General features: G+C 37.6%; 2 protein-coding genes across 3 annotated transcripts in view; one reads left to right on the top strand and one right to left on the bottom strand.

Annotated features, from left to right (window-relative positions):
- Nucleotides 1-736: 736 nt before the first annotated feature.
- Nucleotides 737-89,500, bottom strand: sfswap (splicing factor SWAP). Of its 2 annotated transcripts, none has more exons than XM_084386740.1 (18): nucleotides 89,138-89,500; nucleotides 87,253-87,416; nucleotides 82,649-82,780; nucleotides 80,693-80,772; nucleotides 78,592-78,817; nucleotides 78,116-78,219; nucleotides 75,062-75,212; nucleotides 64,985-65,258; nucleotides 64,726-64,899; nucleotides 64,506-64,599; nucleotides 42,753-42,837; nucleotides 42,075-42,311; nucleotides 37,051-37,235; nucleotides 16,487-16,794; nucleotides 11,364-11,510; nucleotides 8,196-8,360; nucleotides 6,386-6,458; nucleotides 737-1,434 (listed from the first exon to the last, which is right to left on the bottom strand). In XM_084386740.1, the coding sequence occupies exons 1-18, from the start codon at nucleotides 89,329-89,331 to the stop codon at nucleotides 1,369-1,371; spliced, it is 2,859 nt and encodes a 952-aa protein (XP_084242866.1). In that variant the 5' UTR covers nucleotides 89,332-89,500; the 3' UTR covers nucleotides 737-1,368. The 2 variants fall into 2 exon arrangements, with proteins under 2 accessions (XP_084242866.1, XP_084242867.1); XM_084386741.1 differs by lacking the exon at nucleotides 89,138-89,500 and adding an exon at nucleotides 87,898-88,037.
- A 10,731-nt stretch (nucleotides 89,501-100,231) lies between these two features.
- Nucleotides 100,232-121,896, top strand: part of LOC311277665 (macrophage mannose receptor 1-like) — a gene marked incomplete at its 5' end in the record, with an annotated part of 22,816 nt that continues 1,151 nt past the window's right edge. Inside the window, 9 exons of the mRNA XM_084388034.1 lie at nucleotides 100,232-100,397; nucleotides 103,912-104,214; nucleotides 105,267-105,635; nucleotides 105,730-106,098; nucleotides 119,067-119,438; nucleotides 119,532-119,876; nucleotides 120,504-120,872; nucleotides 121,562-121,714; nucleotides 121,844-121,896. The exon at nucleotides 121,844-121,896 is cut by the window's right edge and continues 63 nt beyond it. Coding sequence (XP_084244160.1) covers nucleotides 100,232-100,397; nucleotides 103,912-104,214; nucleotides 105,267-105,635; nucleotides 105,730-106,098; nucleotides 119,067-119,438; nucleotides 119,532-119,876; nucleotides 120,504-120,872; nucleotides 121,562-121,714; nucleotides 121,844-121,896 — 2,499 coding nt within the window. The remainder of the gene's footprint in view (nucleotides 100,398-103,911; nucleotides 104,215-105,266; nucleotides 105,636-105,729; nucleotides 106,099-119,066; nucleotides 119,439-119,531; nucleotides 119,877-120,503; nucleotides 120,873-121,561; nucleotides 121,715-121,843) is intronic.

Genomic DNA, 121,896 nt, shown 5'->3' with positions numbered 1-121,896 from the left:
TAGTCACAAGTGAAAATAGCGATAGATTCTATTTACACTAAAAATAGCAGTATTTTTAGTAGTTAGATGCTATTTATAATAGTGGCAGATACTATTTGCAACTCAGTATTGTAAATAGACACTCCGAATAAAAAATGACGAGTAAATTAAGTGCCCTGATTAGACTGTGCAGGGTTTGCTGAACATGCAGGACAGAGTGAACAATGAAAACCCAGATGATCAATAAAATGCACTCCAGATGGACATTTAACATTTATTCTTTGGCACAAAACACTTCCTCTGTGCCCCTTTTCCCCAAGAAAACGCCACTTGAATCAGACTCAACATGATCTGAACATGTCGAGAGAGTTTGGGAGTGAGCGTAAATATGGGTTTGGATGGGACCGATCTGCTCCAGGGATCTCTTACCAGTGCAATTTTCTCTCTTGCAGGACCAAATGAGACTCGCCGCATCACCTCTGCGGGCTGAACTGTCATGAGATTAAAGGCTCACTTAAAATAGACCATGATTCCCACCATTCACTCATGCTCTCTCATTCCTGCGGGGGCGCCACTCATACGGACCCTTCAGCAGAACATGGGGTCTAATTATCATGCAGAGTGCATGTTGGGATGCAGTACATGCGCCGACGGTCGAAAGGCCAAAGCTCTCAGGTGCAGGAAATGAAAAACAGACGGAGCAGGACGCGAACATGACGAGATGTCCCTCGAGGAAAGTAAAGCAACCACACTCGCGTTGGATAATTCATACTTTATTGAGGGTTTTACAAAGTAGCTTCAAAATTAGGCCCGTACAAACTTAGAAATGAAAAACCGAAGGCCACATATTAAAAAAAAAAAAAAAAAAAAAAAACAGAAGCAAGAAAGCCGACGACTTCATATCGGAAGGAGCTCAGACAGAGAGAGGAAAAAAAGGAGATAGGTGAGAAAATAAACAGTATTATCCTTCACAGAAGGATATAACTGTGTCCCTCTGCAAGACACAATATTACAAAGGAAAAAGCTCAGTCATCAGAAGGTAATTTAAATTTGTTTTTAGTTGCATCCAAGGAATTACGCCTTTAATACTTCTTTCTTGTTGTTGCCTTACAGCTAAAACACACACCGAGGCTCCACCATCTGCTGCTGGTATTGTGTCTTTCTACACCTGCATCTTCAAAATAAAGAAGATCTCCATGCCTAATGCTTATCTGGAGGCGAAATAAAAACATCTAACTAACGCAAGGTCCAAACCAGGCATACATAAAGGGATAAAAGCGCCCAGCATTGTGCAGCTTATCAGGCGAACAGCAATCCAGTAGTCGCCCGGAAGGCTGTTGCTGCCGTGCGAGATGTAGACTGATCCTGCCTGGATGTTGTGGAACTCTCTCAGGAGGAGTTCGGCTGAAGGCCTTTGGAGGCAGCAAGCATTGCTCGCACTTTCGCCATGAGGTCCTACAAGAAAGGAGAAATGGAGAAAACGTTCACTATTCGCAAGGGAGAGTTTGCGAGAGAAACTAATCATAGCATAAACAGGACAAGAAAACAGAAACATGAATTCATAAGCTTGCAGACAACTTTGCGCAATTTGAAATTCAGATTGGCTTTTGGCTTTGTATGTATGAGAATCCTACGTGCTAAATATGGATACGGATGTCTAGTGGCGTTCTATAGAAAAGAAGGCTAACTAGATTCCTGCTCTTCAAATGCCTCTCTTCATTCAATGTGGCTCAGGTTACGTTACCCAAAGCTTTTTGCATACTAAGAGTCCATAGGGAGAATGTGACACCAGAGACGTGCCGTGGCTTGGCACTTGAATAAACATTTGCTTAATGAATATGCACATTAACTAGTGTCAGTGATTTCATACAAATGGAATTAACATCAAAGAAACTCCAGAGCAAAAACACTAAAAGGAATAATAGAAGTGAAGCTCAATAACGTTGGTTCCCTCGTTTGAATGGGGCCAATTTCTAGACGGTTTAAATGCAGTAATGTAAGTGAGGCTTATAATTTTATAAAAGGCACTTACTGTACATTAATTCTTCTGTTAGAACCTGAATTACTTGAGCTGTAAAGTAGCTCTTGTTTTTTACGGTTGGTTTAGGGTTTTAGGTGACATGACAATGAAATTGTAAAATGGAATATAGAATAGGTTAGTAAGCAAATTATTCACACCAAAATAATGTCTTTTTTTTTGTGTGTTAAAGAAAAGGGTCAAGTGGGAATCATTTTTGTGGTAATAAACATCATGCCAAAAATGCCCAGAGATTGAGCTCACCTGTACTGAACCCGGAATATTCCTATAAAATGTAATACTACGCGTAAGAACATATCAGTTAACAAGCAACAGTTTTCTGGCAATTATGCCTTTCTCTGCCAGCATACATTTACTTCAAGGTTCTTTACTTCAGCATAACTTGCCATTATATATCAAATCAGTCAAATGATCTTTCGAAACACATGGCTGAATTGCACGGTTGTCATAGGAGCAAGGTTTGCTCATTGACGTTTGCAGAATTAAAGACACCGCTGCCTTCCACCCCCTCATCCAGTCGAAGGAAAGTTATTAACCCTGAATTTCCAATAAAGCCCCTGTAGAATTAATCATTAAACAAACAAGTGGTCAAGAAAAGCACAAACACCACAGGCAAGGACCAATGTGCCTCTGGAGAGAAGGGTTTGCGGTTGTCCTTCACAGGGTGAAATCATTATGAAAGTCATTTCATACAGTACATGGATCGCATTAAATAGTGTACAGGGGCTGACGACAGCGATCAAAACGGACAAACAGTCTGTCTGTCTATCTATCTATCTTGGCTAATTTCATTCAAATTCCAACTCATGATTATAAAGGGAGCCAAATCTTAATTTTGCTTAATGCTGATCTAGATAAGCATGCAAGCAGTAATTGCACCCCAAAATGTGTATTGTTATAATATCGAAATGCATGACAACAAAACACATAAACCAGTACTCGAACGCATGTACATGAAAAAAAAATAATAATAATGAAAAAAAAAAAAAGAGGAACCAGTATAAATATGTCTCTCTTGATCATAGTGTGTTGATCCAGTACATTAGAGTGACAGGACTAAGCTGGGATAAAAGGCTCTCTGAGCTTCCAGCTGACCCGAGCAGATTACTGCAATGAAAGGAGGATAACTTCAGTATGATTAGAGCTCATTATGAGACCACAGCTGGCTGAAGTGTGAGGAACTCAACTCTCGCACAATGGAAATAGTTGCATTGTTGCTTTCTGACTTTAAACGACCAAACAAGAGTTAGTTGTAATTGTGACTGAGAACTGCTTTTTGCAGTTGGTTTCTCTGTAGCTATTTGGGTCCAGACCTCCAAGCAATTTGAGAGATAACCCACATTCGTACCTGCATTTTCAGAGTCCAGAGAATCGCCCCACTTCGAGTTCAAAGAGGTGGCAGCTCAATCACAGGCCCAGGCCATTTAAAAGCAATTTTGAAATCTCACACTCAATATCACTCTGAACTCAGTCCAAAATATATTTTTTAAAAACAATGGTCTATCTGAGCCAATACCCTTGTGGGCAGCACTCCAACATATAATGCAACTGTGCCTCCGGTTGACCTGAGTTTGACTCCTGGCTTGAGGTCTCCATGCCTTCCCGTCTGATCTGCATTAGGGCTGTCACTTTTTATTCGATATTCGAATATGCATTCGAACATGACGTGAAATATCCGTAATCGAACTATAAATAAACTATTCGGTTTTTAAAGTGCCATGTGTAGCGCACTTTTTACAGTCTATGATTAGACCGTTTGTTTTTTATTTTATTGTTTGCCATCTCATCCAGTAGCGGGCGCTCTAAACGTACTGTAGCGTAGGCCCATGATGACCAAATCAAGCAAATAATAGCCAACAGCCAGCCTGTTTTGAAAATGGAAGATAACGCACAGAACGGCCAGCCTGAGCGGACAATTACGACCCCAACTCATCTAAAAAGTAGTGTCTGGAAATATTTTGGGTTCTACACCGTAGATGGTAAAGTAACCGTTAAAGATAAGGTAGTTTGCCGAATTTGCAAAAAACGGTTTACTTGCGCATCCTCGACATCCAATCTTTGCGCTCACCTGTCGAGTTACCATTCAAATGAGGCAGCGGAGTCAGAGACACAGCAGATGGCCAGGCGTCAAACGGCGTATGACTGCATACTTTCCTGCACAACCGTACGCACCTTTTTTTCCATGTAACGTTAGCCTAATTTTGTGATTGGCTATGCATTGCATACTGTCCTATTCAGTAAAGGCATGAACAGACTTCAACATTCTGACTGAGCCAGTTAGTACAAGATGTCTTATTCCCCCAGAGTCACAGTAGTTTGGAAACGCAATGCTTTTTCTTACGCACAACAACAGTAATGCACTCAATAACCTGCCAGGGTGCATTTTGCAAACCATAAACGCCTCCAGATCAAACCATCAGTCACCTGCCACCCTTAACATGCCACCCATGCTAATCAGTGGAAAATAAGAAAATAATGTTAAGGATGGAGGAGGACAGCACAGAGCACAAGAAAAGAAAAAGAGACTATTCTGTTCCTTAGGGAGAACCATAAACCAGCCTCCCTTGTTGTTCGGCTGACAGGCACACAGAGGGTCCGTAAAAAACCCAGGGGAGTGGTGCTAAGATCGAGAACGCGCTTCCCCAGCCTTTAATGTTACAGCTTTTCATTTGTCGGTTGTAAAAATCCCCACCAGTCTCCACCGGAGCGTCTCATGAGAGCACTTCTTCCTCTATCAATAGTCAGGATGTGCATGTCAGAGCTGGAACATTCTCCTCTGGAGGATCCGATCATAGATGCGTGAGGTAGGGCTGCAGGCAAAGGATCAAACTGAGCTGAGCTGAAACCTGCTTCCCTACCACAGGATCTACGGGTGGTCTGTGCGACCCGGAGCTTTCATTGCCTGGGCTAGAGGGGGCAACTGGGGACGGAGGGACTTCCTCACGCAACTGAAATGTAAGCATGCACAGGCCTGCAGAAGTTCCTGCCGGTAGTTATTTGTCAAGGTGAACCATGCTTCTATTGATTCGAGCAGCAGTTGCTGGTTTTAATAAGAGCCGACTCGTTTTTGCAAGAAGTTGCCCCCTGGAAGTCCTGCCCCAGTTCTGAGGTGTCAGAATTGATTTCGTATGCCGGGAGAAAAGGGAAGTGAATCAGGTTTCCAAAAGATCTGAAACCATGTCAAGACCGTAGACTTTTTTAGAACAGAGAGGGCTAAAATAAAAAGACTGTTATGCAGCTGACTACTTTTGGTTGAGGATCAGATGGTTGCGAGTGAAACGCAGTGCAGTGTACAGTGTTTATCTTTTTATGCATTTCTTGCATCCTTTTCTCTTTGACACAACTGACTTTTTTTACATACAGTAGCTACCTTTCGTCTGCTCTGTATAACAATAGGCAAAGGGAAGGAAAGAGATCGCACTCTGCGTTTCATCCTTACTGCACAAGGCCAGAGATCATAACAGAGCTGCAGATTGACGGCTGCATTGAATCAAAATGCGATAGCGACATGCTCCCTTTCTCTACACATACTCACACACACACACACACACCAACATACCCACGCCTGGTGACAGGGTCATGCAACCAAATCAATGTATTTCTCAGTTTCAGCACGTAAGGCTCAGCAAACACAGACCACTGAAAGCGTCGGGCTCTAAATTACATATATTAAAGCCTTACTAAGCGTCTAAGGGTTTCATCAGCTCTGCTACACTGTTTTCCCCTTAGGCGCTGAATTATACTGAGAGAGGTAGCGAAAGTTTTTTAGTTTTTTGTTTGCAAGCCAACACTGTATTGATATTCCTCAAGCATTCTGGTCAGAGGTTTATTCTAAATCCACAACCCTACAAATTAATTCAGCCCGAAACTGCTTAATGTACAAATTGCAATCAAGCTTTTAGTCAAAAAATATCAGTCCGAGAGGGTGTTCACATGAATGTGTTCTTACAATAAAACCCAAGATGCTGCGGAATGGAAAAATAATCTAGGGTGTTGAGACACATTCTTAAAAATAACTTATTTATTTTAACTTTCAATGTGGTGAGATGCTGAAAAAGTGCTCAGCAAGATAAGAAACAACGGTCAATCTTGACCATCCAGAAAAAACAAAAACCGTCCATGGTATTTGGTCAAAAAGTAATCCTGATAAATCTCCTATATCCTATATTATAAAAAGGAAAGAATTTTATATAAATAAAAAAAAATCCGTCTTAACAAGTATCTCTTTATTGGTATTTCTCTGCAAATATTGATGTATGAAATTATGAGTGAATTGAAGTGGCATATCATGTAATTAATTAAATTACACATTTTAATCAATTAAAAGCCCTAGTTTATATGAAAAATTATAATTTCTTAATGACATACCTGAGTGATTTTGGTTTGCACTGAAGAGACAATAGTGGAGGACACTTGCTTGTCTTTCTCCTGAGAGCCATCCCTGTTTAACAAACAAAAGTAAAGCTTTATTTATATAGCACCTTTTAAAAAGTGTTTACAAAGTGTTTCACAGAAGAGAAATACATGTGTGCATTCACAGAAAAGAAAATAATAGAATTCATTGGGGCCGAAATGACTAAAGGCTGACTCATAAATTTTTAGCCGTGTTTTTAATACAACCAACAAGTCAATATTGGATGTTCATAGCATATTTATTCAACAATGCATCTGCATTCAGAATTCTTTTGTAAGTGTTTAAAGGGTTAGTTCACCCAGAAATGAAAATTCTGCCAGTAATTACTTTCGTTCATCTTCGGAACACAAATTAAGATATTTTTGATGAAATCTGAGAGCTGGTTCTCTCCTTCATAGGCTGCTAGGTAATCGATATCTGCCATCCGACAAGATTTGAAGATTTGCGCAAAAACAAAAATAACGACTTTATTCAACTATTCATTTTCTTCTGTGTGGGCCTCTAAGTGAGTTCACGTAGAGTAACAGCGCAGCGCTTCTGGGTTGTAAGTCAGAACGTAGGTTCACTATTGGCCAGCATCACACGCATGACCAGCGTTGGCCAATAGTGAGCCAACGTTCTGACGTACAACCCAGAAGCGCTGCGCTGTTAAACTACGTGAACTCACTCAGAGGCCCACACAGAAGAAAATGAATAGTTGAATAAAGTCGCTTGATAAACTTAAGGTTGAGCCACTGTAGTCACTTGGACTATTTTAACGAATGTCTTTACTAACTTTTCTGGGATGGCAGATATCGATTACCTAGCAGCCTATGAAGGAGTGAACCAGCTCTCAGATTTCATCAAAAATATCTTAATTTGTGTTCCGAAGTTGAACGAAAGTCTTACGTGGTTGGAACAACATGAGGGTGAGTAATTACTGACAGAATAAAAAATTTTGGGTGAACTAACCCTTTAATAGACCTCTTTGGTAACCCAGCAAAAACGCTACAACAAAAGTAAAAAAGAAAGAGACAGTGAGACGGTGACAGAAAGACAGAGATCTGCCAATTGGCCAGGTTTGTGAAAAACACCACAATACAGTATTCATGATGACTGGTGAGTATGTAACCACCACAGACATCTCAGGCTGAAACTGAGCGACCAGAAGAAGGTCATGAAATATTCACCCAACGCCGGAAGAGACACAACAACTGCACAAATGAAACAAAGTTTAGAGAGAGACGCACAGAGGGAGGTAAAAGAAGAAGCAGCAAAAAACAACTGAAGGCCGAGGGAGTTTAAAGCAACTTTTTTGATGAAACTTGAGAAGTTGTGAGGAAAGTCAGTCCCTGTATCCAATAACCCTGTGCAGTGTGTTCTCCCCAGTTTTTGAATCAAAACCTATCCATAATGTAGAAAATCTATGGCGTTCCTTGCGCAATTCATACAGATTATGCTGTCAAACCATTTAATTAAAATGTCATAATGCCTGATTTTGAGTGTCTGAGACTTTCATGCTTCGTTCAACAATTACTCAAGTTGTCAAGTCATACCTAAAACCGTAATATCTTTCAAATCAAAAAGCTAGAGTGCAGACCGTCTTTGTGTCTCACACACAGCGCTCCTGGCAAAGCTTAAATTAATATTGCAACAAAGTGGGAAAAAATATGGTTGAAATCTATGATTCTGACTGAAGCAGACTGAGCTTCAGAGAGTTGGTGACTCTCTTGCGAGGTTCATGCTGACTGATTGTTCACTAAAGGAACTGATTGTGCCCTTTACCTGGACCTCCCCAAGCTGGAGGCGGGGCTTGTGGCAGGGGAGGGGCTTGCAGAGACTCTGGCCACGGCTCCGCTTCTGTCAGGGGATGCCGAGGGCGAAACGGAGGAACCCTTAAAACGGTGTGATGACTTTGAACTCTTCCTCTTCTTCTTTTCATGAGGCGATCTGTAAACGAGATATATTGAAGTAACCGATCAACCCAAAACATACACATTAAAATTTGTTGCATTTTGTTTGGTCACACAATAAATAAACTTGCCTTGCCTTTCTAACACAAAGTTATGGCTTCAGAAGATTTGGAATATTGAACACAAGATATATGGACTACTTTTATGGTGCTTTTTTTCTTTTCATGCTCCACAGAGGACAGAAAGTCATATGGGTTTTTAAACAACAATAAATAAATAAAACAAAATAGTGTCACTTTTCATGAGCTATTCCTTTAAGTTCATATGATAGAACTTTTTTCTTGCGGCTCTGGGGACGGTGCAGTGAAGTGAGAGTCACTGTGTGACAGGAGGTAACACTGTGGCACAATGTGGAGTCTTAAAACATCCGCATGTCCCTTTACAGAGACCCCTGCTGATCCACCACTGCATCAGCGAGGGGACTCAAATAGGCTATCCGCACATACTCTCTCTCCAGAGAAAAAAAGACCAAATCAAGGGGCCTTTATCTCCAAGGCTGTCCTTTATGAATATTTTATTTGAATACATTGGGTATGTCCTTTAGCGGGAAAAATACATTTCTAAAGGAGCACTAGACTTTAGTTAATGGACATAGTGACCTATAATTATATGTGGCAATGTAGCAAAATGACAAGATCTGTTTGGAGAGTGGACACGAGGTTAAAAATGCACTCCTGCAGACGTGCCAAGAATTCCACAATACTGTATTGTGACTAATTGAATCAATACAGGAAAACGGACCTAAGTTAATCTAAAATAAACGAAAACACATAATACCTCTCTCACTTACTGTATCTGAATGGCAAGGTTAAGATTACCTATTAGTTTATTGTACAAGGGAGCAGTATGGAGTACAACAGCGACTTCTAGAAGTATTTTTCTGCATTATTTTTCTCCAGAACGTTTGAAAATAATTATTTAAGATATAAATAAAGCCATTCAGCTCTGACTCTGAGATGTTGATGAAATATTTTATAAATATTAATTTCATGCAATTTTAATCTAATTCTAACTAAGAATTAATTGCAGGGAACGACCACATCATACTTATTTTTAACGTAATGATAACGCAATAACGATACGAAATGAGCCTCAGTAAACCCTGGAAAACACAATCTAAGCCATAAATAAAAATCATAAAAAAGACAAAGGTACAATACTGTGAACTTAACATCTTCATGAAGGAACAAACTACTCATTTCATAAACAGTGGCAAATGACAATCATAATTGATGGTGTTATATATATTCTATTATTTGAATCGAATCATTGTAACTTTATGTGTGTATATTTACAGTACAATAATCAGATGGATTTTTCTAGCTTCAAAATCATGGGTAGTCCAGTTCTTTACAAGGAACTAGGCTATAAATACCTTTCTTTTTTGCAGTTAAAATCTCAGTCACTAGTGCTTAACCTCAGAGCTTGTGGCTGGTCTGCCTTGAAAGGTTTGCATATTTTGCTAACAATATACGATTCTACGAAGAAAATAAATTATATTACACTTCCGTACCCCAACTGTTATGTTATATTTCCAAGACAACAGCAGCTGTTGCTGGGCCAAAGGCAGGCACTCAAATGTCCTCTGCTTGCATGTACAGTAAAGTAAGGTTTTACATCCAAGATGCTTCTATCATCACTCTAACAAACCAAACCTCACTGAAACCCTGCAAGTGATCTAACCATCTCTCTCTCATCCTCAATTCCTCTCTTGGTTCAAAAAGGGTCAAGATGCTGAGCTTTTTTATCCCTTTGAAGGGAATGTTTAAAAAGCTTGTCCACGCTTTCTGCATCCTCCACGGCAGCAGAATAAGGAGAAACGTCTCAGCTAAGCCATAAAAGTACAGGAGAGAGTGGGCCGCCCAGATAAAGACCAGTGACACAAAAGCCAGTTGAGATCTGAGAAGTCGTCACGACCACCTCTTTCTGCAGTGCTTTAGCGCCTTATAGGTGTCGGTAAGAAAATAATGGTGATGTAGAGGAAATGAGAGAGAGGGGAGGGTGATGATAGCAGTGTCATGGAGTGTAGTCTCACAGGACTCTTCAATAGAAGGATTACAGCGAATGAAAAAGATCACGCTTGGTGCAGACTCTGGGGAAACACCAGGAAAGCACTTTTTACCAACTGTGAACAGCGGCACGCATGCTGACAATCAGACAAACTTCTCCTTGTGATGATATACAGCTAGAGCGTTTAAAAAGGAGGCCTTATCACAGCTGCTGTTAATACAAACACATGTTATTCCTGCTGTCATTAGATTTTGTATTCACAGCATGTGCCAGTGTAAATATTTTGTATTAAAATGATTTCACACCTGGAGGTGGTGGGATTTTGTAATGTTTTTCAAAGAAGTATCTTATGCTCACCAAGGCTGCATTTATTTGATCAAAAAATACAGTAAAAACAGGAACATTGTGAAATATTACCGTTTAAAATAATTGTTTTCTATTTTAATATATTTTAAAATGTTATTTATTCCTGTGATGGCAAAGCTGAATTTTTAGCATCATTACGTCAGTCTTCAGTGTCACATGACCCTTCAGAAATCATTCCATATGATATAATCATATATCATGCTGATATGCTGCTCAAGAAACTTTTCTTATTATGTTTATGTTGAAAACGTTTGTGCTGATTAATATTTTCACGATACAATTTTGTCAGCATTCTCTGATGAATAGAAAGTTCAAAAGAACATTTTTTTGAACAGAAATCTTTTGTAACAAATGTAAAAGTCTTTACTGTGACTTTTGATCAATTTAATGCATCTTTGCTGAATAAAAGTAAAATTTTCTTTAAAAAATAAATAAAAATGATCTTACTGACCCCCAAACTTCTACATAAAAAAAAAAAAAACTATATTTGCTTAAATGTCTATAAAATACATTTAAACAAATGCATTACTAAAATGGCAGGTAAAAAAAAAAAAAAAGGTCCTTTTGAGGCCTGATAAAGACCTGGGTAAGTGCCCAGACTCACCTTGATCTAGAGTGCTTCCTGCCAAGCGTTGGGTTGCTGCCAAGGCGGTAGGTGCTTGGACCATAACTCTCCTTCTCCCTCTCGTCACGCTTTCTCTCCGAAGAGCGAGCTCGTCGGTCTCTGCGGCCGGGGGAACGAGACTGAGACCTGAGAGAGGAGGAGAGATTAGAAGGAAAGAAAGAGAAGGCAAAGAAAAAACATGGTCAAGTTAGAACTGACTTCTGCTCAAGAAATCATCCCACACATTAGACTCATCGATGCTGTTAAGTTAAGTGACAGATGATGGTTCTCTACTCTCCATTATCTCTTCAAAACCTTTTTGAGAGATGAAGAGAGTTCTAAAAAAACAAGTAATTGAGCTCTTAAAAATAAGTGTGTGAAATAGGTGTGGTGATAAATCACATTTTTATCTTTGACAGTCATAGACTAACAGTAGACATACACAGAAGTAATCACTGTAAACACTGCAAGACACTGAAGAAATGCTGTGGACCACGAAAATGTGGGCAAATATCCAGTGCAAGCCATCTAAGACTGATCTCAAATGGCAAATCTTAAATGCCAAGAGTGACGGTAGTTACAATTTACAGCTTACAGTGAAGTGGCACATTTATAGTAGATTTCACTGACAGCAAGTAGTGCATTAAGGCCTTAAAGAAAATGGACGAGGTTTGACACGATGAGCAGTACAATGCTTTTCTATACTCTACAAGATGTCAGACGGCAGCACTGAGTCATGTCATTCACAGGACATTCGCTCAGAAGGATAGAAGAAGAAAAGTAGCGTTTGCAAAGTTTAGAACAAGAACCAAATCAAACATGATAATAATATGCTGCTTTGTTTACGCTTCATGGAACAGTGTGTTGTTTTGTATCGCTCATCTTCGACTACTGACAATACATCACAACTGCATATTGCAATCTAGTGGATTCTTCGATCTCAAATCAAAATCTTCCATATAAAAAAAAAAAAAAGTGTTGCATATTAAAAACGCTAATTTAATCACATCATACTTTTAACGTTCAATAACAGTACAAAATGAGCCTCACTGAACCTTGGAAAATTCAATCTAATGTTGACGAACACATTTCTGTAACAAAATGGATAGGCCGTTATTAACAGGTGTGCGTGGGTTGAAATGTAATCATACATGTATAGACCCACGCAGAAGGATAATGCGAATTAAAATAAATACCTTGCACTGTATGCGCACACACACACACACTTGAAACTAAGAACATACTGAAAAGTAGAAAAGCAATGAATCAGGAACAGAGAGAAAAAATATATTATATACAGACAGGAAGAAGAAAAACAGACATTAAATCTAATTATTAATAATCTGCTGCAGGGGTGTCAAAGATATTATTTGAGAGGAAAAAATCCCCCCCCCCCATAATACATTTGCATCTATTTATTATAATTGTGACCAGGGTGAATTACATTTTTCTATTCTTTTTCCGCTACACTGGACAGATATACTCATTAAGGATAAACGTTAACCTGGTCTCTGGTGTTGATGTGCCGTCTGGAAACAAGAAATGTCAGGTGTCAGGAGGAAGCAAATAAAAATGAGTGAGCAGCTTAAACACTGACACCATTATTATTAGCGCTATCAAAAATTAGAGGCACAACACTGGCCATGTTTGATGTCTGAAAACAGGAGATTTATAATTACTTCTGGCCCTAGTATTACAAATTAAATGTCCATGATCAGTGTCAGAGTCACCGACTTAGATATGGGCTTCTAATTAAAACCAGCTACAATACAAAAAACAGACACAACAGGCTCAGGTTTGGGTTAATGTTTGTTTTAAACCACTACAATTATAAAGCTATCCAAATAAGTGGTTTTCTGGTTTCTTTGTAGTGTTATAATTATTGATGAAATAAAGGCTAGATACTTCACTAAATAAGGTAAACCGATGCAAAATTGCTGTAGTCACTATTAAAAAGATAAAATGGTGATTAAAACAGCCATTTTACTGTAATCTTTCTAGGAAATTGTTTTGACATTTATGTACAGTACAAACAATCTAGTTAATGTTACTTTACTTTAATGTTTCTATCTCAATCTTACTGACTAGGGGTGTAACGATACCCTCATGACACGATTCAATACATATCACAATACTGAACTCACGATACGATATTATTGCGATACTCCAAGACATATGATAAAAGGTTAACAAAAAATGTACTGTTTATTAAACTGATAAATTTGATATTACATTGTGTGTATAAATGAATATTCTTGGACTTGGTGCTGGAAACCCAAAGCACAGGACACAAAAATATTCATGATTCTGAAGCTGAAAATACAGAGTTATTTTAGACAAATATGTTTCTCTGTCACTGACTAGATATATTTAAAATAATGTAGGCCACTTTTTTACACAGATACTCCCCTATTGCATTATTATACATTAGATTCAACATTATATATAATATTTTAATGTAGTACTGACACTAAAACTCTGAAAACTTTTTTCTCACATAGTAATTTTTATTTTGGGTGAACTATCCACGATACATATTGTCACTATTCACGATACATATTGTTGCATTTTTGTATTGCGATATATTGTGACACGATATATTATTACACCCCTATTACTGACCCCAAATCTTTGAATGGTAGTGCAAATCCAATTCAAAAAAATAAATGAACACACACACACACACACACACACACACTAGTGCATCCCTAATATATAAGAGAATTACAATTTAAACCAATTACAATTAAGAATATAAATATTACAATGATGCCATCACTGTCGATTAGATTAATAAAAATAAAAATAAATTCTACAAATGCAAGTCAAAGGGTGATTTTCACAATCTATAGAACTAATTTTGATTTGAGTCTGTACATTAGGTGCTTTGGCCTGAACTGACTGAAGAAATTATTACTTAAAGTGAATCAGAAGAAAATCAGATCTAGACCTAAAAACATTCTAAAAAAAACCTGCCACAAAGCATTTGAAAACTTGACGTGCATTTTAGCTTTTTACCTCAATATTCTCATGCCTACATGACAAATAGTTTATTAAATTCCTCTCAAGCTAAAAATAAGCTCACAAAGAATGGAAATGACTGGCGAAGAGTACAAAAGGTGACGGCTGAACACATTCAATAGTCATTTTCTTTGCTGAAGTGGCGATGCTCACAGACACAGACACACTTGACCAGGACTCAGTCCAAACACGAGCTGACCTGCTGTAAAACAAACACTCGTGGTCTGAAGCCCCTCCAACACTTGACAGCAATCAGGGAACAAGGTCAAAACCACAAGGTCACGTGTCTGGCTTGAGAAACGTACGCATCCAGGCCTGCTAATGACATGGTTGTGGAGGGAGATGACAGACAGGGTGAGTGTGGACCAGACGCTTTCATTATCTCAGGTCATCTGAAGATTAATGGGAAAGGGCAACATTGGAAAGCCATGATGGAGCCATACCCGATGAGAAATTAACAAGGATGTGGGACGATCTGGATTAGAAGAAGATGGGATTGTCATCTTAATGCAGACGCTGCAGTCTGCGCAACGGTGTGAAGCCTATGAAGTAAGCGGATGAACTGCAGTTCAATAACAGAGGAATAAGAAAAAGGATAGAAAGATTTCTCATACAGCTCTTAGCTGGAGAACATGGCTTAGGCCAAGGCGATATCTACAGAGAACCACAGGGGCTCAGCCAAACTAGATTAGTAGTCTAAGAAGAGCTTCTGCCCAAAACCATCTCAATCTCTCACTTGCACAGACACAAGATTTATTCTAAAATAAAAATATTTAAAAAAAAAGTATTATATATATATATATATATATATATATATATGAGAGAGAGAGAGAGAGAGAGAGAGAGAGAGGTAGGCCATTCCTTATCTGGTATAAGAAGAAGTGGTTTTACTCCTTCCAATTACTTCAACTAGGAGGTTGATCTGAGTTATAGCAACACTTTTTAACCTTGTTTGGCAAGTTTGAATGGAAATTTAACCAAAGAAAAGAGCCAGAAAACTTTTTACAGCGTCTAAGTGATTTAAATCCTGGGGCCGAAATGATTTAATCTCCAGAAATTAAATTATGGCATGTCAGGACGGTCGCGATGAGGGGATTGTAATTACTTGAACTTCAGCATTGGATAATGACAAATCAGTCTTGATTTCCAGCAAAGAGGACAAAAAATGAGGGTGGCTGAGGGGTGAACAAAAGTTTAGAGGTGGGCTACAAAACTTTTGACAAGCCACTCTCCCCACATGTTTTTATTATTTACAGATGCAGGAAAAAGTATGTGAACCCTTGGCTTTACCTTTGATTTCTACATATACTGGTCATTTGTTTTTAGACAAAATCCCTCCTAAATTCTTCCTGAATTCCTATCTGAAAATCTGATCTGCAATTACAAGAATCGTTTGGTGAACACAGAGACCCTAAATGTAGTGATAGTTCACCCAAAAATGAAAATGATGTACATTTAGCCAAACAATTTTTACTCATCCATATATATCCATATTGTTCCAAACCAGTATGACTTTATCTTCTGATGAACATAAAAGAAGACATTTTGAGAAATTTCTCAGTGTTTTTCTCTGTGGCCATAAAATGGAAGTCAATGGTAATCAAAACAGCTTGGTTACAAGTTTTATTCAAAATATCTTCTTTTGTGTTCAGAAGAAGAAAAAACAACATGAGGGTGAATAAATGACACCAGAATTAAACATTTTGGTATGTTCAATAAAAATGTCTCATGGTTTGCGTTTTATTTGTTTAAGCAGATTGTGTTTGTCTATAGTTGTGACAAGATCAGATCACATTTTAGGGCCAATTTATGCAGAAGCCCACAGTAAACACCAGGGTTCACATACCTTTTCCTGTATTTCTAAGTTTAATAAGTGAAATTTTCAATAATTCATTCCAACTTTAAGCCCTAAAACCACATTTTACATTTAACTTAAAAGGCCAATTAGATTAACACATTTTTGGATGGATAAAAAGATGGAAAAGGCAGTTTAAAAACATAATTACATTTCAGTAAATGTGGCCAGAGGCATTGCAATTAGCAAGCTCTTTTTAACAGTTTAAATCGTTCTTGGAAACATGTTACAATTCTAGAGCGTATACCTGGATCTCCTGAAGGAGCGGTAGGCACTGGGCAAAGAGTGCTTGGTTTTGGATTTGGATCTGGAGCGTGAACGGGACCTGGACCGAGACCTTCTCTTGTGTTTTTTCTTCCTCTTGTCCCGTTCTCGATCCCTATCCCGGTCCCTTTCGGGCCCACGAGAGGAAGATGAGGCAGAAGAGGTGGTCACATGTGGAGCAGGGGTGTTAGCGCTCCTCGATAGTGCGTTTTCCAGGGGCTGATAGTCAAAGCCTGGTATACGAGAAGCATGTAGAGGGATACCGCTCATGGGAAGGGTCGACACCAATGGCTGTAGAGACACAACAAAAGGCAGAGGGATTAGACAAACGAGACCTGAAGCACAACCGAGACGGGCACATGAAAGAAAACTGACATTTTAATGAGCAAAATCCAATCAGACTGCTTTCTATGGACAAAAATATGGCACATATGAGATGAAAGGTGGTCCCACTGGCTTTCTAAATTTGCGCATCTGCCCCAATCAATAGAGCCACAACTGGCTTTGCGTGGTCTCAGGGACCATATCCAATTTAGAAAGGTTTTCGCCATCAGTGTATGTCTCCATGTGAAAGGAAGCAGTGTTAGTATGTATGTGGACGGCTCCCTAGAGCAGTGCCTGAGTCTAATCTTCACTCCTTCCACCCCAGAAATAGCACTAATTAAAAATACTGGGTGTTTCGCGGTATATTAAGGGCCTGAAAGAAACATAATTGGCCATTCTCTTCAATCATAATAAGTTTAATATGTGTCTGTCTGGTTAAATGTGATCCCTTCTGCTGTTGGATTCACATCAGAAATGGAATTTCATCAATCAACATTGAAGCTCAAGCCGTCGAAACCACATCTGCGGGTCTCGGTTCATCACACGCAAGGAAATAAAAAGTCTATTTCATCACAAGGCAGAAAAGACGAGAGACGACAGCATGTGCTGTGCTCAGTCAAGTCAGGCTAAAAATTTAAAGGGCTACAGGTCATAAAAAACAGCTCTGGAGCACTGAACCAGGACGCAATATCATCCTAAAGTATTTTTAAATGTGCCCCAATTAATCTCGAAATAGTGTTCTTCTCTTTCTATCTCGGATGGGAAGGTCTCTTATGTAAAAGATAGCGCTGCTCAGGGCAAAAGGGTGTTGAAGTAGGTGGTGTAGATGGGAGATTACAAAGTGTATTCAATTTGATAACTCTCTAGCTGGAGTTACATAATGGGACGCAGGGTTGGGTTTGATTTTAAAGGTTGACATTTGGATAGATAATGCCCAAAGCGTGGCACGAGTGCCTGGTCTCTCATGTCTGGTTTCAAGAAATAGGGACAATGTGCCCTCTGAAATATCATGCTTGCTAGAGTCCACGTAATCAGACGTGTATATTTTTATATTTTATTTAGAAAATGTGGTTGCTAGAGCATTGCTATGCAGTTGCTAGGGCAAAGGAGGAAAGCCTCAAGTCTCTATGATATAGGTTACTGGCTTGGGTGCCACCTCCAATGCAAATGTGTGGAATTTTTCGACTATTTTATTGTCTAACATCTTATTTCTTATAAAAATAATAGCAAAACATGCCATATGATGTGAGCACAAACTTCATAGGACAAGTTGCATAGGACGACTTAAGAAGTTTAACAATTAGGGTCAGGGATTCGTTGAAATCCATAGCTCAAGGTATGAGCGATAGTGATGCCTTCCTTATTAAATACCACTAATACACACTCAGGAAGAGGAGCAGAGAATGCCAGGTCAGCAAAGTTAGAGAGCTTAGTCATTGCACATGTTAATAAGGGGAAAGTGCTCATCTAAATCCCTACAGTTCGAAAACCAGCTGCTGTTCAGCTAGTGGAACTCAATTAAGAAGTCCAAGTGAAAAGGAGAGAGCAAGAAAGATTGAGTGGCAAGACAAACAGCAAGGTCTACCACTTTCATTTCTTTCTTAAACGTTTTTATTTAGGTGCTTCACACACAAACATGGTACAAAATCACAAACCCATATATATATATATATATATATATATATATATATATATATATATATATATATATATATATATATATATATATATATATATATATATATATATATATATATATATATATGAGAGAGAGAGAGAGAGAGAGAGAGAGAGAGAGAGACAGAGAGAGTCTACTATATATATATATATATAGTAAATGGAATGTGGTGGTACCTAGAAAAACAGAAGAGCAAATATACAGAGTCATTAAAACCCAGTGCTAAAATCATCTGCTCCGTCTGCAGTGAGAAGTGCGCAGCATATTTAATCCATCTGTTCCTCATACTTGCCGAGAAAAACAAACGTAAGTGGGGTAAATTGCCGCTATTTAGTTCACATTCTTTAGAGACACTGCCAGAAACCAAAGTTTTGACCACAGTAGGTTTTCTTTAGCGCTTTTAAAACCATTTCTACTGGATCACAAGTGTTCAGACGGACAGCTGGGAGAAAAGTCATAGAGGAAGTGCCTCGTGTGGTAGTGTGCAATAACAGCCAGCAGACATTTTTGTATATATGTTTCAGTTTCACAGTAAGCATACACTCCAGGTCACAAAAGGCAGGTAAGAGGTAAGCATCCTCAGAGGAGAGTCAGTAGATCTATCTTCCTCAACTTTTGACATGATCACCTCAATCATACAGATTTTCCCCAAAGACTGACTGCACAAGGCATATTTGGCATGTGTTATGAGAGCCATTTAAATGAATGAGCAGTGGCACAACACTCTGGATAGTCAACCTCTCTCTCTCCTTCTCTCTTATAGCCAGCAAAAGTTCAGACACCCTTTTTCATTCAAATAATGACACCTAGAATGAGTCTCTTTGATCTTCGCCACAGTTTACTTCGCTCTCCCGGGACTCCTCGGATACTGAGGCACAGCGACTCTGGCAAAGACATCGAGCTGACACTCAGCGCCACGCTAATTAGCTTGGGCTTCCTGGAATGAACCATTATTTATGATTCGCTTTAGCTGCTCTAAACGAAAGGCTATTGTTATTCTAATTTTCTAAGGAGCAGCTGGTGATTTTGGAGTTTAGGACAATTGTTCCAAAGGCACTTCAGGGAAAGGGGAGTAGAGTTTATTTACGATTTCTCTCTGCACACAATATGTCACATCTAATGGGAGTCTAAAAAGCTATTATCTTCGTAATTACGAAAGAATGGTCTTCATATTTAATTCCAGAATTTTATTTCCCGACAAGGAAAAAGTTTTTCCTCTAAAACACAAATTCAGCATTTTGATATGCATTATCTCTAAAACATGGTAGTAAATGTTTGAAGCATTTTTAACACTGTTTATAACCTGCGACTCCACTAAAAGGATTGTTGTGGTGGTCTTAGGGACGTTGAGAAAGCTTTAATCTCGACATTCGTTTGGAGCATTAGGACACTTTCCTCTCACGGGATCTCTGATTGAAGTCAGCTAACGATGAAAGGATTTGAAAGATTCTGAAAGCCTCCGTGCACACGGTTGAGTACCTGCCAAATCGCTTGACATCCACTGGACAGTGAAAATGCAAAACTAAGTAAATGCTGCTGGGAGAATGATTTGATGATTTGTAGATTTATGAGAGTTGGAAGGGTAGAGAAGTAGTAAGCAATTGAAAGGAAGCAGTAAAGCTATTGGATCATGTTGGATGGCAAATGAGGGATTATAGGGGAAAAAAAATTACTGAGAGGCCAGTTCAGAGTAAATTCCCTTAGTCCATGCAAACAATTCAAGCTGGTCCCAATTTTCAATTCAATCATCTGAGTGATGCAGCATCCTGTCTTTAATAACAGAGATGCAAGGACAAGTATGTGAACCCTTTGGATTTAACTGGATTTTTGAAGTCATAATAATAGGCAAACACAGTCTGCTTAAACAAATAACACACAAATAAACAAACAAAGGAACATTTTTGTGAAGGCAGTTCACATTGCAGGGAGAAAAATGTATGTGAACACGTACAGTAGGCTAATGACTTCACAGGAGTCAGCTAACCTTGAGTTCAATTAATAAGTCAATATCGGAGGTCAGTCACCCTGTCCTTAAAAGGGAATTTTGGGTTTTCTAATCACTAAAAGCACTGCCTTATGTGAAACATACCACAGGCAAGAGTGCTGCGAACATCTAAGATTGAGAACTGCTGACCTAAATAAAGCTGAAAGGGGTCTCTAAAAGCCTTGTTGTTGACCAGTCTTGGGTAAGACAAATTGTCTTTCGAAAATAACACCCGCAAATTTGCAAAACAGCACCTGGATGTTCCACCGCTTACTGTGCAAAATATTCAGTGGATAGATAAAACTCAAGTTGAGTTGGTTGGGAAAATAAAAAATAAAAAAACTCTGTGGGGAGAAAAAAGGCACAGCACAGCAGTGGAGGGGCCATCATGGATTTGGCCTGCTTTTATGCATCAGGGTCTGAACAGCTTGCGATCATCAATGGAAAAATTAATTCCCAAGTTTATCAGGACATATTGTAAGAGAATGTAAGGTCATCTGACCGCCAACTGAAGCCCAAAGCACAGGAGTAAAACGGAAAGCCTTCAACAGAAGATTATTGACCACAACCTGAAGATGCTTGAATGTGTCCTTCAAGAGAGCGTTTTATACAAGACATTAAAAGAATACTGCTGAACTGAAACAGATTAGTAAAAAGCAATTGAAATATTGATCGACATTTGTGCACATTTAATCATCAATTGCAAGATGTTGCTTTCAAACGAGGATCAACATGTTATTAAATCTAATGGTTTGAATACCTTTTCCACCCTGTGCTGTAAACAGTATGCTCAATAAAGAGACAAAAATATATACCATCGCTTGTGAGTTATATGTAATAGAATGTGTTTGTCTATTGAATATAATTCCTATTAAAGCAGAACTTGGTAACTTTTTTAACTTAATAAAACTGTCTAGAAATCATTTGGATGGTTAAACAACCTGTTCTGGTGATATTGGTGACTTTCCCCGCTCCCCCCAGCGTTCCCAGGCGGAAAACCAACCTTGCAACTTGGGGACTACCGTCCCGGCGAGATAGAAATTGGAAGTCTCGTGAGAAGCGAGAACGAGAACGAGAGCGAAACATAAATTGCTTTACGCCAATTCGACATAAACACACGCATGTATGATGTATTACCAGATTACCCACCTCGGTAGACATAGCTCCACACGATACAGTTGGCTTGCTCCGATCAAAACAAACGCACATGAGCAGCGGTAGAGAGGGGGAGGAGGCCGCCGCAAGTGAGTTTTTTACGACCGTGTTGTGAAATATACGCCCCCCCCACAGCTGTAGGGGGAGCTCGTGGGGAAAACATGCGACAACAAAAGGGAAAATCAGCGAAGAAGTGACAAGAGTTCGCTAGAGTTGCCGAGTTCTGCTTTAATGCAGAAATCCAGATAAATGTGAAATGTGAACTGTATGACATCAAGTCTTCATCCTAAATAATAATAATAAGGTTTTGAATAAGTGAGTGATTACAAGTTACTAATTCCCACCGAATATGGATATACTGAACATCTGCGCTTTAAATGGAAATGGCTGCATTTTAACAAGTTTCAACAAATGGCTGAATTCAGTCCTGTCTTCTGATCAATACTGGTGGATGAGCAGTGAATGACAGATGTGTTCACATTAATCAAGTAAACAATGAATAATCTAAAAACTGGCTAGTCATTATGAATGTCAATCTATGAATGTTTCAATGCTGGTGGAGCTCTTATCTTCAGAGGGTTAGAAATACCACTTTTAAGTCCAAATAATTGGCTTGTTTTTCTGCAGTATGCCAATATGATGAATGGACATCTGTCAGAAGCTGCCTGCCTGGTAGAGCAACGGCAACACAAGGGGTTCTTTGTAAACCCTATGACATCGCTGAAAAGCTAATTTGTTGGAAAAACTACACCTGGTGACTTGTTGCAATTACATGAAATCACATGGACGAAAACTAAATTAATCAGCCATTCTAAAACGAACCAAACTAACACAACAAATAGTTTTTAAAGGGATGGTTACTACAATAATGAAAATTCTGTCCTCGTTTATTCCTTCATGTCGTTCCAAACCTGTGTTTTTATCCATACAATGAAAGTCAATGAGGTCCAAAGAGGGGTGAAATTAGTAATTACATTTTTATGATAACTATATACATCAATATAACTATTTTTGCTGGAAATAAGATCGTTACGATGACAAAATTCTACATTGAAATTTCACAATTCTCAATACCAATTTTGATACAACAGCAAACACTAATACTAGCCTAACTAATATAAGTAAAATGTTCTCAAGCTTATTAAAGGCAAATAAACAGTAAGTAATAAAATAAGAACAAAGAAACTAATTACAAGCAAAAGGACAAATAATTACAATAGAACAAAGACAAAAATGAAATAAAGAGTGCTTTAAATTTTTCAGGTAGATCTGTCTAACTGAAGAAATACTACAGAAACCTAATGAATGGATCCAATATATTTATCAGATTTCCCAACTGTTCAGGTGAAACATAACTGACTGTGTTGTTTATGTAAATACTTGCAAAGATAAACATTTTAAAGTTACTTTGTGTGTATTTTACAGTCTAAAGGCCGGCCCGATATACTTCAAGCTAAATTGAAGAACGAACTGATGTGAAGTCATTTCGAACAAAATCAAGCCAAAATGAACTTCGTTTGCAGTTAGTTTTGGCAGTTCGAAACAGCTTTCCGGAAAAGTTAGCTATGGCTGGTAAACACCTTTGTACAACCATAGATCCGTGGCGATTCTGTAATAGGTAGGTGTGCTCTGAGGTTCTGCCTTCTTTTCTGGTTCATTTGGCCTGTTCAGTCCGTCGAGGTCAGATGTGTTCCAAAGAATAAAAGTCCTACAGGCTTGGAACGATATGAGGGAGAAAATTAAGACAATTTTAGTTTTTGAAAGAAACACTCCTCTTCTGCCATTGGTCAGAACAAACAGATAGCCCGCCCCAAAAATCACACCATTGGTTGACTCCTTGTTGCCGTGTTGGGCTGGTTGGGATTCTCAAACAAACAAAGCTATGTTTTGAAAGCACCATAAGCACGCAGTCTATGAATGGCTTATTGATTTCTCTGCATATAAAGCTGGGATAGGAGGGAAAACTGAAAACAACTAATTGAGGAACAGCCTACAAATTTTCAGATTGTCAACTAAGCAAAGAGTTTAGAAACCAACAGCTTCAGACATCTTTATATCAGCCATGATACACACTACACGCTTCAGTAACACACCTTCAATCCTTGCATTCTCGTTTTGCACAGACAAAAGAGAGGTGCGACAGCACTGAGTATCACCTCTGCACCCCTGCTTTTGTCACTAATCAGAAGAGAGTTTCCTCTTGAGTGCCGACTGTCTTGTTAAAGCAGTACCTGTCGGAAACACCTCTCTCATGAGCGTTTTTTTTTTTTTTTTTTTTAAGAACAGCTCAGATACAAAGAGACCAATCAATTAAATGGTAAATCACACATCAGAGGAAGAGAAGCGCCACAGCCCTGGGGCAAAAGTGTGTGCAACTGGGAGTGTGAACATGCTCAAATACACAGACACACACTAAGGGCACATCAAACGGGTCCTGACAGCTTCACATCCAGGTTAAAAACTTTCACACAAGAAAGAGAGTGCAAATGTGACATTAGGGAGGACCTTAGTCTTAGTGTCAGATGGCCGCTGCTCATATACTCACTGTCTGATAAATACTGGTTAAAAAAACGGGAAGCACTTTATTAAATTGGCATGCTCTAATCTGATTGGCTGACTTGGCAAGAACTGTAACAGCAGACAAGTTTTTTTTATCAGTTTGCCTAAAAATAAAACAAAGTCATGTTTACAAGGTACTGGGCTGATCTAACAATGCTTGTGAGGATGTAATACTCACTGGATTTGCCAAAGGTTGCCAAGTTAGTGGAATCAGGGGATTTTGGGGGGCATTTGGACAAACACACTCCTAAATGGATGTAAAAAACAAACCAAACTATAGTTGGTTGTTTTAGTCCAGCTATACATGAGTTTGGAGAGTGTACCATTATACATTAAGCAGTGTTGAAAAAAAATACCAAGTTAAAGCACATTAAAGCTCAGAGGAATACATTATATTTTAAAATGATGATCAGTTATCTTAAATTGTACATTAACCTAGATTAATAAATGCTGTAAAATTCAGTTTTCTATATCTCACCACGGACACCAAGTTGACTTCTGCTTTCTATATTTAACCACGGGCACCAAGTTGAAAACCCTCACACCATGCACACAACCTGCTCTTCAAAGGGAAAAGGCAGCAATTCTGAAAACAAAACCAATTGGAATCTTAAAATAAAGACAAGAAACACATAATAAGGGAGGTGGGAACTGGCCTGGTTTCTATATCAGCCGTTGTGAGATCTGCAGTGGCTTCTGGGTATTGTTCTTTCTTAAACAGTGACAGTTTGCGGTTGACTCAAACGGCACGCACAGAACGAAAAACGAATACACTAAATCAAAAGTGAAGGTCAACAAGGTGGTCAATATTGTCACATCTGATGTTCTTCTCTTTCAAAAAGAACGGAAAGATACGGCATCCTGTAAGCGCCTCTATTCCAGTGTGTTCCATTTAATAATGAAAGGTCAATAATAAGAAACAGGATTAAAGTAAAAGCCACAGCAATAAAGCAGTCAACCTATAAGACTGATGACACAAGGGTCGCTGGAGATTTGGCAGTCCACCATGAACAATTTACGGTGCATTCGACAAAGAAAGACGGCAGAACGACCAGCTGGCACAAAGATTTTCTGCAAGCTGGAACATTTCCTAATTAATCCGAATACACTCAAGGTGAAAAATATGGCTTTAATGATTACATGCCACCTGTTTATTTATTCACCCAGAATAATTCTCGAAATCATACTGAGTGAAAACCTGAGACAAATCTAAATGTTTCTGTCCAGCGAGCCAGGTGGTGGAAATTTTAAGACTGCATAGCAAATATATAGTTTTCAGATAAACAAATACAAAAGCATTGACACATGCAAACACAAACGCAGCCATGCTGATATTGCTATTGAGTCTTAAGAGCTCAGTGTTAAAATGCCAGCACACCAGGGACCGAGGCAACCTCTCTTTGACATCATCTGCACATGCACAATTTGAGCACTTCAATGAACCATAAAAGAATGGGAGAGAGAGAAAAAGGGAGTAGAAACGCTATAAAAATGAGCATTTACTCATCTTCATTCAAAAAGCCGCATGACTTCCTTTCTTAGAAGAATGCCTGAGCTGCTCTTTCCCATACACTGGAAGTGGATGGGGACCAAAGGTGCAGAAAAAAAATTACACAAAAGTATCATAAAAGTAGTCCATGGGACTCTTGTGCTATATTCAGAGTCTTCTGAAGTCTTTGTATAAACAACAGACGGAAATTTACATTGTTACTCTTCAAATCTTACATTGAAAAGCAGCAATGGTCACCATTCACTTTCATTCTATAGAAACGGAACCGTGTTTTCCATTTTTTAAATATGTAAAAACATTTTAATTAACCTTTTTCCACTATAAAAAGCCTTTTGTGCAGTGGAAAGGTTCCATGAATGTAAAAGGTTCTTTATGGAATCATTGATGCCAATAAATAATTTATATTTTTAGGAGTGTATAACTCCTTTTTTTTGAGTCGAACAAGTTTAAAAAGGGGATGTAAATGATGAAGGGCTTTTCAGTTATGGGTAAACTATCCCTTTAAAAAGAAGTTTCTCGCTTTTGAATGGCATTTGGGATTTGTGACAAACGGTCCACTGGTAAAAACAAGGTCTTTGCCGAGGTAAAAATTCTTCTTTTTGCTGAGAGCTAATCCGTTGCCAATTTACTCCATTTAGGTCAGGATAAAAGTTATAGTGGGCTCTTTAATCTTTGCCATGGATTTATGTATAAACTAATTAGAGCGAGCACAGGCACAGTTGCAGAGAGCCTCAACAGTTTCAGATCGCCTCAGTTCCTCAGGGTCTATCGATTCCATTCCCCTTTTTAATTCTGTCTTGTGACTATGAGCAGGGAAAAGGATGGCTCCAGTAAATGATTTGCCTTAACTGAAAAAAGGCCCTCCATTTCATAGTAGGTTTTTACGTCCGCCACTGTCTGTTTTTATTAGTCGCAAGCCTATATTAAATTTTGACTTCTCAAAAAAGTCACACAATTAAACGAACAAAAAAAGTGTTATTTTTTTTGTTAAGAATGCTGCAGTACAAGAGTTATTCTTATTTTTGTAAATTATTTTTATTTCATTTCCAACTCAAACCAACATGGCTTCACAAACTCGTCACAGACAATAGACCCATTTCACATCTCCAGGGTTCTCAGAAGCGGGAGTCGTCCTTCTTGGGTAAACTACAACAAATATAATTTTTGTGTTACCATTTACTCCAATAGCAAAATAAAAATCCATAGCATTTATTTAAAAAAATGGAACGATTGATTACAGTGGTCAGAAGAGAGAAAGTTGTCACACCCTTAAAAAACTCACACACAGAAGCGTTCACTAGTTTTCTGAAATGTAATCCCAAAGTGATACAGAACAACTAGGGCTGTTAATGTATGCGATTTTCTTTTTTCCAGTTTAATGCATTAAGCAGTTTAATTAAATGCAGCATCCATTTTTTTCCCATCATCTTTTAACAAGCGTTACATATATGATCACGCTCTTATTCATGCAAATGCTTTTAAACCATTCAAGCATGACAAGACACAAAAGAGAACTAAGTGCGGTACAGACACACTGTCTGTGAATCTCCTGTCTGTGTGTGTACACACACACATATATTATATAAACACAAACTTTATTGTTAGATGCGATTAATCGATTTGACAGCACTATATAAACTTGCTAGATTTACAATTTAAATGCATAATCACATTCTGTGAAAAGGGTCCATTGGCGATCCACTAAGCCACGTGTCCAATAGCAATCAGAGCTATTTAAACTAGTTTGCCTTATAGCAACCGCCCACTTCAGAAGAAAACCAGAGAGCCACAATGAAGGTTAGTCGGTTTTAGTCAGGATTATGGTCTTTTTAACCGTAATCTGTCTGAGTCCATCAATCAATGCTAAACTAACGCATGGCTGTGGGTGTTAAGTGGGGGATTACACTGCGGCCAAACTATTTGTTTAAAGGAAAAGAGCGCAGAGGCGTGAGGTTGCACACGGACACTACAAGGAGCAACTACAGGATTAGCTGTCCTGATACCCCTCTCATAGTGACAGACAGATCCATAAGCACAAATCTCTGTCTTGTTCCAGATTGGATGCTTTTTTTTTTGCCAGTAAACATGCCAATGTCTGACACTGGAACAGTGGTCCGAGGACGCTTACTCCAAACCATATGTTTCCTTCCTGAAGATGTACTGCTATTGGCAGAACATTCAATGGCAGTGAAGCATAGAAAAGCACTGCACTGATTTAGCAGTTTTTCCAAAGTGCTAATTTGGAGTATTTTGTTCTTGTCTGAAGGGAAAACCCCAAATGGACTGTTTTTTGGACTACTATACACAGAAGCTGTTGCAACAGGATTATAAAAATAGTGGCAGAACATCCAATGGTTCTGTTCATTTGGGGCTTACGCTTGTCGGCTTCGCAGTCATAAAACACCAAATACCATGTATGCAACTATATTTTTGCTTTTATATTTAGTATTTTGAGGGCACTTCATGGTACTAAACAATATTGAAAAAATATTTTGTGTGTTCACATAGCAAGTGGGACAAAAGTTGCCAAGTTCAGATGGATTAAAAATATTAAAAAATATATAAATAAAATCTAGAATTTTAAAAATGGCCGAACACTACCAGAGGGTTAAATTAGCAAGATTTAAAATAAGAAATTGGAATGAAGTGAATAAAATACAATAACTAAAAAATAAATACATAATAAAAAACTCTATTTAGAGTTTTATTTCCAAACGGATTCTTATGATGTACATGACGTGACATGCTCACTTTGTTTTGATTTTCAAACCCTCTGGCTACAACTCTCAGAAACGCAGGAAAAACCTGCTTTTCTTGTTGCACAGAAGGTGCGTTTCTGTAAAACTGCAAATAGCAGCTGAGCAATGCAGACACAGGTGCTCTTCTTTGTCTAGTGTTTTTCTTTCTTCCAGTCCTCATCTGAGGGCTGCCATGTTCTTTCTACGACGCTTCCTAAAGACGCAAGCTGACTCACAGGTTCGGTCTTTCGTCTTATTTTAGATCTTGAACACAGAATTGCTAAGGTTGATATCATAATTCTTTCATGAAGGCAGTGCTTAAAGGCAGCCTCCAGACTCAACATGGGTCTCAAACTCTATTGTCCGTTTCAAAAAACATGTTTAGTGGACTAACGACACTTGAGACTGTATTCCTTGAGAACTGCATATCATCAGCCACAACATGGAATTCACTATATAGCAAATTGTAAACAAGCGAGAGATGCAACTGTCAGTGCACAAACAGAACCAAACTTTTTTGACAGTTTCTAGCATGTAGGCTTGTGTCGTTGTTGTCACCTAGCCTAGAATTGTTTATATAAATTTTTTAGGCATGTGAAAAAAAAAATGAAAAAAAAAATTAAGCTACAGTAAACAAATATTTAACAGAACTAGCCTACATCACAACACTAAAGGCCAAAGCAAACTGCAGAAAGTGAACATTTAACTTTTTGGCCATTTAAGGACAGAATATTAACAGATCCCTGTTTTTAAATAATACATAAACCACTATTTTATAATATTTCTAATCGTTCTTGTCTAGACAACATTCTATGTCTGAATTCTGTGGTTAAAGAATAGCATTTTGGATAGTGGCTAACCTAAAATGGGAAAAGAAAAGAAACGACAACAAATGTTCCTGAATATTGAGTTTTCCATTTTCGAAAAGTAGTCTGTCATTTTCATTCAGCTGTACAGAAGCTAAAACATTATCAATCACTTCACTCGAGCAAATGCAAACGCAAACAACACAGCAGACTATTTGACAAAACCGACGCCATCAGGAGAAAACAGTTTCAAATCACAGCGTGTCTGAAGCCTTGAACAAAATCGCACAATGATCATGAACAAACATGAATATTGACATTCATCACAACATTATGGTGGTCACAGCAAGAAAAAAAAAAAAAAATGCATGTTGAGCTTTAGGCGCTCACAAACTAAATGCAGGTTTGAATGTCCTGATCTTATTCCCTCTCACTCTCCTATCCTAATTCAATAAATGTCTTTGGCTGCTTTGATTCCAATCATTAAGAGCAGTAAATATGAGAACAATTGCATAAAATGCTGAAACTGGACAACCGTATCCGTGTATCAGCTTTTATCGATTCAGATACACATATTTCCACTAATTCCTACCAAAGCTTTGGACAGACTGAGAAACAGTTGCATATAAACTGCACTTAGGCAGATGTTCTTTGTCCATTATTTATGCTCAGCTAACTAACTAATTAATCAAAACTTAATGCAAAAAAAGAAGTGCTGCATGGGGTGTATAAAATCTCGGTGCTCTTTGGTTGTGGGATAGTAGATCTCTGAAGACAAGAATTCCAAGGCACTCGAATATTAGTGAAAAAAGTTAAAAAGCCTTTATTTCATTCATGGCTTACTTAAAAAATTGGTGAGAAGTACACCTACGCGTTGCGGCTACATGCCTTCATCAGGGTGTGTCTTCATCAGGGTGTCACACACCCTGATGAAGGCATGTAGCCGCAACGCGTAGGTGTACTTCTCACCAATTTTTTAAGTAAGCCATGAATGAAATAAAGGCTTTTTAACTTTTTTCACTAATATTCGAGTGCCTTGGAATTCTTGTCTTCAGACAACTAACTAATTAATTTTAGTTTCCATTATACTTGCTTACTTTCTGATGAAGCTTGTTCAATTATTAATAAAGTATTATTTAAAAACCAATATTAACAGGAGTGTATGTGTGAGAAAGAACAATTAAAAGTCTTGGAAAGTGACTTACTTGATTAGCTAAAAGGTAATAAAAAATAAAAGTAGTCATTTATTATTATTAATTATTATTTAAAAAGAATCATTAAAAATTTTATAATAATATTCATCTTTATTATTTGATCTAGCTAACTAGTTTCCATTATGCACGATACTTGCTAATTTTATGATTTACATACATAAAAAAAAAATCCAGTTTAAAATCCTGTCTCATATATTAGTAACGAGGGGAAAAGGCAAAGAAAGTAATAAAAAAATAAAAAAATAAACTGAATAAAATAATAATACAAATATATAAAAAATTATACAAATAATTAATAATACAAAAATGATATAAAATAAAACAGGAGCTGAATAATTTTAAAAAGAAATAAAACCATTGCAGAAATATGAAACAAGTTGCTGATGGAAGAAGAGAGACTCTGCTAGGCTTCACTGTGGTGTGCCACCTGGATGCACAGATGACTGTCCACATTTCCCGTTTCAACTTGGCATTTTCTGAGAGAGACCTGCCAAACAGCATTTAGTGCGATGAAAGGTTGTAGCTAAACATCAAACAATTAGCAGGGTCTTATTTCCACTATAAAGCTCTCCTGCTAGTCACACTAAATCTAACCTCCTAACCCCTGCAACAGCAGTGCAGATCAAGGCTATTTTATTTTCTCTGTTTTCTGTGATCTTGTGACACGACCGTGTTCTCCAGCAAACAAGAGATGAACTGCTACAAATACGAGCTCTGCCAGAAGCACTCTACACTGTCTCCAGAAGAAACAGAAAACTCTTATTGAACAAACAGGGCTGTAGTCACGGCCAGCTGGGATGAAACGAGGCGGCTGTTGGTACAACAACGCAAAAATGTATGCCCACCCTAGCCCCTGTAGAGTTCTGTGTAAACGCAGCTATTTGCAGTTATTAAAATAATATACAGACATTGTAGCACGTCCTTGGTTTAGTAAAAGCAAGGGAACATGACCTGATGCATGCTGAATTGGCTAGATTTGATTTTTGTTGCCATAGCAATCAGTAAATCACCGAAGGCTGTATATCTGGATGGTGAGAGCTGCAAGCACAGAGGGAGCTCTGTGCAGTCTCTCAATTGTGCTGTTTTCTCATCTAAGAGACCTGCGGAAAGATCCAGAAAGGAATTTGGGTTGTACAAAACTTGTTTCTATTTTGCATAACATGCCTATATTCAAAATTGATTAGTCAATGGAATGTCTGAGCAACTAGTAAACTAATCAGTCTCAAGGAAACATTATAATTACGCTGGTTCCAGTTCACGTTCACGCTGTGATGTTTCATAAAAATAAAACCCCTTTTTTCAACAGTGACATGAAATATTGAAAATGAAACAAAATTGGCAAAAGGTTTTTAGATTTTTAAAATTAAATGCATTATTAATGTTTTAAATGAATTTTATTTAATTAATACATTTAATTAAAAAAAAAAAAAAAAGTTGTTGGAGCCTCCATATTATTGTATTGACAGTCCAATTGAATATTAAATAATTTGAATAGTTCTTCCAAACGAAGGTTAATTTAAAACAAGTATTTTAAATTTTCAACCCAGTGCCAAAGAATTTTCCCTTTCTGCCAAGACTCTTCACTTCGGTGCATCACTACTTATCACTAAAACGGTAAAGGAAGAAAAGATCAATGCTGGCAACTGGCTCCATCAGAGATCACAGCTGGTATTAAGCTTAAATCGACTGAAATCATTACCACTCCTGAGTCACCGGGGAAAAGAAATGGAAAAAGATAACGGTGAGGCAATGCCGAGGATGATACAGCAGTCATGAGCGATGACCAATCACATAGATTTGCATTGAAGACGCAGCAAAAATCCTTGGAGGCATTAAGTCAGTTCAACAGACTAGTCAGCAGATAAAGAGAGAACACATCCATATTTACAGGCAGGCAAATACGCCTGCATAAACATAAATCAGGCCTTTAGGACAATAACAATACAATAATAAACACAACACAGCTCTTGGACTTCAGGCATTTAGACAGGAACAACATCACACCCTGTCCGAACCAAGAACAATGCAAAGTTTCCAGCAACAAGCAATTTGTCTTTTCACACTAAATGCTAAACTACTGCACATGACGTGACACAACCACAACCAATCAGAAGATATTTGATGTTTAATGTACAGTTGTGAGGAGCAGGAGTTTGGACCAATGAGATTTCACAGTGATAAATGGCTACCCAAAAAAAAAAAAATAGATCAAGACAGGATTTGTCCACCAATTTGTGACAGGATTTGTTCACACTTTTTTAAAAGCTGATTTTCTGGACCAAATGTTCAAACAGCAAACAACAACAAAAAAAATCACAGAACAGAAAAAAACTACATTAAATTAATCAGAGATAAATAGAATACACATATATTTTTTTGATTATATTGTTTCTTGTTTAGACTGCAAAAAAAACTATATAGATTCACAGATTTAGGACAAAGATTCAGGCAAAAGATGCTGGTTAGGACAAAAAAAAAAGATTTAGACACGAGAGAAAGTTTTTAGCACATCACTTTCTTGCATTGTGCCTGAGTAGCCAGACTGTCTGTGTTTCTTTCCTGAGGGTGAATGACAGAACTGCTGTAAGCTATTCGAAGGTGCATCTAAAATCAGGCCTTGGGTAAAGCAAAGTAATAAGTTGGAAACTAAATAAGGCGTCTCGCTCAAGTAATTGGGTGTCCAAGAAGAAAAAGGGACATTCATAATGAATTAGATTTAGGGAACGTACGAGCAGTGTTGTGTATATGTGAGCGAGAGACTCAGGTAAAAGCCCAGAGGAAGCAGTCCTGCATCCACCAGCTGCTTCTTCTGATTTCACACTTCATTGGCCTCATTAATGTGGAGCTGAACCGCACGCCTGTGGAGACAATCGGCGAGATTAGTCTTTACCACATTCCTACTCTCTCACTTTTCCTAACAGTGTCTCTCCACACTGCCTTTCTCGTTCTCTCTCCGTGGACACAACAGTACAAACTTTCTGGAGGAGAAACTGTGTTTGCAGCCTGCGGAGAAGATCAGGGGAAATATGAGCTGCACACAGGCAGCGTCGGCCATTAGAGTGAGAGTTGGAGGAAGATCATGGTTACGAACTCAAAAACACCTGCTGAAAAAACACTCTAAGCAGACAGCGTACACAATATTCAGAGAAACACAGCCACAGCGTCAAGTCCCAAATAACTGTGTCCTTAAAGGAATATGTCACCCAAAAATTGTAAAGTTGTCAATTATGTCTCAACAAACCTATATGGCTTTCTTTCTTCGCATTTTAAAAAACGTTCATGCTGCTCAAACTACAAATAGAGACTAGGCAGCTATCAAGATCCAAAAAAGCATCATAACGTAAGTATCATAACATTGGGCCGTGCGACTCATGCGTTTGTAATAAGTCATTATTCGTCCCAGCATGTTTTATGGTGATGTTATGGTGCTTTTTAAATTCGAGGCTTTTGGTCATACCTAGGATATCCAGATCCACCAAAGGAGGGAGAGCATTTTCACATTTAGCTCCAAAACTCTGGAATAGCCTTCCTGATACTGTTCGTTGCTCAGACTCGCTCTCCCAGTTTAAAACTAGATTAAAGACGCATCTCTTCAGCCAGGCATTCATATAATATTTTTAATCTTACAGTTAAATCCGGTCTCTAGTTCATAAACGCCAGAGGAGAACTGGCCCCCGACTGAGCCTGGGTTCTCCCAAGGTTTTTTTTTTTTCTCCATTAGGTCACCTGATGGAGTTTTAGGTCACCATTAGGTTACTTGATGGAGTTTTAGGTCACCATTAGGTTACTTGATGGAGTTTTAGGTCACCATTAGGTTACTTGATGGAGTTTTAGGTCACCATTAGGTTACTTGATGGAGTTTTAGGTCACCATTAGGTTACTTGATGGAGTTTTTCGGTTCCTTGCCACTGTTGCCTTTGGCTTGCTCAGTTGGGGATATTTTGGGGATATTTAACTTTATCAATCAATAAATTCCACTAGAAACAAACCTTGTTGTATTATTTTAATTTAATACTGTGAAGCTGCTTTGATACAATCTGTACTGTGAAAAGCGCTATACAAATATACTTGACTTGACTTTTGGAGCTGTATCAAGCTTTAAAATATCTTCTTTTATGTTCAACAGAAGAAAGGAAGTCACATGATGACAATTTTCTATTTTGTGTGAACTTTACCTATTTAGTATTTTATATTATTCAATGAAATGTGTTCTGGTGTACACTGCTGTTTAAAAGTTTGGGCACTAAGATTTTTTTTATGTTTTTGAAAGAAGTCTCTTTAGCTCACAGGGGTTGCATTTATTTTGATACTTTTTTTTGTAAAAGCAGTAATATTATTAAATATTTGTACAATTTAAACTATTTTCTATTTTAATACATTTTAAAATGTAATTTCATTCCTGTGATGGCAAAGCTGAATTTTCAGCATCATTACTCGTCTTCAGTGTCAAAAGATTCTTTAGAAATCATTCTAATATGCTGATTTGAAGCTCAATTAACACGTCTCATTAATACATGTTGAAATGAGGGAACCGTGATGAACAGAAAGTAGTAAAGAACAGCATTTATTTGTAATAGAAATCTTTTTTATTTTATAAATTATAAATTATTTTTGAGCAATTTAATGCATCCTTTGCAATTGCATTTAAATGCATTTAATGCAATTTCTTTCCAAAAAGATCTTACTGAGCCTACATTTTTGAAAAGCAGGTTACATAATTGGTGAAGTAAAGAGGACATTTTGATAATTTTAGTCAAAGCTTTGATGGAAAATGACATTCAGGAATCATCAGGGCTGACACGAGATAAACGCATACAAATAGAAGTTTTTCCTGGGAGACACCAGCTTTGTCTGCACAACTAATGAGGAACTACTCCTTCCTCAAATCCATAAAAATACAGCTGGGACAGAATTAACAACATATATACATTCTAATTTAATCTCATTTGTTCTGTCAACACGCAAAGTTACATTTGACCCCCAGAGAATGCTGAAAAACTGGTTGTCAGGAAACATTGTGCAGTTATGAGCATTTCTTCAAGACAAGATTGATGGATCAATAAACTATGTTGCTTTTCTGTACAGGGGGACTTGACTAAACAAACCGTGAGGAAACCAGAGCAGCGTTATTGAGCAGAAGTCCTGATGTGATGCTGACTGATGAAATAAAAACACTCAGATCTTCAACCGTGATAGCACGGTGCATGATTCTGAAGCGCAGAGCAAGAACATCGACATTTTTGTCTGGGCAAGCATGTCAAGCAATGCAATGAAGGCGAAAACGATGAGTGGGCAGCTCTTTTCAAGCGTAAGCACTATAGTTAGCAAGAAATTCGTTCTTCATGGTAAAACAGCAGTTGTTTAAAAGTCAAAGATCAATGCCAACATGGTGCGAAATGCGAAAAAAGTTTTGTGTAGGCAATATATAAAACTGGCATATATCAATTAAGCTTACTTATTCGCTTGTTATACTACCAGTTATGAGGGATAATACCATTTTATACAATTTTAAAGGGAAAACATGAATGAAACTCATTTAACAACTCATCTGTTTACATCTGTTCATCATATAAAGTCTCTTAAGTCGAGTCTCTTGAGAATATTTGGACTAAACCACTCGAGTCATATGGATTCGTTTTAAAATCTCTTTATGAACTTTTTGAAGCGTCAAAGTGGTAGTTGCGTAGAGTGTCAATGGAAGGACAGAAATATCTCAGATTTCTTTTAAAATCTCTTCATTTGTGTTTCGAAGATGAACGAAAGTCTTATGGGTTTGACAATTCTTTCATTTTTAGGTGAACTAACCCTTTAAATAATGTATAGTTGTTGGTACACATTAAGCTTTTCTTGCGATTTTGTCACCTGTCATGTGTACAGATTCTTTTTATGCAGGAGAAGCGCATTCAAATATGGACGTACAAGAGGTGGCCGTGGTAACAAACAACAATACCTTGACTTGCTGACTTAATTTAAAAGGTTTAAAAGGTTAACTTTTATTTGAGGAATTCTGTTTATGATATTGAGTTTGCAATAAATATGCCTACACTGGCTAACAGTGATTAAGTGAATGCTTGCGTGTAATGTACAATGATCACAATGCAAGGCAAGCACAGGTGCATGTACAACCTATTTTTCAGTGCCATTCAGTATGGGATTTGACTGTTTGATTCATAGATTAAGTAGTCTATTTTTAAAAGGATTGCTTATACAGACTGTGTGTTCTGGGGGTTTGTTAGACTAGTCTGTTACAACATGTCCGTTTAAATGTTAATGAAATTAGTCTCAACTACATACTTCCAATTCAGTGCATATTGCTCTGAAAAAAGAGAACTAGTTTTATTCGCATCAAAAAAATATTATTTAGCATCACCAAATCAGCCTAAGTAAATTAATTTATACCAATAAAACACATTTTTATGGGTTCAATCAGGTAAAATAGCTCTTCAAAGTAACAATTGTAGGTGACCACATTTTAGATGTAGAGCTGGAATTCAGAGGCTGTCTAGGTATATGTGGAGGTAGATGGGCGATGCTGGAAAACACACACACACACACACACACACACACACACACACAAACCTCAGATGCAGCAGCAGTTTCCTCGGTACGCTTGAGTTCAGCCTCCGGCCCTCGCAGGGTCTGCAGGAAGAGAGCGGCTTTCCTCTTGCGCTCAGCCTGAAGCTGCCGCTCTTTTGACTCTTTGGAGGCCTGGGCCAGTTTCTCTCTCGCTGCTGCTGCTAACCGATCCTCCAGCTTCTGTTTGGCTGGAAGAGAAAAGGGAAAGAGAGGTCAGACACACACATTTGTCTTGATATACACCATATGCTCTAAAAACTAAAAGCATGTGCGAGTGAACTTGCATGCAGAGGTGCAGTGAGTACGCAAACGCAAAGTATTTCTAGTTTTGTAAGCCCGCGTGCCTCATAAAATCTGCATAGAGCTTAAAAAGCTACAAGATAACGACGCGTCACATTTTAATGTTTCGCATTTAACACGATAAAAATAACATTCACTCTCTGCTTAGGTGTTAAAGGCTGCCTGGCTACTGATTGTATAATAGTCGACAGTGTCTCAATTTATCTAGTTCAAGTAGGCAGTGTACTCATGTATAATTTTTCAAGTTTTGTTCATGGGAACAGCGATAACAAAAGAAAAAGAGGGGAAAAAAAACAAGTCATTATATTATACAAGAACAAGTAGAGGGCCCTGTCAGCATTCACACTAAAAATAGGTCCCCTGCCACGAACAATCACATACAACTCCGGAACAAACACAACTGGAGAGAGAACAGAGGCATCTCCATTACGTCATTTTGAGAAAATAATACTAAGTGTTGCAGCGAGAGACAGAGTTAGAAACGGAATTTGTGAGAGATGTTCCTTAATCAGTGAAGCTCAAAATCACAAGGTATTCGCACCGCCCTGAAACGATCTTGCAGCCTTGACGTCCTGTTATGATTTAACCTAGTCTTCTATTAATGCACGGCACTGTGCCATCTCCTTAATGAGGGAGCTTAGAGACAAACCACAATGAAATGACAAGCAGAGACTCTTAAACCATTTCAGATGTGTTCTGGAAAGAAAATGAAAGAATTGTACATATTAATTGTACAATATTAGAATATAAGTCTTTAGCTGATTCAGTGAGAAACAGATCAGACCAATTTATGAACGAATCATTTAAATCGATTTTGCTAGCTGAACCACCAAATTCATTGAAAAGATCTGATATGGCACGTTCACAAATTGGACACGGACACTTCTATCATGAGATCTAGGGCAGATCTCCACATTTAAGTGATCTTTTTAATATTATTATTATTAATATTATATTTTATATTTTTTATTTGTTCTAAATAATAATAATTAAAAAAAAAAAAATATATATATATATATATATATATTTTAATAATTTAATCATTTTAATAATTTACTAAAACTCAAACAAAAATAAATTAAAGCTATATAGCAAATAGAAATAACAAAACTGTCAAAAGCACATTACAAAATTACTCAAACTTAAACAAATTAAATAATAATAATAATAATAATAATAATAAATAAAAAGATAGAATGTTAATAAAATAAATCCCTTTTTGTGTTCTACTTGAGAAAGAAATGCATACAGGTGAGTAAATAAAGACTGTTTTCCTTCAGAGGTGATCTATTCCACAAGGTATCAACTAAATTGCCCCCAAAAATGTACAGAAATAAAATGATGAGCCATTTTGGCATAAGAGTAGTTCTTATAATAAGAGTTGCATTGAAGTTGCAAACAAATCATCCGATGCAGTTTTTTTTTTTTATATAACTAATCATTCTATCTTTTCTGAGCGCTTGTGCTCATCCCTAGATAAAAGACTGCAATACCTTTACATATGTGTGACAAGCACTTTCAATGCAACCCCCAGCACTTAACACCTGTAATTTTCTTGTGGCATTTCTCAAAGCAACGACTCAAGTAATTGACTGCTTTTTCCTGCAAATGTCCTTCTCTCGCATATTTTCTCATCTACACACTTCAGAAGTCAATGAGCAATTGAGGCTGCGAATAACATTGACAAAATCCAATAAGGCTACCTTTTGAAACTACAATTTGTAACAAACAGGTAAGCTTCTGAGGGAAACACAAGGGGTGTAAATACTTTGCCTCTCAGCTTCCACAACACACAACCGCAAGAGAGACGGCAGAGAGTCGACCCAATAAAACTCTAACTCATGATCACACAAACTCACTCCATTCAGTAAATAAACTAAAGGTAATAGACGGACACATGAAAACAGACCGAGTGAGTGCTGAATTGTGCATCTGTGATTCTTTAACAGCTCATCAATACAGATTATGTTCCTCCAGTCCGGATGGGTCGATAGTCATGCAATCTAAGCTAGTTTGCCACTGAGCGAGGCCTTCTTTGCTGCAGTGCCATTTATTTCACTTCCCCCGCACAGTAAACTTCCTCTGGGCATCTGGTCTTATTACTGTAATTACCCCTGCGTTCCAGGAGCATTACTGCTCAGCGTTTGGACAGAGAGTCTGCCATGTGCAGTCCGGTGTCATTGATAAGGTTTAAACAAATTAATTTTTAATGAGGAACAAGAAAACCAATGCAAAGCCTACGTGTTAGAACGAAATGTGTATCTCTTGTTAAAGGAATAGTTTAAACAAAAACGAACCTCTATCATCATTTACTCACCTTCATTGTCATTCCAAACTCATTTGACTTGCTGTCTTCCATAGAACATAAAATATTGAACAATATCCTGGCTCGACCCTTTTCCATTTAATAAGAGTAAATTAGTACTGGGGCTGTAGACCTCAAACTTGTTTGAATGGATATGGATGGCAAATGGCAAGATTGTCTATGAATTCTAACTTAAATTTGAGTCCCAAATTATATCATAATATATCAAATCAGATGTGTTTAGAGCAATATAAGTCATATTGGAGACATTCTATTGACATTCATTATATATTGGAAAACAGTGGCCAGTTCATTATTCAAAATTTGTCCTTTTGTGTTATAAGGAAGAATGGGTTTGGAAAGGCATGAGAGTGATTAAAAATGATGCAGAACTTTCATTTTTAGGTGCACTATCCCTTTAAATGCACTATATCATGAAAACTAAAAACATTCAAGAGCGGATAAGATTTTAAAACTATAAAGCAAGGACCTATTTAACTGATTAATAGTGATCATAAAGTCTTAGAGTATTATACAAATTTAAATAAATGCTGTTCTTTCGAACTTTCCATTCATCAAATAATCCATAAAAACTGTATTATGGTTTCTACAAAAAAATATGAAGGATCATGTGACACTGAAGACTGGTGTAACGCCTACAGAAAATTCAGCTTTGCCATCACATGAATAAATTACATTTTAAAATGTATTAAAATAGAACATTTTTAAACTGTAATAATATTGCAAAATATTATTGTTTTTACTGCATTTTGATCAAATAAATGCAGCTTTGGTGAGCATAAGAGATTTGACTGAAAACACAAGGTGTATTCTGTTTTTAGCTCAAAACACATTTTCAATCTCTCATGCACACCTGCATGTCTCGTTTCCTGTGAAGATACTGTCGGCATCTTTGATTGAGAGGTGTCCTGCTTGTTTTAACTGTGTGAAACTCTCCCTCTTAATTATGGGAGACAGTTACTGCCGCTGGTGAGCATAGTCCATCTGGATGGATCTATTACATTACGGCCCTGGCCCTCGCCGAAATAATTGAATGCGCTGCCAGTCATGGTGATGTGACAGCGATCAGATCATCTCACTATGTAAAGTCTCTGAGGGTCAAAAGAACAAAGAAGTCCGAGAAGTGGAGCGAAATCCGGTAACTCTTGGCTGAATGCGATTATGATGAACTACTACTGTTTGTTTCGCAATATTTATTATCTTGTTACAGTAAAATATGTTTGGCTTCTAAGCTTCTGGCCATTGAGAAATTACATTTGGGCTGCAACAATTACAGTGAAGGAAATCAGCATGAGTTATTTTTGTAATACTCCACAAACTGACTCATCTCTTCTGTTTGAATTTTTATGAACATTATAAAAGAACAGCCTTGAAAACAGCAAACAAGGGCTTATTTCAATTAGGAATTACTTATGAAACTTCTGAATTTCTGAACTTCAGACTTTCAAGCTCAAAAATGGCAAAAAGAGCACCATTGAAATATAATATTAATATAAAATAATTTATTTATAATATTAAAATATTATCCTCCCTTCTTTTTTCTTTACTTACTTGTTCCTTCCTGCCTGCCTGCCTTTATTTCTTGTCTTCCTTTCCTCCTGCCATGTTCTAAATCTACATTTTCCCTCTTCCTTTCCTTAATTTCTTCCTATCTCTTCCTTCTTCATTCTTAGTTATTTCTTCCTTCCTTGTTGCTTTTTCCTTATTTCCCTCTTCTAGTTCTGTTTCTTCTTCCTTCACTTTCTCTTTGCTTCCCTTACAATCCTTCATTCTTTCTTCCTTGATACTTTCTTCTTTCCCTCTTCCTGTTCCTCATTTTCTCTTTCTTTTTCCTGTTCTTTGTTTCCTAATCCTTCCGGTCCTTCATTCATTCTTCCTTCCAACATTATTTCCCTCTTCCTGTTCTTCATTCTTTCTTCCTTCCTACCTTCCTTAAATCTTCCAGTTTCTTGATCCTAACAACCCTTTCCCATCCTTGATTTATCCATCCTTTTCAATTTTCCTGTCTTACCTTTTTTCTTTCATTCCTATCTTCCTTCCTTCCTATCTTCCTTCCAACATTCTTCCTTCCAACAACTCTTCCCGTTTTATATTCTATCTCCCTTCCAACATTCCTTCCCTCTTCCCTTTTTACGTTCTATCTTCCTTCCAAAATTCCTTCCCTCATCCTGTTTTACGGTTTATCTTCCTTCCAACATTCCTTCCCTCTTCCCGTTTTATGTTCCATCTTCCTTCCTTCCCCGTTCCTGACCTTCCTTCATTCCCATTTCCTGAACTTCCTTCCTATCAAATTTCACCTTTCAGAGTTCCACTGAGTTTGGATCAACATGTGTGTGTAAATGCTGACAGAAAGTTCATTTTTGGGTGAACAAAAATTTAAAGTAAAATAATCTTGATTTACCTTGTTTGGCCTCTTGCTCTTCCAAGGACAGTCCAGGTTTCTTCTCCTCAGCCAATGGAGGCTGAGGCGGCTCTCTGGCTGCCTCAATCAATCCTATGGCCAACTCTACTCCCTCTTGCACCTCCCCCTTCATCCCATCCTCATCAGAGTCGTCGTCCAGCCGCACACGATTCTTCTCCAGAGGTAAAAGGTCGTTTTCTTTTGACTTTATGGCAAAGCAGATAGGTGCGAAAGACGCTGGGCAGTGGGTGATAATAGACATTATATTTAGTAAATGTCTTTAACCTTCCTCACTTAGCACACGTCTACTGTACAATTACTGTAATTACGGTCAAACACATGACATGATCATTAAGTCCAATAGCTCCTCTAAATGAACATCAGTGGAGACAGAGGGGTCAGCCTGAGTGAAACAGCCTGAGCTAGGGCTGCACGAATTATCGCAATTTACATGTAATCGCATGTTTTGAAATCGCAAAGCCTGTGATTGTTTTTTATGCACAGCTTGTCATTGATGTACGGCTCTGTAAATGCTGCTCCATCTGAAAGCACTGCGAGTTTGAGTCACTTATAATGTGCATTTGAAAAAACAACATTCTGAAATATCAATGTGGATGACAAGGATGTTCTGAGGTCGGGTGGTGGGGGGCTTGATCATGGAGCGCAGAGCTGCCTTACCTTTAAGGAGCTTGCCATCATTCTGCTGCTTGTCAGAAGAGCAGTCCGCTGTGCTGTCCCCCCTACTGTTGTAAAGCAAGGAACCCTGTGAAGCCGGGACAACAGGAACAGAGACAGAGAAGAGAGACACATAGTTACTTTACTTTGCAGACACAGCTCAAGGATGAAAATCCTGAGCTCTCAATTTTTAGACAAAGGCTCTTTCAAAAGCGTGACAGCATTTTAAAGGACCTTCTTTGTACCGAACATGTGGTAATTCTGAGCCAGTAATTCCTTAAATGTGCCGTTTCACAGGTGAAGATGGGGATGAACAGGGGGATGTAGAAAGAGTTCAGGCTACAGGAAGAGTCTGAGAAAGAATCTTTTCTTTCTCTTCCTTTTAGCTTTCTTTACTTTCTTTCCTTCCTGCTTTATTTCCCTTAAAGGTTGTATCAGCGATTTCAGGCCCAAAACAGGCCCAAACATTAATGATCACATTCATCTAATCTTTCCTAACGATCCGCTAGCTGCCCGCCCCATAAGCAGGCCGTCAAAAAACCGCGTCTCTGTAGGCAGCCTAGGCTCTGAGATCTGCACACAAAAACAATTGGTTTCACCAACCACTCAAAACCAAAATAAATAGTGTTCCAACCAATCACCGACAGGGGGTGGGTGTTGTGAGGTTTTGCGCTCGTGTCCCCCGACTTCGCGTGTAGCCGTGCACAAGCGGAGAACACGAGCGCAAAACCTCAAAAAAAAAAAAAAAAACCTGATACAACCTTTAAATGCTTTTGTTTTTGTCTTTCCTTCCTTACTCTTTTACATTCTTTGCTGCCTTGCTTCCAGTCAATTTACATTCATTCCTGCCTTCCTTTGATATTTTACAGTCTTTCCTGCCTACTTTGTCATTTTACCCTTCTTTCTACCTGCCATCCTTCTTTCCATTTCGCCCTTCTTTCTTCCTGCAATCTTTCCTTCCTTCCTTTCATTTTAGCCTTTCTTCTTCCTGCATCCTTATTTCCATTTTAACCTTCCTTTCTTCTTTCCTACCATCCTTCCTTTCATTTTACCAGTCTTTCTTACTGCCATCCTTCCATCAATTTTACCCTTCTTTCTTCCTGCCATTCTTTCTCCCATTTTAACCATCATTCTTCCATCCATCCATCCAATAAGAGAAAAAAAAAATTCTTCAATTCCAGTTCAATGTGCAGAAACAAATACAAGTATGCCTTGTTTGGAAACAATAATTATTTTTGCAACTATGATGTATGCCTCAGAAATTTCATTACGTCACCTTTAAACAATGAAGAGAAGAAAGAAGAGCATTTCCCACTTGCTATATGGATTTTGGCCTGAGCTCTATTAGGATGAGATTCAGGGTTTGAGAATCACTCTGGAAGCAACGCTGATGGACGAGTATAATCTCGGCAAAGTTCTACAGCAGAGGGAAAGTACGACAAGCTCCTTCACGGTCGTGTGGCGTGAGAGCAATGCGAGCCTGATGCTCTCGTTTATCAACCATCTGCCAGCAGACTGCATGCTCAAAATGTCTAATTCCACCTCAATACACATGGAAGTCTGGACTCCACACTGTTTTATGGTGAAAAACTCCACACTTTAATGAGGTACAGTGTTCCCCACACTAATGAGTTGTTGTTTTCATCATACTGACCCAAATCTGTGTGTTTTATTCTTTTGTTTGAGTCAGCGCAAGAGTAAAAAATGAATATTCTGCACTGCTGTACGCTAATAGGTATTGACACAAATAATAAAGAGAATCACAGATGCTGTGATAATCCCATGTAATCTAGCTGCCGGGTTTTTTATGTAACAAGAAAAAAAACGTGAGAGGACAAAAGAGAGAGATTCTAAAAACTGAAAGTTTTCAATATTTTACAGCTCTATTAAGAAGTGTCTGTAGATCCTCACTGTAGCCCTGGGTAAGATGAAGGGTCAGGGGGACATTAAACCCAGTTAAGAATCTATCACCCACAGATGAAAGACATGATGAAGGAATTAAAGTGGGAGATTGGATCTGTGACCAGACACTCGATAAAAAAGTGAAGAGAGACACTGTGTGGGAAAGAGAGACACTGTGTGGGGAGAGAGAATGTTTCAGAGTAGCCTGTACTCCAACTTAGTGCTGAGAAACAGAAGAACCAGTTTAAAGAACCTTATTCAGATACATTTAAGAAGAAAGAAAGAAAGAAAGAAAGAAAGAAAGAAAGAAAGAAAGAAAGAAAGAAAGAAAGAAAGAAAGAAAGAAAGAAAGAAAGAAAGAAAGAAAAATCTCCATTACACAAAATAATCACTCTTTTAAGACATTTCTTTTTAATGAATCCATTGCAAAAACAAGAAAAAGAAAATGAAAACAAATGAGCCTCAAACCTCACTGCTTAATCATTTTAATAAATAATAATATATAATTTATTAATAATTTAATTATAATAAAAAAAAACAGCAATGTATATAAAAATAACAACAACAATTAATATATGTATACAAAATAGAGGGGGCTATATATGGTTCAATATATTCAGTATTAATTGTGTCATGGTTTTTCAAAAGTCGAAAAAAGATTTGTTAGTGGAGCCGTTTAGGAGCTGGAAACGTTAAGCAGAATTGGAAGCAAAACTGATCTAAATTACAAGCACTCTCCTGAGCAGTGTATTTGTTTCCGCCTGTTTGCTCTGCTCGAAAAACGTGAAATTCAGTGTGCTGCGGTTTCCAGAGAATCCTTCGGTAGAGACCTCTGTTGTCAACTTATATCACCAAATTAATATCAAATGAACATTAATAACAAATCAAGGGCTGTTGTATAGACTCCCCCTCAGAGCAACATTTCCTAGATTTTCTTAAACACGTTCTCCCCTGCAGAGATGGTGCCATACTGAATGTCTTCATTCTCTCATATAAAGGCAATAATCCCTTAATCCTGTTTATGGGTAAAGTCAGCAGAAGAAATGCATGCTGATGGACCATGGCATGTGGAAGTAGCTCTACAATAGCAAACCACGGATGAGCAATGTGCCTACGGAAGAGTTAGAATGCTGTAATTCAGAGTAAAATGACAGGTGTCTCTCACGAAAGATTACAAAGAGATTCTGATGCTATAGGAAATATAACTCTGCCATCATCTTTAAGAAAATATGATACACGCATAATTAAATACACTCTTAAGTTGATCTTGTTAAATCAGACTATTCACTAACAAAATTTCTCTCTTCACACAATGTACTAAATCTCAGAATATTTTCAGATTTCTGAGTTCACATTTCCGCCCCAATCCCCTGACATCACATTGTATTAATTGGTTCCGAACAGCGGTGCGGTTGCGCCATCAGCACAGTTCCACCAAGAATACTAGCGACAGCTGTTTACCTCGGTTGCTAAGTAACAACTTGGGAGGAGAAGGAATAAAAACAGGAATATATTGTTCGCTTGACTTTTTTTGACACATGTTTTTGTCTATTTGGTACAGGACTTAAACCTACACACGCTATGTTGAATAAAAAATCTGAACCAAAATAACAGAAAAGGTTAACCTTTTTTTTGTACACCGTGATAAGTGAACAAACAAAACTAAGAAGAAGACTTAGTTGCAAGAAGGTGAAGGTTTTTTTTTTTAAACATGTTAACCTTTCAAAGAACATTTTAAAGAAAATATGACACTTTAAAAAACCGGGGATAAAGCTGTAAATGACTTATTAACAACAAGCAAATATAACAAAAGATAAAAACACACCAAAATGCTGTTTAACACCTTTCTTTGTAACATTAGGTATATGCCGCTTTTCAAAACTGCAAGAAAACAATGTTAATAAATGTTTAAGCAACAGTTCTTATGAAGATGCTCCGATATTCTTGAAGATGCTCCGATATTTCAACTGACTGCATTACATTTCAATTCATATCTTAAGCTGAAAAATGAGAACAAACATGATAGAATTATGTTAAAACATAAAAGTTATGCCAATTTACATGTTGTAAGAAAATGTGCCTTTGCAAAAGCAAATGGTTGTGTCTTGCCTACATGCTTATTGCATTTGTCTTGCATCCAAGATGCAAAGAATACAAGCTGCCCACCTAAGGCATTTTCTGCAGAGACGAGCATCACTTGGGTAAATTAAACCAGAATGTTTTCTAAGATGCATCTTCAAGACTTTCTCAGTGCGGTTTCTCACATCCTAACTCAGAAAGTAACTTTCATGCAAACCGAACTGAACTTTGACATCAAACAGACAGAAAACTCCAACGTAAAAATGTCTTACTGCAAGTACAATGTTGAGCAGTGGCAAAACTGCTTTCGTAACAACTTGTAAAGATTCACTAAAAGTTCAGGTGGCAGAGAATGCAGAAAGTGAAAACAAAAACAGAGTTTTTAGACAACAAAAGTAGGTTTCTTATCTGAAAAGTCAAAAGTAGAACCAAAGTGCTCTCCAGATAGAGGAAGACAACAAAATCAAGAGACCGAGAAGAACATCAACAGTAATATTCTGCTTTAAAGAAACTGGTGACTCTTTTAGAGATGCTGCCCCTGTTCCTTTAGTTAATCAGTCTAAATGAGCTGCTGGAGGTCTTGTGTTGTGAACAGTTTGATTATTTCCACTAATAAAGCCATCAATGCAGTGGCCCGAGGACGGCTGCGGGTTATCTGACGAATCCACTGCCGACATGACACAGCAGGGCACTACTACAACACTGGATAAAAAAAGGGCACAAAACAAATTGGAATAAAAAGAGACAGCAGGGTGAGTTGAGGGAGGAGAGGTGCAATCCAGGTTCATTTCCCCAGAGGAAAACACAATGGAAGAAAGCAAACAAAGAAAGCAGGGTGACTGGTGTTTCACCTCTTCAAAGGTGAGCTGAAGTACTGCAGACCGAGCAAAGAAAAACAGGCGCAAATCAAGGACAGTGCCTTCCGAGCTGCAAGCACAGAGCTAATTGGAGTATAAAAATGCATCTTGATATGTTAAGGATGACAATTAAAAGGATTGCTAGTAGCTGAAGAGAGTGAGAGATAAGGGAGGGAACGAAAAATAGAGAGGAAGAGAAAGATATCTCTCAATTTGTATGTAAAAACAAACTAAAAACATGTATACATGCATTTCCAAAGGAGCTGTATGGGCTAGACTTAAGGCAAAAATATTAAGCTCATATTTTTGCTAAAACCCTTCTAGTCAAAATCTGCTACGGGGTAATTAATGGGACAACAGTGTTAAAAAGTGATTTTTCACTATTATTTACAACAAGATCAGCATTTTCATGGGTTTAAACTAGATGTACCGCATCGCGGTACAAAATATGACCGCCGCTCAGGCCTGCACTGGCTTTCCACAAAAATAAATGACGTGGAGTAATTTGGCTGTATTGCGTGTTTATGTATATACCTAAAAAAAGTAATAGTATGTGCATGTCTTTCTGTGTGTGTGTGTGTGTGTGTGTGTGTGTGTATGTGTGTGTGTTTGTGTATGTGTGTGTCTGTGTGTGTGTCTGTGCGTGTATGTATGTGTGCGTACATGTGTGCGCGTGTGTGTTTGTGTGTGTGTGTCTGTGCATGTGGATTTGTATGTGTGTGTATGGGTGTGTGTCTGTGCGTGTGGATGTCAGTGTGTGTGCATGCTTGCGTTTGTTTGTATTCCTGCATGTGTGTGTGTGACAGTATCATCCTAAACCAGCAACCCTTCGCTCAACAGCACCATCTACAGGCCGATGAGTGTACAGTCACTAAATGTGCACATAAATGAATTTATTTTATACCCCCCCATGGATGAAATTCTACAAAACTTAGCAGAGGATACCCCCAGAGGATGTCAAGTTAATCATACACATGAAATATGGTGCAGTTCTGAACATCTCCACTGAAGATAGGGGCGATTAAAGCAGAATAATATTGCATTTTCATTTTTTATGGGAGGGGCTCAAATCACAAATGAGTGATTATGGGCTAGGTTGATGTGGGCCCTTAAGAGCAACATACCATAACAATTTCTTCATCCTCGGTGCCACGGTTCAGGTAGTTATTTAGGAAAAACTGCATTTTTTTGGGTTTGGGGGGGCCCAGCGCGGGGGGGGGGGGGGGGGGGGGGGTGGCCCCCGGGGACCAAACGAAATTTTTCCGTAGAAGTCTAGTGGGGCTACATGCCCACCAAATTTCATGTTCCCCGGTGTTTCGGTGTCCCTGGTATCGTTGACGAAAAATTTACGGGGGCCCCAGCGCGGGGGGGGAAGTGGCCCCCGGGGACCAAACGAAATTTTTCCGTAAAAGTCTAGTAGACCAACATACCATAAAAATTTCTTCATCCTCGGTGCCACGGTTCAGGTAGTTATTTAGGAAAAACTGCATTTTTTGGGGTTTGGGGGGGCCCAGCGCGGGGGGGGAGTGGCCCCCGGGGACCAAACGAAATTTTTCCGTAGAAGTGTAGTGGGGCTACATGCCCACCAAATTTCATGTTCCCCGGTGCTTCGGTGTCCCTGGTATCGTTGACGAAAAATTTACGGGGGCCCCAGCGCGGGGGGGGAAGTGGCCCCCGGGGACCAAACGAAATTTTTCCGTTAAAGTCTAGTAGACCAACATACCATAAAAATTTCTTCATCCTCGGTGCCACGGTTCAGGTAGTTATTTAGGAAAAACTGCATTTTTTTGGTTTTGGGGGGGCCCAGCGCGGGGGGGGAGTGGCCCCCGGGGACCAAATTAAATTTTTCCGTAGAAGTCTAGTGGGGCTACATGCCCACCAAATTTCATGTTCCCCGGTGCTTCGGTGTCCCTGGTATCGTTGACGAAAAATTTACGGGGGCCCCAGCGCGGGGGGGGGAGTGGCCCCCGGGGACCAAACGAAATTTTACCGTAAAAGTCTAGTAGAACAACATACCATAAAAATGTCTTCATCCTCGGTGCCACGGTTCAGGTAGTTATTTAGGAAAAACTGCATTTTTTGGGGTTTGGGGGGGCCCAGCGCGGGGGGGGAGTGGCCCCCGGGGACCAAACGAAATTTTTCCTTAGAAGTCTAGTGGGGCTACATGCCCACCAAATTTCATGTTCCCCGGTGTTTCGGTGTCCCTGGTATGGTTGACAAAAAATTTAAGGGGGCCCCAGCGCGGGGGGGGAAGTGGCCCCCGGGGACCAAATGAAATTTTTCCGTAAAAGTCTAGTAGAACAACATACCACAAAAATTTCTTCATCCTCGGTGCCACGGTTCAGGTAGTTATTTAGGAAAAACTGCATTTTTTGGGGTTTGGGGGGGCCCAGCGCGGGGGGGGAGTGGCCACCGGGGACCAAACGAAATTTTTCCTTAGAAGTCTAGTGGGGCTACATGCCCACCAAATTTCATGTTCCCCGGTGTTTCGGTGTCCCTGGTATGGTTGACGAAAAATTTAAGGGGGCCCCAGCGCGGGGGGGGAAGTGGCCCCCGGGGACCAAATGAAATTTTACCGTAAAAGTCTAGTAGACCAACATACCATAAAAATGTCTTCATCCTCGGTGCCGCGGTTCAGGTAGTTATTTAGGAAAAACTGCATTTTTTTGGGTTTGGGGGGGCCCAGCGCGGGGGGGGAGTGGCCCCCGGGGACCAAACGAAATTTTTCCTTAGAAGTCTAGTGGGGCTACATGCCCACCAAATTTCATGTTCCCCGGTGCTTCGGTGTCCCTGGTATCGTTGACGAAAAATTCAGTAAGGTGACGAAAAAAAAAAAAAAAAAAACTTTGACAATCCCTATATGACCGCTTTCGCTAGCTACGCTAGCGGCGGTCATAATAAAAGATTTTTGTTATAAGAGACAATTAAAAACAACTTTGTGCATCCAAACCACTTCTTTCCCGGTAAAAAAATAAATGAATTTGACATTTTGACAAGCCAAACATGTCATACTTTGAGTAATATGCCATTTATTTAAGCCACGAAATAAACTTCCGTAAAATTAGTATAATTAACTACACAAAAAGCAATTAGAACATCTCCAGCCCATTTTATAATTAACCAAAAATCAAACAGTTCACCCCTTACGTACGTTATTACGCATGTCAAAACATTAGGCTGGTGGTCAGTTGAAATATCAGAACTAAAAACATCTACGTAACACACTCCTTGGCAATCACTTCACTGAATACAAGCTGGCTAAGAAATAAATAACTATTACCTTACGGTCCATCTGTTTTTAAATCCACATCATTTTAACATCACGACATCGATGTCTGTCAAAATATAATGTGCACAAAACATGGTAGTATTTATGAGAAGCAGAGCTAAAAGAGAATAAATGACAATCCAATTGAAAAACTTTGCCGGGTTAGTGAACATCATTCAAAGCGTTTTGACAAACTTTTTTTTTTTTATGCACAAACTACGCATTCTGATTCTGACATTCCTGATTTGAATATTTTCAATAATTTTCTATTCTTTACTGATCTTTCTTTTTCATAATTTTGGCAATAGATGAACTGTTAAATGAGTGATCTTGAGATGAGTCCCTGTAGTCGTCCAATTTGAATCTGATGAAATATATATTATAAACTTGACAGGTGCTTTTTTAATAAAAAGTTTGATTAAGACTAAGGCAATTTTCAAAGTTTGATAAAGTGACTACAGTTGTATGAGGATGGTCAAAACAAAGCTGAAAGACTGGATATGCACAGCTAAGATTAGCACTTTCACTGCTCTCATGTTAACACATCATATTTAAAGTATTGTGGATAAACTAGAAACAACATTTTTAGCAATGTCTTGCCTCATAAAAATATCTACAAATGAAAATATAAGAAAAACTGTAACTTTACAATAAGGTTCAATTTGTTAACATTAGTGAATTCATTATGTATAAGGAAACTAACAAGAAACTACTTTTATAGCATTTGTGTAAAGCACAAGTTGTATAAATTAAAATTCGACAGTTTTATGAATAAACATGATTAACAATGAACAATAGTGTGTTTATGAATTAACATTAACCTGGATTAATAAATGCTGTAAAAAAGTATTTTAAGCATTTGCATAAGTGTAAAGTTTTTAAAAAGCTAGTTGTTCGTTGTGACCCATTTATAATTTTTACAAACTGAGAGATGAGATGAAATAACTTTCTTTTGAAATAATGGAATGTTCATACTGTAAGACTGTTATCACCAAGACTTTGATTAAATACACAGGATAATTTTCTTTACAACTAAAAGAGACATAATAAACGAGGTTACTGCATACAAAATGCTAGGATTGGTGGAGAGACTAATTACAGATATAATCTATAATTGATGAAGCAGACAGTCAAAGACTCAGCTCATAGGCTTAAAAAAAGAGGTTTGGGTTTTTAAATATGCCTGGTTAATCACCACAAAAGTGAACAGGAAGAGCTGCTGTTTGTTCTTACACCGTCGCTAATGGCCAGCCAGATGCAGTAATTACAGACTGTGCTTTTAAAGTAGGTATGAGAGAGAATACGGGAGTATTAGGGTTTGAAAAAAAGCAGATACCCAGGCACCCCGGTTGGTCCTTAAGTGAACTTATGCGAGAGCCACAGCCAGGAGTGGAGGTTAAGAGATCACGTTGTATGAGAGAAAGTTGTGAGGAGTGACAATAAATTAATGTGAAAAGTCTGACAATGTCCATCCAGCTATGCATTTTGACACATATTTGAGCTTCTGTGTCGTACGTCAGAACGTAGGCTCACTATTGGCCGACGCTGGTCACGTGTGTGATGCGTGTGACGTACAACAGAGAAGCGCTACGCTGTTACACTACGTGAACTCACTCAAGAGGCCCACATAGAAGAAAATGAATAGTTGAATAAAGTCGTTATTTCTGGGGGGTTTCGCGCACAAAAAGTATTCTCGTCGCTTGATAAACTTATGGTTGAGCCACTGTAGTCACTTGGACTATTTTAAACATTGTCTTTACTAACTTTTCCGGGCCGGCAAGTTTCAATAACATATAAGCCTATGGAGGAGTGAGACAGCTCTCAGATTTCATCAAAAATATATTATATTTGTGTACTGAAGAAGAACGATAGTCTTACAGGGTTGGAACAACATGAGGGTGAGTAATTACTGACGGAATTTTCATTTTTGGGTGAACTAACCCTTTACATTATAATAATATTTCACAAAGATTGCTGTTTTTTTAGTTTCGTTTTTTTAATTTTTGATAAAAGAAATGCCGCCTGGCGGGTGAACTTAAACTCAAACTTTTTAAAAAGTACTGTAAATATACAAAAACATGCCAAATAACCAATTAAATCTGACAACTATGGTATTAATTAAATTATTTAGCTCAAATAATTCAATATATGAGTATAATCTAGCTAATCCACTTGCATTAAGCAAATAGACCAGGATATGCCTTTACCAATAAGTAAATTGGCTCTTTTACATGAAAGGAATACCTTCCTTTTTATAAAAAAGAAAAAAAGAAAAAAAGAAAAAGAACGACATCCTTCAACGAGTGGTCAGTCTCCTCCTCCTCCTCATACTGTCTGTAGTCTATATTCAAGAGCCTGTGGATTTTATTCACTTCAAGTATTTTAAGCAGGGTTCGAATTACGTGGGAGCCAGTGGGAGCTGAGCTCCCATAGAGAGAGGATGAGCTCCCATGAAAGCAGTAAAATCATACACCTGTGGGGGTCTCTAAAAATCATCAGCACCATTATTTTAAATTACAAATAAAGCACTTTTTCCTTCGGACTACTGTAGCGTGACTTAAAAGATAGGACAAGATGCCAAACACATGGATCTCACGGGATCTCGGATCGTCATCACACTACATCCTTATGCTTAAATCAAGTGATCAAAGTGCTCGTTGCCGCTGCGATCAGTAGCGCGGATACTGTGTTTGTTTGTGGCTCGCGCACAGTCTTCACTCGCTTCAATCCGTTGTGGAGACTCTCTATTCGTTCCAGTGAAATTACAAAACAAAATGCACACAAACGTGTCTCTGCCTGATATACAACCACTGATAAACATAATCGGATTTGATAAAAAGAAAAAAAAAACTATATGAGTACGGATTCGAACCGAGAACCTCTGACACGCTTGGCAAAAGTTTTACCACTGGACCACTTAAGTACACGTCTAAACTTGTCGGATCTATTTATTTATTCACGTGAAAATTCTACAACTCACAACATCTTAGACCTCATTAAACCAAATGTACTATTTAAATTGAATTGTGTTACCATTGTGTTATACCAATTGTGTTATATTTACACATTTTTATATTTTTATATTACATTATTAAGCCTGCTCATAGGCTACTTTTTTTTTTTTTTTTTTTTTTTAAGAGACCCCCACAAAGATGAAATCATAATTCGAACCCTGATTTTAAGTCACCAAAACCCAAAGGGAAGCAGTAGCCTTGGATGTACATAAAAAGAGAGAGGGACACAGGATCAAAAATGATTTAGCCGTGGAAAAAGTGCCCTAGAGGGGTCTGTAAAATGGCATGCTGCTAAAAATGTGCAGACAGCCTTTAAGCGTTTCTGTCGTAGCTGAGATACTGGTGCTCAGAGGCACTTCTCAAAGTCACTGACATGAGTAGCACATATCCGTCTGCCAAAATAAAACATGAAGAGATTATTACAGCCACCTTCTTTTAACCTCCTCCAGGTCTTAGTAACAACCCTAATCATCAAAATATATTATTTTGATTAAACAAAAAACAAGTCTAATTCAAAAAGATTTTTATATTAATGCAATTTTCAGCATGATATATTTAGTAGATATTTTGAAATGCGTACGCAAGACATGCAAATGTATTTCCCTTACTATGGCCCTCAAAAGCCACAACAAAGATAATTCCTGTCTTTCACTTTTCATGTTTTTAAAGCAGTCTGCTGGAAATGAAAGGGAATGCCGAAACCATGCCAGAGGGTAGAAAAACTAAACACTTCTAAAAACGAGAGCTTTAATTTACTAAGTCTAAGAAAAAACATGAAATATTGGTAGAGGCAAGAGCTGGGAGAAAGAGAGCAGAGTGGAAAAATTTAAATGTTTGTATAATTTATTTAAAAAAATATCTCAGATTATATGTTAAGAGTAGTGCCGGTTAAACCTCAACAGGGTGATCAGGATCCCAAAGCAAAGTGGAGCGATCTAGTAAGACCTTGAAGTTTATTTTGTGATAATGGCAGTTCATTATTCTTGTTCATGATTACAAGGATATTATAAATAAATAATAGAACCAAATAAATAAATAAAAAGAACATGAAATATAGATCTGCCCTTCGGATTCTAACTGGGTAACTTTGGAATACTCATAAACTACTTTCAACATACTACAATTTGGGACACACTAATTCTAATTTCAAATACTATTTAGGACAGATAGTATGCGAATTTGGGTGCAGCAATTCAAACTGTGCAGAGCGGGTGGGTTGGGAACCTCTGCTCTAGAGAGCAGTGTAATGAGAAAAAGATATGCTCTGTTGCAGAAGAAAACTCTGTGTAGTTCAGAAATCCTTCTAATGTACAAAAATAGTCGCTCAGAGTAGAGGGTGGAAATGTAGTATTGTGGAGAAAAAAGAAGAACATTTTGATCAAATTTTTAATAACATGTTTGTGGGGAAAAGGAAAATAAAATGGATGTATAGTTGTTTATGGCATAGATATGCACTTTAATGACAAATAAAATATCAAACCAGTCCTTGCTATTGCATGCATCAAACAAAGTGTGTGTGTGTGTGTGGGGGGGGGCTTCAAATTAAAGCTCAGTTACACAGAGGTCTGGAACTGCAGGGAAATGTTTCCACTTCTCATTAAAAGCAGCAAAAAGGCAGACCATTTCATTTAAACATGAGAGTGTGCCAAAACCTCAGAGCTGGAACCGCTGGCGGTGCAGCATTAGGTCTTATGGAGAAACTCAAAGGCTGCAGCACAAAAACATTATTGATGATTTATGAAGTTGAGGGACCAGCCAAACGCCTTGATTATTACACAGGGAAATATTAACAAGGACCTCACCAAAGCAAGCAAAAATTAAAGGTTCCTAGAATGCCACACAAGAACAAAACTTAGTCGATTTCATTCAAATTAACTTAAGAGGAGAAACTTGAGTAGTTGTATGCTTAAACTGAAAAATCGAATAATTAGACCATTAATAAAACCAGAAAAACAACAACTTTATGCTATCGTTGATCTGGAATTCACCAGACACAGTTTACTGCCATGTAGTGCCATACTAGACTTGTTTTAATGGAACTGACATGTAAATCTTGTCTGAGAAAGGTCTGATGAGGAGAAATAAAAAAGGACATTGGACCCTGAGACAACCATTACCATGTTTTGAAAGACCTTATTAAACAAGAGTACATGTTCTTCAAAGAGAACACTTCAAGAACTGTGATGATGGCTAAAGCAGACAGTTTTAAATACGAGACTGGGTCGCAATTACAAGAATCTGGACTTTCAGAACCTGCCAGCTTTAAGGTCAAACTTCTTACCTGACCTTAAAAATAATTCAAAGCCCCTGAACCATCCAGGATAATACATTATCCTCTAAAAGTCAATCCACAGCAGTCTCTGAGATTCTTCAGACACAATTCTGCCTTGTAAAAGCTTCATACCGCACAAGTTTCCTCATATATATATATATATATATATATATATATAAAAAAATACGAAGAGGGAAAAACACATGAAATTTGGTTACATATAGCTGACTTAGAACAGTCAGACTTTGCTGAGATGGAATAATCTGAACCAAATGTCATTTGCTTTGAAGAAGATCCCAGAAGATCAAGTTTAAATGCTGGCTGAGACCGACGAATTTACAGGGCTGCTGAACTTTGCGAATCACGCCAAACGTCCTCTGTGGATCCTGAATTAGTGACAAAAAAGGAACATAAAATTGGAGAACTTTTATTCACCCATAAGAAGAAAAAATGCTTCCTGGCATTTGGTAGGACATGGGTTTTAATGAGGAATTAGTTAGTGAAATATGACTGTCCAAATAAACTACTAACGTGTAGTGTGACGCTCAAAGCAACTGGTTGTGGGATGGTGTCCTTGAGGTATGCATACAAAAATGTTACAAGAATAAATAGATTTTCACAGGCTTGGGGGTTCCTCTGTCCTTCCTCTGAACCTCCGGATTTCTATCCTGACCGTGCAAATAAAAATCCTCCAAACTGACTTGAATTAAAGAGCAGTTAAGTGTGCATGACTGCAGATGCACTGTAAACTCACGTCATCTTACAATGCTTAGACATGGTTCAGTTTTTCTATAAGTTTTCTTCTAATGACATGATAAAACGCACAGTTTAAGATATTAAACTACTCAAGCAGAAAAAAAATTCAGTGTGCAAAACTTTTCTTGACAACAGCCTCGATTTGAGAAAATTTACTGTCCATAAAAATTACCGGGGCATGAAACTGTATTTTGCTGCCATTACATTACATCAATAAATATATCAAATCAAGAGAAAGAAAAGTGTAGTTCTCAGAAGATCTCTAGCATTATTTGTTTGCTTATATGCCACTTGAGTTAATGCTTAGTTGATCATTTTAAGAGTGATTTAAAGGGATAGTTCAGCCAAAAAAGAAAATTGTCATCATTTACTCACCCATATGTTGTTAAAAACTTATATAAAACTTTTTTTGTGAATGACAGGAGAGATTTTGAAGAATGTTTGGGTCCAAACAACATTGAGCCACATTTACTTTGATTGCATGGACAAAAAAAGAAGACATTTTTCATAATATTCTGTATTCCACAGAAGAAAGTAGGTCATACTGGTTTGGAACGACATGAGAGTGATTAAATGATGACAAAACTTTCATTTTTGAGTGAACTATCCATTTAAGCATCCAAAAGAATCCAAATACTTCTTGGGGCCACTGTATATAACTTGATCTACCCAGTTAATTTGGGGAATGCATGGTGAATTTTATGCACCCAAAGCAAAGCCAAAGCTTTAAGAGTTTGGGAAGCGTTCAGAACATGCGGCAGCTGGAATGATTGCCACCCAGCTGGAAGTACAATTAAGAGTGGAAGACATTCAAAATGAATAAACAAAAAAATTGCACAGCTTACAATACAAAAAGTAAGGAAAAAGTGAGGAAATTAGCTAAAGCCGTAGCCTAGCTCTGTCTCTGGAGACGATATTACAGGCAGGGCAAGCAAATAACAACAGCTCCTGCTGTGAACACGGCATTGATGAGTTGATTGCAACAGTGGAACATTTCATCTAATTTTCTCACCAAAACACTTTCTTCCTCTGTTTGTCTTCAATGTTATAAGCTCCAATTTTCTTTCATTTCTTATTACTCCCTAACTCTATATTTGAGAGTTGTAGGCTGTAGATCTAACATCTCTTCTGACACAGTGATGGTACACCCTTGAAAACAAAGCTTATTTTGGGCATAAATAACCTTTAGCATACATGGAAACTTTCCATCGCATAAAAGTTTCTTTATAGTGAAAAAAACCTCTGATTATTATTCACACTAAGAAAAAATGGTTCTTTTAAGAACTGGTCACAAAAAGAATCTTCATTTTTAAGAGTGTAACAGCTATGCTAACTCTACAGGAAACAATATGTAAAACAGCCCCTACGGCTAAACATTCCTGACCATAGACAATAGGGCTGAGCGATACATCGTTTTAGCATCAATATTGCGATGTGTGCATCTGCGATAGTCACATCGCAGAATGCAATGTCAAATATAGGGATCGTAGTTGATATGTGATCCATACGGACAAGGCACCAGCTTTGAAACGCACATGATTCTCGGATTAATTGCAAGGTTTAACCATCATAGAGTGAAAGTCTATCATTTGCCTGTGTTTAGGTCCAGTCAGTTTAAACATTCAAGCCATTTTAAACCATTTAAGTGCAAGAAAACGCGAAAGAGAACTCAATTCAGAACTCGCGTGCTGTTTTCTGTGCGCACACAGAACGCGAACACCAAATTCTGTTCTTTTACCATCTATTTGTGCTTGAACGGACACACACATGCAAAGCTATGTCAAAATCTCGGCGAGTATCCTCATGATAAACACAGTCGCTTCTGGCTTACGTAAACGTAAACAATTGAGAAAGAAAACGGATGCGTATCATTATATTGGATCTGTACTTTGGCTCTTAAAATCACTTCTGTAGCTAAATACAGTGAAGACTTATTTTACATTTGATTATCTTTATATTATTATTAATTTATATTATTAACTTATATTATTAAATTAATTATTAACATCATCATTTCTATACCTAAATACTGTTAGAATTACCTGAAAAACATAGACAAACACAAACTAAAGCACTGTTTATTTCATTTGTATTTATCTATGCTTGTAATTTGTTACTCTCCTACAAAATCAACAAAATCATACTAGAATGATTCATTCTTTCCAAATAGAGCTATCCATCTGGTGAAACTGTTTTCATATCGCAATAAATATCGGAGAAAAACTAAATATCGAAATGTCGTGGATATCGTGCAGCCCTATAGGCAACCAATAAAACTGGTTTGAAGACTGGTTAGAACAAGGGCTGTCAATCTAATTCTTTAAAAATGTAATTAATTACATACGCCTGATTAATTAATCATATTAAATCAGGCTTCAATTGCACCAACAGTGGGAAAAAATAAAATAAATCACAATTTAAGTATGGATCAGGGGGTTTGATTAATAGTGCATTTTTTAAACGTGTTACTTAATAATTAATCATATTAAATTAACACGTTCCATTTAAATCCGAAGCAAGAATGAAAAGTACAACCTCTAACGATGAGAGAATTGACCAAACTAGAAGATCTAACCTCAAAAACACACTGAGGTATCAAACAGTCCAAATTAGCAGAGATGACTATGACATGGAAGCTAAATAAGGATTTGATTTCATCTGAGCTCCCGTAGTCTCTGCTTAGCCTTGGATGAAAGCAGTGCATCATACACAAAACCACACATCAGAGCCTGATCCTCACATTTCTGACCAAAACAAATACCGACAGAGACACACAGCCAGAGCTCGCAGCCGACGGTCTCATTAAGGGAAGGAGGATCTTCAGACATGATCACACACTGTGGAAAATCAGCAGCTACAGACTCAACTCAATGAGTGTAAACTTAAGAGTGACATATGAAAACAAATCAACACTTATGAATTTGTATAAAACCATCAAAATAAAAACACCTTAAACTATGCAAATTACATGCCACACTGTGATTGAACAGACATGTAAAAGTTTGATAATATACAGTATATGCAAGTACGTCTTACATTCCATCCATTTTTCTATTCCATTGTGTCGTGCTTCATCTAGCTGTTTCTAAACAAATAACCTTTTTATGTATGTACGCCCAATGAGTTCAAGGTATAGCGAATATTAATTAGATCATGCTGAAGTTGCTTGGCAACCTTCCATGGGAGTCCAGTTAAGTAACTTAATAAATATTCATGAACGACGCCTTTACAATAAAAGGATTCCTTAATTCGCCAGATGATTAGCACATACTTAGAGGTACAGTAAGCATATTTTAAAGGTATAGCGGAGGATTTTTCCGAATTTTAGAAAAGAACCGCCCTCTCCACTTTTTGAAAAAATGCACATGCGCAACACTCTAACGTTACTGCTCCCGAGAGGGAACGCCTATTAAACGTGTGCGAGAGCATGCACGAGCTATTCATAGCTTACATTAACTTTTACTAGCAGTGATTTTAAATGGATTTCTCCAAATAGCATGCCAAACTTTACCTGTCAAGTAGAAACTTCGCGACTGAGGCATCAGTGGGAAGCCCAACCTGTGTTTTGAGCGCACGCCATCGTGTGAATCGTGTGCACGAGCACGTACGACAGCCTTACGTAAACATATCACCAGAATGATTGACACTTAGGAGGACCAATAGTCTTGATGATCCACCCGGAAAAAGAAAATCCTCCGCTATACCTTTAAGAAACACTGTTGATATCTGAAATCAAACAAACACACCCCTCCCTTCATTGCTCCACCCCCAAAATGCAAGGGCACGCAATGCAAGAGTGGATATCTCATTATCATAGCTAAAGTGAAGCAAAATAATGCTTTGCGAAAAATAAAACGAAGATGATGAATGACAAGGAAGAACAAAAAATGAACATACAGTACACAAGAGTATATACAAGCAAGAGTTCAATGTTTGTAACCAGCAGCACATCAGCTCCAGACAAACAATGACACTCAAAACTGTCTTGTTTTTATAGTTTACATTATAACAACAGCCTATTTTGGTTCTGTGAAACAGCAAAACCATTGTTAATCACATATGGAGCAGAAACAAAGCGACCTCAGCGCCCGTTTTCAGGCTTTACATTGCTGGAAAGCTTTTCTAATTTGATTGTGGGTCCTAAAGCTCTTGCCTGATTATAACCCTTCTATTTCCAGTGATATTCCTCTGACCTCTTTTGTAATGTCTCTCAGCCATCTCTCTTTATACAGTCTTTCTTCAAATCTCCCTTCTTGCTCACTCTCTCTCCTCCTCCATAACGAGTGTATACGCCCCCTACTGCTGATTGGCTACAAGTGTGTTGTGCTGCTCTGTCCAATCCACTTTCAACAGCGTTTCTTAGAAATCATTTACTGCATCTTTAATGTCTTTAACCCAGAAATGTAGTCCCCTTGGACAATGTAACAAATATTCAGATGAACATATTAACATTATGGTCTTTAAAACCATTTGACTGTGCTCCTTACATTTATGCATTTGGCAGACTGTTTTATCTAAAGCAACTAACACTGAATTCAAGGTTTACATTTCATTAGTTCCATGCTTTCCCTGGGAATCAAAACCTCAGTCATGCTCTACTGTTTGAGCTACCGAGCACAAGTGCTTCTGAACCAAACTGTAAACAAATCCCTATTACTACAACTGAAAGCAGACTATTATTGTTTAGTAGATATATTGAGAATTTAGATCACTTCAATGTTAAACAGCACAAGTGAAATCAACGATCGCTTAAAGCATGCATGCGTTCCATTCAAAACCATGAAGAATCCCGCCTCCTTTCTACAATAAACATTATGCCAATCTATCACTTGCTTTCAAAATTTGTATTAGCCAGTGCCATGCGTGGGAGAATTACAGAGAGGCCACTCTGAGCACTTACAGGCAGATGTATCCATAAAAACCCTCTTATTCTAATTCAATTCACTGGAACGTTCTTTATATTCAATAATGCGCAGCTGCAGTTAAGTCTATCTTGCCTCTCGATGCATTAAGAATGACCAGTGAGTTAATTATCAGTAATGACAGGGAAAACAACAAGTAGTCTTGGCATAATGGATTTACAGCATTGCACACACCATTAGAGGCAAAATACACATGAAAACGAATAAAAAAAAGAAAGAAAATTTGGCCAAAAAAATTATAATCAAGGACGGAATTACGAGCCCTTATTATTTCTGTCCTTCTTGACATCTTTTTCAAATCACCATGACTAATTGACTGGTAAACATATCAAGATGGATTTACCTGAAGACACACAGCTAAAGTGTGTAATTTCTGCAGCAAATGGATTTGCAAAAATAATTTGGTTAAAAAAAAATAAAAAAAATAATAGTCCTGGCCCAAAATAATACCACTGATTGAGTGTATAATTTAGTTGGTTGTCTCTGCACATGAAACTTGATTATTTTAAGACTGAACATTTTAGTTTTAATGATAAATCAATGAGTGCTTCAATGTTAATAATTTAACTGATTAAGATTCATGTTTTATTGGATAAACATAATTAAACATAAAAAGTAATGAATTATGAGGAAAATTCTAATAAATTCGTAAGTATTACAAATTAAATTCTAGTTAAAAATGGACAACTAATTGTTTTTAATGATAATCGACTGCATTTTTGAAAATTAAGTCAAATTAAACAGATACAGGGATAGGAGAGACTATTTTAATATTCAAATAACTACACACTTTAGCTTTAAATGAATAAATTATTAATTCAATGTTTAACTGATTAAGCTTATTTAAGTTTTATTAGCTTTAAACAATTATTAACGGTAAAAAATATTATTAAATTAAATGTTCATACTAAAACACTTTCTGAAAACGTTATGCAATATTTGGAAAATACTAAGTATTTTATTTAAATTCTAATTAAAAACGGACAACTAATCATTAAATTTAAAGTGCCACATTATGCTTTTTCGAATATTACCTTTCATGCAGTGTGTAATATAACTGTTTGTGAAGGTAAAATGTCTGCAAAGTTTTACAGATCAAAGCACATGACAAAAAAAGTTATTGTCTCCTTAAAAAAGAATCAATTCTGAACTGCTGAAACGAGTCATCAGCAATTCCAGTCTTACTTCCTCTTACATACCTTTGTAACAATGTAACAAATGTGCATAATGCCAGCCTATGGTTTACATTGGTCTTTGCGAATGATGTCTACTTTGACCCGCCCTCAAACACTGTTGCTGTAGCTGAGGCCTGGAAGAGTTTGGTTCGTGTTGTCGAGAAGACGCTGTGAATCTAATCTGCATGCACTTCAAAAGGCTGAGGACTCGCGCTGGAATTGACACGGAAAAACTGACACCATTGTTTGTATCACTGTGTATCAAGTGATGAGGAAACCTCAGAAGCAGACATTTTTTTTCCAACATGCGCTAGACCAATCACAAAAGACAGGGCCGTCTAACCAATCAGAGCAGAGTAGGCTTACGGTAAGTTGTGGTTTAGAGCGAACAAACCGTTTTCAGACTCTTTGAGAAATGAGGTGATGTTGCAAAGTATATTATGAGAAAACTTAAGTGTTTTTTTTACATTGGAATTGGATGCATGTAAATCTATTGTAGGAGACTCCAAAACAAAATTAGGATCCTTTTAAAGTAGCATTATAGGGACAATTTAAATGATAATTGACGGAATATTCTAGAAAATAAAGTCAAATTAAACCGATTCAGCTAAAAGAATACTCTTCAACAAATGATTAGCAACCTCTAATATATCTGCTCTGAAAAACAGCTGCTCAATCTCCTTCCACAGTATGCCAGTGTTAAACTAGAGCAAGGATCAAAGTAAACCGTTTCTGTATTGACTGCATGAAACCCTCTATTGTTTACTAATTGCCCTTATATTACACCCTTTACACTGTCCTGAACTGCCTTATTGAATTACCATTAAACTGAATTGTATTATAGTATTGTATCGCACTGTTTCTACATTACTAAAGAGGACCATAAGGTGCTAATCTGCCTACTGCACTGACTAATAATTCATCTGCATTAAGGTGGGGTTTTTCTCGCATCTATATTACAATTGTTTTATCCTACCGGTACACAAGAAACCATCACTCACAAAAGTTACCGTCTTGAACAGTTGATAAAACACTACATTTCTCTCAAAATCCATGTACTGCATTTTTGCATACTGATGTTTCTTAATATTTCTACTGATGCAAGTCAGCAAATGTCAAAGCAAGGCTCTCTCCTTGAAAATGTGAGAAATTAATGAACAGAAATATAAAGGGGTGAATAAGCAATGCAGAATCCACAGAAGTGGCCTTGGAGAAGAGCCACCAAGTATTAAAAACCTTGAAGGTTATGAAACATGATTATTTAAGTTGGTAAACATCCATTTCTGAAACCAAATGAGTAGTTATTGAGATGCTAAATATGTCATATTGTGCTATAAGCATTGCATATACATGCAAAACAGTTTGCTAGTAGGAGCTGTTGCTTTAATAAATGTACATGCATCTGCTACACAAATAGATTTAAATGTAATTAGAAATGAATTTAAAAGAGATAAAAACTAGCGTGCGAGAAAAGAAAAGGAAAGAGAAATTAAAAAGAAAGATTAAACTACCTCCTGCACACTCAGGCCTTCTTTCTGCATGAAGTAGTGCTTTTTAAACTCGTAATAGGAGTTGTACTGGTGCCAGGACTGCAGGAAGTCAAACCTTTAGGGTGAAGAAGACACATACAGAGAGTGGTTGATAGTTATTACATATTACAGTAATTTAATTGGAGCAGTGAGACCGTCATATCTATAGGGATGACTAACAAGCAGGAGCATAATTGCTTACCGTGGGTCATTCTTGGCACGCACACTGGTCTCAAATTTCACCCCGTTTCTGGCCACATACTCGGCTAGTTTGTCAATGACAGGTTGGATGTCAGGAGGCGGAGGGATGATGGCTGCAACAGGGGCGGCAGCGGCCACCACCGTCGGGGCGACAGTGGTTTGAGGGGGCCGAGAACTGATGGATGAAAATAAAAATAAAAGACACATATAGGATTTTTTAAATACTTCAATATCTACAGAAAGCAAAAACAGATGCTTACCTGGAAGTTGGAGGGACGGCAGGAGCAGATTGGGAGAGTGGAGCAGACGCAGGAGCTGACACCGTGACTGGACCTGCAGCAGGGGCTGATGGGATTGCAGCTACAGGATCCAACAAAGGTGTGGTGCCAGGGGGAGGAGGAGGACAAGATGCAGGAGGAGCTGACATCATGGCAGGGGGCAGCGAGGTGTAATAGGCGCTGGCGTCAATCCCAGGTGGCGGTGGTGCAAGGCAATATGTACCATCAGGCAACATACAGTAGCCATAGTACATGGCTGTAACATTAGAACACACACCACACAGAATTCTTAAATATGATGCACGTAAAATAAGTGTCCCTAAACCTTTGAACGGTAACACACAATTTTTATAAATCATTATTATATATCTGCCTCATTTTCTCTGCCCCATTTGCAATGTAAAGACGGAGCTTCATTTTGGTGATATTTGTCGAGTCCTGCATTAAACATTAGTCATTAATAGTATTTCTGCTTTGGTTATACTGCAAGGGAAGTACACGGAGGGAACTGCTGATGCAAATTAAGTATTAAAATAATCTACGTTTAGATCACTGTCCGCATAATTAAATTTCTTTTTCAAGCAGAAGATAAAAAGCGAGCGGAAGAGAAAAATCGCATTCGTTTGTTCTGCTCTACCACAAATAATTAGGATCAGACTGTCCTCATGTTGAGATGGCAAGCATGTAAAGACATACAGTTCTTGAAAAACACTTAATAAAGCCTAATTACAGTCAAGCGCTACTCCTTTCCTTCAGTCAACTGTTACTGTGGCAAAAAAGAACCATTTAACAAAGCAGTTTAATAAGAACGCAATGCAAACAGAGCCGCGAGTTCAAGCTCTGTTAACAACACAACCATACTGTGCTATTAGGCAAATACAGAAAATATCTGCTATGTGCACATTTTTTAGAGGCTTAAAGCTTTAGTTCACCCAAGAATAAAAATCTGTCATTATTTACTTACCCTCATACAGGTTTAGAACAACATGAGTGCAAGTAAATGAAAAAGAAAATTGCATTTTTGAGTGAACTATTCCTTTAAGTATGCACAGAGGTGTTTAGACTTCATAAAGGTAAAGACATGAACCTGCAGCACTCTGACAACCATGAAATTCTAAAAAAGAAGCAATAAAAGACATTTTAAAGATAAAGGAATTAAAGCAACGCCATCTCCCGAGTACTCTTGAAGTCAGGGCTGTTCAGGACCTAGAAGAGACCAAGAGTCCTGCTCATTTGGGCGAGTTTAGCATTCTGTCTGACTGCAGCCACACATCAAAGTGAGCTGAAAGAGGAAGAGGAGAGGGAGGAGAGGGGTGCTGGGAATCTGGACACAACTACATTTACTTCATGACTGACTGTGAATGTTTGAACGTGCATGGGAGTGTGGGGAGAAAGGAGCAAGAGAAACTGAGCACAAGAGTCAAACAGAAAATAGCAGAAAGACCAAGGGAAAGAAAAAATAAAGAGCAGCAAACGAGATTCTTGGAGAAGAGAAGAGAAGAGAACGAAGGAGAGAGCGAGAGATGTGTGTGGCAAGTGTATCTCCAACATTTTATTTGAGATGTGACTCATAAAATTTAATGTAATGAAACAACTTTTAGATCAATATTACAAAACGATACTATAAAACATATTTCATCTCCATTTATATGCTAGACTGTAGTAAGTGGGATGATGCAAAGTCAGCCAGTCATTATTGCAAAATATACCCCTTGAGCAGCACACAGTACGGTAAAAAAATTAACTATATATATCATATATATGTTGTCGCTGTCGGGCCGAAACCTGGTACATCCAGATTTCGTCATTTTTATTAATATAAATCCTTACTATTGGTTACCCTTTACGTAACTAAACTTGTGACTAAATCTTGAATCTCCAGTGGATCCTCAAACTGTCAGTAAAACAGTTCAACGTGTGTTCACTTTCGTGTTGCTTCATAAAATTGAGTTTAAACCACTGGAGTCACATGGATTACTTTAATGGTGTCTGTACTACCTTTCTAGGGCTTGAAAGTGGTAGTTGCATAGGCTGTCAATGGAGGGATAGAAAATCTCAGATTTCATCAAAAAGATCTTTATTTGTTTTCCGAAGTTGAACAAAAGTCTTACGGGTTTGGAAAGATATGAGGGTGAGTAAATGATGACAGAATTTTCTAACCATTTAATTAGCTTGTGCGTAGCACTTCATCTTTAATAACATGAGATTTTGTCAAAATGACAGAAAAAACTGAGTGCCCACATAGCTACAGTGAACTTCATAACTCGTAAGTTGCTGAAAATGTAACACAATGCATTTACTACCTCAGATGCGGCCGTTCTAATGATGGACAAAACACGAAGGTCCTAAATTCTCTGAAATCCGCTGGTCAAAATCCTTAACTTAATTTGAGCTTGCAAAAAATTATATTTTACTATAATCTTCCAGACAAGGCTTAGAGAAACTTGTGCATGCTTTCATCACCAGCAGGGTGGATTATTGTAATGGACTCCTCACTGGCCTTCCCAAAAAGACCATAAGACAGTTGCAGCTCATTCAGAACGCTGCCGCCAGGATTCTGAGCAGAACCAGAAAATATGAACATATCACGCCAGTCCTCAGGTCTTTACACTGGCTCCCAGTTAAATTTAGGATTGATTTTAAAGTATTATTACTGGTATATAAATCATTCAATGGCCTAGGACCTCAATATATTGCAGATATGCTCACTGAATATAAACCCAACAGATCACTCAGATCATTAGGATCATATCAGCTAGAAATACCAAGGGTTCACTCTAAGCATGGCGAATCCGCTTTTAGCTATTATGCCAGCCGCAGCTGGAACCAGCTTCCAGAAGAGATCAGATGTGCTCCAACAGTAGTCACATTCAAATCCAGACTCAAAACACTTCTGTTTAGCTATGCATTTACTGAATGAGCACTGTGCCACTGTTCGTCCGACTGTTTGTACTGTACTGTATTTTATTTTATTTTTCTAAACTGTTTTAATTATTCTTATTTCTTTTATTATTTTAATTTCTTCTATGTAAAGCAATTTGAATTGCCATTGTGTATGAAATGTGCTATATAAATAAACTTGCCTTGCCTATAATATTTCCATAAATACACTAACGTATATAAACATTTAAATTATTAAAATAAAAATCGTTTTTATTACAATTTGTGTTTGGAACTGGAAGTCACGCGTTGATCAAATATCGGCATTTGAATCAAATAATCATACACAGATGATTATATAATCAATTTAACAGGCCTATTTCCATCAGAGTATAATAATAATAATTTGTTACATTTATATAGTGCTTTTCTGGGTACTCAAAGCGCTTTACATGGAAGGGGGAATCTCCTCAACCACCACCGATGTGCAGCATCCACCTGGATGATGCGACGGCAGCCATATTGCGCCAGAAAGCCCAACACACACCAGCTTACTGGTGGAGAGGAGACAGTGATGAAGCCAATCAGTATATAGGGATGATTAGGAGACCATGACGGACAGAGGCCAAGGGGCAAATTTGGCCAGGATGTCGGGGTTAAACCCGTACTCTTTCGAAGGACATCCTGGGATTTTTAATGACCACAGAGAGTCAGGACCCCAGTTTAACGTCTCGGTTTAACGTGCTCTTTGACAGTATAGTATCCCCGTCACTACACTGGGGTGTTAGGACCCACACAGGCCACAGGGTGAGCGCCCCCTGCTGGCCTCACTAACACCTCTTCCAGCAGCAACCTGGTTTTCTCCGGAGGTCTCCCATCCAGGTACTAACCAGGTTCAGCCCTGCTTAGCTTCAGTGGGCAACCAGTCTTGGACTACAGGGCTATTGGCATATATCACAACCATATAACTGAATGACATCACTGCCCCAATAAACCACAGCAGAATTCACATCTCATAACTAATAAGTCCTTCCTCCATCTCAAACTTCAATTTCAATGATGGGATCTAATCGCTTATGACGTCTCCCTGTGGAGATAAAGAGGTAGAGAGCTGTGGAAGATCCAGAGTCAGGCATCTGCTGCTGGATTTGACTCGAGCGCTATTTGAGAAAGATTAGCCTGAAGAATCAACACATAATCCTCAATGCCTGAGGGAACACGTCTCAAACGCAAACAAAATTATGCTTACTCAGGCAAATAAGTCTGAGTGAGTTCTCTTTAATTAATTCTTTTCTGAATCTCACAAGTCACCTCAGAGAGGCCGTAACCCAGAATAATCCTAAGAATTGAACTGAGCATGTAGTGTAATACAGAGGTTAACGGACACGTCCTAACGGGATGAGATGGGATTTGCAAAGAATAAACCGATTCTGACACTTGAAGTGAATTAAAAAAAACATCAACCATTTTCAACATTTATAATAGCAAGAAATGATTCTTGAGCAAGTGACGTGACACTGAAGACTGGAGAAATTATGGAGAATGACTGGAGAAGACTGGAGAAATTATGGAGAATGACTGGAGAAGACTGGAAATTATTCGAAATTGGAATCGAAATTATGCTGAAAATTCAGCTTTGCCATCACAGGAATAAATGTACATTTTAAATATATTCATCTAGGAAACATTACTGTTTTTACTGTATTTTTTATTAAATAAATAAGACAATAAGAGAGATCTTTCAAGAAAAAAAATCTTACAGACTCCAAACATTTTGAACAGTACTGTGTATAAACAGTATTACAGTGAGCGAGTTCATTCAAAAACCATTTCAACTGATTCAAAGAGAAAGTAATCCGTTTTAGACCAGTGAGTTCATCTGTGACTCATTTGTGAGTGCTTTAATTCATTTCAAAGAACTGACTCAGAAGAGTCATTCAACTGTACGACCGCAACCCAGATAAAACAATTCCTTTGCTGTACAGGAAATAATGTCAGAGTAGTTTAGTATGGTGTTCTATACCAATACTATATTAACCTAATTACACAGTTCCTCCTGACAAGTTCTAACCACCGACACAATGACAATGGTTATCACAGTAAAACCACAAAGAAAAGTACTCTGAACACTAAAAAGACTCATTTTACAACACATCATGACTCATTATATAACACAGTCAACGTAATCTGCTAGGATTGCAGTTTTGGCAGACACTTAGTCCAGAAACTGAGCAGTTCAAAGGTCACACCTCCCTACTGTCAACATACTTAATAAACTGCATTAATCATGCGAACTGAATGGATGTGGAACAACGAGGTCTACTGAACCCTAGTGAAATGACAGTGTAATTGTTCTAGCAGTGTGAAATGGACAGAATAGCCGGCTCTTTTCAGCAGAAGAGCGATGTCTTACTGGAGTAATGGGGAGGGCGAAGCTGGCACAGCGTGTGATGTGGCGCCAGGGTGACTCACAGGGAATGAGCAGAGCATTCTGGGACAAACGAGCAGAACGGCGTGCGTAACGTAATAAATCTGAAGTCTGCCTAAGCTATGGCCACTGGCCGTAAATAAGGATTCCCAAGAAGGCTTGAGGTCAGCCAGCCGTGCACGTCTCTCAATCCCGCTGAGAGTGCACTTCCATGAGTCTCATGACATCCCACCACCAGTTAACCAAAAGAATCCGTTTTTATAAAACGTTTTCTCCTTGTCGTACCACATGGTTGGAACTTGATAGCAACCAGTTTAAAATAGATCAAGCAGGGGAACTAATTCCAACTTGATTTGAGAAGAAAGGGAACAATGTTAAAACAAACTTCAAATTTAATGCCAAACATCCCTCTAAGACAAATACACAGCAAACCTCAGACACAAAGCCTTGGAAAAATTACCCTCACATTTGGACAAATATTATAGGATGACTGTGGTTAAGCCTACAGAACCTCTTTGTAATGCTGTTAATCCTAGAAAATACACATTTGCAGTCAAAGTAGCTTTTCTTTTGAGAAACTGGCCCATTGCATTGCCTTCGGGCACTGTAATCCTGTGGCACTTCCCTCAAGAAACCAGTGGTGCTCTTTCAGTCAAGCTAATTGAGACAAATCAGCAGTCCCAGCTTGAGTGTTTCATCAACTGAGCGCTAAATTCTCTATTTCCAATAAAAGGCGAATTGCTCGTTCCCCACAGTACCTTAAAACCTTGCGAGTTAAAGCAAGAGAACCAGCTAACAGCGAATGGAAGATTAAATGCCATGGGACTCTGGAGGACAAAAACTTTCTGTTATTCTCTTTGGTCAAAATAAATCTGCCGGTGCTTGCCGTCATAATATGTCTGTGCAGTTTCTAGCGGGTTTTTTTAGTACGACCAGGTGAGAGGATAAAGCTCTGGGTATGTAGTAGGGAAACCTTGTTTTTTTTTTTTTTTTTTCATAATTGTCCTACTACCTATAATCAGTTCAACAGGGAACTGCCCAGCCAAATTACGAAGACAAGCAGCAGCTTTATTTTACCAAATAGCATTACACAATTGTAAGCATAATTATGCCTGATTCAGTGTTGCTACTGTTAAAGGAATAGTTCACCCAAAAATGAATATTCTGTCATCATTTACTCACCCTCAAGTTGTTCCAAACCTGCATGAAATTCCTTCCTCTGCTGAACAATAAGGGTAACTAAACAGTTGGTGGGCCCCATTGACTTCCATAGTATGGAAACAAAATACTACGGAAGTGAATGGGGTACATCAACTGTTTGGCTTCTAACATTCTTCAAAATATCATCTTTTGTTCAGCAGAAGAAAGAATTAATGAACTATCCCTTTAACTAAAACTAAAACCAACTAAAACTTCATTAATTGAAATAGAACTGTCATAAATAAATAATAAAAAATATACACACACACACACACACACACACACACACACACACACACACACACACACACACACACACACACACACACACACACACACACACACACACACACACACACACACACACACACACACACACACACACACACACACACACACACACACACACACACACACAAATATACATATACACACACACATGTATACATATACACACACATATATACATACACACACACATATATACATATACGGTTCAAAAGTTTGGGGTCAGTAAGATTTTTTTTTTTTTTTGGAAAGAAGTTAAAGAAATGAATACTTTTATTCATCAAGGACACATTAAATTGAACAAAAATGACAGTAAAGACATTTATAATGTTACAAAAGATTCTATTTCAAATAAATGTTGTTCTTTTGAACTTTCTATTCATCAAAGAATCCTGAGAAATAAAATGTATGACGGTTTCCACAGAAATCTGAACTGTTTTCAACACTGATAATAATCATAAATGTTTCTTGATCATCAAATCATCATATTAGAATGACTTCTGAAAGATCATGTGACACTGAAGACTGGAGTAATGATGCTGAAAATTCTGCTTTGATCACAGGAATAAATTACACTTTACTATATATTATAATAATAATAATAATAATTCATTACATTTATATAGCGCTTTTCTTGGCACTCAAAGCGCTTTACATAGAAGGGGCAATCTCCTCAACCACCACCAATGTGCAGCATCCACCTGGATGATGCGACGGCAGCCATATTGCGCCAGAACGCCCACCACACACCAGCTTACTGGTGGAGAGGAGACAGAGACGAAGCCAATCAGTATATGGGGATGATTAGGAGGCCATGATGGACAGAGGCCACTGGGCAAATTTGGCCAGGATGCCGGGGTTACACCCCTACTCTTTCGAAAGACATCCTGGGATTTTTTAATGACCACAGAGAGTCAGGACCTCGGTTTAACGTCTCATCCGAAGGACGGTGCTCTTTGACAGTATAGTGTCCCCGTCACTATACTGGGGCATTAGGACCCACACAGACCACAGGGTGAGCACCCCCTGCTGGCCTCACTAACACCTCTTCCAGCAGCAACCTGGTTTTCTCAGGAGGTCTCCCATCCAGGTACTAACCAGGCTCAGCCCTGCTTAGCTTCAGTGGGCAACCAGTCTTGGGCTACAGGGTGACATGGCTGCTGACATTATATATATTCACATAGAAAACAGCTGATTTACACTGGAATAATGTTTCACAATTTTTACTGTATTTTTAATCAAATAAACACAGCTTTGGTGAGCAGAAGAGACTCTTTTAAAAACATTAGAAATCTTAGCGACCCCAAACTTGTGAACGGCAGTGTATATATATATTATAATAATATAATAATAATAATAATAATAATTACTTATAATAATAATAACTTATAATAATAATAATAATAATAATAAAGAATTAAAAGAATTAAAAAGAAATATAAATTGATTTAAATATAAAATAATTAATAATCAATAATAATAATTAATATTAATACAAATGACAAAAGCACAAAAAATTACTAAAACTAAAAATCTAAAAATTAAAAGCTAATTCAAAACAGTAATAAACACTACAATCCTATGTAGTAGTACTAAAATAATTCTATAAAAATAAAATACACATTCAAATACATTTGACATCATGCACATTCAGGCACATTCAAAACAAGCTGAGAACAGTGTTACTAAATGAATTCATTGCTGTTTTATCAGTAAATCAAACTTCAACTTCACATGTCCTCTTGGCAACAGCAAAAACAAAACAGCTATTTGTTTTTTTAATAGATTTAAATAAAAACAGATGCAACAAAAATGTTCCTTTCTCATTATAATGAGCAATTCTATCCACATTGCACAAATCTCTTATTTGTGTCAGTGCCCTGTTGATTATTATAATAGTAAGTCATAGTTTGACGTTGCTCGACTGCCGCATAACGTGTTCTACACTGCAAGCAAGTGCTGCAATATCAAGCAAATTCAATATTATTCCAAATGACCACTGATTACTTTTTGGTTTGCTTCTAAAATTGCTTTTTGAGCATCAGGTGCACTCATTTTGGCAGCGCGAACAGAAAGCACGCATCTGTGGATCAGACCGCTTAAAAACTCACTCATTAGGAGCAGATGTTATTACTGACAAACTTATAGACCAATTTGAGTGCTTTTGTTTCGCCACTGAAATCACACGCACAACTGACATGTCTGTGATCCATTGCACAACAGCTGCAAAAATCTGAGGATGTAGTGAGAATCAATTCAAGTGGTGAAAGAAAAACTGCCTTTAAAGTTGTAAAGTTGTTGAATTAGAACTGACTGAAGATAAGGAGGGCAAGTCTGCCTGCTTTACAACTTCATTTAATGAACTTTGCTCGCATTGGAAGGTCAGCTTCATTGCCATGTTCACTCAAGGATGCCCTGAAAATCGATCATCCTAAAATGAATTCAAGATGTTAATGATTTGCCACAATCTTTAAAGAGCTGACATTGTAGTCCACTTCCATTAATGGCTCATCTCAAGAAGAAATACGTCTTTTTCATCAGAATGAGTCATGCCAAGTACTCCCGACCACATTCAAAAAAGACAAACAGAACTCTATCATGCTGCAGGTTCAGTTTGTGTCAAGCTTTATGGTGCATTGTACGTCTAAGCACACTGCAAATGTCAAGTCCATTTATGTTCACCATGTGTTAAAACACAAATCTGTTCTTTCAATAGAACAAACAAAATCACTAACATTATATGAGGCAGATAAATATTTGTATATAGCGCTTTAGTAAAATGATGACATCAGAATACAAATATTTATGATTCTGAAGCTGAAAATACATAATTACTTTAAACGAATATGCTTGCACTCTGTCACTGACTAGATATATTTAAAATAATGTAAAAGCCACTTTTTACTGGTAACATAAGACATTTTGCCATTATCAGGAACCACAAATATTCCCTCATTGCATTATTATACATTATATAACATTATATATAGTAGTTTAATGTAGTACTGATACTCACACAGTAATTTTCATTTTGGGTGACCTATACTCAATACAGATTGTCACCATCCACGATACATATTGTTGCATTTTGCGTTTTTGCATTGCGATATATTGTTATACCCCTAGTTATTATTATTAATAATAAATGCATATCATGATTTTGTATTTATTTGAATTAATTGTGAAGCCAAAAGCTCTTGTAACTTTTTAAAAGCTGTTCCTTTTGTTTAACCATATAGATGTTGATGTGGCATCATACTCACGGTCGGAGCTGTATTCCATCTGTGTTGCTACTGCCGGCGGCTGATGCTCTTCCTCTGCTTTGGCCGCTATCGCCACAGCACCATTATTCTCCTGTTTGGCTTTTCGAACGAGTGCTGCCAACGGGTGATCTGGATCAATGACCTGCAGAGGCTATGACACATGAAAACATGGTCAATGGGCTGTGCGCTACTTTCCTCAATATGTATATATTTCTCACCCCGAAAACGTGTGTAAAGCTGTTTAAACAAACCAGAAAAGATTTATTTGCGTGTAACCATACAATTGAGTTAAGTCAACAAATCTGGTTATAAACCTAGCCAGTATTTTGTGTTTCCCCTTGGAAGCAATTCACTGGAGCACATTGTTTTGTAGTTATTTCAGGTGGCTCTGTGGCAGATCCTTTCAAAATTCTTGCAGAGTTTGACTGCATTTCATTATTTTCCCTGTCCACGTGACGCGAGACACCGCTCCAATTGTGTATTAAGGTAGCCAGTCTAATAATGTAAGAAAAAGATGTCTAACATACTGGGACGTCCATATTAACCAAAAATTTCAAGTCTGCACTCGTCTCTCCTCTGTACTTCCTGCCACTGGATGTCACTCCATGCTTTATAGACTTTTGAACGCTGTCATCAGTTCTGCTTGTTGCAGTCCTGCATGAACGGATCCTTTCCCAACCCTGCGAGACCACTTCTTTTTAGACAAAGTGCTGAACACGCACTTTACTGGAATCCCGTCTGTCCTCTAAGGAGGTGACCTTTTAAGTACTGTTCAACTGATGCAGACAGCTTTTTCTTCCAGTGCATTTTCTGTCTAGTCTCTACACATGTCTGCACCGAATTATGACAAAGCATCTTAAAAATCCAGTTTGCTTGCCTGTTGCTCACTGAATAACAAACATATATTTTAAGAAACAACAGGAGGGTGAGTAAACAATGACAGAATTTTCATTTTTGCCTGAACCATTCCTTCAACACAAGCTTTTTCAGCTGAATCTGCAGTACTACTTTTCACCACTAGAGGTGCTATCTTACAAGTGTGAGCTCTTGAATACTGATCACACAAGCAGAAATGATTCCTCAAAGGCTCATATTTCAAGCTTCCAATAAATGAGCTCTCTGGGTAAAAGGTTCTAACCTGTGAGTACGAAATTGCCTCCATTTTTTATATTTCCAAACATACAGACAAAAAAAAAATATATAAGAGAAAGGAGAAAAATTATAATAATACATATAAGATAAAGCTATAAGGCAAAGCTACTGAAGGCAAAAAGTTTGTTGATCTTATGTTTTTATGCCTTACAAAAACTAAACATCTAGTTTGCTGTGATGGATTGAACATTCCTAGAGCAACCTCTGATGATTTAAATACGTCAAGGAAGTTTAGCTGGCTAACATAAATGAGGTCTTGTGGAAATTGTGAGAATGATTTGTGATAGTCTTGGACGCATAATTTTAAATGAGGTGAAAATCATAAACAAACCACCATTTTCCATCATTTTTCCAGCAAGTCTGTTTCTGAATTTATAGCTGTCCTGGAATTTCATTACAGCTGTAAAATGTATTACTAATTAAAAACATAATAAACCTAACAAATGTAGATGCTATAACTTTTAATGTGAATTACATTATATAACATTATGACAACTTCTATATAACTATAATTTCATTACATAAATTTAAATAAATGTAATTACATTGCATAAATGTGATTATAGTAAGCAATATTTAGCAATGTGTGCAATTTATTATTTTCAAATGCCCAGCAAACTTAATAATGCTGCTTTTGTGATTAACGATGTACTAAAACAGAAAAGTTTTTCCTTAACATTTTTCGCATACAGACGACAGTGTTGTCAAAACGATCCCCGTTCGTGCGGAATCCGCAAAAACGACTAAACACGCTGTAGTATGCTGCCAGGCCAGTAGTTGACAATGCCACTTTGTAAAGAAACACTATTATAGACTAAACATGTAATATGCATGCGCATGGTGTCACCGTTTTCACAAAATCACAATTTTTTTTGTTAACACAGAGACAATAACAGTACCGCTTTCAAAATCTTGCACTTTAAATCCAATATTCAAAATGCCGCTGTCGTGTAAATGAATGGCCAAAACGCATACGTTTTCAGTTTTTAGTTGAATAAGGTGTCGTGTCATTTTTGGTTGAAAACGGCCCCTAAGAATGCATGACTAGTGACCTGAGCTGCTATTAAGTTATCAATCCACCATAACATGTGAGTGGCATTAATCCCATATTCTGGAAGAACCAGAACACACAGGTTGACTAAGCCACAGAAAAACATGACACACCGAGGGATCTCAAGCATAAGACCTGAGATGAATGTTCAACAGTCACTCTTCCTTTAGCAGCAGAAAACTTAGTTTTTTCATTTCTGACAAGTCTGGCAGTATTTGACTGTAATAACCATAAGTGAGCTCCTTTAAATAAATTAGACAAGTATTGAAAAAGTTAAAGTTCATGATTGAAAAGCCAACTTATACCATCAAGTAAAGAGCTGAAGACTTCTATTAGGAAACCAAATCAGACAACATCAGTTTATTTTACAAGCTTTTATCTCCAATGACTCTCTGTGCCACTCTCTAAAAATGACAGAGCATCTCAGATTAAACATACAGAATATTAGATGAAGAACTCAAAGCTATAACCATCTGATGAGATATCCTTATTTGAACAAATATATAAAAAGGGAACACTTTGATGTCAGATGCTTTCATATCAGGCCCAGTTCTGCCAAAAAATACAACAACTTAAGAGCAATCTGACACTAATTTTGACATGTATGGCTTTCAACACTTATCAATTAAATTAGAAAATAATGGTAACCACCTATTTAACTGGGTTAACTGAGTGCAAATAAATGTGTTTAAGCACAGTGTGCATAGCAAAGGGCTAAATTGCATGGCATTGCTGTTTTAGTTATGAACATGCATTTTACAATATTTGATGCAAGGTACATAATCAGTTTGAAAATGTCAAAAGCATGTATTAATATTTCTAAGCAGCACTGGGTATGTTTGAAGTCATACCTTGATTATTTCCTCCAGACGAGAACACTTCTTTGATGCAAACAAACTCGGGTGCAGGTAGTTTCCATCCCCATCATCATCATCAGAATCATCTGACTTTGATTCTGTTTTAAAAAGGACCAATTGTTTGGGTTATTAAACTGACTTCAGAAATTTCACATTTGTTCAGATCTGTTTGTTATTTTAAAAACAATTGACTCTTGTTAATTTTTCTTATATTTACAAAATGAGAGAAATGCACCCAGACAAATGAAATTCATTAATTTAAGTCAATATCAAACTGAATTCGCAACCCATTTCATTTGTATAATGGTTCAAAAGTTTGGGGTCGGTTAGGTTTTTTGGTTTGTTTATAATGATACGCACCAATGAATTGTGGGGGGGGGAAAGGACAATGTGTATAAATATAAGGGGTCAGAATTTCTGGTTGACTTCAACAAATGCTTAAAATAAACTGTAACACATGAAAAACTTACCCTGTTGCTGGTCATGCTTGCCCTCTGAGGCCGGTGTGTATCTCCCCTCCTTCATAGCTCGTAAAATGTGTTTGTAGTAAGGGTTCAGGTAGTGGTCGAACCGCAGGAAATCAAACTGGGAGTTCCCAGACTGCTTTGCCTTCAGCACAATTTCAAATTGGGCCCCTTGCTTGCATACGAAGTTGGCGGTGCGCTCAATAATAGCATGCGTCTTGGTGGTCGCAGGCTGAAATAAATGGCAAAGAAATGGGGTGAACAAGACTGAAATTCTGAAAAAGCTTATAAGAGAATATATGCCATTATAAAAAAATATATAAAGATTAATTAGAAAATTTGTATAGGGAAAAACTAGTAAAGAACATTTCTCATTAATGACTTCAGGCGCAAGATTTTCTATATACTGCAGTTCAACAAACAAACAATTGATGTGTGAGTGTGGGCCGGCGCTTCCATGAATCTAACCAGGGACGTCATTAATTCATTTCCAGCTACTCACACAGATTTAAAATAGTCACAAATCTTTCAAGCTGCAGACAAAATCATATTCATGTGCTGAACTGATTAATGGCAATGCCATATTTTAAATGACAAATGGTTCCAATAGTGTCAGAGTTGTGAAAATGACACACATCCTTCATTAGAGGGAAGTATGAATATTGCATGAGAACTTTTCAAAGGGCTGTATTTTGGCTCCAATGTCCAGGTAAACAGAGAATCTATTGCTTTCAAAGCCCCAGAGACCAAGAGAGTCAAATAATGACTTGCTAATTTGAAGATAAACAACCCAACGTTTGTCTTCAAAAACGGATTCTTTTGTTGCTTCAAGCTATGTGCTGTACAATAAGCAAGGTAATCAGAGCAGCTGAAGATTAATAATTCACAAGGCTCCGTCAAAGAACCACGCAGACTTGAAACTAATTGGGGTTTTCAAGCCTAAGAAACTGAAGGCTTCCACTTATATTTCAACCTTGAGATGAATATCACTCCCACCAACAAAGAAAGAGCAGGTTAGGGTTGTTGTTATCACAACAAGTGGCTCACTGGATGGATAAGTATTTATGTTGCTATGTTTCCAGTAGGCCTTGCTGGGAAAGTGCTGGCAAATCCTTGGTTGAAGAGGATAAAGGAGGGGCATTAGAGCTTTTATAGAAGAATAATTTGGTTGGATCAACTTTCTTTCAGCTATAAGGACAGTAAAAAAATAAGTGATTACATGTGGCTTTGAAACGAGGGATCCTGCAGTAATAAAAGCCCATATTGATGTTAGCATCCCACCATGCGCACAGGTTATACAAAGGAAGATCTTTATAGCTCGAATCAAATCACAATCTTCTAAATAGAAAAGAACAGAATAAAGTCTTTATTTGCTAGATAGTCATAAATGGCCTCTTTCCGAGTGCAAAGCTACACATTTTCGGTTTAAGTTAACAGACATCCAACAACAGAAAACCAAATCAAGTACATATTTAATCAAAGTAAGTAATGTAGGTAATGGTGATTATAAGTAGGAATGCACAAAATATTGATTATCGGCAAATATTAGACTTTTATTTTACTTAATTTATCTGCATCGTCATTATAATTATATAAATTATTAAATAAATCATTTTAGTATTTAATAGCCTATATTTTACTGGATATTTCCCCAATTTTAATGTAAAAAATTAATAATTTACCAACTATACGTAATATTGATCAAATCTATACATGAATATCCATTTCATGCTGTACGTTATAACACTGTGATGCCTAAATTCACTTGTTGTAGCATTTAAAATCACTTAAAAGTTCATTTTTAAAAACACTTTTAACAATAATGCTATATGCTAAATCTTTAGCAAATCTCCAAATGAATATCCATTTTCATGCTGTACAGTATAATATTGTGACGCTAAAATTCACTTATAACATTTAACAAAAAATTATTTTAGTTTTTGGTGTTGTATTGTTGAAGTTTAATTTATTTAGACATAATAGTACAGAAAAGCCATAGGCCATTTATCTATTAAAGGCCATAACAAGAAAATAATTATTTTGGTCTCAGAATTGCTGAATCCCCAAGTAAACTTTGCAAAATAGGTATGGTTCATAATTTATTTACCAGCTCTACATCTGGAGGGATGAGGAGACCAGGGGGCGCCACAAACGGCTCCTCACTCTCTTCCTCTGCCTGCTCTTGATCTGAGAGAAGGGCAAAGGTGAGGAAAAAACAGAATGAACCCACAAAATTAGATCGACAAGGCAGAAGAAGCACAAAATAATCAGAGGTGCAAGAGGGGGAGGAAAAAACACATGCAACTATGAATCTTCTTTAAGTAAGAACTGGAGGCTCTTTAAGTTTCATTTTGAGTTACTCCAACTTTCTGAGAGACCACAAACCCCGTCATCTCCGTTTACCGCTGCTGCCTCCGTGCACTCTTCAACCCTCGGCCTCCATGAATTGGCCAGGACAGGTAAAGACCAAATTAAAATTTTATGCTGAATTCAGTGTGAAAGGAAATGGAGGCTCGAGATGGAAATACATTGCTGGTGCAATAATGTGCAAGAGCCAAAGATATTGTGGGAGATAAATTTAGTTGTTACAAGTGGCACATTAACAAATCAAACAGCCTTTCTAAACCTTTCCAACAAATAGTCAGTTGTCATGTGGACTTAACTTTTTTACGTAGGTGATTACAAAAGACAACCTAGCAATTGAAGCATCTCACATAGTCTCACAAAGCTATATCTTTGAGTAAACGGCATAAGGTCTGGTCAACAGTGCAGATTATTTTGGCCAAGAGCCACCCGCACAATGAGAACATCAGAACGACATGTAAATGACTGGATACAATTTCTTTTGTTTTTATGTTTAGATTATACCATAATTATTATAGACTGCCATTAAAACAGGGCATTTCTTTAAACAGAAAACACTGGAGAATTAGTGTTTTATTAGCAAAAAAAAAAAAAAAAATGCTGCTCTGCTCATGGATATCAAGTTATCTTGCTTCTAAATTCCTTAAACAAAAATTCTAATATATTTCTAATATAAGACGCCATTAAACTGGCAAATCAACTAAATTATTTAACCTTCACAAGGGCTTGTTCTATAAACACGCACCTAGATGCTCAAAACTTTAAGTTAAGAACTCCTCTAGTAATATTCCACTACAATTACAAATACATTTATTTTAAAAAAATTCACTTTAGAATTTCTTGCAACTAGGCACTGGTACCTTGTAAACATGACTTTATTTCCAAGTGAACTGATAAAAAAAAAAAAATCCTGTGGGCCCTTATTTTTGGAAGTTGTGTAAAGCCAGCCGATCAGATTACAGCTTGCGACATTGAAAAATTACTTTCCAATTTTGAGGGCAATATCAAGACGGTAAAGGACTGTGGGCCGCGATGTCTGAGGCTGACAATCGCAAACAATCTTACTCTGATGAGGGGAGGGGGGAGGATGCTGTCTGGCTTCCAGTTCAGCTCCTACAAAAATGATGAATTCTTCATTGTCACAGTGAGAAAAAGAAATCAATGACACTAGTTGAGTGTGTGTGTGGATAAGGACTGTGTCTTGTTATCTACAGAGTACTGTTGCAAGCAGGTATGAATGAGGATTACGAAAGCATCAAGGGTGATTGCGGTTTGTTTTAGAATCTTATTTGTCACCAAATTTCCGCTCGAGACGAGCTTTGAGGACTCAAACTAATTCTAGGCTTCAGTGTTTATAAAGCAGTAATGCTAAAACTCTTTAGTGCTGAACCGCTGGACCTTGCTGGTCATTAACAGTCTCTGCATATCCACTGCTTGTCACACTCATTTTCTTTAAAAAAAGCTTTGAGCTTTTCAGTGCCTTGAGGCTCAAAAACCATACTTATTTGACCTAAAGGAAATGGCCTCATTTCATCCCGGAGCATTTTGAAGTTTGTAGGCTAAAGTATGTCTGAGAAGAACAGAAACTTGTCACAGAAACTGAATCTCCTTAGGCAGTTCAGCTGCTCCTCGAGCAGCAGTTCAAAGTAAGTATGTGGTTTTTGAAGTTGTGTGGTTTCTAGACTTGTACGGATCCCACCTGCTTCTCTGTTGGCCTCCTCTTCCTCAGTGGGCTGGGAGGGGTCGTAGTAGTCCGCACTGTAACGGAAGGCCACTGCGCTGTAGGTGCCTTCATCGGCCAATGCTTCGCTCAGCCTTTTATACTCCTCCTCTGCAAACAGAACAAAAGATTCTCATGAACAAAACTCAACTTAACTTCTGAATGAATTGCAATGTTCACCACAATCTTACGGCTGATTCGCATTGCCTCAAAGTTTGAACATTCTAATGTTGGGACTAAAACACTGATCCAACAATTCATTATTTGCCTTAATTTAGATAGAAAATAGTTTAGTAAAGCTGAATTTTCAGGAGCCATTACTTCAGTGTCACATCGTTTTTCAGAAATCATTCTAATATGCAACTTTGTTGCTCAAGAAACATTTCTTATCAATGTTGAAAACCGTTGTGCTACTTGATATTTTTGTGAAAACCATGATAATTTCTTTTCAGGATTTTTTGATGAATAGAAAGTTCAAAAGAACAGCATTTATTTGAAACAGAAATCTTTTGTAACATTATAAAATGTCTTTACTGCGACTTGTCAATTAGCAATAAACTTTCACTCACTTGCATTGTAATGAGTTCTTTCATTTTGCTGAACCATTTTATTAAATGTATAATGTTATCGTTTATAATATTTATACATATTAAAAAAATGTCATCACTATAATATTTAGGGGCCGTTTACATTACACTTTTTTAAAACTAAAAACGGAATAATTTTACACGACAACGGCGTTTTGGGGGCCTGAAAACGCAAACTTTTGAAAACTGGTTTCAAAGTGCAAGTTTTTAAAACAATACTGTTATTGTCTTTTGTAAACTTAAAAAATGCAAATTTGTGAAAACGAAGTCGTCACGTGCATGCGTATTACATGTTTTTAGGGTCGGATCTTGTTGACATCATGTAACGTTTTGGTTTTGCTTCATGTCTTCACACAAAGAAACTGATTTAATTAGTGAGACATCTAAAACATTCTGGTTTCACATTCCCCAGGCCTGGAGTTGAGAAAACCTGATCCATAGCCAACTTTTTACTGCAAATGCAGCACAGAAACTGTATTGATTCTCATGCATAGCTGAAAGAACACAGTCTACAAAGAAACATATATTCATACCAAGCTGCACATCCAAACAGCCACAGTTTCTTCTCACCTTTAACGATTTCACTACAGAATCACAACTACCAAAACTGCAATTGAGCAAAAGGACAGTCCAATATTAAACTATCAAAATGCTTTATTACAGTTTATAGGATGTTAATGTAGACGGATTGATAAAAGTTTAATGAGGTTGGGTCTCCCCCGAAGGGCAAACACCATCAGCAAAGGACATCATAATTCACTCCCACTTACTGCACACCTCTGTTTAAAGATGGTTAAACTGCGAATTGAGCTAAGGAACATCATTTGTGACTTTTGAACCTTGTGATGCATATACCAAGTTATTATAATGTGCTATAATACTAGCTCCACTTGACTCATCAGCATAGCCCGAAGACTAACTAGTTACCAAACAACATTCTGAAAATGTTTATAAACATTCCAACAGAAGTGATAAAAAAAAAAAAAAAAAAGATCGTTTCAGCTTTAAAAAGTGACTTGGAAAAGAGCTTATACATACACATACATAAAGTTTTATGATATTTTTGGATGAATTTCAGTACATCCAAAGTAATATATAGCTTATTGTTTTCACATAACACATATTTGATGCGTCTTGTGTTAATCATACCGGTACTGAAAAATATCAGTATATTATATTTCAAATGGTACAATCATCATCATGACTTTGCTCATTTTGGTACTTGATACGCTGCTGTTCCGAAGTCCATCGCTTTATGACAGTCTTGTCCAAACTGATGAGAAACCGGCTGCTCATCACATAAAAACATTTGTATATTTGTTTAGAGCGAGCTCATGGAGTTCTGCAAGTTTGTGAATCATTTCATTATATTAAAAAAAAACATCACAATGTAAATAAGAGATTCACTGTGCAGTGTTGTCAGCTTCATCGATTAAAACGGGTTTAAGAGCACTGAGATTCAGTGATTGTACTGGGAGCTCTCTTTGCTTGCTTTTTGTATACAATATGCATGCATCATGCTGCTAACTGCCCATTGCAAAGTTTCTGAAATGACAGCCTTATTTAAATGCGGGATTGAATCCGAAACTGTGATGATTGACAGTGGTAACTATGGCAACAATCTGTTACTGTATGTCAATATAGATCTGTGCATCAAGTCTTTGAGTGTAGCTAAATGCAAACTAGGTCTGCCACTTGTTCTATATGTAATGTGCTACTTTTTGTAGGAAGACTGCACATTTTGTACAATTCAATAATAGTACTTCAATAATAACAAGTACTATTTTAATTGTATCACTTCAGTTTTACTAGTATGGAGCAATGAGAAGTGGTATTACGTTGTTCTTATATTTATGCTTGAAAACAAGCTTCACATTTGTTACTGCAGAGTGTTGTAAGACTGGAGAAACTGGAAGAACTGGAAGAGAGGGCAACTCTCTGAGAAAACGAAGGAAATTAACATTTGAACTCGCTCTTGTGCACCATTCGAGACGCAAGTCTCACCTCAGAATCATCCTAATCTACATCTCTTTCCCTCTTCCCCCATTCCTTCTCTCTCATGCTGAGATCACCAAAATTTACCCAATAATCTATATGGTTTAATGTGAATAATTATCATACAGTACACATTACACATGTTTGGTATCATTTGAAATGTATCAGTGCGACTGGTAATTGGTAATAACTCTGAAATTGTTTCCCCAAGTAGATTAAACGGATTCGTATGTTCCCACAAGTTTTGCGTCAGATTAGTGACGACTAATATTTGGCACCGATTCAAGTGTACTTGGTTTGCAAAGACAAGAAGTGAATTTCCATTTAGAAGAGCAAATGCTGCTTGACCAATCTAAATTTGTGTGTGTCTTACCTCTGTTTTAATTTAATGTTACTTTAGATAAGTGTACGTGGGAAACCACAGCATGGCCAATCCAAAGCTATTATAAGAGAAGTAATGTTGGTCGACTTATATCTGTAATAGTGGCCATACCTCTGCCTGAAGTAAATAAGTTAAATTCAAGTGTATGCAATTCCATGGGGGCTATACCAAAGTATCTTTGATTGTGTAAACGTGAATGTGACCGATCTCAGGTATATAGCCAATTACCTCTGTTTAGTGACCGAAAACTGACGAGTTTGTGATCGTGAGACCCGTGTTAAACAGAAGACGTGAGGACCTCTGAGCGTCATAGTTTCCTAATCTGAAACGGGTAAAATATACTTAAAGAGATAAAAAGAATAATCAAACATTTGCTCACTTTTAATGATGCTCAGATATCATTAAAACCTTTTTCATTTATGGAGTCAGATGAAATAACGAGGAAATACATATGAGAAAATGCATTTCATTTAATCTTGTTGTGTTGCATAAAAGGAAAGACAGTAACGCGCAAAAACCTTCACCCGTATTATTGGAGAGTCTGCCCTTTGGACCGATAAACAGGCTTACAGTGTCATACAGTGTTCTTAATAAGATTATTTTCAATTCAGTTCTTTTTTGAGGCTGGTTATTTGTTCCCTATGGTATCGATTTAGTATCGGTAACAAGGTATTAGATTTTGACATCGTACCGGAACCCAAATTGTGGCATCGAGCTAGGTGTTACATTAATTAACTTCATTGAATTAACAGTTTAATTGCTGGGTGTCAATCTTGACAATCAATCAAAGTGACAAACTTGATTTTGAACAACATTCTTGAACATAAACATTCCAGAACAAGCTTTAACAAACACATAAAAACAAAACCAGGAGCCAGTCTGGTGACCTAGTATAACCCAACAAGAACACTTTCACATTCTGCAACACAACTTATTTTATTTATTCTAAAATACAAACCATGTCAGTTTAACGCTCTTCACACAAACAATCCTAACCAAGTACCTTTCACTATTCTTGAAACGTAATACAATCAAAAAGATATTAGAGGAATGCATAAAGTCTGACTGTACAAGTCAAAAACCATGAAAAGCATGATTTACTGGTTGAGTGCTGGTTGTCCACTTAGACGAAACAAGCTAGATTTATTATTTCCAACTGAAAAGGTTATAATTTTGTTTGTTTGTTTTTTAAGTGCTGCTATAAAAAGGTCTCTTCATGCTTTTCTACTTTTATATATGCATCCCAATGGAAAAAAAACCCTCACAGGGTGAAGAAAAACATAAAAGATGCGTTTAATTGGGTTTAAGTGAGGTCCAAAAGTCTGAAACCGCTAGTGAAAATGCTATTCAGTATTTTTACAAAAAATATTTTTGAAGAAAACTGAAAATGATTGTTAAAATCTTTTTGAAAAATGCATTAAGAAAACTATAATTGTTTCAAATAAACCACAGTAAACAATGCCCAAACGCATCCTAAACCAGTTGCCACTGACTTAGAAATACAAAAAAGCATTAAGCTGTGTAGAAATAAATAAACACTGCACTCAAGCTGACATGAACTTCACAGGTTTGAATTATACATAAAAATTGACTGAGCTCATAGATCGCTGTGCGTTTACCTTGTCTGGCCTCCTCTTCCAGTAGATCGGTGTGCATCGCCAGGTACCTCTCCTCATCACACAGAGCCTCTATCCTGGCCTCCTCCTCAGACAGCTGGTAGTCGTGATTCCACGAGCCTGCGTCATATTCCGAAAGATCATGTAAATGACCACGGCCATCGTACCTGCAATACGAATCATGTGGTTAAAGGTGAGAGGAATTTAACATTGGATTACATACAACAAATACTCACCACACTGGAGAACCCTAAAAGTAAAGCCTTTTGTTTGTATATTCACATATATGGTTTTCTTTCAAAATTCTACTTTGCTTACAAGGTTTGCATGAGGAGATGCCTGGGCAGCAAAAGGCAGATGGCCTATATGATGCACTCCATAGGGCATACGGCTCAACAGGTGAGTGCACTTGCATGATAAACTTATTAAATCCATCTAATTCTTCACTAAAACCATAAAAAGACGCAACAGGCGAATAGATAAAAATAAAACGCAAACAACAACTCTCTTCTTACCTTACATGGTTCAACAAACCATTCCAACTTGTACCCTTGTCAGACAACTGAGACTTATTGAGACAACTGCCATCATCATTCCTACATTTACTGCAAAAGAAGTACATCCACACAAGCCCGAGCACATAAATACCTATCCGTAAGAACCCATATGGAGGAAATTTTCCTGCGCTCGCTCCTGTATTCCACTTCTCAGTTCCAGTTTCTTCGGCAAAAGAGAGAAGTGGGCGATGAGGTGGCAATCGGGGCCTGGAGGGACCCCTTAGCCTTAATTGCTGAGGAAATAAGTTCTGCATTACGTGATAGAGAGACACACACATACACATTGGAAACAAGAAACAGATCCATGCAGATTAAGGTGGCTCAATGCAACCCGCTGCGTTTCAACACACTCCTGGCTCATTACCAATTTTCTCGTTTTTAAAAAAAAACGTCTGCAGCTGAACTGGAAAAAGTGTTGAGGAAGAGAGAAAACAGATAAAGAACACAATATTTGACTGACTACTTGTTAAAAGTACTTCCTGCAAAAGAACAACGTTAGACTTATTTGGATCTATGCACAAAGACAGAATTCATATAATGGGATTCCATTCATAGATCACATCATATGTGAGAACCACCTTAATGCACGGACTTATTTACAGTAGCAGGCTTATCTTACGTGAATTTGCTGTGATTTTCATTTAATCGTATAAATGCAACAAATGTGACCACAGCAAATTCACTAAGTGTTAAGAAGCAGAGGCTTCACATGACCAGTACAAAAGGTTATGTAATTCAATTATTCTAACCACCAAATAATTAAATAGATAGTCATTTAGACTTAACTAGTCAATGTGACTTTTATAATTTTAAATTATATAATTGAGGGCGCCAGGTGAGTAAGGACTCTGCCTCGGATTTTAAATTTCCCCTAACCCTACAGAGAAAAAACAACATCTTAAACCAGCCTGAGCTGGTTAGCTGGTCTCTCAGATGGTTTTAAAGGCGTCTGGACACTTTTTTAGCTGGCAGGCTGGGAGACAAGCTGAGAACCAGCTTGGCCAGAAGACCAGCTAATGACCATCTTGGCCATGCTGGAAGACCAACTTAAACCAGTTAAGACCAGCAAACCATCTTAGGCTGGTTTAAAGTTCTTGTTGAATCCATTTGACAGTTCTGTCATTGCATTGAGCTTACAAAAAATAATCACAATCCAAGCAAGTTATCTTAGATCTGTCATTGTCAAGTTCCTTTTATTCACGTTTGGCCATGTAAACATCACACAATGCCATCAGCTCCTCCTGTGCTGCAAAACAACAATACATCCGAGGTCCCTTTGGAAGACATTAAGTTGGTTAAGTAATGATTCCCATTAGGTTTGTTTAACCGACCTATCGATCATGATGTTCTTGTCCCCCATCCATGGGATAAGGTGTTTGCCCTGCTCGTGGTAGCTGGCCCTCTCATCGTCCCGGAACAGCTTACAGGCGTAGCCGAACACCAGCAGCTCCGCATACTTGCTACTGTCGCTCTGCTCCTTAGCCGCTTTATTGTGATCCTTCTTGCTCCCCCCGCGCCGGTACATTCCAGATAATATCCGCTAGACACGCAAAATAAGCGATAGACTTTTAGAAATGTATAACCATTTCTTTAAAGGTGAGAGAAGTGGGATAATATATATCAGCTAGCAATTGCTCCAACACATATCAACACACTGCTGAAACAAATATGGCGTGTTGAAGACTTTGCGTTTCAGAGTTGCAGATTCGTTAAATTGTGTTTCGTTAAACCGAATACAGTGCTGCCGTTTTAGTTTGTAAATACATTTGTAAATGATATGTGGTTATTCTATAATATTTTAACATGTTTGGTATGCGCTAAGATAGGAAAGATGGATATCATTCCCAATCAAGACGAAAATGTCACCGTTAAAGTGAAAATGAAGGCGTATATTTGACCCACGCTAAACTTGTGCTCATCACAGAAGCTAAGTCGAAAAAAAGAAGCAAAGTAAGAGAAACAGTAGGCATCCAACAAAACCAAAAGCAAAATAATCCCCAGGTAACCGTTTTTGAGTCGTTTACTTTATAATGTAATGAGTGTGTTCATGCGCACTGTTTTAGTACACTTTCAACGAATGGGGTGTAAAATTAAATCCTCAGTCATTGGAGGTGCTGGACAAACTCAGTAGCTCAAACTAAATTTCATATGAGTGGTTGTATTTTGTCAACAAATGTTTGGAGATTTCACCAGGACAACAACTTCTCCTTGGTCTTTAGAAATGACTGAAAGCCTATTAATTTAGTGCTGAGCATTGATTTCATACATGCCCAATGCAGAGGACACCAGGACCTAAATCATGTTTATCCGGCACTTTGGGAGACACAAAAAGTGAATAGGTAAAGAAATTATACGTCAATATTCCTATGAAATATTAGATATTATTATTAAAATTTTGCCAAATATTACTTTTGTTATTACACTTCTTTTTTCATTACATGTTGCCCCAAGAACACATTAATATGCAAATTATTGATACATTGTATTGAATGGGAAAACCCATTTATGGCCATGTACCCACAAATTGCATAAAATAAAATGGTGTATCAATTCATTCCGTTATAACTTTTTATAACATAGTTCATAAATCATCTTTATACAACCTAAAAATTGTTCGGTGAATGAAAAGAAATCCCATTGGTTTTGCAAATACATGTTGTCATTTCATGTGGTTTTATTTTTTAAACATCTGAGTCCTCGTGTCCACTCCAGAGGACATAGCAGAACATTTTAATAAAATATAATTTTTCAAAAATGTTTTTTTTTTTTTTTTTTACAATTGGTTTCTTATGCTCTAAACAATGTGATGACATGAAAATAAATACTACATAAAAAAAAAAAATAATAATCTGGGTCTCAGGAGGTTATTTCAGCTAGTTTCCAAGGCTAGGCAACATTTCTCAATTTTATTTAGTTGAAGTTTTTCATCTAATATTTATACATAGTTCAGTCATGAAACTGCTGATTTGTCCTTTCAATGCCTTGGCATTAGTCAAAATGCTTCCTAATCCACATAAGCACGGCTGCGCTGCATCTGAAAACTAGGCTGTTGACTTGTTACTTAAAAAAAAAACTTTAAGTAATTGCAACAAACAAAATGTAAGTTGTATTTACTAAAAAAGTTTGTGTAAAGTTGACAAAAACTCCTTAAATACAACAGTAATAACAACAAGAAAATGTAAGTTGCATTTACTAAATTGTTTGTGTTGACAATTTAAATATTGCATGGACTAAAGAAATCTAAAGTCACTATTACATATACATAATGTTATGTTGTATGAGTTAAAGAAATCCTGGTAAAGTCACTATTACATATACTTAATGTTATGTTAAATTTACGAACATTTAGTGTGCAATAAACATTTAAGGATTTCAGTTGCTTTGTAATTACAATACTTTGCCATACAAGTGTTCAAGAAAACCGTTAAATAATCAGACTACTATTTTTCAGAAACAAATAGCTTTTAATTTGCAATTCAACCAAGTCCAACCAAGTTGTAATATATATATTTTTTTTTTTATAAATTCTACAAAGTGCTACAGAACTTGACCCTTATAGAAAGGAATATTTATGACTGGCATGTTTTTTTATACATAAAAACAAAAACAATATAAACGGCAGCATTGTACTGGAATGAGAACTAAACATCGATGAATTATTCCACAAGTTTGTTTGCTTGCATCAAGTTCCATTAACACCTTTTAAAGAAACTCAAAGGTGTATACTTGAGATCAGATGGATAGCTCAGATTCAAGCTATATATTACTACCATGTCTCTCTTAGCTTTCTCCAAGTCATTGCCTAAAACAGGGGTTCTCAACCTTTTGCAAGCTGGGCCCCCCCAAAGCTGGTTCGTTGCAGTCGGGGCCCCCCCTCCTCCCGGCCCTAGATTTATGAATATTTTTCTTAGACACGTTCATTTACTGAAAGCTGAAATATAGGTAATAAACTTTATTAAATTCATTCACAATATGTAGGCTACACATTCATCATTGATCTTATGCCTAATGCAGGGCCGTAAACAGGGCGAATATCTAAATACTAAGAATAAAATGAGAAAAAAAAGGCGAGTGCGTATTTTATTTATATGTGTTTTAGATCACATATATGCTCACTCGTTTCGGTTTATTCTAACTACAGCACATGCGGAAAAACACTATCTTTCCACACAGACACTTTATTCTGACACCACACTGAACGGGTCCTTGAACTAATTTAAGTGTGTAATTTAATGTTTTATTTTAATATTAGTTTAAATAAAAATACAACTTAAAGTTTAGAATCAAACTGCCTTATGTGTATGCAATTGTGCAGTGAAAATTACAAAATAGCAGCACCTATTAACCCATAGAGTCCAACCAGCACTAATACAAGTATTACCGGTTTGAACTAAGGATAGCATTAGGGGTGTGCAATGTCATGATTTAATTGTCTCCACGATCTGCTTTTAAAGAAATATCGTTGCATCATACAACTATCAGTGCATTCTATCAGTTGCAGTCCTGGCGCCTTTGTCCCAACATTTTGTACACCGTGACGTACATTCACATCACATGTTAATGCAGAGGTAGAGTTACACTCACGGGACACTTGCAGTTCACAAAAGTTCATTATTTGCCTTGCCAGTTAAACACTTAATTCGCGTGCTGATGCGCTGTTCTAACATGTGGTTTTCTGAACGCGTAGGCCTACACGCAAAGCTCACAGGCACTAAAAGCCTGTCAAACAGCGCCTGGTTACTGGACTAGTTATCTTTCGAGTCTTATTGCGCTAACACTGTCAAATACAGGTTATATAGGTTTACAAAAACACAGTTGGTTATGTCTAAAGTGAAAGCAAACATTTGAGAGAAAATCGGGTGCACGTCATATGCGTTATTAGATGCGTGCCGGTCTTTAAGTGACAGTAGCCTATAGTAAACATGCTGCTGTGTTGTCCTTCAAGGAATAGTTCCAAATATGCAAATTCTGTTATTATTTACTCACCCTAAAGTTGTTTTAAACCTGTATTAATTTCTTTCTTGTGCTGAGCAAAAAAGTTATTTTGAAGAATGTGGCTATCCAAACTGGTCCCCATTGACTTCCAGAGTAGGAAAAACTATACTATGGAAGTCACTGGGGACCAGCAACTATTTGGTTACCCACATTCTTCAAAATAACTTTTGTTTTCAACAGAAGAAAAAAAAATATTTCAGGTTCAAAACAACTTGAGAGTAGACTAAATTATGACAATTTTCATTTTGGGCGAACTATCCCTTTGATATGTTAATAAAAAATAAAAAAAACAAGGAGAAAAATTCTCACTTCTCTTGACTGGGAACTTTAATAAGAATCAATGTATAATTTATACAGTAAAGTCCATGTAGTGTTTTATTCTATATACCCAGGTGAAAAAAAAGTGTACTTTAGTGCACTAAAAATACACTTAAGTACAAGAAAGTACATTTGTAGTACATTCATATTTTTTGTGCTAAAAACAACTGTAAAAATAATACACTATTAATACACTACTTAAAAGTATATTTTTACTTAAGTAGTACTTAAGTGTAATTAATAAAGTATACTAAATACCATTTATATTTTAAATGTATTTTTAGTGCATAAAAAAAATATATACTTTTGAAAAAATAGACAGAAGAGTTTTTTTAGTGTATTTCTTACAAGTACATTTTTAACGCATTAAAAATAGTTAATTGTTAGTGTACTTTTACAAAGTCAAAGTACACTAGCAATGAACTATTTTTAATGTGTTTATTTATAATGTATTATTTTTACAGTTGTTTTTAGCACAAAAAAATAAGAATGTACTACAAATTACTTTCGTGTAATTAAGTGTTTTTTTTTGTGCACTCAAGTACACTTTATTTTCACCTAGTGAAAATACTAAAGTAGTACTTAAGTGTAATTAAGAAAGTATACTAAATACCATTGATATTTTAAATGTATTTTTAGTGCATATAAATTTGTGTTTTGTTCATATAAGATACGTACAGTAATCTGTAGTTTAATCATTTTATTAAAGGGTTAGTTCACCCAAAAATCGAAAAGTTCTTTGTATTTAGTCACCCGCGTGTTGTTCTAAACCCTTAAGACTTCCATTAACCATCGCATCACAAAATATTATATTTATGATGGAATCTGAGCGCTGGATAAGTCTTCCATTGACTTCCAAGGGGCTTAAACTTGCTCGATCAGAAATCGTATTAAGACATTGTTTGAAATTGTCTAGTGACTCCAGTGGCTCAACCATCCATTTATCAAGCGACGAGAATAGTTTTTTTTGTGCCAAAAACAAACAAAAATAACGAATTTATTCCAATATCCATACTCGTGTTGTGCTTGAAAGTTGTTTACGTAGTGTATCTGCGCGAGCTTCTGGGTTCTACGTCACCAGGCGTCACACACATGACCTGCGTTGGCCAATAGTGAGCCTGTGTGGTGACGTAGAACCCAGAAGCGCTGCGCAGATAGACTACGTAAACAACTTTCAAGCACAACACGAGTAAATGGATATTGGAATTAATTCGTTATTTTTGTTTGTTTTTGGCGCAGAAAAAGTATTCTCGATGGTTGAGCCACTGAAGTCACTTGGACTATTTTAAACAATGTCTATATGTTTTCTGATCGAGCAAGTTTAAGCCCCTTGGAAGTCAATGGAAGACTTATCCAGCGCTCAGATTACATCATAAATATAATATTTTGTTATGCAATTATAAATGGAAGCCATACGGGGTTAGAACACGCAGGTGAGTAAAAACTGAGATCATTTTGATTTTTGGGTGAACTCCTTTAATGCTTTTAGTTTAAGCTTGCCACTTGTGTTATTTTGTTTCCCAACAGTCTGTTTGGACTTTAATAATGTTTAAAAAAAATAAAGTGTTTTTTTAAGAAAGAGATGCTTTTTGTTTGTACACATACCATTCCTCCTGTATCCTTTTAAACTATAGGTGTTTTCATTTACATGAATTACATTTACCGGTTATTTTTATCAAATGCATTACATCTAACTTTAAAATGATTATTGTATTAAACGCCTTCATCAATGGTGGACAATTTTAACATTTACATTTTAACAGTATAACTTCAGCATAACTTCAGCTACTGATAACACAGTAATAGTGTACTTGACTAAAAAAAACCCATTAACATTTAAATGTTTTATAAAAGTACTTTTGACATAGTTAAAATACATTTTTACAATAAATTAGTTTCCATAAATATAATATGATTGTATATTCTTATATTTTAAAGAATTTAAAGGTGTATTTAAAATGTTTTAAAGATGGGTTCTATTGCTCTAAGGGGGAAAAAAATTAAAGCTTAAATAATATTTTAAAATCATGTTTAAGTTCATCTTAAGTTTGTATAAAAATAGCACAGTTGATATATTCTTATATTTTAAATAATTTATAAGTGTATTTAAAAATGTATTAAAGATTTAATCTAAAGATAAAATTAAAGCTGAAATAGTATGTTAAAAGCATATTTAAGTTCATCTTCAGTGTGTCTCAAAATAGCACAGTTGAGTACACTAAGATGATCTCAAGTTTATATTAAGAAGTACTAAAGAACAATTTTTAGTATATTAAGTACAAAATAAGTGCGTGAAAAAAGAGCACATTAAATACATTATGGAAGTGTATTAAGTGCACTTAAAATGTATTTTAGTGTACTTTTTTAATCTAGGAATACATTATAAGTATAATTTGTATATACTTACATATTATTATTATAATTTAAATAGTTTATTATTGTATTTAAAGATGGTTTCAATTATACTAAAACTGGTAACGAAATACATTTGTTGAAAATATGAAATAGTATATTAAAAATACACTTTAGTTTATCTTCAGTGTGTCTCAAAAAAGCACAATTGAGTACACTAAGATGATCTTAAGTTTATATTAAGCAGTACTAAAGGTAAGCTTTTAGTATATTAAGTGCAAAATAAGTGTGTCGAAAATAGAGCACTTTAAGTACATTATGGAAGTGTATTATGGAAGTGTAATAAAATGTATTTTAGTGCACTTTTTTAATCTAGGAATACATTCTAAGTATAATTTGTATATAATTTAATATTATTATTATTATAATTTAAATAGTTTATTATTGTATTTAAAGATGATTTCAATTATACTTAAAGTGGTAACAAAATACATTTTTTAAAAATATGAAATAGTATATTAAAAATACACTTAAATTCATCTTCAGTGTGTCTCAAAAAAGCACAATTGAGTACACTAAGATGATTTTAAGTTTATATTAAGCAGTACTAAAGATAAGCTTTTAGTATATTAAGTGCAAAATAAGTGTGTCGAAAATAGAGCACTTTAAGTACATTATGAAAGTGTATTATGGAAGTGTACTAAGTGCACTTAAATAAAATGTATTTTAGTGCACTTTTTTTTCACCTGGGTATTTGTTCATTTAAAGGAGCCATATGTAAGATTGTGGCCAAAACTGGTACTGCAATCACTTTCAAATTACTGTAGAGCGGTGTATCCCCTCCCCCGTTGCCAGATAGGCTGTAGGATCCAGCAGGAACGTAGGCTGCTACGTAGCTGTGGTAACTAGAGCAGAGCTGGCAACCCAGATGCCGAAACACTACTGACTTCGTGATTGGTAGATAGGTGGAGGGTGGCGCTTCAGGCCAAAACACAAGATGACATTAGGCTTGTTCGACTTGAACTGGCGCTGCACAGACCGATCGGTTTATGACATCAAAGTACCGCGAGAGCAATTCAAAAGCATATAGGAGCCATCTACTTTCTATTCGCTCTCGCGGTACTTTGATGTCATTCACCGATCGGTCTTTGCAGTGCCGGTTCAAGACGAACAAGCCTAACATCAACATCAGTTGAGGGTTGCAACTTCACTTTTTAAATGACAATATCCTGGCTGGACTACTGTTGTCAGTGATATAAGTATTTGAAATGAACATGATTTCTTAATGTCTAGTGACATATCAGGGCCATTTTATGATTAATTGAAATACATTTCTTACATACAGCTCCTTTAATTTCTTTTTTGAATTCTATCTTCGCCACTTTGGCCTAAATGTCTGCCATTCTTTTTTTATTTTGTATTTTGTTACCTTGTAAGGCTTTGTTTTTAAAATAGGGACATTAGTTTGGCTGCATGGCTCAGTCACCTGCAAAATAGTAAAAGCAACATGAAAAAGTAATAAAATCGTGAATCGTGATTTTCCTGAAAAAAATCGTAATATGATTTTCGCCCAAATGAACTATTCATTTAACATAAATCATTTATGGATATCATTCACAATCAACATATCACAAACCTCGTCAATGGCAGACATCAATTCACTGATCTTGCGCCCTGCAGCTCCTCCTTTTTCCCTGAAGACTTTGGCCAGTGTGTTAGCGTAGCCATCAAATTTTGACATGAATGTTTGAATCAGTGGAAGGGTGGTGATTCGAGTGAACTCAGTAGCCATCTAGAGATTTAAGAGACATAACAATAATAAGACATAAGGATAATGTACATTTTAAGAATGGCACTGTTCATTATTCTACAGAAAACAACATTTAGTCTAAATGGACAAGAACAAAAAAGCATAATGTGACATGAGGGGGGCTAGTTACTATTAACAGCAAATCCAGCAATTCTACTAACTTGCCTGATCTTCACAAAATAGAGCTGGTCATCTGCTTTTGAATTCGGCAATGAATGGCATGTCTTGGACTACTTAATGTCGTCTGTAAGCAAAAGTTTTGTCCATATTCTGTTTAATTGTTTGATGGTTGTCCTTCACATAGCCTAATTGATTAAAATTGAAAAAAGACTACAGGAAAAAAAAGAAAAGAAAAGAAAAAAAACCTCAAGATGCATGTCCAGACTCCAACAAATATGTCATAAGGATGTCAAAGGATTTAAAAAATAGCTATACATCACTTTAAATTGCTAAAGTAATTATTAAATCGGGTGCATCTGCCTTTCACAGCTCAGCAACAGCTCTACAATACAAACTTATACATAACGTTATATTGTAATAGAAAAGCAGAGCAGTCATTAGCTGCGTTTACATGGATAATGTTACTTATAATCCGTTAGTAATTCGCTTGCTTTCTGAAACTGTAATGTTTGGTTGGTTTGTGCCGTCTACGCACGTGAAAATTTCATTTTCGATTTGATACGTCTTTGGCGCTGCTGCATTTGCATACATTGGGTGCAAAGGGACATCCTAGTGTTTTGTTTGTGTGTGTGTGTACGTTTCACTGAACAATGATTTGTTGACTGAACAAAAACACCTAAAGTTAAGATGACAAGACAAGGCAAATTATTTTCAAATATATAAAATAACTAAGTTAAACACATTTTATCCACTGAAAGAAATGACAAAACAGTTTTTTTTTTGGTTTTTTTTATAATTAAGTTACACACATTTATGCACTGAAAGAAAAAAGAAACCTTAATTTCCAGACTCCGACAAAAACTCATAACGTTGAAGTGCAAATACAATTTGGTCTTCTATACATCAGTTAATTATGTTTTGACAGCATTTATCGAGATGTCAAATGATTTCAAAATATTAATACGTTAAATTACCTTACAAAAGTTGCCAAAACATTCGATCTTGTTCGTCTGCCTTTCACAGCTCAGCTCAGCTCATCTACAATGAAAAACACGTATATTCTCTGACATAAACTGACATCTCGAAGTCGAGTTGAGTTGAGCTGGTACTGGTAATGGAAAAGTGCCACAAGAAAACCAAACGGGATGTCCCTTTGCACACACTGTATGCAAATGCAGCAGCGCGAAAGACAGACGAACCTTGAGGAGATGACGAAATTGGAGACTTAATTTGTGAGGTTTGAATAATTTGCTTGAATCATTTTCCATCCTGAAAAATACTGCTTGAAAAAGTTGTATTACTTAGTTTCACTGAACAATGATTTGTTGACTGAACAAAAACGCCTAAAGTAAAGATGACAAGATCTTGGCCTTGTCTTTTGTTGAAATTACTAAGTTAAATTAATTATATGCAGTTACTTGTGTTTGTTAAGTAAAGTGAACAAGAAATGATTTAGTAAAACTGACACCAACCAAGTACATTTTTTTTTGAGTGAATTAAGGTAGCTCAGGAGACACGAAGTTAAGCAAACGTTGGATTTGGACAATCCTTGATGCCTTCCTTCCTTTCAATGCATCCTCTGATGCAGCATTTTTAAGATTGCGGATCTTACAGCCCATGAATCTTGTACCCTAGCCTAGGGTTTGATCGCCCAGTTGAGCAATTATGAAAACTTTTGTCTATTCCTCCTCCGTCCCAGCACCACCTGTAGAGATCTGATACAGGGATTCTACCTTTTTTGCAGCAGCTTGTTTATGTTTGTTATTTTGACTCTGCTAAATAAATTCTTGTACTTGCTCAGCAGCGACATAACCCAGCAAGCAATAGCCGCCATTTTACCGTCTAGGTTAATTATAGACCTGATATAGTCCGGCTATGAGTAACACACTTCTAGCCAAAATAACCTTGAATTTGGTTAATTGTCGTTATTGCCAAAATAACTTGCCAGATGTATGATTGTGGCAAAGGGGGCGTGGTTCTGCGAGGTCTCTAACAGGAGTGAGAGAAAGGAGATGAGCAAATGGCGAACACCTGTGTCTTGTTGCAGTAATTGGCGAGGAGAGCCCTGTGGAGTGAGAGAGAGGGAGAGAGATGGACTGAGGACTCGTACCCGTCATCAAGTGGAAAGAGTGGCCGACAACATAGTGGAATGAGTCTGAGCTGATCAAGTGGAAAGAGTTGATGACACGCATAAAGAGTATTAATGTGAGATTGTTTAGTGCTGTAGCGAGGCTACGGTGAATGCGCTATCTGCGCACCTTTTGTTTTGTTTATTGTTTATAGTTTTCACAATAAAACGTATGAGTCCCGTCACGCCAACCCTGTCTTCTTCCTTCCAAACACTGGACCTCATCACACTGGTGCCGAAACCCGGCAAGGAAGAAGATCGCTGCCGCCGTCATGCATTCGCTCGCGAGTCTTCACCAGGAACACCATGAAGCACTGCTGGGCATGAGGGACGACCAGGAGCGACGGTTCTGAGTCCTCGTCCAAGCCCAGCAGGAAGACCGCGAGCTGTTCCGGAGCTGGATTGACTGGGAGGCTCGGGCCACTCCACCTGCCCCAGCCCCACCCACTCACGGGCCTCTAAACAAGATGGGACTCCAGGATGATCCAGAGGCTTTCCTGGACCTATTCGAGAGGTCCACTGAGGCCTGTGGGTGGGCACCCGCAGACTGGTCAGTGCAGCTGATTTCTCTGCTCTCCGGAGAGGCGCAGGTGCCCGCCCAGCAACTACCAGTCCAGAACCTCCTGGTCTATGAAGACCTGAAGCACGCCATCCTGCACGACCCTTCGTAATGGTGCAACAACTCCGGGACTCCTGCCGCAAATGGCTGATGGCCGGGGGAAGCGACGTCAAAGAGGTCATCAACAAGCTAGAGCAGTTCATGGCGCGGCTGCCGAGAAAGACCGTGCAGTGGGTCCAGTGACACCACCCGACGACGCTGAACCAGGCCATCGAACTGTCGTAGGCCCAGATGGTGGCGTGCCCTGGGGTCGGTGAACCCCTACCAGCAGCTTCTCTCTCTCTCTCCCTCTTTTCCCCTGTGTTTTCCACCACTTCTTCCCCTTCTAAACCTGTCCTGCTCCCTAGGTCCCGAGGGGGTTTCACGTCCCGCCCGACACCTCGATGGAGGAGTAGTGATACTTTACATGTTTTTGTAGACGGTGGTCTAATTTTATTCAGGCCAACTTAATATATTCATTTTATTACAATACGCAAGTGTTCCAATAAGAGGTGCAGTCATGCTGCTAAAGGATGATTTGCACAAATCAAATAAACGATGGAAGAATCAAATAATTGGAAAGCTTTGATAAAAATACAACCTGCATATTTTTGTTTTTAAACCTTCCATAATGCATTATTTGCATTGTTACCATTGCGTTACTTCTGTTTGAGACATGTCAGATTTGTCAGATATCTGTGACAGTCGAAACTGTCAAATGCGGTTAGTAGCTCAACTTGTTTTGAAACGGTTAAACATTCCTTTATCATCATGACTTTTTGTAAATTAGGCCTATGTTTTCTACATTTCAATAGAAATTACATATGTGAACATATTTACCTACACATACCTTAATAAAGAAAATAATAAAATAAAACATCCAAAAAAAAATTGTGACTACTAAGTTTGATGATGCATTTATTATCTCAGAGCATCAGCTAAGATATTTCACCTTACATGTATTTTGTTAGTAAACTTCAGACATCACTGACAATAAACACCTCACAAATGGTTGTCCATACTGTACATATGAGTGTAGGCTACACATAATGATTCATAAAAACATAGGATATAGCCGCTTGGCAATGTAAAAGTCAGTCATCAATTACTGAAATGGAGAGAGGAAACTTCCATTCAAATGACAATGTATTGAACATATTTAGATATATATATTTTTTAGATTAAAAGTACTGTATGAATGTTTGATTTGTCTTTAAGATTCAGATTGAGGAGGGAAATGTCATGCAGCTGGTTTTTATTATGAACAGATAATCAATCTGTTTCTCTGTTCTCAATTTCTATGGTTCTATTGTGTGCTCCTCACTTTCAGTTTAGCCAGTAAAATGATTTGTTTAAACCCTCTAGTAACCTGTTGGTTCTGCATTATGTAAATATAGATGGCTGCTTTCTCTATAAAAAAAAACATGCAGAAACAAAAATTATTTATCATGTATACAGTACAATCATTCAGATTTTACAGACAGTCAGAAAATATCTGTGAAAACAAATGCAATGGAAGGTGGTGGGTATGACAGCAATGTTTTGTTTAACAGAAAGTGCAATATGTAAAACAAATGCAAAAGAAAAGCTTCATTATTATTAATGGGCCAGATATTGCAAATAATAATGATTTCATGAAAAAAACTCTTAAAATGCTGGTCCGTTTTAGTAAAGCATGGAGGTTAGATACATTTTGCCACTAAGTTCAAGAACATAGGACACATTCTGAAACATCAAACTGTTCAAACATTATTAGAAGAGTCCAAATTCCAGCCATTATGTGTCATATTTCTTTATTAGATATCCATGATGAGTGATGACACACAGACTGATATTTAAATTCATCTTAAGACATAGATATAATTGAGCAAACCAGTTACAATTAAAAAGTTAACATTTAAAGACATTTTAAGAAGGACATCAAGTACCTGTTGAGAGAGGTGAGCTCTATGGTTGAGCTCTATAAAATCAATAATGAGGTGGCTTTGAAAGGATTTTTTGACAGTTACAGATTAAAAAATAAATGAAATAAATAAATAAGAAGGTGCACAATGAACCATTTTACCATAAAATGGTTTTTTAGGATGATACGTTTCTAAATAGAACTTACTATATGTAAAGTGCCTTTAAAAAGTCATCTTTTTAGAATGTATTTTATCAAGTTGAATTAAAAAATATATAAAGCTTGTGTAGAAATTGAATGGAAAGCTGCTGAATAGAAAAAATCATTCATATTCTTCAGTTTACAGCATGTCTCTCACTGTATACTTCTAATAGTCTACTATATTTTGTAAATTTCTGTTGAACAAAACAATACTGGTATCTAATTTAGGCCACCTAGCAGGTTTTGTGATATAAAAGAAAATAATCACACCCACATTTTGCTGTATATAAAGAGCTGCAATAAAACCAAACAAACGGCGAGCAAGACACAGGACTTGAAGTCTTAAGATCCTACCGGTAAACTAAATATTTGACAAAAACGGCGCTTAATTCCTTTTTTTAACAAATGGTTAAAAAAACTAAATTAAGTTTTTTTCAATTAAACATTTTTCTCCGCAGCCATGCTTTCACTGGTACTATTCTCAGGTATGGAACACTTTTATCCTCATCTTGGATATTCTCATTATTTAAAAATATATGTGGGAGGAGAGGGTCCAAAAGTCAACCACTGCAAAAAACTTATGTTTTTGCATTTTTGCTAAATTATTACATTCATCATGATTTTTTTCTTCTTCAATAGTAGCAAGAATAAGACCTTTTTACATAGGCCTACTCATGTCATAAATGTGTTTATTTGATTAGTGATCTAAAAATAGTGCCGAATCTTGCATTTTCCTCATTTCATGTGATAATTTTCTTTGTTTAAATATTTAGATTTTGCTTTCCAGACAATTTGACACCACTGTGTTATGTGGGGCGAGGTTATATTCAGTGGAAAAAAAAACTCTAATTCTAACAAATTATAAAAAAAATGTACCTTGAATACTGTTTTTTTTTTTGGAACCAGTTCATTTGTGAACAAGAGTATTCTACACGTTGCTAACCGAAATAGTTTTGTTGACCTTACTTGGATACTGATATATATATATATTTTTTTTTTTACATGTTTTTTTTATCTAAAACATTTCCAAATTTTGACCCAACTTTCCAAATTGAGTCGTCTGAACAAACCATTTTAAGCTGAACAATGTTGTGCAAGGTCTTGGCATGCATTGCTGCATTAAAAATTATGGAAACAATTAGTAAAGTGTGAACATTATTTTACTGGCTTCATTTATGCTGCTGTTGCTGAAGTAGTTATCACTGCTAGTTATCTGTATGGTTCAAAGTTCAAATTTTGTTGGTTGTTCAGGAAAAACCGTGGATAAGAATGATATTCTTGGCGTGATAAACACCATTTTCTTTCCTTGATACATTTCCTATTGAAACACAAAGTTATATCTGGACATATAAAAAAATCCATGAAAAAAACTAAACAAATAGGCTTTAGTTATGTCACAACCATGAACATGATTTGCTAGTTGGTGGAGGAAAGGCCGGCGACACACTGGCTGCGTGGCGTGGCGTTTCTGTTGCGCGTCAGCTGCGTGGCGTTTGCGTGGCGTTTTCCATGTCTGCACATAGATCTTATCTTATGGCACATTTTGGACACCTATCAGTATAATGTTTACTTCACTAAAGATCAATTATCAATGCTATTGTAGAAATTGACTTTCTGCAGTCACCATTATGAATCTGCGATGTCTAAACAGGGAGATCTTCCCTTTTGTGTTTTCAACAGGTTTCTTTACCCTCATGCAGTGTGTCCCTCAGTATGTCTTTGTGAATGAATCCAAGACTTGGGCAGAAGCTCAGAGATACTGTAGAGACAAATACACTGATCTGGCCTCTATTGAAAATGAACAACAGACGGGCCCGTTATTGGACACAGTGAATGACGATTCCATTGATTTGGCCTGGATTGGACTCTATGATGATCTGAATAGTTGGAACTGGACTCTAGAGGACAGTGATTTCTTCATGGAAGGAGGGAAAGACTTCAGGAACTGGTATAACCCAGGACCAAACAATTATGGAGGACAAAGTGTGTGTGTGTATATGTACATGGGGATATGGTATACAACAGATTGCACCAATTCATATTTTCCTGTTTTCTGCTATGATGGTAAGCTGTTCCAATAGAATGTCTAAGACAGTAAACAAAAATTGAAAACAACCAAACCAACCTCTCTTTAAACTTAATATGATATTAATATCTTTCAGGAAGAGAAAACGCCAGTGATACTTATGTTTACACTTACCAGTACAAAACCTGGACTGAAGCTCAGAGTTACTGCAGAGAACATCACACAGACCTCATCAGTATCAGGAATGAGACTGAAAACCAGAAGATTCAGTATTTATTATGGAATAATAATAATAATAATTATTATTATTATTATAATTATTATTATTATTATTATCATTATTATTATCTTTGGATTGGACTGTACAGAACCAGACTTTGGTCAGATCAGAGCAACTCTTCATTCAGTAACTGGATGACAGGACAGCCATATACTGAAGGATCCTGCACTGTAGTCTCATTTAGTGACTCTGGGAGCTGGACAGAGGAAAACTGCAATTATGTATTTCCTTTCTTTTGCTACATTGGTGAGTAGATCTTAAAGGGATAGTTCACCTAAATATAATACAGAATAATCTGTGATCATTTACTCACCCTCGTGTCATTCCAGTGATAGTCCACTATACCTTTATCGTCTTTTCTATCTTGGAGAATAATCCATTAAATCTATCACATATGCCTCAGTGTGGTCACATCGATTGCAAGAAAGAGTAGACATGTTTAGTTGGGTTCAAAGGTCACTGATCAAATAAGCAAATTTGTGACATAAGAAAAAGAAAGACAAACTAAATGATAGATATTCTAAAATTCATGTTAATTTTTCAATTCATTTTTCACACAATTTGTAATGATCGTATAATTTATAACTGTAAAGGCTGTATTGAATGAGGAAAAAGTAAATCTTTTCTAGCATTCTCAGATTTTGGATCATATTGAATTTATCACAAATATTTAGGATACTTCGATACATTAAAAAAACTTTATTTTAGATACGTTTACTGTATTTACAGCATTAGCATCATCCCGGGAGTATCACTTTGTGAATGAGTCTAAGACCTGGACTGAAGCTCAGAGATACTGCAGAGAGAATTACATTGATCTGGCCACCATTGATAACATGGAGGAAATGAACAGTCTGATTAACACAGTTAATGGGAGTTACACTGGTTCAGCCTGGATTGGGCTGTATGATGATGTGAACAGCTGGAGATGGTCATTGGAGGATAATGATTTTTATCAGGAAGGAGAGAGAGATTTCAGGAACTGGTATCATGAACCAGACAACAGTGGGGGGAACCAGATGTGTGTTTACATGGTTAGTGATGGAGAATGGTATGATTTGTCATGTGACAACACACTGCCATTTGTTTGCTACGATGGTAAGGGCATTTCTTTTGTTTTAGATATTAATTTAAATAAATAAAAAAATTCCATGAGAGCTAATGTGTATATATTTGTCATTAAATATCTCAGGTGCCACACAGAGTTACATCAGTATTTATGACTGGAAAACCTGGTCAGAGGCTCGTAGATACTGCAGAGATCATTACACAGATCTTGCCAATGTGAGAAATCAGACTGAGAACCAGAGGATCCTTGAGACAGCAGGTGGATATGGAGTCTGGATCGGCCTGTACAGAAACAGGGTTTGGTCAAACAATCAGAATACCAGTTATCAAAACTGGAGACCACAAATTTCTGGGTTACAGGCACAACCAGATAATGGAAATAATCAAGCTTACGAATATGGATATCAGCACTGCACAGCAGTATCATTCCAGTATTCAGGCCGATGGACAGATGAGATCTGTGTATCCAGCAGGCCTTTCTTCTGCTACAGCAGTAAGTTCACTCGCTTTGATGGATGCTATTATTTGGCAGTAATGAGAAAGTCTTTTAGCACCTGTCTCCAACATGAAACATCAACATGTTTAATTAGGCAAAAGGCATGAGGCCTATAAATATGTGGATTCAAATTATTTTGTGAAACTTAATGTTGAAAATTAATGACTGAAAACCCTTAACATTTTAATATTTAAACAAAAATGGCTAATTGGAACCACCTCAATGACCTAAAACAGAACTTTTTTATTTTATTCTTCTTCTTCAAATCCTCCTAGGTCGTACACCATTTAAAAAAAGTTCTGTGCATTATTCTGCCACAAATGGCTTCCACATGGATTCATCAGTATCAATGATAAAACTAAGCATCCTGTCAGTTCTATTATCATCACCCCCAAATGTATGTTCTTGCTTTTTTTTTAATTTATGTTTAACTTTGTTTGGTTTTATGTTTTTTTAAATAATCTATTTTGAAATCTATTCTATTTGTTAGCTGAAAATAATTTGTTTAGCTGTAAGTTTAGGTGTAATATTTAATTCAGCACTGTAAAAAATAATACACTATATCTGCTCAATAAAATTCTGGCAACAGATTACAAGCAACATTATTGATTAAATTCTACATAATAAGAACCGAGTTAGAATTAATCAAATTAATTCCTTAAAAGTCAACCATGTAAAACAAGTAACTTCAAATAGCACACAAAAAAAAAATAAGTAGAGTTAAAACTATCTGAATAACAGACAGTTGTCAAAGATGAATTAAGAACTTTTTATTTTTTAATACCATCAGCTGAAACCTGGTCTAAAGTCAATGGCGCAATATTTTTGTTTTCGCAATAATTTTGTTATTTAAAGAGCGCGTTAGTAATATGCGCCTATAGGCGGGTGTACAATGCGTGCACACTCTGCTTATTACACACACAGGGTGTAGCAGCACACAAACATCTTTAAATAGAAAAAATAAAAGGATTACAATGTAAAAGATTATTACTGTGTACATAAAGATTTGACAAGTGACTTCTCCTAAGACTACCGCCAAATAGTCGTAATTTTTCAAGACAAGCCATGACCAAAATTAACGTTAGAGATTTCTTTGTACCCACCATTTTAATCCCATGTGTAATGCAGCTCACTGTCACCGAACGTGTCATTGATTGATGATGTAAAACTTCGGACAAGTTTTCTTTCGTGCGTCCGTTTTTAGCGCGTCTTGACTGCCGTACAGTCTGGCATTTATGACAACTGAGATCTTACAGTGTGACATGGCTTACACAGATGATCATATTCATACAATATGACAAGCAACAATCGTAAAGGACTATTATAAATTGCACTGTGTGCACCCGGCTTTAGACCATGCGCTTAGATCGTTAAAATAGGGCCCCAAGAGTCAAACTGCCCAACTAAAGCAAACACTGATCACCAGAATGGTGACCAAACATTTTCAATAAAACATCAACATCTAAACCTCTGTTAATTCTCAGTACGATTTTTTGTAGACGTCTGACAGAAATAATGTCAATCCAGTTAATAATAAGTGAAGCTGGTAATGCTGTTTATGGAGTTGTTTAATACTCTTGAGAGATTAAGGGCCAAATTTACTTACAGCTTGCGTCAGCACAAACCGTTTTGTCATTAAAAACAGGATGTACTAAAGGGTGTACTAAAGACACGCAGCCAAAAAATTTAGCTGAAAAGGCGTAGCCCAGTCATTTTTGCGGCTGACCTTATTCAATTCAATTCACATTCAAAGTGCTTGAGTCCATATAACAATTTAGAGTGATCTATTATCAGAGGTAACTGTCTAAGTTATGTATTTCAGAAATGTACATATACAAAATCACATTTAGTTAAAAAATTTGTAAATTTAAACAATGTAATAATTTAATGTAGAAACAATGAGCACATTGAAGTAATGAATACTTGTTTGTTAACAAATGATTATGACATTTAGAAAAATGTAGCATTGGTGCATGTTGATTTAGAGTTTGCGTCATCTGAAGTCTTCGCAGGAGTTGGCGCTGTCTCTTTATAGGTGTTGGGCATCTGAAGTCTTCATTATAGGCTGGATCCAAACTGAAGCTGGTGTACTCTCTAGTTACCTCAGGAGGGGCATCCCAAGATAAAACAGAGAAGCAAATAGAAAATAATTAGCGTAGCTGCTGTTCATAACATTAAGCAAGAATAATCATGTGCATTTGATCTGATATAACTGTATAAGGTTAGGAGCTGCATTATATGAATGCTAGGCTAAAGAGATGCGTCTTTAACCTAGATTTAAACTGGGAGAGTGAGTCTGAGCCCCGAACATTATCAAGAAGGCTATTCCAGAGTTTAGGAGCCAAATGTAAAAACGCTCTCCCTCCTTTAGTGGACTTAGATATTCTAGGTACTACCAGAAGCCCAGAGTTTTGTGACCTTAAAGAGCGTGATGGATTGTACGGCGATAGAAGATCAGTTAAATACACAGGAGCTAAACCATTTAGGTTCTTATAGGTCAGTACAGTAGCAATACTATGTAATTGATATGGAACTTAATAGGTAACCAGTGTAGAGATAATAAAAATGGTGTTATATGATCATATTTTCTTGATCAAACAAGCCTCTCACTTCAATAGCCATTCCTCTCATGATATTAGCCACTTCAATACTTGATTTGAAAGTATTTTTAGTCCGAAACATAGCTAATTGGACTTTTAGATTATCCCAATTCAGTTCTGGATAGTGATCAACAATGTCATTTACTTTTCCAGTCAGTAGAATTTCCTTTAGCTTCTGCAGTACATCTAGGTCTAGTTGGTTGAAGAACCTGTCCTGAAGCTGAGCATCAACACAATCTATCATTTTATAGAACTCTGTTCTATAATGCTCCTCAGCTGACTTGGGAGTGTGCTGGCTCGCCCCACCAGTGTAACGTTTTGGTGGCTGTCTTTGGTGAGGAATCTGAATCGACTCAATCCCAAGGGAGTCAACCATTGCCACTGCTTTCTGAAAAAACTCCTGAAAGCTGTTCTCATTTCTTTTGCCTTTTAGAGTAGATCTGACACAGTCTATTGACCTTCTCATTCCTGCAATTGTTTCTTTCCGTTTTTGCAGGGACTTGTTCAGACACTCTAACTCATCAATCACTTCTAACGCCAAAAAAAGTCCAAACACAGTTTTCCCCTTTTCAAAACTTTCTCGTAGTCCATTTGCCCTCACACCTGTGTTAGATACATTTAATGCCATCTTCTCCAAGCTAGATAAAACACTCTCATACTGAGACAGCACTGCTCTGATAGCTTTTCTTCGGATTGTCCACCTGGTTGGGCACAGTGGTCTGAGTGATATCGACCGTCTTTCTGAACCTGCTGCTACTGCTGAAAATAAGGCCTTAAATTTCCCAGACTGGTGGCTTAATGTCCCTAGCTCATGGACCCACTGCAAGGCATCACGTATCATGGTACTGGCTAGGCAAGCAGACTGTGTGATCAAGTTAAGACAGTGTGACCCACAATGCACATGCAAAGCCAATGGCTGCTATCTTTTAAGTTCTGCTTGTGCTCCCGAATGTCTTCCTGACATATTGGCTGCACCATCATACGTCTGACCCCTTAGACAACTCATAGGAATATTTAGCCTCAAGAGGACATCCGCAGCCACCCTAGCAATTTCCACTCCAGTTGTCCCTGGAACTTCATATAAACCAACAAAAACCTCTTGTGGTATCAGGTCATGGTCCACATATCTAAAACAGATAAATTCTTGCTCTACTCCTGAGACATCCTCAGTGCCATCTATAATGAGTGAGTACTGCAAAACTGGTAGAGACTGGATAGAGACTGCAATACTTCTGACAATACAATTTCCTAACAATTGCAAAATCTCATTTTGCACTGGAGGAGAGGTATAGTCATGACAACGGGATAGCCAACTAGAGAGACTAGCATCATCTTTGGCTTTAAATTTCAAAAGCTGAAATAGATTCCCATCTTGGGTCTCATGGCCTCGCAGTGCCAGACCCTGCCTAGCTAGGTACTGTACTGAACTTACAATATTTTTCAGGCAGTGCTTAGCATTATCTTGTTGCTTTGCCCAGGCACTTGAGAGTTGTGAATCTACTGGGTTTGCTTCTTGAGGACTAACTGTGACTGCATGATGGTGCAATTTGCTATTCTGGTGGCGTTCAAAGCTAACAAGAGCATTCTTCCAGTTACTAAATCCCTTTGAGGAAAACGCAGGGTCTGCTTTTTTGGACAGTGTATTTTTCTTTATTGTGTATGTTTTCACACAGTAAAATAGTTAATAATTCATATTTGATATGACCTAGACCAAGCCCCACCCCTAAACACAACCCTTACAGAAACTTGTGCAAAACACTAGACTTAAATAGAAACATGTTTTGTCAGATTTATACATCTTTTTAAATAGCAAGCACATATAAAATATAAAATTGTCATGATCTTTCACTGTAAGTGCCCATCACAAAGTGTACACACACACACATTTTTTTTTATACTGTACAAACTGTGTAAAAATAGTCTACACAAACCCTACCCATCACAGAAAACTTTTAGCATTTTTACATTTTCAAAAAACATCACTTAGATAATTTTTACCCTGTTTTCCTCATGTGGATCAAAAACATTTTTTTGATCCACAAGTCCACAAATCATGAGGATTTTTTCCTCATGTGGATCAAAAAATCCTTGTCCCCAATGAGGGACAGATACGGATATTGCCATCATTGTGGTTTTTTTTACACCCACAAGGGTTTACCAGGACATACAGAGAGAGACAGAAAGACAGACACACACACACACGCATGCGCAGGCACACACTCACACACGATTTGTCCCGTATTTTTGTTCACAGAGCTATTGATTTCTCCCTCACTCTAGGTTTCGGAGGAATTTTGCCACTTCTCACTGTCTCGAATGCGCATGCGTCGCGTCTGAACGCGTTGTTGTCTTTGGAGCTCCATCGATTTGATTTATAAATCTTGATTTTATTCTTTAAACTTACAACAAACATTTTCTACTTTACCTCACTGAGAAGCACTACTGCTCAACCCTCATAGTTACAACGCGGACTGTTGAGCAGACGCGTCTCAAGCCTATTAGTGATCCAACGCTGGATACTCCTATAGGTTACTCCCGTGGATCACGGCTGAACGCGTCTTCTCAACACTCACTTACAAACATTTTTCGCCTATCGTGCGTCTACTCTACACCCGTACCACTAAAAAGACGGATTATATCTAAAACTTCAGTCATAAATTAGTATTAATATTGATAGCATCACTGGTAGCTTCGTTGCTAACTTACTGTCCATCTGTTAAAATGGCGAATATATCAGATGAAAGTAGTCTACCTTTTGGTGCAGGTGAGGACACATTTGAGCTGCACGCACTGCAGTCTGAGCTGGAAGCTGTTGAGAAACAGATCCACGACCTTTTATTGAGACAAGCCGAGCTGATAGACCGGCGGTTAGCTCTTGAAACATCACGCGCCGATGCACACAAATCAGAGATTAACGTTACTAACCCGCTGACTCCGACTTCGTCTACTCCGTGCGTTTCTCAACATAGGTCCCGAGCGCCGAGGTCGCGATCAGCCATGGTCTCGTTCACTCCGGCTCCAACACGCCACCACGAAGCCTGGGTGGTTCCGCAGCGGAAGACGCGAGTCAGGTCTAGACCAAGACTCTCTCCGACCCTCCCGGTTTTCGAGTTATCCACACAAAACCGCTTCTCCCCTCTTCGCGAAACAGAACGCGATGCTGTGATCATCGGCGATTCCATCATTCGGCACGTACGCGCAACGTTAGGTAAAAGTAAGGTGCACAGTCACTGCTTTCCTGGTGCTCGTGTTTCTGAAATCGCTACTCACGTTCCCGAGATTCTGAACGGTGACGAGCGCGTCGGAACTGTTGTCCTCCACGCGGGAGTGAACGACATCAGGATGCGCCAGACAGAGATTCTGAAGAAAGACTTCAGGAATCTGATCGATACGGTACGCAGCACATCGCCTGAAACAACGATCATAGTGTCAGGACCGCTTCCCACGTACCGACTAGGACATGAAAAGTTTAGCAGATTATTTGCGCTAAATGAATGGTTAATGTCATGGTGCAATGAGCAGAAACTGCTCTTTGTAAATAATTGGAATCTGTTTTGGGAGCGTCCTAGGCTTTTCCGTGCCGATGGCTTACACCCAAGCAGATTCGGAGCAGATCTTCTGTCGGATAACATCTCCAAAATGTTAAATACCTTTTGACTAGTAACCAAAAGTCCAAATCATAGTCTCTGCTGCACCAATTTAACTGATATAAATACTAGTGTAGAATATTGCATAGAAACCGTGTCTATTCCTCGTTTAGTGAGATCAAATAATATATCTACTGCAGGATCTAGGAAAAATCTAATTGTTATTAAAACAGAAAATGTTGCTATTAGTAAACAAAAACAATTTCTAAAGCTAGGTCTTCTAAACATTAGATCACTCACACCTAAGGCAGTTATTGTAAATGAAATAGTCACAGATAATAGCTTCGATGTACTTTGCCTAACTGAAACCTGGCTTAAACCAAATGATTATTTCGGTCTAAATGAGTCTGCTCCTCCTGGATACTCCTATAAGCATGAGCCCCGTCTAATTGGTCGTGGCGGTGGTGTTGCGACAATTTATAGAGATATTCTCAATGTTACTCAGAAAGCGGGTTATAAGTTTATTTCGTTTGAAGTACTTGTACTAAATGTTACGCTCTTAGATGTTAGAAAAACATCCCTATTATCTCTAGCCTTGGCTACCGTATATAGACCGCCTGGGCCTTACGCTGATTTCCTAAAAGAGTTTGCAGATTTTCTCTCAGACCTATTAGTCAATGTCGATAAAGCATTAATTGTTGGAGATTTTAACATACACGTAGATAATCCAAATGATGCGTTAGGGGCTGCGTTTACAGATTTATTAAATTCATTTGGGGTCAAGCAAAACGTCACCGGACCAACTCATCGTCTTAATCATACACTCGATTTAATTATATCACATGGAACCGATCCAACCGATATAGATATTATACCGCAAAGTGATGAAGTCACTGACCATTACATGGTAACTTGCATATTACGTACTGCTGTAATATGTCATGCAGCGCCGCGTTATCAACCAGGCAGAACAATCCTTCCATCCACCATAGATAATTTCTCAAATTGCTTATCCGATCTGTCTCAGCTGCTGCCTGAACCCAAACAAACAGATGAACTAGAAGAACTAACTAGCACTATGAGCACTATTCTCTCTAGAACATTGGATGTTGTTGCACCTATTAGATTAAAAAAGGTCAGAGAGAAAATTAAAGCACCGTGGTACAACAATACCACGCATGTTCTAAAGAGAGAAACCCGTATTTTAGAGCGTAAATGGAAACAAACTAATTTAGAGGTCTTTAGAATCGCGTGGAAAGACAGTATGTCACGTTATAAAAAGGCCCTAAAAGCAGCCAGGGCTGAGCACCTCCGCAAACTAATAGAAAATAACCAAAATAATCCAAGGTTTTTATTTAACACCGTGGCTAGACTAACAAATAAACAGACATCACCCGAACAAAATATCCCATTACAGTTTAGTAGTAATGATTTTATGAAGTTCTTCACTGAGAAAATAGAAAACATCAGAACCACAATTGTAAACGTTCAATCTTCAGTTGCGCCTTATAATTCAGCCTTAATTATCACCCCGCAAGAACAATTACAGTGCTTTACAACTATAGAACAAATAGAGTTAAATAAACTTATCACTTCCTCTAAAACAACAACATGTTTATTAGATCCGATACCAACTAAACTACTGAAAGAAGTGTTACCTGTAGTGGAAGAGCCTCTCCTTAATATTATTAACTCGTCTTTATCTTTAGGTCATGTTCCAAGAACATTTAAACTGGCAGTTATAAAACCTCTCATTAAGAAACCACAATTAGATCATAATAACCTAGCAAATTATAGACCCATTTCAAATCTTCCATTTATGTCTAAAATATTAGAAAAAGTGGTGTCCGCTCAATTGTGTTCTTTCTTGCAAGAAAATGATATCTATGAGAAGTTTCAGTCTGGTTTCAGGCCGCACCATAGCACTGAAACTGCGCTCGTTAAAATCACAAATGATTTACTTTTAGCTTCTGACCAAGGCTGTATCTCAATACTAGTTTTACTTGATCTTAGTGCTGCGTTCGATACTATAGATCACACAATACTCTTAGATCGACTACAAAATTATACTGGTGTTCAAGGACAAGCATTAAGCTGGTTTAGATCATACTTATCTGACCGCTACCATTTTGTCTATTTAAATGGAGAAAAATCGATCATAACTCCAGTAAACTATGGAGTGCCGCAGGGATCTGTGTTAGGCCCTCTATTATTCTCAGTATATATGATGCCACTTGGAAATATTATAAGGAAACATGGAATTAGTTTCCATTGTTATGCTGATGACACTCAAATATATATTTCATCACGGCCAGATGAAAACGATAAATTATCCAAATTGACAGAGTGTGTTAAAGATATAAAAGATTGGATGACGCGTAATTTTCTTTTATTAAATCCAGACAAAACAGAGGTACTACTTATCGGTTCAAAAAACCGCCCACAAAACCTCTCGCAATACAACTTTAATATAGTAGGATGTCCTGTTACTTTATCCTCTACAGTAAAAGACCTGGGTGTTATACTCGATTGCAACCTGTCTTTCAAAAATCATATTTCATATGTTACAAAAACCGCCTTTTTCCACCTTAGAAACATTGCTAAGCTACGTAATATGCTATCAGTTTCTGATGCAGAAAAGTTAGTTCATGCATTCATGACCTCGAGACTAGATTACTGTAATGCTTTATTAGCCGGTTGTCCTGCATCCTCAATTAACAAGCTACAGTTAGTCCAAAATGCCGCCGCTAGAGTTCTTACTAGATCAAGAAAATATGATCATATAACACCGATTTTATCATCACTGCATTGGTTACCTATAAAGTTCCGTATTAATTACAAGGTATTGCTACTGACTTATAAAGCCCTAAACGGCTTAGCTCCAGTCTATTTAACGGATCTTCTATCGCCCTATAATCCATCGCGCTCTTTAAGATCACTAAATTCAAGGCTTTTGGTCATACCTAGGATATCCAGAACCACCAAAGGAGGGAGAGCATTTTCACATTTAGCTCCAAAACTCTGGAATAGCCTTCCTGATACTGTTCGTTGCTCAGACTCGCTCTCCCAGTTTAAAACTAGATTAAAGTCGCATCTCTTCAGCCAGGCATTCATATAATATTTTTAATCTTACAGTCCAAATTACAATCCGGCCTCTAGTTAATAAACGCCAGAGGAGAACTGGCCCCCGACTGAGCCTGGGTTCTCCCAAGGTTTTTTTTTTTTCTCCATTGGGTCACCTGATGGAGTTTTAGGACACTATTAGGTCACTTGATGGAGTTTTTCGGTTCCTTGCCACTGTTGCCTTTGGCTTGCTCAGTTGGGGATATTCTGGATATCTAATTTGATTTTATCAATAAATTCCACTAGAAACAAACCTTGTTGTATTATTTTAATTTAATACTGTGAAGCTGCTTTGATACAATCTGTATTGTGAAAAGCGCTATACAAATATACTTGACTTGACTTGACTTGACTTGTCTCACAACCAAATTAAGCTACAGCCTCTCACAAGTTAGAAAGAAAAAGCAAAGCCAATCGGATTAGCGATGTGGGTTCGCAAGGCGGGACTTCTACGAGATCTATTAACCAATTGTGTACCAGAAATTCGTTTTATATATAAATATATATTAAAAAAAAATCTAAATTATTGCAAGGGACAAATCAGTGGTCATTGGATATTGGTAGGGACTCCCTACCAGGGACACGTCCCTAGCGTCCCTACTAAATTCTACGCCCCCTATCCTATTGCAGTGCTCCTATCCAGACTCGCTCTCGCTACGTCAGAGAGCGAGCCCGCCCGCCCACCTTCCGTCTTCGGCGCCCCTCGAGCCCCGAAGGAAGAAGCGGCGCGAGCAGAGGATCCACGAGCGCGGTGATCTGAGTGCGTGCACAGCGGGTCCCTCCCCGCGTGCCGCGCCCACACCAGGATCTGAACGAATCGACACCTGAGCAAACATTGACGCCAAGCTTCTCCGCGTCCTTTCTCGCGCTGTCGACGAGCTGGGTCTTTCTGCATGACCTAGAACGGACACTGAGTGAGTTTTCAAATCTGCGCCACTCATCGGCGAAAGGCGGAAATAGAGTGTTTTAGTCCCGCCGAGGCCGGACCAACCTCCATTTCTCGTACATTTCCCAGTCCCCCCCTTAGCTCGGGCGGCTGGAAATGCCAGTATTGCAGCAAATGAGCCTGTTATAAAGCATGCACACCTGCAAACAACGCCGACACAAACCATGACGCTCTCTTCTATTCTCACTCTAACTGTAAGCTTATGTAATTACCCCCTGTGGCTCAGTGGTGAAATCTGAAGCTTTTTCGCGCCAGAGACCCGTGTTCGAATCCTGGCTCTGGCGGCAGTTGAAAATTATGCTGCTCTCTTTTCTGAGCTCGCGGTCAGCTTTCTTACGTACAGAAAGCGAATCCGCCCCTCGCGCCCTCCCGTTCACTTGGCGGGGCTCAAGTATTTATGAGCCTACGCCGGCCCCGCCCCGCGTGAGTCACATTTTGCAGAAACAAACTCATTTACCCCCCTTCTGTGGCTCAGTGGTGGAATTTGAAATTTTTGCCATGGAGACCTGAGTTCGAATCTCGGCTGCACTGAATCGAACGAGCACGCGCCGGCCCCGCCCCGCGTGACTCACTCTCTCTCTCAATGTCCGAAAACGGGGTTGGTCGGCCTCAAATTGACCCCGCCCCCCATGTAATCCCAGCAATATATGCTACATTCCCCAGTCCCCTCTTCTCAGGTGGCTGGAAATGTTGATGTTGCAGTCAATGGGCCTGTTATTCATAACATGCACCCCTGCAAACAGACGCCGGTTTTACGGTGATGCAAACAGAGCACAAAAGGGAGCTCTATTCTGTAGGTTACATGCCCACTAAAAAGTGTGCACCCCTACACACAGGCACTGTTCCCACAGTTTCAATCTTCCCCTGACTCAGGCTGGAAGTTTAATAAATGTAGCGTGTGTCCCTACTGTGATGTATGCACCCCTACTCACAAACACTGTTTCCACAATCTTAATTTTTTCCACAGCTCACACGGGAAGATTAATACAGCGAGACAGCGGGGAATGCGCATTCTGAATTGCCTCAACGACTGGCTCCTCGGCCATCTAGAACGCCTTGGGCTCAGAGTGAACCTTGCCAAGAGTATGCTGTCCCCCAGCCAACGGATCACGTTCCTGGGAACAGTTCTCGACTCCATACATATGAGAGCATGCCCCTCACCAGACTGGGCTCTCTCAATCCAGCATCTCGCTGCCTCGTTCAAAGTGGGCTCTTTCGCGCCCCTCAGAACGTTTCAAAGGGCTCTGGGCCTTATGGCCTTTGCATCGTCAGTACTCCAACTAGGCCTACTGCGTATGCGCCCCCCTTCAGCTGTGGCTAAAGCCACAGGTTCCGGCTCATGTGTGGCATTTGGGCCACCTACAGATCAGGGTAAACCAAAGCCCTGGCCCCCTGGAAGGATGCCAGCTGGTACCAGCAGGGCGTGAGCATGAGTCCCGGGGAATGCGCATTCTGAACTACCTCGACGACTGGCTCATACTGACTCAGTCAGAGGCGGAGTCCCATACTCACAAAGCCTGGCTCCTCGGCCATCTAGACCGCCTTGGGCTCAGAGTAAAAACTTTTACAAGAGTATGCTGTCCCCCAGCCAACGAATCACGTTCCTGGGAACAGTTCTTGACTCCGCAAATATGAGAGCATGGCCCACACCGGACCGAGCTCTATCAATTCAGCGGCTCGCCGCGTCGTTCAAAGAGGGCTCCAGTGTACCACTCCAAACATTTCAGAGGATCTTGGGCCTTATGGCTTCTGCATCATCAGTACTCCAACTAGGCCTACTGCGTATGCAACCTCTTCAGTTGTGGCTAACACCTCAAGTACCAGCCCATGCATGGCGCTCGGGCCTGTGATATCAGCACTTTGTGGTTGGATATCTATATCGGATTGGTTTCATGCGATATAATCGCATGTGGGGTGGTGTGGCGCAATGGATAAGACACACGCCTTTGGTGTGAGAGACCTGGGTTCGAATCCACTGTGAGACACCAATGTGTCCCTGAGCAAGACACTTAACCCCTAGTTGCTCCAGAGGCGTGCGACCTCTGACATATATAGCAATTGTAAGTCGCTTTGGATAAAAGCGTCAGCTAAAATGAATAAATGTAAATGTAAATATAATTAAATCTAGTGTATGGTTAAAACGATGGGTGGGTCTAGTGACATTTTGCTTGACCCCAAAGGAGTTTAGTAAATATGTAAGCCCCTAACGCATAATTTGATTTATCTACGTGAATGTTAAAATCTCCGTCAATCAAAGCTTTATCGACGTTGACCAATAGGTCTGAGAGAAAATCCGCAAACTCTTTTAGGAAATCAGCATAGGGCCTTGGAGGCCTGTATACAGTAGCCAAAGCAAGAGATAGTAGGGATTTTTTTTCTTATATCTGAGAGTGTAACATTTAGGACAAGTACTTTATTATGATTATGATTTCACTTTTCTAACTTTAGTTAGTGTGTAATGTTGCTGTTTGAGCATAAACAACATCTGTAAAGTTACAACACTCAAGTTCAAAGCAAAGGAAGATATTTGCTTTTAAAGAAATCGTTTTTTAAGGACTACAACAAACAGCTGGTAGGGACTACACAACATTCCTCCAGGGGTTAGTGACATCACTAACCCTAAAATTTACATAAACCCTGCCCCTGGGAACACTCAGTCCATGTTGAGATGAGGAAGAGTGCTCAAGCTGTCACATCTATCTTTCACAGGAACCTGCACACAGTCTTCATGTACCCGCCAGTATCACTTTGTGTCTGAGTCTAAGACCTGGACTGAAGCTCAGAGACACTGCAGAGAGAATTACATTGATCTGGCCACCATTGATAACATGGAGGAAATGAAAAGGCTCTTTAAAACAGTACGTGGCACTTACTATGGCTCAGCTTGGATTGGACTCTATGATGATCTAAACAGTTGGAAATGGTCTCTGGATAATGCAACATTAGGAGGATTTAAAAGCTGGTATGTCCAGCAACCAGTGAACTCAGGTGGACAGAGTCTATGTATTTACATGTCATATTACCAAGGAGTTTGGAATGAAGCCTCTTGCTACTATACACTTCCATTTGTTTGCTATGATGGTGAGAACTGCCGTTGGACTGTTAAACAAGTAATTATATCAAAATATTTATGATACCATGATATAACCCCTTTTTTAAATTTCTTCACTACAGGAACAGCGAATGCTAGTGCAAGTTATGTGTTGGTTTCCCAGTCCAAAACCTGGCCTGAAGCTCAGAGTTACTGCAGAGAATATCACACAGACCTCGTCAGTATCAGGAACGAGATTGAAAACTACAACGTTCAGTCATTATTTTCATATTATTCCTCTTTTTGGATTGGACTGTCCAGAACCAGATCTTGGTCAGATCAGAGCAACTCTTCATTCAGTAACTGGATGACAGGACAGCCAGATAATGCTGGAAACAGTGAATACTGCACTACAGTGTCATTTAGTGACTCTGGGAGCTGGACAGATGAAAACTGCAATACTGCATTACCTTTCATTTGCTACAGCGGTGAGTATTACGTGCACCTCCGTTAAGAAACACACAAGGTTGACTTTTAAGTGTACACCACTCTCTGGCAGACAGACTTGAATTGATTTAGAAATTATTTAGAAATGTTATTAAACATTGCCAGATTTATTTTTTCATCATATTTTTTTAAAATATGTGTAACACTTTACAAAAAGATTACATTTGTTATCATTAGTTAACTACATTAGTAAATATGAACTAACTATGAAAAATACTTCTAAAGCATTTATTAATCTTAGTTAATGTCAATTTCAACATTTATTAAAAAAACATTATTATATATAAAAAAAAAAAATGAATGAATCTGAGCTATGAACACATCTATGTTAATGTTAGTTACATATAGTTCTATATGTGACTAATGTTAACAATAAATACATTGATTTTAACAAATGTTAGTTAATGCAAAACATGACATAACTAATGGCACTTTATTGTAAAGTGTTACCAAAGTATGTAAAAATATATACGTGGATCCTCTTATTTAGTCTACAAACATTCTACAAAAGTTAATTAATTCCAAATCCAAAATGTCCTTACAAGTAATCTTTATGATGCACTTAATGTAACTTTTTAACTTTTATCCTTACCCTTTTTTCCCACCAGCATTAGTGTCATCCCACCAGTATCACTTTGTAAATGAGTCTAAGACCTGGACTGAAGCTCAGAGATACTGCAGAGAGAATTACACTGATCTGGCCACCATTGATAACATGGAGGAAATTAACAGTCTGATTAACACAGTTGATGGGAGTTACAATGGTTCAGCCTGGATTGGACTGTATGATGATGTGAACAGCTGGAGATGGTCATTGGAAAACAATGATTTCTATCAGGAAGGAGAGAGAGATTTCAGGAACTGGGTCCATGAACCAAACAACATTCGTGGCAATGAACTGTGTGTTTACATGGATCCTACTGGAAACTGGTATGATGCATCATGTGAATATGGCTTCACATTTGTCTGCTATGATGGTAAGACATTCCAATTAAACATTTATTTTTAGCGCAATTTTCTACCGGACAAAATTGCGATTGTTAACTCATGATTTCTGTTCTGTCTGTGCGCACCAATCTTGCACTTCTATCTACTCCTCAACCAGACCACCTAGAGACTTCGGGTTTTCGGCATTATGTTAAGGAAGGTCTAATCTCGGGAACGCACAAAAAAAATCCAGGAAAAGATTTTGGATTTCCTGGAAATTCCAGAAAAAAATCTGTTTTTTGCAAATTTCTTGGCAACCATAATAGCTATCGAGTTGAAACAAATTGCAATCGATAGCTTCTAAAATTTACAATAATATTAGAAAAAAATCTTTGATCAAAAATCTTTCCTTTATGCTTCAAAAATTGAATTTTGAGTGTTGTGATCCCATGACGTGAGCGCTAAAACACTCACTGAGTTTTTATTACTTGTTTATATATATATACATATGTGAAACATTAATCAGTAAGTCAAAGTCTCAACAAATGTTACTGTCACTATTGTGGTAAGATCTCAAGAACAGTCTTAGCTTGGCTTGGATCAAAACACAAGTATACTCTATACTAATATAAAAATTCTAAATGTAAATGGATTTTATATGTAAATGTATGCATTTAATATATGGTTGACTAAGTAACAAATGATCGGACTTGTTTTTAAATGTATATTTTTTTCTTAGGTAGAGAAAACGCCTCTCAGAATTATGTTTTTGTATATGAGGGAAAGACCTGGACTGGAGCTCAGAGCTACTGCAGAGAGAAATACACTGACCTGGCCAGTGTGAGAGATGAGACAGAGCGTCAACAGATACTGAGCATTACACGTTATTATGGTTATTATGTATGGGTTGGTCTGCACAGAAACAGACTGTGGTCAGATCAGAGCAGCTCTTCCTTCACATATTGGCTGCCATATACTCCAGGTGATGTTGCACAACCAGATAATGGTTTATATGTCCCAGGACAGCAGGGAGCTCAACACTGCACAGCTGTGTCTTTAAAATACTTTGGTCAG

The sequence above is a fragment of the Rutilus rutilus genome (assembly GCF_951802725.1).
Source record: "Rutilus rutilus genome assembly, chromosome: 18".
Lineage (NCBI taxonomy): Eukaryota > Metazoa > Chordata > Actinopteri > Cypriniformes > Leuciscidae > Rutilus > Rutilus rutilus.
Note: the sequence above shows the minus strand (reverse complement) of the source record. Positions and strands in the feature narration are given on the sequence as shown.

Coding starts and splice junctions, on each gene's coding strand:
- sfswap (XM_084386740.1), bottom strand. CDS start 89,331: ATGTACCGGCGCGGGGGGAGCAAGAAGGATCACAATAAAGCGGCTAAG. Junction 64,600..64,725: donor CGTGCCAAGAATGACCCACG/GTAAGCAATTAT, acceptor TTCACCCTAAAG/GTTTGACTTCCTGCAGTCCT. Junction 11,511..16,486: donor CGCTCCTTCAGGAGATCCAG/GTATACGCTCTA, acceptor CTCCTCTCTCAG/GTCTCAGTCTCGTTCCCCCG.